The 144,179-nt window shown below is 39.6% G+C and overlaps 2 protein-coding genes across 9 annotated transcripts in view; both read left to right on the top strand.

The window, feature by feature from the left end:
• The window catches only part of PTBP3 (polypyrimidine tract binding protein 3), a 53,982-nt gene extending 15,268 nt beyond the window's left edge, over window positions 1-38,714 (top strand). For both annotated transcript variants that reach the window (XM_072859160.1, XM_072859159.1), the window contains 13 exons: window positions 11,588-11,654; window positions 15,615-15,784; window positions 16,673-16,819; window positions 21,482-21,646; window positions 24,514-24,624; window positions 27,595-27,769; window positions 30,964-31,041; window positions 31,707-31,846; window positions 34,495-34,528; window positions 35,165-35,257; window positions 35,830-36,046; window positions 37,105-37,182; window positions 37,858-38,714. In XM_072859160.1, coding sequence (XP_072715261.1) covers window positions 11,630-11,654; window positions 15,615-15,784; window positions 16,673-16,819; window positions 21,482-21,646; window positions 24,514-24,624; window positions 27,595-27,769; window positions 30,964-31,041; window positions 31,707-31,846; window positions 34,495-34,528; window positions 35,165-35,257; window positions 35,830-36,046; window positions 37,105-37,182; window positions 37,858-37,990 — 1,566 coding nt within the window. In that variant the 5' untranslated portion in view covers window positions 11,588-11,629 and the 3' untranslated portion in view covers window positions 37,991-38,714. The remainder of the gene's footprint in view (window positions 1-11,587; window positions 11,655-15,614; window positions 15,785-16,672; window positions 16,820-21,481; window positions 21,647-24,513; window positions 24,625-27,594; window positions 27,770-30,963; window positions 31,042-31,706; window positions 31,847-34,494; window positions 34,529-35,164; window positions 35,258-35,829; window positions 36,047-37,104; window positions 37,183-37,857) is intronic.
• Window positions 38,715-55,597: 16,883 nt separating this feature from the next.
• Window positions 55,598-101,951, top strand: SUSD1 (sushi domain containing 1). Of its 7 annotated transcripts, none has more exons than XR_012042091.1 (18): window positions 55,598-55,739; window positions 57,629-57,760; window positions 59,002-59,157; window positions 59,822-59,974; window positions 61,304-61,480; window positions 63,962-64,141; window positions 66,173-66,352; window positions 74,998-75,092; window positions 76,690-76,879; window positions 77,900-77,994; window positions 79,104-79,290; window positions 88,633-88,726; window positions 89,833-90,088; window positions 94,898-94,937; window positions 95,352-95,438; window positions 97,858-97,951; window positions 100,840-101,043; window positions 101,144-101,951. XR_012042091.1 is itself a non-coding variant. In XM_072859193.1 (18 exons), the coding sequence occupies exons 1-17, from the start codon at window positions 55,658-55,660 to the stop codon at window positions 99,812-99,814; spliced, it is 2,268 nt and encodes a 755-aa protein (XP_072715294.1). In that variant the 5' UTR covers window positions 55,598-55,657; the 3' UTR covers window positions 99,815-99,841; window positions 100,840-100,932. The 7 variants fall into 7 exon arrangements, 6 of the variants coding, with proteins under 6 accessions (XP_072715294.1, XP_072715293.1, XP_072715296.1 ...); XM_072859193.1 differs by lacking the exon at window positions 101,144-101,951 and adding an exon at window positions 99,745-99,841 and having other exon boundaries at window positions 100,840-100,932; XM_072859192.1 differs by having other exon boundaries at window positions 100,840-101,951.
• The last annotated feature ends 42,228 nt before the right edge of the window (window positions 101,952-144,179 follow it).

The following is a 144,179-nucleotide window of genomic DNA, read 5'->3' as shown; positions in this document are numbered from 1 at the left end:
CGCCTTTCCTGGAGAGGAGCACAATACACCTGGAACCACCTGCCATGGAGATGGAACTGTAGTTCCAGCATCTGTCACAGACTTAGGCAAATGGTTTGGAGGAAGACAGTGCCCCAGATCACTTACAGTATGCTGATGGCATCATAGTGTAAGGAAACACTGCCCAAAGGGTGGATAACAAGGATAGTTGGATTTGAACTGAATGTAGCCCTTGCAATCTAAGAGGATTAAGGTGAAGGGATTTGCAGGACTAGAAATATAGTTTCTGTGTGTCAAATAGCAACATGGCCACCACTGTCTTCATACTGACATGATTAATAAGACTGTGGCAATGGTTCCACTGATGAGCATAAAAGGAAACAAATTTTATTTGGAATGGTAGGATTTTGGTGAATATATATACCCAGATAAAGTCAGCTCATGAACCCACTGTTCCAAGTCACCAGGAAAAAAAACACACTTGAGTGGGGCCCAAGCAGCAACAGGCCTTTGACCAGATAAAGCAATAAATTGCACATGCCATTGTGCTGAGCCCTGTCAGAATGGGTCCAAATGTCTGAAATGTACTATACATAACCAGTAGAGGACCAGTCAAACCAGTGGCATTTATGTCAGAAAGCACACAGAGAGACAGGAGTATTCCTTGGATGCTGGAGCCAAGGCTGCTGTTGACCTGAGAAAACTATATCTTAACAGAAAAAGAAACATGAGCTGTCTGAGGTAACTGGGGCAGCATCTGCAGTGATGGGGGATGGAGTCACAATTGCTGCTGGCCCCTTGGCTTCTGGTACTGGATGCTGAAAGGAGAAATGCCCTCAACTCATCATGTGGCAAGTTCTACCTGCCCTGATGGACAGCCCTTCTTACCCAGTGGGATGAGATGGGGAAACAGGGACATCCAGGCCTCATGTAAGAGCTGATAAAATAATGATTTTGAGGCCTAATCCAAGGTATTATGGATACCCATGCTCAAGAAACTCTGGAATATGACAAGCTATGTGCCCTCTACACAAATAGTTCTTGTCACATAATTGGCAGTTAGAGAAGATGGAAAGGTGCTCTTTGGAGTCCCATTCAGCAGGTGTTAGAAATGCATGAAGGTGAAGGACAATCAAATCAGTTCTTGGAAGTCCAAGACAGAAGACTGGCTGATGATGTAATGTTACAGAGGAACTGGTCCAGGTTATGCCTGCATACTGATGCTTGGATGGTTGCCATTGCTCTTTCGGTCTGGCTCACACACTGGAAGGAAGAATTGACAGAGATGAGGAAAGCTAATTTGAATGGCTAACTTGTGCGGAAAAAGCACATGGGATTTGGAAAATCTCATTGCGCAGGTGCAACATGACTGCCTATATTTCAAAGGGAAAAGCCCACCAGAAAACAAATTGACAACCATCAAGAGGACAAAGCAGCACAGATCACCACAATTAACAAAGACCTGGGCTGGGAGTATAAATGGGAACTACTTATATCTTGAAGGGCTCACAGAACAGCATCCTCCAAAACTAAGTGGGATTAAAGACACAAATCACAAAGCCATTAGGGTACCTACACATTCACCAGGAGGTAGAAATCCAAGTGCTGCATCGTCATGGGAATATACCTGAGAGTGCTCACAGTGTAGCCCCTGAAGCTGAAGCACATTGTTAAGATATATTCTCTGATTGGAGTCCAAATGCTAATGCTTTATTCTACCTCCTTGCTCTCCTCTTTGTCATACTTTTGGGAGCACTTGTAATCTTAACCATGGCTGTTACTGTCTTGTATATAAAGATCTGGAAACTGTTGCAGAAGGCGTTAATTTAAGATGCGAGTAACTTCCTACTACTTATTGTCAGGATGAGTACTACTGAGGTGTCGAGCAGTGGTGGAATGTGCCTTGGGCTGCTGAGCTGACATAACCCACGTAATTAGGGTGACGTTGCAGGCCCATAAGTCTGACCTTCTGGTACACACTGCTCCTTTCAGCAAGGAAGGGGGAAGTAGGAAAAAGCACTTTTCTGTAGTGTTCTGTAGAACAACACACTTTGTAGTGTTCTTTGCATTAATAATCACTCTTTCACAGAGGGAATAAAAAACCAGTTACTGCATATTAATTAATACATTTAATCTGTCCTGACCTAAACTGTGACACCATAGAACTTTGAAATGTGTTTTATGCAGCTGAAACTGTTACCAGTTTGCTCTGAGGCCATGTGATACCATCTGCCTTTTTAAGGTTTCATTCTTGGTAAATATTTTGAACATTGTGTTAGTATTCTGGGGAGGGGAGAAGTGTGGTTTTCCCACATATCATACCATGAAAAACAACTTAGCATTTGTTAAAATGGTCACTTACTTATTGCAGGCTTGAAATTGCATTTTATGAAAATAATGAGATAAATATGCATGTATTGTGTAAATAGACAAAACCTTGTCTGTAAACATTTTCTGACCTTGTGTGTATCCATGTATCCTCTAGTCCTGCAATCTGTTATTTCTGAATTATAGTCTGAATTAATTGTTAGGTTTCTGTTCAATTATCTGTCTCTGTTACATCCATCAGATCAGATGTTTTATGAGTCTTATGTATATGGGATAGTAACATTGTTAGATATAGATTTTCTTGGTACCTTGAAATAGTATTTACAACATCTTTTAAAGACTAGATCCTGCAATTAAATGAGTCAAACTACTAGTATGCCTTCTCCCACTCTCCATCCTAAAAACTGAAAGCAGCAATTCACCTTCTTAGGAAAATATTTTAACAAGTCAAACATAGCCAAATTGTATGCCTTAATATTGGTGAGGACATACACAAACCGTCTCTAGAAAAGAGGAAAACCACACAGCATTAGAGTTATGTTATATAAAAAAAAAATCCTACTTAATTCAAATAATGATTGAGTAGATCTCAGTTTAAGAAGTGCTTTTTGTTACTGGGCCCTTGCATATTCCTAGACAAAGGTTTGTGCTGAGTCAAGCAGACAAAACAACTCTTGCCTTCTTCCTGACCTTGCTGCTTAATGAAAACTTATGGTATTTATATCTGGCATATATTTAGTTGCCTTTTTATTTTAGGCAGAAGGGAAGAATACAATTCTTAGAATGTGTGGAAAGTGGAGAAGGAATGCTTAGGTCATATTTATGGCATGGGGCTGAAGTCCTTTCAGAATTTACATTTTCCCTTTTTCTGTTATTGTAGTTAGTGAGTACCGTTAATAATAGAAAAAATGCTCAGTTAAATATAACCAGAATTCTTTAAATAACAAGTATCTGGGTTTCTGGTTTCTGCTACTATAGTGACGGGTAAAAATGAGTATTAAGTGGCGATCATGAAACTGACTACATGCAAAATATTGAAAGTGCTTAAAACATGACTTCAGGGCTTTAATTGTCAGAGCTACATTTTTTTCCCCACTCCCTATGTATAAAATTAGAGTAGTTGTTTTGAGTTTCATGCTTCTTAATTGATTTTTAGTTCAAGTGTGACAAAGTTTTATGCCTCACATGTGTTGCATCCCAAAGACAGGGAGTTGGTTTTGCACTAGAATTGTACTTCAAAACTTTTATATAGTGGGTGTGTTTTGTATTTTTAGAGCATTGGTTAAACTGTGGCAAGGCAAATATTTAAAATGGGGAGATCATGACCTGCTTTACCAGGTAGCTATGGATGCAGAAGTTGCTGTTGTGGATGCTTGCCGTTATGGATGACCTGAAAATGTGTAAGAACAGTTGGATTCTTCTTTGCCTCCTTGCACTTTTAAGATGTCTCCCTAGTTTCAAATTATTTTAAGTTAGCAGTTTGTCACTATAGCTTGTGGTTTCTCTGACTTTGTGAATGGATTGGGAGTGTTGATTAAAGCATGCGAGATACAATTGGTGATTCTTGTATTAATAAGATGTGACCGTGGACATACAGTAGAATTGGATGATTCATTTAAAATTCTCTTCCAAGAAAAGATAGATAACACCTAGACAACAGTAAAAGCAGACAACCGTTGAAGGTAAATGGTCTAGGTGTATACCATGCAGCATGTGCCTGTGCTAACTGGCATGATGAGAGGCAGGGGGAAAGGCACTACTCAACTCTGGTCTCATGAACTTTTCACTGCCTCCTTCCCCTTTGTCCTCTGCTGTCTCCCCAGTGGAGGATGAACGCCATATCTTGATAAAGCTCATCTTGTTTTCCATATTCCTGCTGCTGACCTGAAAAGCGAACATGTATAAACTAGAGATACTCTTTGCAATCCACATAGCTTCTGGATGTGATTTGAACGAATGCAGTTATCATTTACCTGGTTTTAAAAAATACATCTTTTTGACTGGGATTTCTTCATTTTAAACCGCTGCATCAATCTTAAAAAGCAGTCTATTGTGGTAAAAGGAGAAATAGCTGTTTAAAATAAGACAACAGGACAAATGTGTGTGTGTGGAGTCAGTTTTATTATCAACCATTTTTTTCCAGCTGTTTTATAGAAAAATGGTGAAATGATTCAATGTTTCTACTATTCCATTATCTACATTGCAAAAGTTAAGTGGGATGACCAGAGAGTTTCTAAAACTATTTTGTATGCAGATCTTGAAACTGCTGGGCTTGAAATTCTTGCTAAATACTTCATGTAGTATATTTTGGGCTATTTTGGAGGCTGTATTGTATTTCTAACTTCAGTACGGCATCTGCCATTAAGAACTGTTTATTCAAGTTATTTTTGTGTCATAGAAACTTCCTGTTTAAGAAATTCTATCACAATTAGGAAAGATTATTTAGTTTGTGTGACAGTATATACTGCTACAGCTTTACTAATTATTTGTTGTTCTAAAAGAACCCTATATATTTTCATTAATGAAATCAACACCCCAAAAACTTGATTAATTCTTTTGCTTTTCACTTTTTAATTACTGTTGCATGACTCTTTGAAAGTGTACAGTATCTTGTTACCAATGTAGCAGGGAGCTTCAGTTCTAACAGAGGCAGTAGAGCGGGCTGTATTGCTAAAGAGCCACTGAGCAGTCAAGCCTGCAAAAGAGCAGCTATCTGTGCTAAAACAACGTGCTTCTAGGATGACTGACGATCAGCCTGTTGAGCCAATGTGTTTGGGAGGGGTCTTTGCAGTGGAGGAAAAGAGGCTTTCTTGTTTGTGATCATTTGTTATAATTTCCTTCTGTTCCAGCTTAATGAAATGGCACCTTTTTCCTTGTAAGGTCAGTTTATTTATTTTTAATACAAATATATGACTTACTTTGAAATTTCCCTTAGTTTACCTCCACTTTCTTTGAAATATTTTTATTTTGGCATCAATGGCATTGTATTTCATATTAAATCCTCATTTTGGAAGCAGGAGTTGCATCTCTGTTGCAAACATGGTACATGGAAGAAAGAATAAAGGAATATAACAGGTATTTAGAAAGCTTACTGCAGAATTAGAAGATAATGGAAATTTTCACTCTTCTCATGACCCTTAGCTTTTTTTTCACAATTGGATTCTATAAAAATTAATAAGGTATGTATTAGAACAGTTCACTTACATTTAACAATAATTTTTCACTGGTATACCTTGAAATTGTCATGTTTCAAAGTGTGTCCTTTTTGGAACAGTAGTTTGTTTGTTGCCATGTAGAATCTTGTAGAAAAAGGTAGAAAACTTTAATTTATATGCAGGGAGAAAGGTGCTTTTGAAAGAATTATTTTCCCTTAAAATTGGACCCCCTTTTTTGTTGTTCTAGCTATCTCATAGTAAAAAGCTATGATCATGTTCTTCCTGGTTGTTGACTTAGAAATAATAGTCTAGAAAGGTGACTAGCTATATTTTAGGAAAACAAACAATATGTATTTCAGATTAAATATAAGTTTCTCTGAGACTATCCTATTTGTAATTAATTGAACTGTACTGAAAAATTTGTCACTAGCAAGAAAGAGAGGAGGAAAATACAGCAGTTGAAAGTTGGGGATAAAAGCCTTTTAAAATTAAAAGGCTGTTTATAGGATTCGTTGATTCCAGAAGTAATGCTGCATAGATACCTGCCATAGTTTTGACAAGTGGACATGTTCTACAGAAGTATTTTAGAGTACCAGACTTACCCTCCTGTTTCCAACTATATGTGGCTCACAAAGAGTTTAGAAACCTAGAGTTGTTGACTTTCAGATGTTTGCTATACCTCTTTGCTATGAGTGCAGCATTTTTTATACTAGAATTGCAGAATCATTAACATATATTACTATCAGAAATTTAAAAATCATAGAACAGCTTAAGTAATTTCAGGAAAGGCATCTGTTGCTGTAGTCTGAGTTTGTGTAATATGCTTTATTTAGTCAGGGAAATTGGTCGTGGTAGATACAGAAGAATAATTTGTTTCATTAACCTACCATTCAGTGCTACACTTTGTAGAGGCCCCTTACTGGACTGATTACTCGGCACCATAAATTTTACCTGTTTTTAAAGAAAGGTCCAAAATCAAATTTGCTTTCCAAGCAACTGGTTTCTAATTCCTACTCAATAATTAAAGGAAAGAATAAACGTGAACTAGCTGTAAGGTGCTCTACTGCTCTTAGCTTACCTATCACCACTTAATAATCCCAAACCAATGCACAGCGTTGTCGTGGAACAGGAGAGGTGGAAAGTCTTATGGTTTAAGAAAGAGCAGTCTTAATCTGTTAGGAGATCATTAATGTGTTTGGAATGATGGGATGAGTAAGGGAACAGAGGAGGGTGTTCCAGCCCTGGGCTGGTAGCCGTCCTTGTGTTGAACAATTCCACTTACCTACATTTCCCACAGGTCTAAAAGAAGGAATATTTACCGTGTAATTGGTACAGTCCTTCTGACACTCCAGCAGAACTACGGTGCTGCTTTCTGTGAGTGTAGCTTTGTGCTGGAAGAAGTGCTTGTCAGTGAAAGGTTAGGCAGCCGTGCTTGCTTGTCCTGCCTGCCTCTTCACCTTTGCCTGTGAGGCCTCACAGTGAACTGGCACAAGCAACTCACTTAGGTTAAGTAACTCTCTCATCTTGGACAGTTGTGCTGTGAAAACTGAAGCAGTAGTGATGGCATAAGAGCAGTGCAATCTGACATCCCTGCTGAAAGAAGTGCTTGTCAAGTGTGTATAAACTGCAGGCGAGGAAGGATGTCAAGGCAGCTTTGTAGGCAGGATTTGGCTGTTCTGACTGTTTCTGAGCTGGACTTGAACACTGAATAACTAAGAAGTAGCCAACTGAATACTTGTATACAGAGAGAGACTAGGGCATGGTAGGGCTGTCTAGCCTCTGTAGAAAGATTCAGTAAGAATGTTGTAACGCACTACCTAGGCCACACTAACTTGTTGTGTGGACTTTTTCAGCACTCAGGGCCTTGCCAACCCTTTTTTACCAGAGCAGTCTGTAGTAGATCGTTGTCACCACATTAAACGCTTCACGTTACAAACTATTTCAAAAATACCTCTTTCAGCTCTATCTGGGAAAGAAGGAGATTGAACAAACAGGCTTCCCGAACTTGAGTTCTGTCATTTCTTTGTGGATTCTGTATGAACAGGAGTGGGAAGACACTGATGAAGTAAATGTCATCTCCTTTACTAATCCAGAATATCCCCAACATATGCACATTGTACTTCAACTTGCAGGGGAACTGTCATGGTCTCAATTTATCTTTGCATTCTTCTAGAACATTTTTGCATTGGGTTTGTTTTTGCTTTCAATCAATGACTAAGAAGGCTTATCAGTTATACTGCTGCATAAATGATGAGATGCTGAAAAGCATCTTTATAGTGTTCTTGTACTTCAGAAATAGCTTGGTCATCCACCTGCAAAAACAGCGGAGTTCCTAGCAGCTCTGTTATATCACATCCTTTCAGGGGGCATGTTATAATAAATAAATATGCTGTAATTGTATGGGTAGGTACATAAATTAGTGTTGGTATCAAAAGTTATAAATTGGATTAGTGTTTCAGTGGAGCATTCAAATAACAACAAAAAGCATAATCAAAATCTTGTGGTTATAAGAAACTGTTTTGTAATAAGGGCTCTAGACTTAGCATGACTGTGGCAGGCCAATTATTCTATGATGTCTTGATTTAATGTTTTATTGGGTTTTTTCCAACATAAACACAGTTAAAAGTACATTAATTTAAAAATCCTCCTTGTATCAAATTTAAGACATGAAGACAGTTATACATTTGTGATGATGATGGTTCCCTGTATTGTAAGAGTCTCAAAGCCTTGCTAGTCTTTTATTAGACCAAGTAAAACAGTTGACTAGGTGATGAACTTGCAGTTTAAAAGAGCTTTTATTGTGTTTTGGGTGCTATATTACCAGGTTTATGGTTGTCAGCAGAAAGGCAAAATCTAGGGAGCTGTCTTAGGAGATGGTGATTGAATGATGTATCAGTGTCGGTACAGGCACGTGTCATGACTGAATGCTGTAATTTTGTGGTATCATTTTTCCCCTGTTGAAGCTGATTTAGTCCCCCATCCTGGAGCAGTTCATTTTGTGCTGCAGTGAGCTCCAGCTTCAGCTGTATGCATACAGGGCAGCTCTACAGAGAGTTGTAATACAGAGCGCTGCAGTCATCTGAATTGTGTTTCTCTGTGTGTGTGTCTTTTTAACCTGGAATTGCTTCACTGGTGTACAGCACAATCCCACAGGCTACATTATTACTAGATGAAACTGTAGTGATGAGGTGACCTAGAAAGGATGAATACTTCTTGAGAAGGTTACATAGATTTTATTTTGGAATACGCTAGACCTTGTTCTGAGGAAGCTGAAGTATCTTTCATATTATGGTTGATTTATAGACTTTCTGTATTATCTGTGACAGTAAGTTCTGGTCTTTGCAATTTGTTTTTAAGATCTATGTGCTCATCATGGTGGTCTGTTGTAAAACCTCACAGTTAGTTAATATTTTCTGTGGTATCCTCTAAGAATTTTGCCTGGAAATCAGTATCAAATTTATCAGTTGCATTTTCATGTGCCAAACCTACACGGTATCTAATGCTGTAAGTTATTAATGCAGGCAGTAAAATTTAAGTTGAAAACAAATAATTTTTGTTGTAAATTAAAAATTCCATGAAATATGTATGTCTAACAGTTCATAATTTACAGATTTTTCTCATTTGTAGACTAATACCTAGATAACTTACACTAATTTGTGAAAATCTTGCCATTACACATTTTCCTAACTTCTGCAATAACTGTAAGTACATAGCTTGTCAAAGTAGTAGATTCTGGTTTCTGCACTAAGATGCTTATTTGAATCCTGAGTTGGATCAAGTAAGACAACTTTTAAAAACAGAAGAGGTTGGATATTTTTTTTTTCTGAAAAAGTCTGTTGTGGGTTTTTTTATATCAGTGCATATAAAATTAAATATGAAATTGTGGGAATACATGTTAAGTCCTTGACATTAACTTATCTGTCAAAATAATAATAGATGTATTTGGGGCCAGAGTTCTTAATGAAACCACAAAATATCTACAAGTTGCTCAAGAAAGGCATCTGCTGCCAGAGTCGAACATGCTAAAACACAAAGTTTTTTCATGGCCTTCTTGAAAAATGCAGAGATTTCTTCTGTTGAATAAATGCTAAGTTAAAAATCAAGCGAAAAGCCTCCACAACTGGAGTTACAGGAGTAGTGGGGGGTTTTTTTGCCCTCCTGTAAATAAAAGGAAGGCTTGGCTTAATGAAACACCATTCTTAATACTTTCTACCACTTAGAAGCTGCACATATTGATGCTTTTGTTTAATTAGCAGGATATGCATTTTACAATCAAAATATGCTCTTTAGGCGTTCAATACCGGGCTGCTGGCATACTCAGGGTACTTCTAAAAATTAATACTCATTTTAGTTGTTAATTACATTCCAGTATCCATCCAAATAGAATGTGATATGTATCAGACATCTAGTAACCATTTCATTGACAAACTTTAATGAGATTTATTTAAAATGTGACCATCCAAAGACGCATAACTTGGGCTATATGAGGTATGGTGTACTCTATTGCTCAGCTGAATAGGCTGCTCTTTACATTAGCCTATATTTTTATTGCAAATGGATTTAATTGGTGGCAAGTGAAAACAAATTGAATTGGAATTTCTGTAAATTTTTTAAAGATTTTTTATTTCTTTTAATGTAAAAATGATTTTGCAGAGTGTTTGCCACAGTTAGATGTTGCATTTAAATATACTGTTAAGATGCAGTTTCATGGTTAACAATAAGTCTGTACTGCTGCCAGAGAGGAATGAACACAGTCATGTTTTCCTCCATCCCACACTAACACCTGTGCTCCTTCTTAAGCAGCTAAATTTGGCTGAAAAGGTTTTTCAGCATCCTAACCTGGTCACAACCTTCTGTTGTGAATGACCTTCCCAACGCTGTGGAAGCAGCAGGAACACATGGTTAATTGCAAGGATGAAAAGAACCAAACTGCTCATTTAAGCACAGACAGTTTATAAACCAGTCCTCTATGAGTGGTACTTCCGCAGCCAATACAAGCCAGCACGATGGCTTGCTGCTGCCAAAAAGATGCTTTCTTAGTCCCGTCTCCTCTTTAAGTATCCCTTACCCCTTTCTTCACACTGTATCCTGGCACCTTTCAACCCTTCTTTCAGCTGATAAACTAACTAACCTAACTCAGCACAGAGTGCTGGCAAGTTGAAGGATTGAGTCATCTCATGGAGAATCTCGTGGACACCAGAGCTGGTGCAAGATAAACAGCTCTTGATCCTGAGCAGGTGGGAATACTGGGGCAAGAGCAATGGGAACCTCTCCTTCCACCAAAGTGGTGAGGAGCTGTTTGGATCAGCTTATTCCATCTCATAGAACCACTCCCTTAGTCTCAACTTTTTCATGAAAATGCTTTTATGGAAGAGTGTGCTGAGAGTTTCAGGAACCTTAACTGCCTTTCAGAGGTGTTGTGGTACCTTGTTTCTTGTTGGCATTTTGAAGCTGATGCTTGGCTAGCATCCTAGAGCAGTCTTAAAGAGTAAACAGATTTAACTGGCAGCTAGGCGCTGATTTTTGAATGAAGAACCTGTAGTGCTCAAACTCTTCTGTTAGTAGTTAGAGCCTCAAATTGTCAGTACTCTTAAAGTATACACTTTGATTTTCAGTATTTTTTCTAAATGCGCATGATCCACCATCAAATTCTTAGGACAAGGCTTAGGTTTAAAAAAAAGTGCCATAGCTATATTTAACTATGTCTTGAGTTAGTTTTGCTCAAGGTCCACTGTGTCCAGTCACAAATGCTGATGGATCTGTGTGGCTGTGTGTTTACTCATATCTGGAAGCAATGTTGTATTGCAGACCCAGAGCCTGCAGCCAGCTCATTTCTTTTCATGAGCATTTGTTATTCTTGATCTTTTAAAATGTAAACTGTAGTAGGATAAATAATAAGAGAAGTAAGAAGTGTAACACAGCTGAACTTGCTAACATCTTGAAACGGAAGGAAAAGTTGTGTGGTTGGCATTTTTTTTCCTGAAAAATAAGTTCACAGCAATAGTGGATAATGTCTATAGAAAGGAGGTGTTCTTGGGAAGAATAAATTACAAGCGTTGTTGCACTTTTATATTAAGCTCTTTCTCTGTAACAGCTTTTACTAGTAATCTTGTCTTTTATTTTAGTGTGGACCTGCTTCTTTCTTCTGGTGTCAGTGGCCTTTTACCATGAACAATTCTACTCCAGGTAGAGGTATATATTAAAAAATATTTTTATCATAGTTCTTCTTCAACAGTGTGTGTTTTCTCTGTAAATTTTTTTTGGGTGTGTGTTCTTTATTGTCACCATGAGCAGCCTGACCAAGCCTGAACTGTAATCTGACTCCAACCGTAGACCACTGGAGTCTATCCAATTCAATGACAGTATTGAGGAGCTCCAAAACCAATCAGTTGAAGTAGGCAAAAAAATATCTATTTTCTATAATAATGATCAAGCAAGTAGCCTTCTGTACAGATTCTCAAGTGCCTACTCAATTTTCCTGTAGTTGTGCATTTGAAAGGAATTTGAAGTATTTCAAGGCTGTCGGGATTATAGAGACAGAAGATGAATATCCTGTATCAGTCTCAGTTTGGTGGAATATAGGGCACATTACACGGGTTTGTGATAAAGAGTTCAGCCAATTCCTTTGGGTGTTCTTGTTCCTGCTTTCTACCCTACTTCCAGAACTTCAGCAGCAGCACAGACAGTCCTGTGATTTGTTTTCAGATGTTTTCCTGACAGTTCTTGTCCCTAGACAATCTCTCCATGGGTTGAGATGAATGGCAGTGTTTTTGCAAGGGAAGGGAAACAGTAGGAAAAATGATTTTTTTTTTTTTAATCAAATGTTTTCTTAATAGGGTTCACTACCTATCTGCACAGATTGTTCGTCAGCAGAGATGGTGGGAAATTGGATAGACAGATGCAGGGTAAGGAAACTGGGTCTATTTAAGCAATGTGATGGCTCAGTGTGAAACCAGAGCCACATATTTCTTCAAACATGTTAAACTAGTACTACTATCCAAAGAAATGTATGCTCTGCCCCACTCTGTGTGTTGAGAAAGATGCAGTAGCTTACCTGTAGTTTTAGATGAGACGAAAAGTTGAAAGTGAGAGAAAGCTGGGACTGCTTCCTTTAGAGGTACTTTCAGCTTAGGTGGGCTTGAAGTATTAATGGCTCATGGCTGCATAAGTTAACTTTTAAGTAAAGTAAATTAACTAAATCATGACATAGACAATTGCCTGTCAGCAGTGGTTTCCAAATAGTTGATTTTATAATGGGGCAAGGGACAGAGCAGATGACCTCTTGATAAGCATCTAAGACTTGCTTTATTTCCAATAGGGAATAAGGGGAAGGAAGAGTCTGAGCTAACTTGAAGATTTTTCTTTTTGACTTCTTTGACCTGCACATGTCAGATTGTTCATACGTCTGCTAATCGATTCAGTGTGATGTCCAGAGGCTTCTGCTTGGCTTGAAACAGCATTAGACTATAACTCAGTAATTTAATAGCTGAAATATATTTCAGGCCTGTGTAGATGGTATTTTTGTGAGAAGAAACCAGCTGGCAAGGAATATAATTTTGTATTGAGTTCAGGTGGCTTTTATTAATTACCAGTGCAACCACTGGTCCTGCATAGTGACATCTAGGGTGTCTAAATTATATTAAACTTTAAAATAAGATAGACATTTTTGTCTCCTAATAAATCAAAAAAACCTCTAATTCTTGTTGATAACTCCGTACTTCATTTTGGATTTATATAATCCCTATTGAGATGCTTCTCTTTACCTAATACAGCTGCTTTACCTGCAGCATTTTTTTCATCTGGTGGGTCACATATCTAAAATATGCTTTGGGTTTCTTGATCTGAGGCTACTCACTTGGGAAATGTATTTGTACCAGTCATGAATCACAATCGTAATGAAATTCCCTTTGTAGCACCAGGCCCCAAATTTCACTTTGTTCATAAGGCTTCTCTTACCTTTGTCTGAAAGCATTTTTTGCTTTCACCCAACTGAGTGTAAAAGTCAGAAGAGGTGATTGCCTTGGGCATGCTTTAAAGAATTGTTTAATCAATTTCAAAATTTAGATGCCAGAAAAAACCACGATTATCACTCTGCATCAAAATTAGTATCAAACAATAGCTGCAGAAAGAAGCATGGTTTAAAAAATGCTGAGGTCTTTATACTTGGAATGGAATGACTGCTAGCTTTTATTGCTGAATTAGTGACTTGCCTAAAGTTCCACAAAACTTAATATAATTACAACAGAAAAAGAAGCACTTTAATAGCATTTTTAGGTCAGGTGTTGGTCACTGTTCAGAAGCCAGATCAACTAGAGCTAATGTGCTTGCTAATGGGTAGATCGTGAAATAGAGGATGCACACTGTATGTACACAGGCTGAAACTGTTCTGGTAATTACTGTCCTTTTTGGCTGAATGCCTGACCTGAAAACTCCTGTAACACTCAGTGAAGATGTAGAGAGAAAATGCTGTGCTTGCCACTTAGTTCCATCTTGTCACCTCTGATATTGAGTCGGAACCCAGAAGGTATTGCTTCTGTGAGAGCCTCTCAACTTAAACTGAAGGCAAAATTCCTTTTAGGTTTCATTTCCGGCTTTCTTTAGTCAAGCAGTCTTTGACTTAGTGAAGTCAAGGATATCTTGTCCATTTTGAACCTGAAAAGTAGATTTAACAAAATAGGATGAGTTGTTAGGCTTTAATAGTAATATATCCTATCGTAGCTTGTTACTGATATGTGTTTAATATGTTTCTGTTTGTCTTAAAGTCTCATCCCCAACAAATGTGCCATATGTTCACATTTTTCAGAACGCACACAGAGCACATGATGCCATTTAAAATTTCTTGATGGAAGAATCAATGCAAAACAGACTTTTCTGTTTTGCAAGTGGGGGAATTAGTTAACTTGGCTTACGAGTGTGCCATGGTTGGGGCTTAGATCATCTAACTTGGAGTTTTACAGATTCCACTAGTAAAAAAAGCCTCTGTAAAGATCCTTATACAGAATGACTTGTGTGAACTGCTTCTCAGACTTAGACTGTACTTAAAACCTATAGCAAAATCTGAAATTACTTACTAAGCTCAAACAGATATTTTTTCCTAATCTTTTGTGATTCTCCTTGGAAGGCTAAATGCAACACGTGAGGTGTTAAGGCTATCTCTCTTGCTGGAGTGAAGCCGTTTGTGACACATAAGTAAAAAAAGAATGCTGTTTCTTCCTTGAACTTAAGTGGTATGCAGTTAGACTTCAATACAACTTCCATCAAATATGCTGTCTTTCCTCTCAGTTTAGGATATTTTTTCACCAAGTATGATAAGCCTCTGTAGCTTGCTTTAGGAGAATTACTGGGATCTGTAGTTTGGGTAATTAATTTCATTTTTACTACTTTAAGTTATTACTCCATTGTGATAGCTTCTAGAACAATATGCCTGTTCCACATGTGGTGTTCTGCTTAAAAGCGCTCTCAAGGACTCCGAATCACCTCCTTGAAATGTAACCATTGGTCACTTACGTGCTACAGGATCCAAATAGGCATAGTTAAAAAAAAAGGCAGTTTGCCAAAGTGGAAGACTTTAGAATCTGTATGGATTTCATGCCTCACTGCTGTCTATCCTTTTCAAAGACTTTTAAAAACTTGCAATCATGTGGGGCAGCAGGCTTTCTTCAATAAAATAAAAAAATTATTTGAGGTAGCAGCTGAATCTAATTAAGAAATATACCATGCAGGCAGATAAGTTAGTAATAAAACAATGAATGTATTACCTCCCAATTACTACTTGCCCCTCTTCTGTTTAATTAACATTTTGTAAATATGTTACATGGGCATTTGGGAAGAAGTTATTGGCCTCTCTGTCTGTAAGACTTAAAAAGGAAAAAAAAAAGAAAAAAGAAATAAACAAACAAACAAACAAACCCAAACCAAAGCAAAATGAACACGCCATAAAATCCCCTTGCAGTGGAGATTTGGAACAGTTAAAGGGGTCTTCTTAAACTGTCCTTTGGTTATATACGAACTCCTTTCTTAGAATTCAAAGAGCTATAGGTAAGTCAATGTCAGTGCTGATACAGCAGTTTATGTCTTTTAGGTTTTGGTATCTATACTGTGCAATAAGTTTGTCTTGTTTGCTTGTCCATCCCCCTCCCTAAAATATTTTAGATAATGGGAATGACAAGAAGAAATTTAAAGGAGACAGATCGCCATGCTCCCCTTCACGTGTCCTTCATCTTCGTCAAATTCCAAGTGATGCTACTGAAGCAGAAGTCATTTCATTAGGCCTCCCTTTTGGCAAAGTAACCAACCTCTTGATGCTAAAAGGAAAAAGTCAGGTATGTAATTTTCAATGTTTCAATTATAAGAGCAAGGCTGAAGATGTGGTTCATGTTATGAACCTTTTGGTATTGGATTTGGCTGAAATGTTTGCAACGATGTCTAAATATTTCATTGATAGATCAAGATTTTCATATTTTCAAATGTGAAAGGATGTCTTGATATATATTTTAAGTTTTTAATACACTTTTGGCTTATACAGTGATCTAGTAACTTGTTAATAATACTGCTAAACATTATATCCACCTTATGTAAGAATATATAGATGGTAAAGAACTACATTGACACTATTGATGTCGACATATGTCTTGAAATAACCTGCCTGATTAAATAATTAATATGCATGTTAATTTTTTAATGTGAAATAAATTGCTTAGGGTTTTTTTAATCCTTTTAGATATGACGGGGTAGTTCACATAATGAATAAACACTGAAATCCTAAAAATAATAGGCAGTTATTCAAAAATTGTCTGGAGCACTGAGCTGTGTTAATATAATGCACAAACTGATAGATGTTTAGTGTCCTGTTCCTACTTTTTCAGTATGTGTATCTGCTACCTAGGTAATAGTACTTGGATTCAGGAATCTAATAAATTCATTAGCAGTGTGGTATTTTTAGCAGCATTGCTTCCCATATGTCATACTTATTCCACCTCTTCTTTAATGACTTACTGTACTTACAATGTAAAACCTTTTAAGAAAACCCACAAATCAAATATCACCATAAACACGCACACACAAATGGATTTTAATGCTGAGCAAATCAGTACTGTACTTTCACATGTTCTTTTTCTAGTGAGAGTGGAATTGGGAATAAATGGTGCTTTGATGCTTTGTTCTCTCCTGTAAACAAAACAAGACTGAAAACTGCTATGCATTGGTTGCAGGCGTTTTTGGAAATGGCTTCTGAAGAAGATGCTGTTACTATGGTGAACTACTATACTCCTGCTACACCTCACCTCCGCAGTCAGCCTGTTTATATTCAGTATTCCAATCACAGAGAACTTAAGACTGACAATCTACCTAACCAGGCTGTAAGTATAATAGTTCCATTTAACAGGATAGCATTGCATGAGTTGTGTATTGGTTTTGGCTAGGATAGAGTTATTTTCTTCATAGTAGCTTGTGACGCTTGCCTAGCGTCAAGACCTTTTCTGCTTCTCACACTGCCCTGCCAGTGTGAGTGCACAAGAAGTTGGGAGGGGACACAGCTGGGACAGCTGACCCCAACTGAGCAAAGGAATATCCCACACCGTATGACGCTGTGGTCAGCAATGAAAGCTGGGGGAAGAAGGAGGAAGGTGGGCTGTTTGGAGTTATGGTGTTTTTCTTCCCAAGTAACTGTTACACATGAGGAACCCCTACTTTCCTGGAGATGGCTGAACACCTGCCTGCCGATGGGAAGTAGTAAAGGAATTCCTTATTTTGCCTTGCTTGCATGTGCAGCTTTTGCCTTTACCTATTAAACTGTCTGTACCTCAACCCATGAGTTTTCTCACTTTTACCCTTCCAATGCTCTTCCCCATCCTGCTGGGGGGAAGTGACCGAGCAGCTGTGCGGCCCTTAGCTGCTTGCCAGGGTTAAACCACAACATCAGTAAATAAACAGACTACTTTCCACTACACCAATAGTCAAATTCTGATAGATATTATTTCTGTCTGTTGTTATCTAAGCAGTAACTTATTTCAGACAGGGACTTCTTAATATCTGTAAAATAACTGTGTAGGAGCTCAAGCTCAAGAATGGTTCATCGTGATGAGCAGAAAATCAAGTGAAGGTGGCAGGAGGGCTGCTTGGATGAACAAGTTGCTCCTGACAGAACTCAAACATAAAAAAGAGGCATAGAAAAGGTAGAATCACGGACAGATGACCCAGGAGGAATATAGAGCACTATCTGAACATGCAGGGATGTGGTTAGGAAAGTCAAAGACCACAGGAGCTGGCTTTGGCGAGGGCTGTGAACAGCAACAAGAATGGCTCCTCAAAGTGTATCAGCAGCAGAAGGAAGATTTAGGGAATAGGTGGGCCTGCTGCTGAATGGGGCAGGGGTCCTGGTGACAAAGGAGATGTAAAACGCTGAAGTACTGGATGGTGTCTTCTCAGTGTTTAGTGGTTAAGACTTGCCCTTGGGAATACCAAGCAACTGAGAACAGTGGGAAAGTCTTGATGAAGGAAGTAGAGAAGAATCTCATTAGGCAACATTTAAACAAACTGGATAAACAAAAGTCTGTGGTCCTAATGAGATGCACTTGTGAGTGCTGAGGGAGCTGGCCGATGTCATTGCAAGGCCACTCGTACAATATGGAAAGGTCATGGCAATTGGAGGAGGTTCCTGAGGACTAGAAGAAAGCAAATCTCTCTCCTATCTTAAAGAAGGACAAGAAGAAGGATCCAGGGAACCCCTGGCTGATCAGCCTTACCTCAGTCCCTGGGAAGGTAATGGAGCAACTAATCCTGGAAACCATTTCCAAACATTCTAAGGAGAAGAAGGTGGTTGGGAAAAGTCAGCATGGGTTTTTGAAAAGGAAGTGATGTCTGACCACTATGATAGCCATTTATGGTGAGATGACTGGTTTGGTAGATGAGAGGAGAGCAGTGGATGTTGTTTATCTTGACTTTGGTAAGAATTTCAACATTGTTTCCCATAACATCCCAATAGACAGACTGAATAAATACAGTCTAGATAAGTAGACTGTGAAATGATCTGAAAGGCTAAAATGGTTGTGACCAGTGGCATGAAGTCCAGCTGGGGGCCAGTCACTAGTGGGGGCCAGTTGCTAGTGGAGTACCCTAGGGGTTGATACTGTGGCCAATACTGTTTAACATCTTCATTAATGTCCTGGATGATGGGATGGGGAACATCCTCAGCAAGTTTGCTGACAACACAGAACTGGGAGGAGTAGTTGATACCCCAGATGGTTGTGCTGCCATTCAGAGGGACCTTGAAAAGCTGGAGAAATTGACTGACTGGAGGAACCTCATGAAGTTCAACAAAGGGAAATGCCAACTCCTGCACCTGAGGAGGAGTAACCCTGGGTACCATTGTACACTGGGGCCAACCAGCTGGAAAGCAGCTTGGCAGAGAAGGACTGGGGGGTCCTGGTGGACAGCACACACGCCCTTGCAGCAAAGGTGGCCAGCAGCCTCCTGGCAGTTGGTGCAGATTGAGGGAGGTGACCTTCCCCTCTACTCAACACTGATGAGACACATCTGGAATGCTCTGTCCAGTCCTGGGCTCCTCCATACAGGAGAGACATGGACATAATGGAGCAAATCCAGCAAAAGGCCATGAAGATGGTTAAAGAACCGGAGCATCTGTCATACAAGGAGAGCCAGAGAAAGCTGGGACTATTCAATCTGAAGAAGAGAAGGCTTGGGGGTATCTTACCAATATCTGCAAATGTCTGGTGAGGGGGAAGTAAAGAAGGTGGAGACAGAGTCTTTTCAGTGGTGCCCAGTGACAGGACAAGAGGCAATGTGCATAAGTTCAAATACAGAAAAATCCACTTAAACTTAAGAAAAAACTTTTTTACTGTGAGAGCAGTCAGGCATTGGAATGGGTTGCTCTGAGAGGTTGTGGAGTCTCCATCCTCAGGTATGTTAAAAACCTGACTGGAAACAGTCCTAAGCACCCTGCTATTATATTCTACACTACTTAGAAATACTTGCTTACAATATGTTTTGAAAGACCTTTTGCCATTCCTAAGTTTTAACGTTAGGTCACAGCTTTCAATAGCTTCAGAAGATGAAGAAAGTATCATGTCTTCTCTGGTAAAGCTTTTCTCTGAATAATGAGTCCTGATTTTTTTTCCCCTGTTACTGTGTCCATAATATAGTAGCAGGAATACCTCAAGAACATACCACTTCAGTTTTATATGTTTGTGTTTTCTTAAAGTTAATTGCTAATCGTGGGTCTGTAGATGCTATCTGAAGAACACATGGAAGAGCAAACCCAGCTGATACAGGATGAACCACTTTCTGCCCAAAAAGCAGCTCTTTTGAAGCTTTTTACTTTATCTGATATGGATGTTATTGTGAAGGGTCATGTAACCTGCTTTTGTAAGAGTTGTCTTATTGGCACTGTTCCAAGGCCTTACCAAACTCAGGCATAGCAAATCATCATCTTTAAATTGTTCAAGTTTATTCTTAATAACGTTATCTTTTTTAATGTTGACTGCTTATTCTAAGAACCCTAGATCCAATAAAATGGATATTTTCACTGATAAAACATCAGTTTTATGTGTAATTTCATGCCAAACACCAGCATTAATTTCTTCCTTGTATTTTGAAGTACTAGAAATTGATTTCTTAAGAATATGAATTGAACATTGCAGATGGCTGATTTAAATCCTAATCTCTAAACAAGGAAGTACTCTTTGCACAACAAGATCAAAGTATACAAATGTCATATTGTAGTTGAAATCCATTTGGATTTTTAGATTCCTGGATGAATTGCAATTGACCTGCCATTTAGATACATAAATTAGATAATGTGATGTGTGTACCACAATTTTGTTTTCTGTAAGAATGTTGCAAGTAGTGATTGGGGCAAAAATCAGTGCTCATTTTTAATTTGTGCTAACACAAAAGTCACTGAAATCTTGCAAGCTTGTCAATCTGATAAATATTATTTGTCTCTTTTTTTCATCCAAAATTGCTGAATTGGTTTGTTATGTGCAAAAACAAATAAATAAAATAACAAGATTTTTTTAAATTATGTGGTGTACGTAACAGCCTCAGGAAAACTAGACTTATATTTGCAAATAAGATTTCTTGTATCCATTTCTCAGAGTATTTTCAACTCAGTGCGTGACACTTGCTTTCTCCTTCTATAAAAACAATGTCATCTAGTTTAAAAAATTTTTTTTGCACTTATGACTCTTACATTTGAGTTTTATTTAAATTCTAGAGACCCTAGCAGAGCAGCTGAACACTATGTTACTGACCTAGTGTCTAGGCTCATGCCTGAAGTACAGATTATTTTGCAGGGTTACGTGTTTCTGAAACTGGGTAACATCTTTACTGTGTGCCATGTTTAGTCCATCTTCCAAGGAAATAGTGTTACTCAGGCATGACTTCAAGTCACAACACTACATTTGGAAAGGAACATCTCTGCATAGCGCTCTCAGAGGTAATCTGAAGACCTTTTTGAGGAAAGCCCATCAAACCAAGCATAGCAACCAAAGTCTCAGTGAGGCAGTTTGAGGATTGAGATTTAAAGGTGGTTTTTGTGGTTGATAGCTTGGCTCAGAAAAAAGAACAGGGTATGCACCTTTAAGCTTATCCCCAGCAAAACTTAGTTCCTGAAGAGAATTAAATCCTAATTAAGCAGAACAAATAGTTTTTGGTACTGTTGTGGTTTCACCCCAGCCAGCAACTAGGCACCACCCAGCCACTCGCTCACTCTCCCCCGGTGGGATGGAAGAGAGAATCAGAAGAGTAAAAGTGAGAATAATCTCAGGCTGTGTGAGAAGTATGATCTGATTTCTTTTAGGGGAGGGGGAAGGGAAGGAAGAGGTATAATTTACCTATTAATGTGGAATCTGAATCCATAATCAGATAAAGGGAATATGTTTTTTAAAAGTTGTATTTTAAATGCATTTTATGTGCTTTTCTTTGTAAGATAACTTTGTTTAGATATGAATAATTTGTATGTGTGTAAGTTAATTGTGGTCTCTGCTGTGTCATGATTTCAGAGAGCCCAAGCTGCACTGCAAGCTGTGAATGCTATGCAGTCTGGAAGCCTGGCTATTACAAGTGCTCTTGCTGCTGAAGGTGGGCTCTTTCCCGGTCAAGGTTCTGTTCTTCGAATCATTATTGAAAATCTTTTCTACCCTGTCACTTTAGATGTGCTGTATCAGGTAATGAGGACTGCTAAAAAAAAAAAGTTAAAATCTGTTCCAATGTTGCCATTGTAAAGCCATTAACTTTTTTTTTTTTTTAAAGTACCTGTGGATCCTTAATTGTTTGAATGAGGACTGTCACTTTAAAATCGTTTGTTGTGATTTAGGGATCTAGGCTTGAATTAGTTCTGCACAGAAAAATCAAAGTAAACAGAGCTTCTGTACTCAGCCCTTCATGTTGTCTTTCATTTCTTTTAGTTCCTTGGTTTCTGTGGAAGCAGTAACAAACTTGAGGTGTTATTTCTAATTTATGCCCACATGATGAGCTAGTGAAATACTGATTGCTATGAACTTGTGGACCAATATTTTAGCACTCTGCACTGAGTAACTTTTGGAGTTTGGATTGTATTTTAGGGTTTTATATTCACTTTCATAATTTTATGAAAGTGATGTCATATACAAGTATAGTTGCTTGGACAAATGTTTTTGATTGTTCATCAACTGTTAGAATGCCATTTACGTTAACTACCCCTGAAAGCTTGCAATAGTGGTGGGCTATAGCTATGAAAGACATTATCATAACTCCTGCTAGGGGTTGTGCTATGCTGTTGAGAACAATAAGTTTAAAAACAATACCTTTACGACACTTTCTTTGAGCCTGAAGGATTTGTTGATACTTTTTTCAGATATTGCAAAGGGTTTCATACTTGAAGCTTTTGTAATTACTAGTAAATTTGTGCAATAAAAAACATGCCCCAAATATGAGTTTCTTGAATTAATGCAATTTAAAATAATTGGGATGTTTTTACAAGAACCTGCAGTCCTGGAAGAAGATTTTTGCTGCTCTGCTAGCATCTCAAGCAATACTTGATTGCTACCAACACTTTATTTTTCCTCTTACTTCTTAATATTTCCTCTTTCTCTGTATCTCCCCGTCGTGATACTGATTAACTAGTATACTAGTTGTTACTTTGATGTAGCAGTTTGCCTGATCTAAACTTTTGTTTGTATCTATGAGTATCGTTCACTTATTATTGAGCTCATGCAAATACTATGTCAACTGTTTAGGATTATTAGTGCACTCAGAATAACCTGAGAACAAATTTCTGTGGTTATGGGAGCTGGACTAGTTTAATAGTGCAACAGCAATTCCTGGATCTAATCTTGTGTGGGTTTTTTGTTTGGTGGTTTGTTTTTTACTAAGCAGGCAGTGGAAGAGGAGATTCATGTTACTTTAGTTTGATTAATGTTTACTTCAGTGCAGCAGAACTATATTTTCAGTCTTTGAATTGCACGATGACCCTCACTCAACTACTTTTGCAATAGGTCTAGAAAATTAAGCAATGTTTGAAAAGGGAGCTTATTTGGAGTTCTTAACAGGGGACAATCTCCTCTAATTAAAGCAGGGGACAATGTCCTCTAATTAAAGCAGCACTTTGTGCCTGATAGCTACAATGTAACATTACTTTGTAAGTGTGGTAAGGTTAATGGTAATGAAAATTTTCACTGATAAGTATAGCATCATATGGAACACCAGTAGGCAAGCTGTCATCCAAAACTTTGATTACATTTTGTAAGTTATAACTGCTTGTCAAGAAACTAACCCTTTTTTACTACAATTCACCTAAAAATATTTATTATAAGAAACAGAATGTTCATTGTTATATTTGCAGAAACAAAATTGATACATATAGTGGTCTTTAAGTTTAAAACCAAACAGTAATACACTGAATTTCCTTATGCTAAAAAGGTCTATTTGGTCTTGTGGATAAACATGGAAAAGCATATTCAGTTCAGAAGCTGTAGTTAGGCCTGTCTTAAGGGGAAGTGCTTTGTGACCAGGAACTCAATGGCTAATTTTAAATTGTTGTGAAAAAGGTTTCTGTTCTGTCTTCTACCACAAAATGATGACTGCAACATAAAAACCTTGTTTCTGAGAGACTGAAAAACTGGGCACAAAGGGTTAGGACAGGCCATGATTCTAGGTCTAATAGGCTGGCAAGAGATGCTTGTCCCTATCTCTGGCCTTTCTTTCCACTCAAGGCTTAATACTTGTCTGGAGGGTTCTGCTTTCCTGACTTTGCGTCGATTCTAACAGTTTGCTCTAAAACTGTTAGTACTTCCCAAACTCACCTTTCCTCTTCCGCTGTTAATTTGGACATAGTTTTTCTGCACTTGCATGTTAGCTATACTTTTCTTCTCATTCTTTCTGGCTTTGCTTTTGTATAGACACCTTTATGAAGTGTACGCTCTCACTTTGAGTGTATATATATTTAATTTCAACCTTTTAAAATTTTTCTGCAGTGCTTGCATTTGCAATACATCAAATACCATTCAATTGTAAATTAGAGGGGTAGGTCCCAAACTACGTCTTTGTATTGCTTCTTTCCTTCTTTATCTTCTAGTTTGGACAGTAGGTCTGCATAATTTATTTGTAGGCACATCAACGATTTAAGATGTATTTTTGGTCACCAGATTTGCAGAATTTCTTTGAAGTACTGAATGTAAAGGTGGATACCTCAAAAGGTAGTTTGCAGTTCCCATCTCAACTGACCTGTGAAAGTCCATTTCTCAAACCTCAACTTTGATTATCCACAATTTCTCTGCAGATATTGGACAAATGCCTCTTTGAGCTGGCCTTCCCTGCTCTTAGTTGAACAGTCATTGCTAAATGTTTAAGGAAATTTTACCCTTCTTCCCTGTCTTTTGTAGCCTCTTCTTAATTTTTTTTTTTACCTGAAACAAAATTCTGAGTTCAATCAATTTCTGTTCAGCTCTCACAAAAGAAATAATTGTCAGAAATTTATATGACGTATTAAAATGCTAGGTTTTAGTGTGCAGGTATTATACATTGTTTCTGAAAGTCCATGTTTTTTCCTTCTCAGATATTCTCAAAATTTGGATCTGTCTTGAAGATTATCACCTTCACTAAGAACAATCAATTCCAAGCTTTGCTTCAGTATGCTGATCCCATCAATGCATATTATGCCAAAATGGTAAGTGTAGTGTATTCAGCTTGATTTTGGGTTGGTTTTGTTGTTGTTTTTCCCCAGATAAATGGGGACCATTAGGGATAGCTTGATCACTAACTTTATGACTTCTCATCATTCTGACACTCTTGTTGCACGTGAATAAATTTGACATCCCTCAGTAGTTAAGAGGATAACACTCTATCAACTGCAAACATAAATGTATAGCACCCCAAGACCTGCAGGAATCTACCAAAACAACAATCGGAGCTGTCAGTAGTGATGAGTGATGGTAATAGTAGTTGACCAAAAAGTCTTTTGCCTTTCAAACTAAATTGAATATTTTCGGTGAGGTTCAATACTGAGAGTAGTGTAGCTAAATGCTCAGAGATTAGATGAATGTTACATGTTTTACTTGTTTGAATTTCAGTGAGATATTTACAGTAGTCAATGTTTTCACCTTAAACTTCTTAATTTCAAACCAGCTGTACCCTGATTTTTAAAATGCACATTCTCAGTAATGAAGAAAAGCTCACCTACTTCAGGTACATTTTCTGTGGTGGGTTAACCTTGGCTGGCTGCCAGCCACCCACCAAGCTGCTCTCATTCCCCTTCCTCAGCAGGACAGGGGGAGAAAATGAGATGAAAAAGCTTGTGGGTCGAGGTAAGGACAGGGAGATTGCTCACCAATTACTGTCACAGGCATAAAAGACTTGATCTAGGGAAGATTGATTTAATTTATTGCCAATTAAAAAGAGAGTAGGATAGTGAGGAACAAAAACAAAAGTAAAAACACATTCCCCACACCCTTACTACTCCTTCTCAGGCTCAGCTTCACTCCCAGCCTTTTATCTCCTCCCCCCAATCAGCGCAGGGGGATGGGGAATGAAGCTTGTGCTCAGTCCACAACACTTTGTCTCTGCCGCTCCTTCCTCCTCACACTGTTCTCCTGCTCCAGCATGGATCCTCCCCACGGGATACAGTCCTTCATAAACTACTCCAAGGTGGGTCCTTCCCATGGCTGCAGGAGGATATGTGCTCCACTGTGGACCTCCATGGGCTTCAGGGGGCAAGCTGTCTCGCCATGATCTTCTGAAGGGGAATCTGCTCCGGTGCCTGGACCACCTCCTGCTCCCCCTCCTTATCTGACCTTGGTTTCTGCAGGGTTGTTTCTCACATTTTTCTCACTCCCCTCTCTCCCAGCTGTTGCACAGTGGTTTTTACCCTTTCTTAAACATGTTATCACAGAGGTGCCACCAGTGTTCTGACTGGCTGTGCTTTGGGCAGCAGTGGATCTGTCCTGGAGCTGGCTGGAACTCACTTCGTCCAGCATGGGGCAGCCCCCAGTCTCTTCCCACAGAGGGGTAAGCAGCCCCTCCGCTACCAAAACCTTCCCGTGTAAACCAAATACATTTTTTTTTTCAAAACAACTTTTAGAATTAGTTTCCTTATAGTAGCTACATATTTTAATTTCTAGAAAATATTGTTAATTTCCTTGATAGTTAAATATAAAGAGCTGAGACCTCAAAGATTTTTGCAGAAGGGACAGCAATGTTACAAATCATCACCTTAAAATACTTGAACTGTGAAGTAAAAAAATAGAGAATAAAATACTTCATTTACTTGAAAGTAATCCTGAGACACTTTGTATTTCTCTTTAACCTATGTGGTCACCTCCATATTAGTACATAAATAAAATCAGTTTGAAAGTTCCCACAAAAGGTATATAGAAGAATAGATTTTGCTGAATATTAAGTGGTATTTAGCATGCATTTTTTTCAAAACATTACCAGAAGACTAGAGTGAATGGAACTTTTACTCTACTTTTGTTATTGAAATTGACTTTTATTCTAAGCTTCAAAATTAAAGGCACAGAATATTTAACTATTGCTACTTGCACTTTAGTCCAGTAAGTAAATTCACTATGTGTTTTAGAGATTAAGTATATATTGGAAATCAGTAAAGGTAGTTAGGAATATAGCCTATTTGTTAGCAATAGCATCTTTTCTTAAAGAACAGTATTAATAATAAATTATACCTTATTAAAGATTTCACAGAAATCGTAATTTCAGTCTAGATTATATTAAATAATTATAATAAACCAGTACCTTTTGAGTGATGAATCCATCATGATTCTTTTATGACTGGTATAGGCAGAAAATACTACTTCAGTGATCTTTCTGAGCATAGCTGCTCTTAAAAAGACGGATTTTATAGAATCATTTAGGTTGGAAAAGACCCTTAAGATCATTGAGTCCAACCATTAACCTAACACTGCCAAGCCCACCACTACACCATGTCTCTAAGCACCACATCTACTTAAGTACCTCCAGGGATGGTGACTCCACCACCACTCTGGGCAGCCTGTTCTAATGCTTGACAACCCTTTCGGTGAAGAAATTTTTCCTAATATCCAGTCTAAACCTCCCTTGGTGCAACTTGAGGCCGCTTCCTCTTGTCCTATCGGTTGTTACCTGGGAGAAGAGACCAACCCTCACCTCGCTACAACCTCCTTTCAGGTAGCTGTAGAGAGCGATAAGGTCTCCCCTCAGCCTCCTTTTCTCCAGGCTAAACAACCCCAGTTCCCCCAGCCGCTCCTCATAAGACCACTCCTTCACCACCTTATGTAAGGGACAGTTCTGTACAATAAAAATCGCCAAATTAGTATCACTACTAGCATCTAATAGTGTTGACTGGGAGACAAGTAAGATTAGAAGCACAGCTAGAAAGACAAGGCATGCTTAAAGCTATGTTTTGTCCATTGGCACAAGGTGACATAATACTTACTAATTAGTGCATTACACTAGGTACTCTACACAGGATGTTTAGGTAAGGATAGTGGCCGTATAATTGTCTACTTGGTGTTTAAAAGCAGCACCTTAAAAACAGAAGATGGATTTCTGTTTGGATACAATTGCGGGGTGAAAATAATATAAACTTACAGTGGTGGCTGCCACTATGTTTTTTGTCTCTGAAAACATAATTATTTTTCTTCAGGCTCTGGATGGCCAAAGTATCTACACTGCATGCTGCACTCTGCATATTGATTTTTCCAAGTTAACTAGCCTTAAGGTAAAGTACAACAATGACAAAAGCAGAGATTTCACGCGCCTTGACCTTCCTTCTGGTGATGGCCAGCTACCCCTGGAGCCATCCATAGCTTCTGCCTTTGGTAAGAAACCTTCACTTTTAGTGATAAATACACAATAAGATCGTTATGCTTTTTATGTTGCACTTATGCTCTGGCTTCATAACAGGTTCATAGAAGGGTACATTTTGCGTACATTCCTGCTTGTTAGGTCCAGTAAAGTTTGTATGGAAAGCAGACAGTCCTACTCAAGATAAATTAATATCTGAAACTACAACATGAAGAATGCTCTTGGGCAAATTCAAAGTGTTGTCAAAAAGCTACATTTGTAAAATGCTATGAAATGATGTCATTGGTACAGGTAGTATAATAAATGTTGCCTGTCAGCATGGTCAATGGCAGGCATCCAAAATTGACACTGGTTGCCTAAAGCTGCTTGAAAATAAGTGTTTTAACAGTGTTAGCTCTCATTTGTTGATATTTTAGGGTAATTGCCTGCTGTAACAAACCAAACTGTAAGAAACTTAGAAATGCTACACTTATTTATGTATGTTTTGTAGTTACCTTCTAAAAGATAAAATTTTAGAAATTTTTCTGAATTTTAGAAGTCACTTCCATGGCATAGAGGAGACAGTATCTGCTTGACGTCACACTGGAGAATCCTTTTTGGCATAAATAACTCATGCATACTCATTTAATCAACTTTGGTAATAATGCAAATTGTCAAACATTAATCTGATGACATGGCAGAAGTGCTGACAATGTAATCTGAGTGATTTTAGCTGATTTTCTTTCTCTCTAACAACCACCATTAGCAATAATACACAGCTAAGAACTGTCTCAGCTGTTGAATAGGTATCTAAGTACTGTCCAGTTGGTTAGAACAGTAGCAAGGGCTGGGGAAGAATTCCCTTTTTTCCTTTAGTTTTCTGTGATAGCTACAGCAGATACTGGGTTTGGTTTGTTTTTTTGGATAGCTGGCTTTGGTAGCTTAGATTAGAGTATGAAAGTAAGTTGCACTCACTACTTTCTTGACTGTTTTTGCTGGTCCCCTTAAAGGCAGGCCTTGGATCTTTATGTAATGTACAAACATCTTTGTAATTTTTTTGAGGATTTGCCGTACAGCATCATGGGAACATGCTGTTATAGATCTGATATGTTCTGATTAGACTTATACAATTTGAAATGTCAATGAAAGGGGAAAGTACAATTAGAGTAGATTAAGGACAAACTTGCTTGTAGGGCAGAGATAACATTGTACACATGTTTTTGGAGGATAACATATGAACACTTCTCCATTTCCTTCCCCCTCACTCTTCCGAGCTTGTCATTGCTACCAATCTCATTTTTAGTCTGAACATTTACTGTAATAGTAAGAACAGCAGAGGTGCTGGTGTAAAGAAGAGTCTGACATCTGTATCAAAATCTGTTTGTAGTGCAGTCACAGTGAAGCAGCTGCATAGATATTTTTCTTTTAAAAAAATAGGTGCAGAGTGGGAGATGTATGCTTCTAGCTTTTCTGTCAGTGGTAACAACATGCATATGTTACCATAGGCATGTTCTGGTAGTCCTCAGTTGCATGACATGAGGAAAAGATGTTGGGAGTAATGTCAGTGCTTACACTTCCTACATTACTACTAGTGGATGTAGTTTTGGTGGAGAATTATAAGATAAAGCTGGTAACTATCAGAATAATACATCAGTTTTTTCTGTAGACTTGAAGTTACCTTAATAGCAAAAATGAACTGCTCTTGAAACTTGTTTTTTTCTCTTTTTATTTTTTCTTTTTTCTTTTGTTTTGTTTTTGGTGGAAAAGATACTGCACTATAAACAAGCAGATTTTGTGAATGTTTTGCATTTAAAGAGTTCCCTCACCCAGGGAGCATAAGCAGAGATACATGAATTAGCTTGCTTTGAAAGCTAGCTGCTAGCCATGAAGCAAATGATTTTACACATTAAAAAATGCAACAAGGAATTCCAGATCTTTCTGCATTAGCTCTGTTTGACAATTTTTACATGCCTGATTTTGGTATCAGTGTGCAACATGCAGGTCTCATTTGGCACAATAAAAGCGCTTTATCTATTTCTTCATTAATGTTTCCATTACCATTCTTGGATTCTGAATAAGTGATTAATACCTATATTGCCAGAACTTGTCAGTATAATGCACCAGTCTGTGTATTTCAAGAACACAATGACTTGCTTTGGTGTGATAAATGTATTCAGTTGTTTGTATGAAAGACACTTTGTTGCTACAGATAAGAGGAGGTGTAGTGTGATGCAGTATTCATGAATTTCATTTGTTGTTTTTGTAATTCGTAACAGATACTTCTTATGGTATTGTATCATCCCTGTCAATAACCATCTGTTAGTGAATGCAGCTATTTTGGTCAATGGTAGAGGTTTGAGCAGTAAAACAAACATACTGCCAGCCTTGCAGGATGTATTTGCTGATTATACGTCCCGTTTAAAAAAATCTAGTGTGCTAACATATGAGAGAATCCACAACTCAAGCTTGTATCTAACTCCCTCATAGAACACAAGTTTTTGTGCTGCCCTGGGTAGCCCTTAACTCCACATACTAATATGAAAATCACTGAGGTATCTTCAAGGCTGGGACCTCCATATGTTGATATTCCAAATCTGTTTAATACTTGTGATTGCCAGGAGAACCATAAAAAACACTGGTTATTTATGAAGTAATACAAGCTGGGAAAGTTTATCTCCTTAAAAAGCAAAATATGTATAGTTTATGCATCTCAATAGCTAGTAAAATACAGAGCCTCAGATTCATTGTAGTTGTTTGTATTATTTAGCCCATACTGGTTTTAGAAACATCCAGGAAATAGTTGTATTTCATCATCGCAAAATGTCTTTGAGTGTATTTACTTCCAGAAAAGTTCTAGAATGCATTTCTATTGTGTGAGTAAACACCGTTGAACATTGCACCACAGGTGTCTTAACTTTAAAGGATACTAATCTATGCTGTGCTTTCCTACTGAAACTTGTCTAAATTACATTTTGCTCTGACTTCATTTTAGAGAGGGACATTGAGGATGATGGGAATATTTACCTTCAAAAGTGGCTGAAAATTGTCTTTGTAAAACATAGAATCTTGGTTTTCAATGAGAGTTTTTAATCCAAACGTTTTACAAAAGATGTAATCACAGACTGAATTCAGAATAGCAACACTGGAAGCTGATTCTCATTGCTGAAGTCTCTTCTGTTTTCTAAAAATTTTAAAACCCGTTTTAATTAGATGTGTCCCCTCTCTCTAGGCACTCAAAATATCATCTTCCCACCATATCCTGGGGCTGCTGGGTTTGCCCCAGCCATGGGCTTTGCTCAAGGTGCTGGTAGGTTTCTATTTTCTAAAAATGTGGTGTTTGCGTTTGGGGCTAGTGGTCTATCTGAATACACCTGTGTTCAGAGCAAATTGTTCTCAAATGTAGCAGTCAGAACACAATGTTCATTTGAGTCATTCTGATTCTCTTTCTCATATTATTCAGTAAAATTACTTTCTGTAATAAAAAGCATATGCTGATGTAGTTTATCATTGAATTAGTGAAGAAATTAAGTGCAATGATAAAGATTACCTGCAAGAGAAGAAACTCTAAGCATCTCTTTTTCTAAGAATCGTAAGACTTCAGTGACATTCAAAGCTAAAGCAGGAAGTCTCCCCTTTTCTGGCTATAAAATGAGAAATAAATAGTCTTCTAGATTCAGCAATCTTTTCATTTCTAGCATAGGATAAACTTTTGTGCTAAATTATTTTTCTTCTTGGGCTGCAATTTATGTCTGCTTTTGTTTGGGTCTGTTGGTGTAGCTGAGTATTTCTTCATCCCTGGAGAGGAGGTGCTTCCTGCTTTATTGGTCAGATACTAGGAATAACTACATTCCTTAAAAGCATTTTTTCATTTAATATTGATGTTTTTGCAAAATGTGTTCAAAATGTGCTTTTGTCTTCTAAAATGCCTTTTCCATTTTGAGATGTCAAGTGATGCTATTAATACCCTTCTAGGTCTTTCAGTTCCAGCTCTTCCTGGAGGACTTGGTTCTCTCACAGTCACTGCATGTGCACCATCTGGACAGATGACTCTTCCTGGTGTTACTGGTGTTCCAGGAAATTCTGTTTTACTAGTCAGCAACCTCAACCCTGAAGTAAGTTTGATTGGTGGAACTGATGCAAATAGCAACTTGTACCAACTGCCAGAATCCTTCTTGCAAATTGACATTAGCTGAAGGAGTAAGAGAGGAAATCTCTATGCTGATAATATCAAAACCAGGACAGCTCTATTCTTGTTTGAGATAGTTTGCAATATTGATGAGGTTTAAAAACTCCAGTCAGCAGTGAAAAGCTTCCTAGCACAATTTACTTTAGGAAACCTATGTTAGCAGTGTAGCTAACACTGTGGTCAGATGTGAGAAATGTTTGAAGAGGTAAACAACATATATTACGACTAAACTTACTGGTATGTCTGTTCATATGACTGCTCTGTGTGCTACTTTATCATTAGAGAAGTTAAAGAATTTTTCATTTGTTAGAAAACACGAGGAGTTAGAGAAACAGGAGGCAAGAGAAAAGGAGATAAAAGCATACCAAATCAAGTACCTTTCAAAACATTGATAGGATCTTTCTAGTTTTGCAACTTTTCCCAGGTTGGAGAGGAAGAACACAAGTACACTTTGCTATTGACATCACTGTAAATCCATTTTTAAATGTTAGTAAATACACATGTTCAGTTTTCATAGTACCACAGAGATTTTTTTCATATGTTGGCAGTAAAATTGCCAAGAACAACTTGGATAGTTATTTTTATAGTGGAAATGACATAGACTGTTCTATAAGCTTACTCTTGTTACTCAAATATTACACAGTGATCTGTGCTTAATTAAAAGCAATGTATATCTCTTGGGGAGAAAAAAAAATCAAGCTTTATCAAGGCCATGACTTTAAACACAGTTCTACTTGATTGTTGATAAGCAGTTCTACTACAGCAATGTAAAATTCTTGTTTGTTTTACACACTCATTAGATTCACTTAACCATAAACTGATAAAATTAGGAGTTATTGGCAAAATGGAAGTTATCCTCATATTGCTGAGGTTTAAAGATCTGTTTACCAGTTCTTTTAATGTTTAAGTAATTGCTGTGTTTCTGTTTTTGTACTAATGGCTGAATTCCACAGTAAGCATCAAAAGAAACAGCTGCAGATTATGACTGTAAGACAAGTCAATTTTTCTTTGGTTTGTCAATAAATCTTATCAAGTAATTTATGATGATTGCTGTGCATTTCTGCATCTGATTATTCAAGATGGTTCTCTGAGTCTTAAAAGAGTGTGTTTTTTAAGAAGAAGCATATGTAAAGCATAGGTCAAAGCTATTTTTAGGACATTGCTTCTTTACTTAATAGTAATCATATCTAAGAAGTTGGCACGTAGAACTTTGTGCTGCAATGCATGATACAACATAATATACATTAAATAATGCACAACTTCTTAAAAGGTAAAAAATAAGAATGTACAACAACATTAGTTGTTGGAAATATAAATTGTTGTAAATAAATTTCTTGGCAACTGTATAACACTTGTTCTTCAGTAGTGGTTGTCTGAGCCCTGTCACTTCTTTTTCTGTGTATAGAAAATCTGGGTGACCTTATTTCAATTTATATTTGTCCTGTGTTGCAGTATGCATTTGAACATTCCCTCATGACTTTTAAATTAGGTGGTTTTGTCTTCCAAAAAACATCTTTAGTAGAAATATTGCAGTCTCATTTGGTTAAGAAATGTCTTTAAATAAACTTTGCACTGAATTAAAATATTTGGGCCAGCAGGATAAACTCCAGAAGCATTTACATTTTACATTGATAGTAATTGTTCCTTATCACTAAATGCTGATGCTAAAAGGGTACGGGCTTATACTTAGGCTGCAGTATCTTCTGATTTTAAATAATTTAGGTATGTTTGGTACACACTTCAAATGTTGTGAGTTGAGAAGGAATAGGGCTAGAGAGTGTGAGTAGTGCTTCTCATACCCAGGTGTTTTTAGTACTCATTACTGGCAAGACCTTTGCCTCAACTGAATAAAATCTGGCTGCATTAGGCTGTAAATATCTTCTTTGGTGCTTGGGGAGCTTGGTACACAAGGATTTAATTAAAAAATCATTTAGAATTAAAATTAAAAAATCATGAAGAAAAATTATTTATTTCAATATCTAGCTTTATGTTCACAGCTTCTAATTGAACACAATTTAAATACCACTTCCTATATGCTTCATATATAAACAGTTGAATGGTATGTGTATCACTTTAGCATGTCTTGGTGACTTACAGAGATGGGAACAAAACTGAAGACAAAGCAAACACGAAGCAACTGTTTTTAGTTTTGTAGGTGTTGTCTGCTGTTTAGAAAATACAAAGGAGCTCTTGAATGCTCTTTTCTATTTCTGGGTTAGCAAATGGCTTTCATTTTTCAGGGAATGAACTGCTAGCTTGGAAATAATAAGTTCAAATAATTAAGCCACTTAATATATTAATAACTTCTTCGGCATGACAGACTGAGTTTTGAGTGATGACAATGCATGAGCTGAAGTGTTAGCTTGTTTAAATATTTTATATTTGCACAGCAAATATATATTAACAAGAATGCTATACACTGTAGTTATTTCAGGGAATGGCTTTTGGAGAGACAGGTTTATGTATTAGTGTGCAGTATCTCTTCCATTCTTTTGGTTTACCATGCACTTATGGAACAGATTTCTTTATTTGCATGGCTTTAAAAATAATATACTCATTTTATCATTTAAACAGGCCATCACACCACGTGGACTTTTCATCCTATTTGGTAAGATACGTCAAATATACCTTGAGAAACTACAGGGCTAGCATTCTTTTTATTTATCTGACACATGCTGGTTAATGCAAGCTCCCTTGTCCTGTCCCTGTCCAGAAAACGCACAAGAGTGCACTGGTTTTAAAATTACAATAATTTGAGTCAGTAGTTGTAGGCCACAGGTACCAAAAAGGCCAAATGGTTACAGTGTCAGAAGAATTTAAGTGTGTGGTCCGATTTGTTTACTACAAAGAATGGGAAAGCAAAGCAAGATGAAAAAACAAAGATTGCATCAGAGGAAATGGAGTACAGAATTGGCATGTATGTTAGTTGCAGAGGACAATGTTTGTTGGCATAGTAATATTATAATATGCCTCTGTTAAGAGGACTTTAACTCTGTTGCACTATTTAAAAGCTGAACATAAACATGCAGTTTTATGACTAAGATCCTGGGGTTTTTTTCCCCATTTCTGAGCCTCAGAAAATAATACACAAACTTTAAAGCTCTTTTTCATACTAATATTCTAACCAACCTGTTTAATGAAGTGATAATTCTTTGTAACACTAATGTTAGTGAAAAGAAACAGAGTTGCCCTTGTGCCGTTTGTAGTAATGCGCTGGACAAATTTCCTTTCTGGATTTCCACAGGTGTGTATGGTGATGTGCATCGTGTGAAGATCATGTTTAAGAAAAAAGAAAATGCTCTGATTCAGATGGCAGATGCAACCCAGGCTCAATTAGGTAGTGATTTTTAAGGCACAGTTATGCTTCAAACTAGCATGAGTGTGATATAGATGAGGAATTTGCCATCTGTCAGTGACAAGCATAAACAAATTAAATCCATCATTGTGATGGTTTACTACATACAGACTTTTCCTTGTATATGTTGACAATGATATATTTGCTTTCATGTAAACAAATTATTTCCCTATAGTGGTTTAAAAAAAATCCTGTGAATCTCAATTTAGTAAATGTTAGAATTAAAACATACAATTTTCCGTAGCTTATCTTATTAATACCTTATGCAATTTTCCTGTAGTTTATCCTATATCTATCTATTTAAGAATAATCAACTGCTCTTTATTGAAATGCTGTGTTGCATTTCTGTTGCATTTAGACTGAAGGTTATACTACATCCTTATATTTGTTTTAAATATAATGTTATGACATAGCCCACCTGGTAGACGTGGAAGTTGCAGTTTAAATCTAGAATGTGAAATCTGACACTAAATAGAAGACAATGTTAGTATTCAAAGAACCCTTTTTTCTTCCCCTCCCTTCATTCCTGTTCAAATTATATTTCCACTGGTTAGCTATCAGCTACTTGAATGGACAGAGGCTTTATGGAAGGGTCCTCCGTGCAACTTTTTCAAAACATCAGATAGTTCAACTTCCTCGTGAGGGACAAGAGGACCAAGGTCTGACGAAGGACTATAGCAATAGCCCTTTACATCGCTTTAAGAAGCCTGGCTCTAAGAATTACCAAAATATCTTTCCTCCATCTGCCACTCTGCATCTCTCCAACATCCCGTGAGTATCTGCCCGGGTGATCTTCTTGTAAAGATTATGTTTTTCCGGTTATGTTCTTAAGTTACAAAGTCTGACATGAGCTTTAAATTTCCTTGGCCTTTCACAGCTTCCTGAGAATTTTGGTCATTCTGCTGTGTAATTAACAATAAGTGAATCCTTTAACTGTCACTTTTTTTATTGTTAGCAAAGAGGATAACTGATTGAGTGCTCTTCTTTATGAGTTTTAATACAGTTTACATTTTCTTGAGAATATGCTTTTGTTTTTTACATATTAAGTCCTGCGTTATAAATTTTTGTGAATATCAAAGACATGGTTTTTGAGATAAGGTACTGGAGTTATATTACCTCAAATTCATGATTGGCATCATTATTTAATGTAGATACAGTTTTTAATCATTCTAACACTTTTTAAAGAACAGTTTCTACAGAATTCAGACCTCTTATATAGACAGGAGGTCGTTTTTTGAAAAAAAAAGTATTAAGAAGCATGTTCTTTAAAACTGAAACAACCTTTTTTCCTATCTAGAATGTTGTCAACAATGTGTGGAGTGACAGCCAAACATAAGTTTTTACAGGCTTCTTTTGTTCAGCAACTGTGCAGGGAGGGAAAAGGGAAAACTATGGAATTTTGTCCAAATAAGAAAAAAGAAAACAAAAGACTTAGAAAATGGCTTTTTGAGTAAAATAGAAAACTTTCAAAATTGAAAATATTTGAAGCACACTAGCAGTAATTACAAGACGAACAGTATTTCTGAAGATCTTAAGTGATTTTTATGCAACCTGAATTTAACTGGGGGAGGAATGGGGGAGGATGAAAGGCAGTAGACTGTATCTGAAATATTTTTGTAGCACACTGTGGTGGTAAATCGTAGTGTCAAAGACAAGATGTTTGGGCTAGAGCGTTGATGTGGCTTGAGTTGGTGGAGATAGTTTTTGCTGTTCAAATTTAATTTAGAAGCCAGAATTGAGATTTTGATACTATCACAGAACTCTGTGCTCTTTTACAAGTTGAGGGGGTTTTGTTTTGGTTTTGTTTGTTTGGTTTTTTTTTTAAATAGGCCTTCTGTTACTGTTGATGATCTGAAGAACCTTTTTACAAGTACTGGATCTACTGTGAAAGCCTTCAGATTCTTCCAGTAAGTTCTCTTGTAAAAATGCTGAGCAAGCTTTCATCCCAGAAGATGGCTAATTGCTTTTTTGGGAAATTCCATATGTGTATAACTATAGGCAAAATTCCATATGCCTATATCTATGGGCAAAAGCTCATAATTTTTATGATAATTCTAATCTTAAAATTTTAAATGGGATACTATGTTAGCATAATTAAATGAAAATTTTTCAGCCTTTTGACAAATTCCACGTGTTCAAAGTAAGATAAGTTTAAGCTTCTTTAAAAAGAAATACAAGCTGTGTATATGTAAAATGTCATTTAAAAGATGACAATGAATCTGCTCTAACATTCATTAAGGTGCTTGGCAGCATTATTGTGGCATGATCATACCTGCTAGAATAATCCCATATATATGGGCAATACAAGTGTTTCTTAGAGGTCTTCAAGCCTTATTTCAACTCTGTTTTTTGAAGTGCAGTGTAATGGAAGAATGGCATGGCTGTAGGCCATTCATCTGCAAAATTTGTATGGTTTTGTTACCTCCTCATTTTAGCAGGTGCATAACTAGTTCTGATTCTTGTGCTGCAGAAGTGCTCAGTGTGTGTGATGTGGCTGAAAAAATACTTGTGTCACTTTTTCTGTGTTGGCTGGTGCAATGAAAATTTGGTTAGGATTAATAATGGGTTTTATTGTATTTCAGGAAAGATTGCAAAATGGCTCTTATCCAGCTGGGCTCTGTGGAGGAAGCAGTTCACGCTCTCATTGAGCTTCATAATCATGACCTTGGAGAAAACCATCACCTCCGAGTTTCCTTCTCAAAATCTACAATATGACTTTTCTGTGAACTTTCCTTTTAAGACTGCATCACAGTTTTAGTAAAATCTTCAAATAGAGACTCTTAAAAGAAAAAGCTCATTTATACCCAAAGAATTAAGTGATGATCTTTTCTGATTTTAGCTGCCAGTATGCGATCAAAGTTTAATATTCATCCATAGAAAGATTCTTCTGTGAAATTGCTTTAGCAACAATATTTATCATCAATTTTCCTACTTAAAATTTTATTTTGAGAACATCCTTTTAGCTTTTGTTCGAAATCGGCCTTACAAAACATTTTAGAGTGCTTCTACAATGTACCAAACAAAGAGTATTTCTAACAAAATGGTAAATCTACTCTACACAGATTAAACACTAATTTGAATGTGAAATAGTGCTTGGCTTTCTTGAAGAAAAGCAAGCATTGACTGTGAGTGTCCTCTAAATAATATTTATGTTACCAGGGTGTGTGTTCTTACTTTGGCAAATCTTTACAAATAACTGTTTTTAAAAACAAAAAGTCTGTGCTGTTCATATGGGTTAAATTATTAGAGAAAAGGCAGTGCCTTCTCTCTGTGCAGTAAAAGATATTTGACAAGTGTCTTCAAGATGTGGTATCAGAGACTTAGCTTGACTTAACCATGGAATGAAAGTTCCATGTCTTATTTTTACTATTAAGTGATGTTATGTAATAGTACTTTCGAGAAAATAAGACAAGAAAATAGTCCGGATTTCAAATAATTTTTTACATTTCTTTAAAGAATAAAATGTTTACAATCTTATGGAAAATATTCAGGTCTATGATGGTTTGAGAAATTTTTAAGAAGTTATTTTTGTTAAGGTCATCTTTGGGGGAAGAAAAATTAAACCTCAAGAGGTTTTTGTACCACTATAATGTCTAATACTTAAATTACTGTGTATTTACTTAGTTTCTTATTATGTGCCTTACTATGTGCTTATGATACAATAGCTTAGAGTTTTATCTGAAGTATATTGAAAAATATATTGTGGGCTTTGTGAAAATTATCTTCTTGGTCTTTTTGGAAAAGTTTTGCTTGATACTTCAAAATATTTTTTTTTCATTAAGTAATACTCTGAATTCTCGTCTCTTGTGCTTTGGTATAGAGATTGGATAGAGGTGGGAATGAGGTTTAACTCATTGCATAATCACGTAGGGATTCTTCAAATTTACCTGGTGGCAGTTGTCTAATACCAGTACTTGGCTGAAAAAAATTTCACACCCAGAAAATTGCATTTAAAAAAAACTGTATAGAAAGACCAAACAGCAAATTCCCTCTGGTTTCTGGACTTCATCTAACTTTTTGAGAGACATTGGCTGTATCAGAATATCCTCTTTTGGGTTCCTGCATTTTTCTCTCAGTATTAAACTTCAAGTAATAAAGAGCTAGCATTCTTTCCTTTGTAAGTATGAAAAAAGTTTGATACTGAATGTCCATTTCTCTTTGGAGAATGAGTTGAGATGCAGTTAGTTTTTGCTTGAAAGTACATATGAAATTTAGTGACTTCTGATTGTATTTTAAAAAGTTAGATTTAATTTTAAGGGATTTTTCTTTCTAGTATTTACTTAACCACCTTTTAAAGAGGTATTCCTCTCAAACATAGCATTTATTTACTTCTAACTACCGCAGAATTTGCTTCTGCTGTAATGTTTTCCCACACATCCATTTTGTTTTTTCATTAATTTGTATGAATTGTATTACTTTTTTCTATCTTTTTAGAAGAAAGGGCACGTTTCTACCATGATCTGCGTATTCTGGGTAAGCTTTTTCAAATTTTCTCTCTGAACTATTTTGCAAAATCAGCAAGATACTAGCTTGCTTTCTTTTAATGTTTGTAAATTAATTAGAGGTGCAGCAGCCAATCTTAGTAAAGATGGTGCCAGACCTCTATACTGCAACAAGTGTGCTATTTGGCAGCAGACAAAATGCTGACTAAATATGTATGTAGCTATAATAAGTCCTGTATGACACAAATAAATAAATATTCAGAATGTACTATTGACTGGAAAGTTAAGTTGGCTTAGGAATAATAGACAATATTATCTTTGGGATTTGAGATAGTCTTTCCATTTTCCCCTCTCTGAAATAGCTAACTCAGTTTGGAACCAAGTTTTTTTTTTTTTAATTCATTAAAATAAGTAATGGTATGGTGCCAGAGCACCATATTGAAAAGTTACACGTTTATGATTTTAGCAAAGTGCAGTTATAAGCAGGCTTGTTCATTTACATAGGCCCTTTTTCACCAAGATACCTAACTCTAATTTATGTCTATGTTTTACTTTGTTAGCAGTCACATTAATATCAGGTAAAGAGAATCTTGGTGGACTGGGAATCTTCCTTGTTTACTGCAGATAAATTGGTTTGATAATAGTAGGCCATTATCCATAAAATATGCTTTGTCACTTTTCTTAAGAATTACAGGCACAGAGGAGAGGAATCATATTAGATTCTAAAGCAGGAAAAAAGGAACCCTAAATTTGAGAGCTAATATTGGCACATATAGTATCAGGAGCAGTATATGTATACTGTCTGTGTAATATGTCATATGTGTATACAAATATGTGAATCACATGCATTTCAATTTATTGACTCTGATAGCAGAAAGATGGGAAAGCTTAATAAAACATAAAGGGATGAGGGCCTCTGCCACTCTCTCAAAAAGAGAAAGGAATAATTTATTGGTTTTAACTTCATGTTAGAGTATAGCTAATGCCAGCTCTGGACTGTTTGCAGTTTGAAATGTAGAAGCCTACAGTTCAAGTTAGCAGAGATTTACAATTTTTAAATTTAAGAAAAATCTAGGTGGTGGATATTTATGATGTTTGCTTTTTGATACATTTGTGATACATTTTGATACAATCATGTATCTTTTTAAAATTCTCCTTTGTTGTTGTTCTATTTCTGCAGTTGAACTATTCTTGTCCACTCCCTGTTAGATTTGTGTATATCTTAAAGATGGTGCCTCTTAGGGAGATCTGCTTTTACAAGAAGTGCAGACAAGCTTCAAAACTAACAGTACATGTCAATGTTTGCTTAGCAGAGTGAAGGCACTAGTTAAGGCTAGTTTATCTCATTCAGTATTCTGCCTTGAATAATTAAAAGCAAAAACATAACCCCCTGTTTATCATAATGCATTATTAGTGAAGGATCAGGACAAAAGGAATAATTCCTATACTTTGTGCTTGACTCATTAGTGCCTGGCTGCAAAAGCACAGTTGCATCTCAGTTCTTGGTTCTGTAAAGCGTATATGAGCAGACCCCTTGATATCTGTGAAAAGCACAGGATTTGGGAAAGAATGGGATTATTGTACAGATTCTTACAAAGATGTAGATTGGAAGGGAACCTCTGGAGGCCTTAATCCTACCTCTCATTCAGATTAGGGCCAACTTCGAGCAGTTGCTCAGAGAATTGTCCAGTTAAGTTTTCAGTATTTCCAAGAATGGAGATTTCACAGATTCTCTGTTCTTCTCACTGTTCCAATGTTTGACTGCCCTTACTGTGATTTTTTTTTTTCCTAATATGTAATTAGGCTTTAAACATACTGCATCCTATGTCTGTTGCCTTTTGTCCTGTTAACTGTGCAACTCCCAGGAAGATTCTGGCTCCATCTTCTCGGTACTGTGGCCTTAAATTGTTAAAGATAGGTTCATAATTTCTTTAATACAGGTTCTTCATTTCTGTTTAAATCATTTGTGAAGTACCTGGTAATGTGCCTAGTGTAACCCAGAACTTGTACTCTAAAACACTAGTGGTTATATCCTGACTACAGTACTGGAAATGGTTGAGGGTAGAGTCCTCTGCCTATGTATATGTCAAGTCCACAAATCAGCTCTGGGTTACCTCCAGCTCCATTTTTTTTGGTGGATGAATACTTGGTTCAAAGTGTACTAAGGCCTTTTTAACAACCCAGGAGCAGCTTAGTGCCTTTTCAAATGACCTGTGATTTGTTGCATTATGGTAAAACTCTTGTTTCTTTGAATTTCTTCAAATGTCTTCGAACATCAGAACAAATTTCTGAAAATTTGATTCATAATTTGACTTGGTTGCCTTGTCTGCTGGTCCTGTCAGTTGCACTTTTCTTGTGTACTGCTAGATTGAGGTCCTTTTTATGCCCAAGATATTCCATGTATCTGAGGGGATTTGCCTTTATATGACATTTTGTGATTACAGGTGGCAAACCTGTGTTTGTATGCCGAGAAAACTATTTGCCTTTGTTGATAAAATTGCCACTGTGGTATGTGTGATCAAATATCTTGCCCTCCTCCAATTCAGGTCAGTAGGAAAGTGATGAGTTCTTTTTTTATAAGGGATGTGGACCTATTACTTGTCATTGTATACTGTTAGCATGTACTGCTGTTTTTCAAATGAGAGGTCAACTGCTTACAAAAAGCATTGTTTTGCCTTTACCTTTTGCCTTGGTATGTTGTTAACTAGAGCAGAACTACCAGGCTTAGTGTTGTTACCGTTGTGCTGAAAGGCCACTGGTCGGATTGCACAGAATATTTTCTTTAAATTAACTTTATGTTCTAACTGTCCTCTGAAGATTTGTTTGCTACGTACAAGACTGTTTGCCTGCTCTTTTCAAAGCAAATCCTAACAGTTTGGAATTGTGAATTATTTCAAAAAAGAATGGAAAATTTCTGAGGTATTTAACTTCAGGGTTTTATTGTGGGGGGGATGGGGACAAAATTGGACCAAAGTTTATGTGCCTTCAGTAGTTTTACATGTATGTTTTTTTCATATCTGTTGCTGTCTTAAGTAGAATAAATACTTTTTCCCCCTTGACATTGTATATTTATATTGTTAAAAATGAATGTTGTCCACTGACTATACAAGAAGTGAATTACAGCTTTTTCAATACAGATGTCATTATCCCTCTGCCTTTACCCTTGCGGTTTTTTTCTTTTGTACTGCAATGTACAGGAATTCAAACATAATCCACGTATTTCCAACTTCAGATAGTAATAACATACTGTGCCTGGAGCAGTCCAAAGAAATGAAATGCTTACATAATTGAAGGTCCTTGATAGATGAAGAAAGCTTTTACCTTAGCAGACTAATGTCATCCCTGTAAGCAGTTTTTCAGTTCTTGGAAACTGTGCATTATTTATGAGTGGGAAGCTACCACCTATGTACTTAGTTCATTTTAAGCACTTTCCAATTCTTTTTGAATATGTTATCCACTGCAAAAGTTCACCCTAGAACTGCAGCAGCACAAGACAAAGGTTGCTAACCAAGCAGATTCTTGCATCAGAACGTCACCTCACTCTTACCAAAGACTGACTGTTCTGGTTTTGCTGAGACATCTTGTGGAAAACCTGTATTTTCTCTCACGTTCCGTTCTGATAGGAAGACCCGATGCAAAGTGGCCTTTACCTGAGACTACTATTGGTGGATGAAACACAGTGCAAAATGAGATCGTAATGTGAACCAAATGGTGTGAGATAAGGCAAAAAGTTAATGGACTGCTTTTAGTATTGTATTCAAGACACACAAAGCATGGCTAAGAATTGCTGACATACGCTCATTTTACATGATCTATTCATAAAAGTTCCCTTTCAGTTTATAAAAAATGATCATCTAACACAAGAAAATGCTGTAAATATTTCTAACATCATGTTTTGTTTTTTTTTTTAAACTTGGCAAAAAGTGTTTTGGGGAACAAATGAAAGTGTAAAATGTTTTTATATTAAAAAAATTTGTCTTGTATATTTTAATAAGCAACACCTTTCACTTGTAAAGCATCTTGTGGCACTGCATAAAAAGGATTCCACGTCTGTTGAGATTACTTAAAACTGAAAAGAAGATGTAATATTAAAGAAACCTATTTTCTGACTGTGTAGTGCATGGTTAATTTGATTTTGTCTATGCTGCAATATATTCCATTTCTTTTAGGTTAGTGTATTTGCCAATTACTTGGTATCTATACCTAACTCTTTCCCTAACTCTAGTTGTTGTAGCATGCTTTTTAATAAATGTCATTACAGCTGTACTCTCTTAAATTTTACTGTGTTCTTGTCTACTCCTTTGGGTTTTTTCTTGTCTTATAGTTGTGCAGCTAATAATGTCTTATTTTCTGGGGTTTTTTTGCTTTAGCATACATGGCCATCTAAGCAAAAGCTTTTTATATCAAAAGTATTTTAAGAGGACTAATGCACATCAACAACAGTTGAAGTTCAGCAGCACCTAAACTTTCCCCTGAGCAGGGTAGAAATTCTCGTTTTCAGAAGGATGGAAATCTATTCTACAACCCTGAGCCAATACAGCAGTTGAAGACTGCTTCATTCTTTGAGACAGGGATGAGAGACTTAAAGCCTTGGGGCCTCATCAATGAGAATTCTTTTGTTTTCTCTTTTACCATACTGTACTTTTTTCTAGCCTTAGGATTCAAATTTGTATCATTTGCACAAAGATTTAAAAAAATGTAAATAGTAGCTGAAAAAGATGGTCTGCTTTCAGCTTCTTGTTTCTCAACTTTCTTGTTGATTGCTTTTTTTTCATACTCTTCTGCTTGTCATTCTGTGTGCTACACAATACTAATTTAGACCCTTTTATTCTTGCATCACAAATTCAGGATTGATGGGCAACAGGCAGCAGTCTAAAGCAATAGATACAAGTATGTGCGTGATGTGGGGAGTGCAGTGCCTCTTTCTGAGCTAAAATTCTCAGCCAATCTGGCAAGGATCTAATTGTCTGCAACTGAGTCCAAGCCTAGCAGACCTTCAAGAATCTGAAGTCTCATACATGTACTTAATGACTGCCTGTGTCTCAAGGGTAGGACTAGAGCACTGAGCAAATCTAGTGTAAACTATGCTATTACCAATTTCTGAATGTACATGCTTTTGTAGGGGGAAAAAATCTAATTCAGTTTAGACTGGATAGCAGCTTTCAGCAAAATGCTTATTCTCCAAAGGCTAGATATGTAGTCTCCAGCTGTAACTCTTGATTTTGTCCTTGATACTCAAATATTTGATGAGTGTTCTGGAGAAAATGCTAGCTCTTGGCAGCCAAAATCTGGCTTCATTTTTTGGCCAAGTCTGCCTGAGGAAGTGTGGTAGGAGAGTGGAATTCCTACCTGTCATCTGCCCTTCCTCCTTAACCAAAAAATAAATCCCATCTCAAATTCTTGTCTGCTGTCGTGGTACCCCTGTAATATAAACACAAGTAATTAGTTTTTCCTAAGTAGTTAATATGAGTGTCCACCTTGGAAAATGAAAAATCACTTTTAAATAGCACAGATATAAAGTTTTGGTACCAGAATTTGTTGTGTTGCTTGCAAGCTGAAACAGAAACGTCAGTAACTGGTGGATTTGCCAACAGATAAGATCTCATATAGTTTTGATCAGTCCCAAAAGATTACTCTACAGCCCCAGGACTCACCCATTTACAGAGCTGGGAACAAGATAATGTATGTTTTAAAAATAAAATTAAAATCTCCTCTTGCATTTTCTTAAGTGTGCTCAGATATTCGGCCTTGAGTTCTTCAGAGTGTAGCAGGTGAGTACAAGGATGTCTAAACAAAAGATATGAAAGTGGAAGTGGTGGTAGAACACATAGGTGAGAGGAAGCATGGGAAGTAGAGGCAGAGGGGAAAAGAGACCTCAGAGAAGTGAATCCTCCCAGAGACCATTTCCAGACCAATGCCTTTGCTGTCAACCATAAACTTGGCTCAGATGTTGCTAAAAAAGAGAGAAATTGTCCATTGACAATGAGGACAAACTTCTTTAGGGTAGTGTAGGGAAGCAACATGAGTTGCCTGACTCCAAAAGAGCTCTTATAAGGAGAGTAATACTTGAGACTAAAGTTAGTGATCATTCCCGCTTCTTAGTATTTGTGGCTTACTCTAAGTCAGTTTATCAGGGTAAAGCTTTTAGGTCCTGTCCTTTATTTCCAATCTGCTTCCAGTACAGCTAATCAGCATCCATCTGAGAGAATCTTAGCTTTTAATGCAAACATTAAAAATTATTTGGTTGAAAAGCAAAGGCATACCTTCATTAAATGTACTGTGTAAAATGTTTTTCCAGCTATGGTTTAACAGGTTCTCTTGTGTGTGCATATTGCTTGTATGATGAAGGGTCTATAACAGTTTTTATTGAGGGTTTTGTGTGTGTGTGGGGTCCCTCCAGAGCTCACCTCAGTCTGAAAAGCCACATTATTCCATGCTTGGAAACTTTTTAAAAGAGGACTGACTGAAGGATATTGCATAATGCTGCAGGCTTGCAGCTCTGTGGTTGGATACCGTTTCTGTTTCTACCCTGCTATGGTGGTACCTAGCACACACGTAGAGAATATATTTGCAAACACTGTTCAGTGAGTAAGTATCACTGCCTGTAAAAATAAAAATGAAGCTTTTTTAAAAAATATGATCTTAACACAAAAAATTACACTTAAGGCTACCTCAAAAGCTAAAGAAATTAGGATAACTCTTCTGTTCAGTACTATGAGTTCTGCTGATGATCTGGGAAGAACTGCCTGTAGCTCCATAAACCATCTTAGTCACTGTAATGTGGGTGGATGCTTGGAGGGAGGGTTGTGGGTTCTTTTCTAATTAAAAACTTTCAGTTAAGAATTGACAAAAATTTGAAATTGTCAGGTTTAGTTGTTACCAAAGAACATGGCAATGTCACTGGCTGATTTTCAGCATTTCTAACCTGCTCTTTCTTTCCCTCCCCTTATTGCCAATTCTCTCCCATGGCCAAATTGCCCAAAAGCAGTATGAGATTTCATAGCAGCAATACAGTGCGTTCAGAAAAATGTCATTCCTGTATATGCAGAATTTGACTCATGTCCTCAACAGATTTGGAAATATCTTGTGAATTGTGTAACTAAGGTTCCTCATTTTACAAAGCTGTGGAAGTAGTTTTTCTATTTAAGAGCACAGTAATTTTCTGAAAAGGGTTTGCTACCTAAGTACTCTCTTCTATCACATCTATTAACTGGAATTTGTTTCTACACCTTCCTTCATACATGAAGTTTGGTTGTGTTACATACTCTTTTCCTTTTTGTGTGTGTGTTCTCGTGTGACTGGATAGCTTCAAATTCTCTCTTGCTGAGGCTTTAATTACCTTGTCAATAGCGTAAAGGGTTCTCACTGTTCCTGTACGTGTTTCAACAAGCTTACCCGCTTTCTCAGAGCCTTCATTGGTCTATCGGACACTGAACTGGTTGAAGATTTTGATAGGAGACCTATCCCAACTGTTGAGGGCCTTCCATTTCAACAGTAAACAACAATGCATTATGCTATTTGATTTCTTGAGTTTAAGCATCTCCCAAGATAAGATCTTTTAATGTTAATTCAACCACAGGGATATAAAAGTTAATACACAACGCCATGCTTCTTACGTGCATCTTAGCACATAAGACTTAGCATCTTCTATGATGCTAAGACTTCTTATGGCATAAATGTCTTTTTCTCTCTTTCTGCTCTGGGTTGGCACTGTTGGTTACAGCCTGCCTGTCACAAGGTGGCCTGGGCTAATTTCACCTTCAGGGCATGCTACATATGCTTGTAAGATTCCCAAATAACTTCCTGGAACTCTTTATGGAGCCCTTTATTCAGCACGTAGTGCAGGACTATGACTGCTGCTTGTGTAAACTGTTTTTCTTTGAGGAAGGTGTTCAATTACTGTCTATCTTTAGCTGTTACACAAGCTGCTTATTCTGTGAGGCTTAGATTCTCCCAACTTTATATTGTGGGAAGATTACACTTGTCACTTAGTTTTTGTTGCAATGCATCAGATTTTAATCAAGGCCCCTGAAAAATATTTTCACAGTCATTATTGCCACTCATCAGCAGGAAAACAGATAAGGAAGAAATTACTTCTGAAGGGCCTGATACAACCATAAGATGTTAGCAACAACATCCTGTCTTGCCTGGGATATCTCAGTCACTTATTGTCTCATGTAATCTAATAGGAAAATTGCTGATAATTTTGCAGATCAATTGCATAGAAACAATGGGCTTGATTAAGATGCTGAATGCAAGCTGAGAAATCCTGCTGACTAATCTTGATCTTTTCCCTTTCAAAGTCTAGGATCCAATCTAAACAACTACACTGCTGAACTTAAATACATGTAATTTCTCACTTACTCTCCCAATGATGGGACTGTACCTTCAGCCTAACTTTAAAACACCCCATGGTGTTTTAAAGACTGGAAGGAAGTGTAAAATCACTTACATGGATCTTAATGCTATGTTAATGCACAGTGTTATATTATTAAGATGGTTATAAATTGGGATATTTGATTTATGTAGCTATATAATGTCACAGATGAAATAGTTGTACTTCAAATGGGTATGAAATAAAAAATTCTGTAGTTGTAATTAGACAGTGAGTTGATGTAGTACATAGCAAGAAAAAAATACTCAGCCTAGTGCAGGACTAAATAGGCAGTCATCATTTAGTTCCCACAAACTTACATTATCTCAAGTTCTTCTGGTGGATAGAAAGTTCTCCAAGAAGGCAGAAAGAGGATTAAGTGTGGGAGTAGCTCATTAACTACTCATTAGAGATGCATAGTAACCATATGTTACCCACATCAAGGTTTGTTGTGGTGAGAGAGAGAGAGGGTTTTTATCTGTTTGTTGGTTTTCTATACATTTTTCTAGGTAAAGATTATATTTTTGTATGGACATTTTTTTGCCTACAGATTTAAAGGTTACGACTGACTGCATTGTAAGACAAACCTGGATTTCTTTCGTAGATTAATCTATGGGTATTTTGTGGATTTAGACAAGTTTCATTTGTCTCAGTTTTCCTCTTTGTAATACTATCACAGGAGTTTTGAGAGGAATATTTCACGTGATCAAAAACAATTGCAATGCCTCTTCTGCAACTCTAAAGTTTATTTTAATTACAAGGTCAGAAAAGTAGTCTAGGAAAAGTAGTTACTGATGCATCAGATACTTCTTGACTGCCTTGTCCGGGTTAATTTTGGGGCAATATTCTAGAATGCAAGTTGGCCATGCATTCCTCAGGAAATAAGCTACAACAAATTTAAAACATGCCCAAAATTTTGATTCTAGGTCTTAAATATTTATATAGGTCCAAGTGTTCACTTTATGCGTAGTGCATAAGTGCACTTTAGAATCATAAGTGTAGAAGGATCACTAAGTAGAAGTGAAAGTTGAGCTGTTTTGAGTAAAAATTTTTCTGTTGTTGGTTTGAGTAAAAAATATGCTCAGAAATCTGGATTGCCAAGGTTTGGAAAAGTTGCTGTTTAAGAAAGGCTATGCTGGACAAATCTGTAATTCAGAGACCGTTAGAAAAGCACAGTTAATATGCACTATATTTTAATTTCATTATAACTGACAATGAAAAGCTCAGGTTGTTGTTAAGGGGTGCTTTTTCTATACAAAGAGGAAAAAAAAGAACTATAAAGGCAGAGCAGGTTATTTCTGAATTTCATGATTTACAAGATGTAGCTATTTTTCCTTAGGCACCAGATAAGTTAAAACCTATAGATGTTTCTACACTTCTAATACACAGATGTCTCTGAGTGTTTTTCTGTCAGCAATGCTTTGTTTTTTCAAACATTTCACCATAACACTGATCACAACTAAGGAATAGCTAAGGTTCAAATACATTTTCCCTGTTTCCTAGCTATTGTGCCATCTACAGTGACACTTCTCTGCCTAAATTTTCAGATTAAAGCAGGGATGATTAAATTTAAAGAACAGGTTCATTTTGGAAATATCTTAATTCGGAAATGTTTTAATATTTGGAAATATTTTAATCCTAGACAGTGCTTTAAAAAAATCTCTCTAAAAGTCAACAAGTATTTGTATCAAATACTTGTGTTTTTATGGTTTGACAGGTAGTGTCCCAAAGCCAGTACATACAAAAATGCATTTTCATGCACAAACCCTTTATCAGAGACGTACAGTAATCTCCCTAACTTTGGGTCCACATAAAATGGAACAATTGACAACTCTAGTTGTGTGAGACTTTTCCTCCAAATTTTTAGGACACTTTAGAATGTGAACACCTATCCCCAAAATACTTTCTTTTGCTTTTCTAGAGAAGTTTCCATCATCTTTAAGCATATCTCTGATCCCTAATTTTTATTTAGGTCTTATTGACTAACACATACCCTGTTCCTGGTGGGAAGAAGCAGGTAGTAGGCAAAATCCCAGTAAAGGTCAATGATTTTGTCATTTAGCTACTGCATTTTTGTGGTGCAAGAACAGATGTTCAGTACTAGACAGAATTCAACCTTAAATTACTGTGGCAAGTAGTGTCTTATTACCAATCAATTTCTGGGTAGCAGTATTACTGATAGTCTTGAAGAGTCTTGTGGGAATGTTGTAAACTATTTGAAGATAAACAGGGCTGTCAGCTTTGCAATTAATATAAGAAAAAAAAGACTAGGTGACCTTTTATTTCTCTAAAAATGTCAATCTTATGTCTTTACTACGATTTATGACAACATACGAATGTCATCACCCAAGGTTTCTTTCTCTTCTGATTGCCAGTAAATGTAGAAATAATACAGTTATACCTAATTGAATTTTGAAAGACCAAAGAGCAGAGCTTGTGCTGTTTTTGCAACCAAACAAAAGCACTCTGTCTTTGCATGCCAAAAATGAATGCATAATGTTATGAATCTGAAATCCAGCTCACCCTGCTGGCTTTGTGTTCCCAGACTCTAAAAATACAGTAACATGAGGTGCTTTCTAATTGAGGTAACAGTTTCTTTAAACGGGATAAACAGCATGTGACAGCTGAGTTGCTTACAAAACAACTCAGGGAGTGAAGGTCAAGGTATTTACTATGAAAGTTTTGGTTATTAGATTCTTCCCCTCTTCTTTCCCACTACAAAGTGTTGATGCAAATATGAGATTTCCAGGTGACAAAATACAGTTGGTCCATAGGGAAAAAGCCATGGGAAAAGAATCCCCAGCTGCCTGAACAGCTTGAGGAGAACTGTTTGGTTTATAGTCTCTAGTCAATATTTGGTTTTCTCTTCTCATAAGACGTGTTTTTGGAATTTTTTATTTTCATAGATAATAAAGTTTAACAAGTTGCCATATTTCCCATCTAATGATTATAGCACTTCTAGACTGATCTTGCCTCAAAATATAGCAAAGGTAGTGGTGAGAGAAGGGTAATACAGTCAGTGGGATTTGGTTTTCTTCCTGTACCTATCGAAGAAATTATCATTAATTGTTGCCTTAGCTATTAGTTGTTATAAAGTTTTGTGGAGCTGTGATAGTAAGGCCAGCACTCCTGTGGATGAGCTCAGGGAGCCTGGCAGAGAAGGAAGCATTAAGCTCGTTGCCCAGTTCTTTCTCTTCTGATTTTAGCAGGTATTCTAGGATCAGAAAGGAAATGATGTCTGCTCATCTATCTGGAGTTAAGAAAATCACAACACGGCTTTTTTTTTTTTTTTTTTTATAATGTACGGAGGGGGTGCTGTTACTCCTTTTTTCCTCCTTTACTTCTCCTTTGTGACTCTCTGCCTCTCTCCTCTTAACTATTGCCTTCAGTCAGCATAGCCCTCAAAATAATGGCACAGCTTGTGTATAACAGCAGGGAAAAATCAGAAGCAATGACTAGTCAGCAGCCTTCTCACATGATATTCCAAGGTCTAGCAGCATTAGGACGCTGCCCCATAAACTGATTGACGCTAAGTCCTTGTGGTTTAAAAAAAAGTTGGGGCAGACTGTAGTGACATCAAAGCTTCTATCAGAGACGTTTTACACTGCATCATCTCAGACCCGCTTTTATGGTATTAAGCCTCAACACACCTATGTGGGAGTATTATCCCAGTTTTGCAACTAAGTGGGAGGGAGAAGCCAAGAGAGGCAGAAAGGAGTTATCTTATCAAAGGTCACAGTGACTTTGTGGCAAAGCTCAGTTTGGGCTCCTACTCCTATGCTAAAACCCACAGATAGCAGCCCTTTTGCTCTGTAGAGCTGCTTTTCTGATTAGCAGCAACTGTCAGCAGGCTTTATCACCTACCATGCTCTTGCTCTGAGACGTATATGGCATGCTCTGATGTCTGTTTCATCCAAGACCTATCCTCCAGGGAAATTGTACAGAAACATTCAATATTTAAGTTTCAAATTCAGGTATCTCTCCCTCTAATTCTTTTGCAGAAATCCCATTTCTTTTTTTCATCTTGACTTCATTTGTCAGGAGTTGGGACAGTGGCATAGGGGCACCTGAGGGTCCAGACAGAAATGCTGCAAATATCTTGAGTGGTAATATGCCCTTCACAGCAAAATTCATTACAAGAGAATGCTTTTCTTCTGCGCAATATTTACTGAAGCATTTTCATTAGAAGCTGAAGAGGGTCAGCCAATTTTTCAGTTATTTCTGCTTCAACAATTGCTGTTGCTTATTCTGGAAATTAAGTGGATAACCAGAAACCAGTTATTAATCTGATTCATTTTAAACAGGCAAGAGAGGCAGAATTCAGATGGAAGGAACCTTCCATCAAGTTACAGTTACTCTTTCCATTGCCAGCTGGAAAGAAGTGCTTTATAGCAAGCTGTTCGAGAATGCAACTGCATTATGAATAGCTGAGTGATCTGTTAACAAGGATGAATTACATTTATTCAGTCTGGCCAACGATGTTTGCTATGTTTTTAAAAATCTGTTTGCTGAAAGAGCCATTAGTATCAAATATTTTTTCTTTATGTATCAGAATAAGTAGTGTAATCCATGCCAAACATCCCTACAAAAAGAATGTGATTTAGATGACATAGTGACATTCACTGTCTGCAAAGGAGACAGAACAAATACAGACGGCTGTGGAGATGTTGAATCCTGCTTGCCTTTCTGATTTTCAATTATCTCCATTTAGACAGCTGCAAGGAAAAACTGCACAGGAAGCTTCCAAGTGCCTCTGGATGAATTCAATTACTTTCACCATCACAACTGTTTTCTTATCACAAAGAAGAGCAATGGAAGCAAATACTGGTACAGATGCCTTCTGGGTAGTGAGATTTAATGCTATTAGGGACAAAGGAAACATAGTAATTACAAACTAGGTCCTTTAAGTTTGACAGTGAGAAGATTAAAAACCTTATCCTATCCAGAACAGAAAATCTATGTGGATATTATCCTATATTTTCATTAGACAGATTTTTGTATGAAATAAGCTAAATTTGCCTAAGCTGTAAGGATCAGCACTTTGGGACATTGATCTGTCTTATCCTCCCAAATCTTCAATTGTCTTTCTAAATAAATTAGCTCAAGACTTGGGCAGGTGACCTCAGAGCAGAAGTGATCTATGACTCGTTCTAGTGGCTGATTCAAACCTGGGTCCAGACCATGAAGGCTGTTGGGAGTCTGTTGTGAGCCGAACAAAGAATTAATTTAACTAAAAGTTAAGTTGAACCTTAGATTACCATTTTCAGATTACAAAGAGAGTGAAGTACTGGAACAGATTGCTTGGGAATGCTGTGAATTCTACATCACTGTCACTATAAAGAGCAGGTTAGACAAGTACGTCAGGAATCATTTATGTAGAGTTGATCTGGTCGTAGAGCAGAAAAACAGAATAGATGACCTCTCAACATCCTTTTGACACTTATTTCCTATGACTGTGCTTTGAATTTAGATATGCAAACAACGCACATATAATTCAAAGTAGCCTTTGTGTGTAGTTTAATTATTCGGTACTGAAGTATGTCTTAAACAGCAATCAATTGGCTGTTTAAGACATTCTAGACTGGACAAACAAAGAGGTTTGTTCCAGTCTAGGTCCTGTATTTTCTTCAACAGATACACTTACTTGTTACTTTGTTTAAAGAATGTTTATATTACATTTTTTAACTTGTTCTCCTTGTAAGTATAATGATATACTCCTATTTCTTCAGGCTTGCTGCCAAAAATATTTTCCTGTTTGCTGTGTGAGGTGTTTGTAATTATAAAGAGTTGCTCCCACTACTTTTTATGAAAACAACAGTAGAAATGGCAGTGATTAGTGGGTCTGCAACTTGGTGGGCTGCTAAGGGAGAGAAAAAATATCATTTCCAAACAATTTTTAGTATGTTGTGCAGAACAATTCCTCTCTAAATCATTTTTTATAGTGATAAACTACTTACCACCATTGAGAATGCACACCTCCAATTTCAGGACTTTAAGATAGAAATATGCAGTACTGGCATCTGTAGCACGTTATTCCAAAAGCAGGGTTGCTTGTGATGTAACTGGCCACTGCTGGAGAATCAAGTCACTTTGTGACTTGGTCAAGATGAGTAAGGGTAGCCAAAGCTGATTAAAATGTATACATGCTGAAGTAGGCAGAATGGTAATTAACAAACACTGGAACAGACCAACTTACATAAACAAAAGTAAATCGATAAAGCTGATTGATGGTTTTATGAAACTGAGTTCTGTTTCCATTGAAATCAGACACAGATTGTTTGGTCTTTGTCGTTATGACACAGCAGACACAGCCGTGAAACATCAGGTTATGTTACTTAAATGCAGTCATAATGGAGGACTAGACTGTGTCAGCAGTAAAGGGCATTGATGTAAAGCCAACATAGCACATAAGCAAAACCTCTCCAGGAAGCTCATTCGAGCACATCAAAGATACCTAAATCTACCTTTGTGTTAGGCTTCCGTAACACATCTCCTTGGCACTCCTCTATTGTAGTTGTGGTAAGTGGGCAACTACATTTGTAGATAAATTTGTAGAGTGTATGCAGCTGTCTAAAATTCAGGCTCGCAGACCTGAATGAGGACCACGAGCTGCAGGAAGATTACCATTCTTCTACAGCAGAAAACTCTTCAAGCAGCGCTGCTGGTACTGATTAAAAACGATGTTTTGGGATTCACCTGTACTGCGGCGAAGGCCTACAATGAGAAAGCGTTACTTAATTTCAAGTACCAAGGGCTGGTGGTGTACAGTTACACAATTTTCATACGTTTGTAGAACTGATGTGCCAACTTCAGGCACGCTTGCAGACGGGTCCAGCACAGCCATCGAGCAGCTCCCTCTTGCGCATAGGGCACACGGGCCCCTTCCAGACGCGGGGCTGTGGCATGGCCCCAGTGAGCCGAGGACCTGCCGGTGGCCGCCGTTCCTCAACAACATCAACCAGGTGGTGACGCTCAGTGCCACCAACGTCAACCAGAACGTGCTGCTCGGCCCCGTTTGCTGCAGGGGCAGGAGGACCCCACCGCAGGCACGCAGGGAGCAGCACCGCGGCCATGTACAAACAGGTGGAACTTTCCAGTCGCCTTTCCCAGGAATTGCAAATAACCCTTCCCTCCACTTCTCTCCCCACCCCCGGGGTGAGGGCCGGCCGCTACAGGCAGCGAGAGCCCTTATCAGCTCTGCCACTCGCCTGGCCGGGGCAGAGGCAGTGTCCTGGGGAAGGAAAGGGGTTGTGCCAGGGAAGAGAACAAAAAAAAAGGAAGAAAAGAGAGCGTTTGCGGGCAAAGGCTCTTCGGCCGAGGGAGGAAAGGGGCCTCGCTGAGGGGAAAGCCGGGGGGGCCCCGAGGCCGCGGCGGCGATAAGGGCCGCCCGCGGTTGCCCCCGCCCCGCCGGGAGGCAGGCGCTAGGGGCAGCGCGACGCCCTCACCCCGGGGGCCGCGGCCTTTCGCCCTGCCCTCGGGCTGCCCTCCCGCCCTCCACCCCGCGGGGAGGATGCGGAGGCACCGGGGCCGCGCAGCACCCAGGGGCGCGCAGGCGGCGGCGGGGACATGAGCTCGGGGGGCGGCCGGGCCCTGGGGCCGCTCCTGCTGCTGCTGCTGGCGCTGCTGCAGTGCGCGGGGCGGCGGCGGGGTAAGTGCGGCCCCTCCCCGAGCCCCCCGGCCCGGCCTCGCTCCGCTCGCTCTGGGCCGCGGCGGGGCCTCGGGCCGTGAGGGCGGCGCCCTTCGGCCGAGGCGGGGAAGGCGCGAAGGGGCCGGAGGCCGCGGGAGGAGGGGAGCGCGGCGGGAGCATTGTGGCCTGGCGGCGGGTGCCCGCCCCAGCGGGACGTCGGGGGCCCGGCGGTGGCGGCGGAGGCAGGGCTCGGTGGGCGCGGGGTGGCGGCAGCCCACGGGGCGCCCTGTTTCACACCGGCTGGGGCGTCTCCTCGGGCCCGGTGAGGGCTGTGGTGGCAGCGGCCTCGTGCGCCGGCCGGGCGAGAGGGCCTGGCCCGGGCGGGAGCCGCGCCTGAGGGAGCGTCTGGGTAGGACTGAAACCATGAGGTGACTTTAGTGCCGGCGTGAAAAACTGTGTGTTACTAAGGAGAAATACGGCGTGAAGTTTCAACTGTAGTCGTAAGGGCTGGGGGGAGACCGTTTTTTATCTCCCGGAGTGGCAGTCTGAGGAGGAGGCTCCCATATCTTATCAGAAGGTTGAGGCATCATGAGAAAGTTCTTACGGTGGCAGTTTTTAAATTTAATTTTCTGATTTACATGGGCTGCCATTGCGTGCTGACAGTTTTTGTTTTCTGTTCTTATTAGGAACGCGCACACAAAAGTTTATAAAAGCATTGAGAATTAGGAGTAGGAATCTGTGATGCTTTCCACGAGTCTTAAGGCACTCGGAAATGCACTGTGAGTAAAAGTGAAACACTGTGCCTGTGCGAGGGCAGTTTTATCACACTGATAAATTTGGTGTGTAAAAAAAGCCGGCTGGAGTGTGCAGCTGCCTTCTCCTTACCGTTACAGCTACGTGTTTAGACACCATGTAAAGGCATGCAGAATTTTGTCAGAGCTGCTATATACACAGTGAGATTTGTATTCTGTAAGAACCACACCATCCTTATCAATCTTAGCTGTCTTAGAAGAGTAAAAAATTCCATACTGCTATGTCCAGCATCATGAGGCAACATCAGCTTGTGTGGTATTAGTTATTTCTTTAAAAATGTAAAAGGGTTTAAGCATATACGTGCTTTGTCTGCATTCAAGCCGTCCATTCTGAGGTTTATCATTTGGAAAGCCAGTGCATGTGTGAAGATAACGAAAAGAGCTTACAAAAAATGGAGAGAAATGCACATAATGCACTAAAAGTATGAATATCAATAACGGAGTAAGTTCATCTTTTATTCTAGTTTCATGCGTATTAATAGGCCTATCAAATTATAGTAAATTAGGTTGTGTGTCATACACTGCTAAACTACTTCTGATACAAATGCATTTCTAAAATGACTTTACTAAAAGTAATTTTCCTGCTGGCAGCAGTCTCAACATCGTTTTTATGAATAGCATTTATACCATATACATGTTGATGATACAAGATACAAATAGATTGATAAATAGCCCAAATACCTATGTGTAAATAATAGAAAAAAAGTAATAGAATAAATGAGGAAAGACAAAAGGGAAAGAAAATGCATATGGGGGGAAGATTAATAATATTGGATAGAGCTATTTATTATATGTCTTGTAAGCCTTGCTAACTGCTGAAAAGCTGTTTTGTTAAAGAACAGATGGATGGAGAAAACTGTTCAGTGTAGTTATTTTGTTTATTCCTTTCTGCTTATTTTTTTATCTTTGGTCTCTGAATACTATGGCTGTGCTTTTCCTGCAAGTTTTAAGATGAGGTGGGAGGAGATGGGCTTTTATTCTATGTGTTTTAATCTGGATTTTATCTCCACTTTAAATTCTGTGCCAGTTACCCATACCAGACCACCTTTATGGTCCTTTAAAAAAAAAAAAAAAAATTGCGTCTTTTTGTTCTTAAAGCAATTGTGAACAGATCAGTTCCAGATGTCTGTGCAACTTGCCACATTCATGCTACATGTCATCAAATTGAAGGAAAAAGTGTCTGCATCTGTAACTATGGATTTGTAGGCAATGGAAGAACCCATTGTCAAGGTAGGCTGCCTGTTTGTAAAATGGCAAGAAACTGTGTGCATTCCTAAAATGTTCTTTCTTGAGTAGTATTACTGAATTCAAAACACGGTAAGAGCTTTGTCATTTTCTGGCAGAATTTCCAAAACCTGGAATATGTGTGGATTGTTTTTCCTTTTTTTTTTTTTCTTTTTTAATGGCTAGCCATGAGCTATACTTCACTTGTACTTGATGTAAGTATTGTTTTGTGCTTAGTTGCTCAGCTATTTTATTCAGTTTCTGCTATATAATGAAGGATTTAAATTAATTGTGTCTTAGAAAATGTGGGGTTTTATCAAACATTTAGTTTTTAAATATAATGTATTGGAATGGTTGATTTAATTTTTTTTTATACTAGCTTCAGCAAAAAAAATTAAATATGGTGGGCTTCACTTTATTATTCTTATCAACATGTGTGCCGTTGAACTGAAAACTCTACAATAAAACTGACAATTAAAATCAGTGCTTTTTTGCTGATTTTTCCAGTTATCTCAGATTACTGGGTAACTAAAAGTTAATTTCATAACTTGAAGGTCTGTTCTTAATAACAGTGTGCATATATACACAGATTTCTTAAGTGTAAATGTTTGTTACATGAAAAGTGTTGTTCAGCATTGTTTTATTACTGTAGTTGAGAATATCCTTTTAATACTATCTCATATGTGACAAATCAATATATGAATCAAAGGATGATGTCAAATGCTGTGTCTGAGTGTATGTAACAGTTTACTGTTGCTTAAAGGGGAAGGTCCTCCACCTCCCATCTGTTCCTCTCCTATCTCTTTCCCTTGCTTCGCAAGCACTGGCACCCCCTGGGCCCTGCACAGAGTTCACTTATCTCGTTATTGTGGGAGAGGATGAGCTGCATATTTTGCTATGTTAATTCTCTGCCAGTTGGGTGAGTTGGGTCAGAGCAGCACAAGCTCCATCAAGTGCTGCAGCCAGTGCGTGCTGTAAGGACGAGCAGAAGCGGAGAGCAGGGCCCTCTGGTTTCAACAGCTCTTAGTCAACTCAGGCTGCGTCATGAAACTTTGTTCGCAGTTTCATCTGGGGACAACAGCCTCCGTTGGTCTAAATACTCCACAGTTTACTAGCAGTGTTTACATCCCAAATAAATTAGAAGGAAAAACAGTAAGGGGAAGTCTGGTTACACAAGAATGAGTGAGGAGGGAAGGATATTCTACTTTTCTTAATCTCTCTCTGATGTGTTTTAAATGTGCTGACAGATAAAGATGAATGTCAGATTGGAGCCAGCAAGATCTGTGGAAATCATACACTGTGTCATAATACACATGGAAGTTTTTACTGTGTTTGCCTTGATGGGTTCCGAGCCTCCAACAACAACAAGACATTTATTCCCAATGATGGCACGAACTGTACAGGTAGACATCACAAAGAATCTTGACCAGCAGGAGTCCAGAACTTAATTTTCTACTGCACAAGTCTTTTTTTCCTGTCACTTTAGAACTTGCTTTCTAAAACTATATCGGAACACTTTCTGTTGTGGATGCAAACACTTACTTGACATCTAGGTTCTAACAGCTATGGATTAGTTCCATTTTTGTATTCTTTGCTGTGTTACAAGTCATTGCTTCAAAGTCAGATTCAAGCAATAATCCTTCCAGAAAAAGAAACTAAATTTAAGAAAATAAGATGATACTTACCTTTCCCCCAGAATGTCGTATTTGTGTTTAGTGTAGAAAATTAGCCAGTTCCTTGTTACAGTAATGAACTGTTGTAACTGATTAAGATATTTGCACATACGGGATTTTTCTGGGATTGTTGTAGCAGGAGATAACATTGGAAACTATTTCTCAAGTAAAACAGAAACACTTTAAAGATAGCTAGCTACAAAATTGAGAGTCTCCTCCTTCCGGATGCTTGAACACCAGGCAATGATAAGCTCCTTTGTTTCCCAGAAAAGCCATCAGAAGCTACATAGAGCCCTTTATGGAATGCTGTATTTGTTTAAAGCTTGGGTCCTACATTAATTAATTAAAAAAACACCCTATTACCAAGTGCATGTATTTTTCTCTGAATTTTTAGATATAGATGAATGTGAGGAATCTGGGCTGTGTGGTCGCAATGCAAGATGCGTGAATACTGAAGGGAGCTACAAGTGTTACTGCAATGATGGTTATAAATTAGAAAATGGAGAACATTCTTTTCATCCAGATGAGAACGTAGTTTCATGCAAAGGTGAGAGATGCTGTTGGGTGCTTTGGATGGTGTTCTTGCTAGCAGATAAAATCAGATCTTACGTGATACAGTAGTACCTACTCTGACCTGTGATTTTAAGTCTACAGGACTTTGTGGACTTTGCCTGCTGTATGATTTTTTTCTTCGTGGGTTCACTTTGTTCCAATGATGTCGGGATGGTAGAGTTGACACCGGATATGTTTTCTACAGGCTCTCAGCAGTGGTTCAGGTGTGCAGGGTCAGAGAAGCTTAATAATGCCATGAAGGTGATGTAGTTAGTTTCTGAGTAGGAAGGAAGTGTGGTATAATCCACTTGCTTATATATCACACTACATGAAGGGGAAGGGAAGAGAGGATAAATAGCTGGTAGGAGAGGTCAGATGAATGAAACGAGCCTAGGGGAGATGAATAATAAAATAATAGTTTAGCTCTTTATTACATACTGTGCCACCTGCATAAATAAGCTGTTCTGTTTATCTTGCCATTAAAAAAACCCAACATTCAATTTGAAACCATTCCTCCTTTCCTCTCTAGTGTAGATTTTCACAGATGCAAAGTGATAGCAGTGTAAGCTGTAGCTGTCAGAGTATGTAATGAACCCAGGCATCCCAGGAGGAAGGAACTGTCTCGATTATATCCAGCTCTCATTTCTGAATTATTGCAAGAACCGTCAGTAAAGCTCACTGCCTGTAGTTCATCCAGTGTTTCCAACTGGAGTGCTCCACTTCATTTTACCAGAATTGCTGATAACCCTGCTTATTTAACCAGCTTCCTCCTCCACATGCTGTGGTAAAGTAGGATGTCTGTACTGACTGTGTTGCTTGCAGAGTTGGACAAGGGAGCCCTGTCAAGCAGCTGTGCTGAAGGAATATAGCTTTTGTAGGGAGGCTGGTTCAGTAAGATGGAGGAATTGAGGGGCAGACCATTTAATTTCAGCCTGTCCTCAGTGCTTCACCTTTCTCATGCACAGGGAAATAAAGCTGTGCATTGGGGCCTGATACTTTCCTCTGGTGTTGAAGCATCATTCAGCCATTGCTGTGAGGAGACTGGCACATGCAAAGCACCATTGCATTGCAGTGTCTCCTCTTTGGTGTTGTGAATGGCTGCAGCTATATGTTAATAAAGATGCAGCTCAATACCTGGATCACTGTGTTCCTCCAACCATGGCCAGTACAACTCTTAACTCTAATCTTCTACGGGTTTGGTGACCCCTCAGATTCATCAGATTGGGTGTAATTTGTGATGTGACCATCCAGTTCAGCTCATCTTAAAGTGGTCATGTGTTGTGATTTTTGTACTGTGAGATCTTTTAAACCAATCTCTTTGCAGAAATTGGATGTGGTTCCCCTCCTGAAATGAAGCATGGCTACATTGTGGGGAACTACAGCTTGCTACCAGGAAGTACGGTTCATTATGAATGTAGAGAAGGGTTTTACAGCAACGAGAGAAAGTTCTCATATTGCACTGCAAATGAAACTTGGGAACCTGCCACCTTAAGCTGTAAAGGTGAAAAGAGTCTTAAATCTTTCTTAAATTCTTCATTAAGGGGGTTTATGCATGGGGAAGTGTGTTTGTGAAAGACAGATTGAGACTGTTTTCTCAATCCAAAGGATAATTTTTCAAGATCTGGCTATTTGCAAAAAAAGAAGAAAAGAAAAAGACAGGATATAAAATTGTGCCACCTCTTCTTGTTAGTGCTATGTCTTTTTCGATGCTGGTCCTTGCATTTTTACAGACACTGCGATGTGTCCTTGTGCCTGTGAACCAAGGCCTAGACAACAACTAGATTTCTGTAGCATTTCTTGGGAGAGGCCACTGAGTTGGAAGACATCAGTGACCTCTCATGAAAAGAATAATTTTTCTGACAGCTTGTGAAGTTTTTTCCAAAGGTTGACTGTAGATGCAGAAGAGAGGCATCATACCACCCGTCATCTCTGGATAGTCTTCACGATTTTAAGACCATTTGTACATGAGCAAATGCTTTCACATCTCTGAATTGTAAAGTTCTCCATGAGCATCTTTAAACCTTCCACTTGTTTGGGTGTTCTAATTGCCCATTCTGTTGAAATATTACTGCTTACAAGTGCAGGATTTTGTGTTCCTGTGAGTAGTTAGAAAGTCTGTATATTAGTTAAATGACACTTGAAGTGCTAGCTAACAGAAGCTACACTGTGTATAACAATTCTGCAGGGGAGAATTTTCATCCTGAAAATTACCACTTAGAGAGGAGAGTTTCTTCTCTCAAAATACAAAAGCCCTCTTGTTTTCTAATTCTTTCCTGTTTTCTTTTTTCATTCTTTTTTTTTTCCTTTGAGAGTGGATAGAGATGTAATGTTTCTATGTGTGTCTATGGGAAGTGAATAAATTACAATAAGGATGCTAAATCAGTGTGGTTGGGAAAAGTGAAATATTAAATATCACTAGAAAATTTGTAAGAAAGAAAAGATAAAACAATTTAATTCTAAATTATTGGCATAAAAAATAAAACAATTGAAATAACATTTTTCACAAAAAATAAATAGAGGGCAATGAATTTGAAAACAAAAATGAAGTGCCCAAAGTCTCAAGGGGTCCCTAAAGAAAGCTTGTGGAATGCAATCTTTGTGAGTTGTTGTTACATTTGGTTTTTATTAATATTTTTCAGTAATTGCTTTTTCATGTGACTTTTTAATTTCTACAATCAAAACAGTAGGTCAGGTTGGAGTTTCTGAGCACATTTCATGTTTAATTGAAATAAAATATATCAAACACCAAGAAACAGCCCATGAGTCTGAAATGACAAACTTATTTCCCCTTTGTTTTGCAAGCTCTTTTCCTGGATTTCAGTTAGGACTTCTCTTTTTGTAAAACCGGCAAGTCTGTTTTGTTTTTTTTTTTAATATTAGTAAAGGCACCTTTAAGTAATTCTTTAAACTCTGAGAGTTTTCCTGATAAGTCTTCATGACTTATTTAAGAATTTCTCCTGGCCAGATGTAATGTCTTCTTTTTCAGGAAAATCAGTAAGTTTGTCTTTTATCTTCCTTCCTGTGGTAATTTAGGTTATTTATATAGTCATGATGAAACTGGCCATTGAAGGTAGATCAAACTTGGTAAGATGTATGACCTAACATCAGGGTACTGTAAGTGGAACAGATCCTCTTTTTTTTATTTAATTGTAAGTGTGTGGATGTAATGGTGTCTTTGAAGAGTATAGCTTCCCTTGAATATTAATTAAAAAATTGTCTTGAGATGAAAAGTCAGATAGTCTAATGTGAAGATGTGATGTACATGAAGAGGTGTAGTTAAACTGTTGAATATGAGTGTTGTGTCATGCTAATATGAAAGCCTTTTAGATGGTTGCTTACCTTTGAAAATGGACATTGTATCAAACAAATTGGGTTTTGTGCTACTTGACTTCTTTGTTTTACGCATTTGTAAATGACAACTCAGCATTTTTGTGAATAGAGCAACTATTGCAATGCATTTTGAACCATGTGGTCTCTTGCTTTAACAGGGTGCTTTTGTATTGTATGTTGTAACCTTTTCTATGGTTTTGCATTTCTCTGGTCCTGTGCACTTTCAAAAATTTTCCTTCCTAAAGGCAGTTTCTGCTCATCTGCCTCCCTCTGACTGTTGCTGACTACAAACAGCATAGAACCAGCTTGCCACCTGTAACCAGGTTTGTAAAAGCAGAAGAATCTTAAAGATTAAAAGAAACCAGGACACTTTCTGTATGCTAGCAGCTAGGCTGAGGAAGGAGTCACAGATTTAGCATGCCATACTGAGAGAAAGGCAGAGAGAAGTAATTTTATTTGGAAGCAGCTCTGGAGTAGCTACAGCACTCTCAGTCGTGGTGGGGATGTCACAGAGAACATGAAGGAGTGTTGGATCACCACAGGAGAAGAGGGTTCCTTGATAATGATGAAAGAAATACTCATGGCAGTGCAGCTGTCATTACTTCTGCTGCTTGACTAACAAGTTTATCTTCCTCTTTCTTCCTCTCCGTAGGTGTGGATTGTGGGGTTCCACCTTCTGTTTTAAATGCACATCCAGCATCTGTAAATGGGACCACATATGGAAGTGAAGTTACTTACAGTTGTCTTCATGGTTACTTTATTGCAAGCGGCAATCAGACTGCAGTCTGCAATGCCAAAGGACAATGGGATGGTACTGATTTGGTGTGCAAAGGTAAATTAAATCTGCCTTCAGATTTATTTAGCATAGGATACCGTTTCAACCACCATAATAGATAGCAGTCATCGAATAGAGACATCCTCTTCGGGCATTCAGTTTATATAGTCTTCTGGCATATGAAGTTCAATCACAAAACAAAAGCTGTATATTAAACAGCGTTTTTTAATCTGTGTTGCTAATGAAGTTGCAGTTAATTGTTAGAAGTTAACATTCTAAGGACAAAATCCCAATGCATGTCAGGCATTGGAATTTCCATGAGATGAAAATTCAGCCCAAATTGGTGCCGTTTTTCTACAGCACCAGCTCAATATCTGCTCTGTGGTTGAAGCCACTACTCGGAAGTTGAACCACTATTAGCAGTTAGAGTCCCCTTAAAATTCACACATTCGGACGGTTTCCAGTTGCAAGCTATGATTGCTCAAGCATGCTATTGTTATTTGACATGAGTCATAAATCTGCTTTGTTACTATGATTTGGAAGAATATAGCCTAACAAGTTCCTTGATAAGAAACACAAAGGTACATTTAAAAAAAAGTATTTTGCCCAACCAAATTTCTAGTGTATTGTTACTCTGAGCTCATATTATTAATTGATGTGACCTCAGGATAACTACAGTCTTTAGTCATTTTTTACATTGGCACAACTTCACTTTTCCATTCACTGGATGATAAATATCTTTTCAGCTTGATCCAGCAGAGTCAAGTCTTCTCTTCACTGCAATCAAATGTAATTTTTTTGAACGTGCCATGTCTATGTTATAACTACTCTCTACTTTTAGAATCTTCTTTAATATTCTTATTCTGGGTCACCAGTCTAAATAGAAGGTTCACTATGTTACACAGAAACATACTTCTGCATTTCTGTTTTTTGATCTGATTACAGGATGGCTGTGCGCAGATAGCTGGAGTTAAGCAGCAGTAGTTTTTGTATCTCATCACATACTGTCCTTCTATAAGTTAAGCATATTCTTTGCATGCGTATTAGTTATGCCAAAGCTTGTTCTCATGATTTTTAATACATACATACATTCATACACATTGGGATATGAAAAGGAAGGTAGTCATGATGGTGGATGTATTGCCCATTGCAATACATATGTTTAACTTTTCCTTTAAAGGTTGTACAGATCATGATTCTATACACTTTGTTTTTTACTTCTTTGTTTTCCTTTCCCGAGTAGAATTTCAGAATCGCTTAAGATTGTTTATTAAGCAGTTTTAAAAGCACTTGTTTTCTGCATTTAAGCTTTAGTGAAAGTAAGATTTTAACTCTTACATTGTTTACTTCTTATAAATGAAGTGATGCAGAATCTTTTATTGGCGTGTAACATTCATTGTGGATTTGAAAGGGAATTTTAACCCTTAATAATATTCTTTCATTGATTTGATGTTCACTCTTTGTTCTTTTTTGTTCCCTAGTTTTATTATGAAGCCCCTGAAAACAACTGAGCAAAAGAATTAATTTATAAGTGCATTACCCCAGCTTTCTAATTATCTCTAAAGCGGTCTGAATAATGCATCAAATTTTCCCCCAGAAGTCCTCTTTCTGCTTGTCTGTAGCAGCTTCTCCTTTTTACAAAGCTTGAATTAAATCCACTGGCAGAGGAAGATAACCTCCTTGATGCTGTTCTTCCGTGTCACTCCTTGGACCATGTGTCGTTTTTCAGATCTATTGTTACTAATGATAGGTAAAATAAGGGAATAAATAGCGTGTGGGGTATAAGAGAGTTGTGGAAAGATAGATTCACTTGTAAAAATTTGCTTAGAGATCCTTGTTCTCCATTTCTAAACAAGACACTTTTATTTTATGGTTCATCTTGAAGGCTAAATGCCCCACCCTGCTAGAAAGTCTCCAGTCACAAAATTCTGGGTTCTGAACGGCTGGCCTGACTTCTAGAAATCACTAGGAAGTGGAAAAAAGTGAAGTGCTACTTGCTAGGAAAATTAATCTCTCTTCCTTAAACACTTTGATATGCCTTGCCTGTTTTCATTTTCAGGTTTTGTTACCCTGTTTTTTCTGTTTCAGAAATAGACTGTGGCAAACCTTTGCTGATTCCACACACGGAAATGATCTGGCACAACTCTACCACTCTACGGAGCAGAGTGTACTATCAGTGTAAAGAAGGATATTATTTTGATGGAGACAGGAATTTTTCAGAATGCACAATAGATCAGTCATGGGAGAATATTACATACATATGCAAAGGTAAATACTACTCTAGGAAGTTGCTGTGGGGTGTGCTATTTAAATATTTTCTCATTCCTGTTCTGAAGGTAGGAACAGGAGGAAGGATGAAGGCAAGAAATCCCTTTCTAATTTACGATTTAAGGAACATGGTGGTACTTTTGGATGGAAGGGTCACGGAAGAGAATGTTAACCATGCAACAATTTCTAGTGGATGCCACAGATCTTTCTGTAGCTGTCTTGCTTTTTATTTCAAACAGAAAGGGGCTAATGGAACTGGAGTTTCAATGCTGCACTGAGACCTTCAGCTTTAAAAGAAAGGGGAACATCACCAGATGAGCAGAAGGCATTTATCGACATTTTGTTGTGGGCCTAATACTGTAAAGTGCACTGCAATTAAAGTAGGGGCAATGGAATTAAAAAATCCTTTTTTTTAATTATTCTCTCATAATGCCCAAAGTAAAAATTGTTCATGGTTGCCTTTCCAGCATAGATCTAGTTGTCTGAATTTCAGTCCAGAAGGATTTTCTTATAAAAGAATGAGTCCTGAAAAGGGAGATGTGTCATGAAGGTGTTGTCATACTGTGGGCTTGGAGACAGGATGTACTGACATTTTAATAATAGCAAAAAAAATAGCCAATGTTTTGAACTATAGCTGTTGTACTCCTTAGTGTTCTCTGTGTCCTTAGAAAGAGGTGTCACAAGATAGCTCTACCATCAAGTCTATCTCTTGTTCTTAAGTAGCAGTGCTGTCTTTTGCAGATGGTAATGTTCCTGTAGCTTTGTAACATCCACGTGTTTTTCAAAAGGACTGGAAGCGTGTCTTTGATTGTTACCACTTCACAGACCAAGCCTATACACAAAAGTTGCCACTTGATGCCTCGCTTGCCTCACTTGATGTCTTGCGCATTCACTGCAACTATAAACACGTGACATCAAATAAAATGAGCGTGCAGAAAAGCAGTTCTCTCATTTTTTATAGTGCCCTGATAAAAAGAAGTCATAATTTATATTTCATTTAGGCAATTTGCATAGCTGTACTTTCTGAATTGGTTTTGAAGCCAGCATTGTGTAGAGTGGCTAAGTTAATCAGATGTGTCAGTCTTTGCGGTGCTGAGAGTTCTGTCTAGAGCTTTGAAGGGCCTGAACCAGCAGACTGCACTCACAGGATTACCATGGATTTCAGCAAGAGCTTTGCCAGAAGCCAAAATGCAGACTCCAACTCTAGCTGTTGGATCAGAGGGCCAAAAAAATCAGAGTTACGGTCAAGTAGAAGGGAAAAAAACTTCTAAAAAATAGGCTAACTAGTCCAGGCTCCTTTGAAAAAGTTGGTTTTGTCTTTCATTGAGCTTGGATACAAATGTTTGACAGTAAAAGGTCAGGAAGGGCTAACATAGATGCTGAAGTAAAATCTTTTCCCCTTGTAGTATGTGTAGATTGTGTACGTGCATGCATGTACACACATACACACACAAAGCTTAACTTTTTAGAACTTATTTCTTGGGCATCCAGGGAAAGTTAAGATGAATTCTGGTGAATAGGGTGCTTATGGGGTTCCCTTGCTCTTAATACCATATGCAGCTCTAAAACCTTTTTTGGTACTTTTTCCAGTCTTCACAGTTAGGAAGGGGTCAGTTCATGCACAAAAGGGGCAGTGTCTGATACAGTTTTCTATGTTAGTTGGACAATTGTTAGGGATATTCTGGAGGTAAATAGTCCTTTTACCTACTGCAGCTCTCTTAATCCTGTTTGCAGAGTCCTCCCTTCTGCTGTTCATCAAGCTTTTTCCGATTTCCCAGTCCCAAGTCCTAGACATATCTTTGTCATGGAGAGCTTTTTCACAGTATCTGATCTACCCTTTCGGTAACAATTGGCTCTAGTCCCAGCTGTAAGGATGTAGGCTGGGTTGGCTGCTGCTCATTATTCTGATCCTAGAAAACTCCTTCACTAGAAAACTTATCTATGTCTGTTTTCTTTGGAGATCATTAGTATTCAGTGTGTTTAGCATCTATTGGTGTGGGTAGCAACAATATGGTCTCTTAAGAAAGACAGTTTGTCCAATTTCCTTGGTTTTATCCAAGGAAAAAAAATATAAGCCTGCATTAAAGAATAACATCTCAGTATTTAAATAAGTCTCCAGTACCACTATTCACTATATTATTAGAAATGCATTTATTAAAGTGGTTTTTGATGTGTTAAGTGAAATATTGTCCTTGCAAAAGAAGCAACTGCTGCACATGGGTGGGAAAAGTCCATGGATATGTAAAAAGGCTGGAGAAGGGAGTGAATCTGACCTGCATGGGATGGTAATGCGCATTATTGGTAAAACATTCCAAAACTCAGGCAGTGGGAAATAGCTGTCGTACTCAAAAGGGAAAATGGACCTCTGTGTTCTTTTAATGCTGAGTCTGACAGTGCAGCATTCTTCCCGGTCAGTTGTGAGAGCCTTCCAAAGTAGTGTTAGGTGGTAAGGGCAGTCAGCAGATTACAGGCTTCGCATCCATGGTGTATTGAGGAAAAGATGATCCAGTCCTAATGTATTGTGAACCTGAAACTCAAATAGGGAAAAAGTCATTCTTCACACCAGTGCACGTTCAATCTGAGCCTGAGCTTGGAGCTTCTGTGTCATAACCTTTTGTGTGCATGCTCTTTTTTATGTTACCTCTCACTAAATGCAATGTGAACTGTCCATCTTTCACTAAAGATTAATTTTCTGTTTCAGAATGCTTCATTTTTCTGTATTGTGACTCCCCATCCATAAATAGAGTTTAGCTGCATGTCTTGACCTCTAGAGATTTTGTTGAGATAATAACGTGGAGTACCTTCAAAGCATCAAGAGAATAAGGTGTAAGCTGGTTTTGAGTCATTTCCCAGAAAATGGGTGTTGTATGCCAGCACTGAAAATTCTAACAGCTGAAGAGGATGGAGGATACTTGCTAAGCACATGCTGCAGAGATTTGAGGGTTTAGAAGGAAGGGCGGTTTGATGAATCAGTCCAGGGAAGGCATAGCAGATTGTCCACGCTGTGCACTTTAAAACATTGCAGAAGAGGGAAAGAATACTTTCATAATGCAAAAAAAAAAACCCTTGGAAAAAATCAAAAGCAAAATCTGAATCCAGTCTGGGATAAACAGAGCAGGATCATCCTTCAGATGTCATTTAACTGTAGACCTATAGCAAAGATAATTTCCATGCAACTGAGAGAGTCTCGTTACTTTCTTTTTAATCCAGTGTTGTTTTCCCTTTGCTTTCACTTTCCCTTCTTCTCCTATGCTTTATCCCTATTCCCAATGACTGATTTACCTTCTAGCTAGAACTTCTGGGATGTCAGTTTTTACATCCTCACTGGTACAATAAGAGATGATACAGAAAGGCAGTTGGAATGTTTCTGTGGTGGCAGCATCAGTAATTTCCACACAACAATGAATGGTTTAACTGTCACTTTCCTAATTTTTATTCCCAGACATGTGTAAATAATTCATCTTAACAGTTATGAGTTTAATAGAAAAGGTGTCACTCACATCTGTGAGCATTGATTCAAAACCCATGGTTCTGTAGGAATAAGAACCCCATCAAACAATTAGGATAATTATAGTAATCAATGAAAAGGATCTGATTGGCCTGAGTTCTTGTAAAGGCCTAATTTGATATGTTAAATCCAGACATGTGGTAATCTGGTAATTTCTTTAATTCCCTAGAAAAACACAGGTGGAGTCTGTGTTATGGGAGGTGCTACTTCTTACAGCAAAGTGATGCAACCCAGTGACAATTAAACAAAAGTGTAGCTTTTTGCAGGGCTATTTAGGCTTTTGTTTGTTTGTTTGTTTGAAACAAAATTAATACTTACCCAGTTTGTGATGGCAAATACCAGTCTCCAGTCTTGGGAACCTCTTTCAGGCGGGGAGTAGGTCATGTGCATTTCTAATCCCAGCCCATCTAACCCTGTCTAGTGTGACACCCTGGATTGAAACATCTTTCCTTTGTAAGTGTGCTCACAATTGCATTTCTTATGTTTTTGTCAGTCTGGTTCAATACATGAATTACTCTGCTCCTGATTGTCTCTTGGTAACATTTTTAGACCAAAGGAAGTAGTAAATCATTAGCTATCTGTCTGCTCCTTCCTGGATGACTGTCTGCCTACAGCTTTGCTGTTTCTTTGTGGATTTCCTCTGTGTAAAGTTTGGGGCTGAAGGTGAAAACCTGCTGAGATTTTGCAATCCTACTTAAACTGGAAGCAAGTATGTTACTCAAAATGTGAAAAACTCATAAAAACCTACCATGCTACCCTAAAAGGTATAAATACTGAAGATACATCTTTTGTAAAAAAAATTCCATGTACACTTGCGAAAGCTGCTGTGCAAGAGGAGTTTGCCTCTATGCTATGGAACAGGTGCCTTGAAACAATCTGAGCAGTTCTGTTTGAAATGTTGTTTGCAGTCATTTCATTTCTGTGTCTGAACGTATGTGTGGTGCATGTTAGTAGCAGATGGCATTTGCAGCATCATTCACAGTTTTCACAGAATTGAACAGGCAAAACATACCAAAAAAGCTAATACTTCGATTTTTTTTCTTTCCTCTAAATTGCATGTATGTGTGGGGGTTGGTGGGAAGAGCTCTGTAAGTGAATTTGCACATGTGGATGCTCTCTTAGCTACTTGCAGAAGGTGAAATGTCAGATTGGAGCTGGTTCTATCTGCTTTCTGGTAAATGCTGTTTTTTCATGCAAGTTCAAAAATACTTCACTGAGGTATCTTGAGCTGAGGTCAGTGGTAGTCGAGTGCTCTTTCAACTGAGGACTAATGGATTGTATATGTAGAAGAAGTCACGTGGTTTTAATGACTGTTTAGACAGAGTTGTTTCTGTGTTACGGTGTTTTTCTGAATCAGCAAACAACAACACTGAGTACTGGGACCTCAACTGGCAGAGGCAGATAAGCAAAGGATTAAGGCTGGTCCTCACAGTACAGGGTTAAGGCAGAAAAGCGTGATAGTACAGGCGTTTATGCACTGGCTGTAATTACTACAAAGTTTTTCCCATGTACTCAAGCACAGAGAGGGACCCTCCTTCCTAGCAGAGTTTTTAAAACTGGGGTAGAGAAGACTGAGACCTTCACTCCTTGTTTTCCTTCTTAGAATTAATTTATTTGGCTTTCTTAACATGATTTCTTCCCCTCCAACGCTTACTGGCTCTGTTGAATCACTTTGTTGCTTGCTTTTTGCATTCTCCCATTTGTGCTCTGTTTACCAGCACCTGTCTTGCCTGGCTGCTAACAGCCAGGTGCTATTTGCATCTCTCTACCCTCTGTCAGATTTGCCTTTCAGTATTTGACTTCTCCGGGATCTTTTTCCACGCTTCTGCTCTGGTCTCCAGGCATTTTCATGTCGTTTCTAGGACCCTTTCCCTTGGGATGGGAAGGAGATTGTGAGGGTAACCGGGAGGTCAGTGGAGCAGCAGTGGCATCCAGTGGCCTTCTCGGTTAATCACAACTTGAAATTTCTAGTGCTGAAGGATGGGGAAATTGAGGGTCTTCACTTCTCCCATCTCATTTGTGAGTCTGAGTGAAAGCTGTTGATCAAAATCAGATACGTTGAAGACCTGGATGCCACTGTCTGCTAAGACGTCACACTGAGGCCAGGCACGTATAGTGCGTTTCACATTGGGAGTTCCCAAGCTCTGGAAGTCACTGGCGCCATTAGATTTCACAGGAGAACTAATCTGTCAGGGAACCTGTTTCCCTCTAGGTGCAAGAACAGTTTTTTCAGAGATACCTTTGTGTTGTTACTGGATACTGTGTTTATGTTACTGGGATTAAGCACTTACTGTACATTTGGGTATCCAAACAGAGCGTATGATCAGTAAGAATAAGGGAGGAAAAGCAGTCTCCTCAGAAAGCCCAGGACTTTGTTGTGGTGTTCACTCTGTGCGTATTGCAGCTTTTCATCCTCTTTCACTCCTACCCATTTAGAGTGGAAACTTTTGAGAAAAAGTCTGCCAGCTGTTCTGTGGACGTATGGGAATTGCATGGTGGCCTTGTCCTTCTGAAAGTTCAGAAAGCATGACACAAAAATTGATGTAGTTACAGAAAAAAAAGCTACTACTACTGCCTTCTTCTTTCCAAGGAGGCCACTGTATAAGATTTCTTTCCCTGCCTGAATACCTGGCAGGGAAAAAATCACTTTTTTTTGTTGTTTGCCACTTTATATTGCTTTATTTTTTCACTAAGTATTTTATAAACTCATGAATCAAGTGCCTGATTTTCTTGCTGAGCAGTCTTGGAGAGTACTTTTTTTTTTTTTTTCTTTCTTGTTATGCATTTTAATTCAGATCTCATGGATATGCAAACATTTTCACTCTGGCTGTGCTCTAATTTTTTGCCATCTGGTCTTTTAATAAAAATGTATCTGTTTGAAAGAATACAACAGCTGAACATAGTCTTTTGCTCTGTGTTGGTACGGAAGTGTTAATACTGTGGAGTTTCTAGACGTTACTGTGAAACAGATAACAATAATAACAAGCACATAAACACAATCACACAGCCATTTGTAAGGAAATTTATTTTAGAGGACATGCAGATTAATCTCTTTTTCTTCTGTTCTGTAGAAGAGGAAGCTTTCAACAGCGTTTCCATATTTAACAACAGTTTGTAATGGGGGGAATTAAAATTAGTTGCGAGATAAATTGGTCTAGTGAGTGAAACATCTATTTGTTGAACATGTGGAGAGGGAGGTATAGTTAGAACACAGTTTTATGACAGGTCTAATAATTAAAAAAAAAAGGAAAAAGAAAATAAAATCCTGCAAAATACATAAACAGTTACACTTTAGTTCTAAATAAATGCCTACACACAGAAATTTTAGAGGCTATTGATGTATTCATATATTTCAGTGACAGCTTCATGTCCATGTGCTACCCTGTGAAATGGTAATGAAGTTTACATATGGAGGAAGAGTGCCTTGAGCTGTGCTTGCTTTTACAGCAGGGCAGTACAGCAACTATTGTGTGAATATTTCTGAAGTATCTACCAAGGCTGTCCTATAAATCCCCTTCATTTTTTAGCAGCTAGTAAGGGCTTTTCAGCTTAGAATCTATATGAGCTTGCATTGTATGATGTTCATCATGTAGTTAATGTAATAAGAAAATACGGTAGGAGGACAAAGGAGTGACTATTTGAAGGCTGGGGAAGGAAAGAAGAGGAGCAAATACGTTCACTGTCAATCTGAGTTGTGACCAGAAGGAGCTTTGTTCTTAGCTCTGGGAGGATACTTGATTATCTTGTCATGTGAAGGCAACTGCTCTGTGTCTGATGACAGCAGTGAGAGAACTGCCTAAAAAAAGAACAGATGAGTTGATCTTCCTGGCTGTGCTTTTTCTCCGAGGCATAAGCTAACTCTTGAAAGTGTGGAAATTAACACAGGTATGTTGAGTGATGTATCTCTGGTTGCTACAGCTGTACTCCCTACATGCTTAGTTCTTTGGGCTTCATTCTTTTAATCTGGTGTTTGTTCTGAAAAGTGTTTTACTGTGGCTGTGTTACTTAATTTTTTCATTATAAAACAAGGAAAAATGTCGACACATTTTAAAAAGCAACCTAAGCAAATAGTGAACCAAAACACTAATTCAGATACAAAAAAGGTCTTTCCCAATCTAACACAGAAGCTTTCTTAAAACTCTTTAATGCAGATTGTTGTATTCAGAAGAGCATTTTTTTCTAAGTTTCTTGGCTTACTGGTAGCCACTTTTTCTTACAGACAGCTCTTTTAAATCTGCTTGACGTTTTAATTTGCAGTTTCATGAGACTTCTAATCCATGAGGTCCAGTGGTCTACAAAGTCTTCAAGTTGATATGTGAGTGGCCCATTGTTTAGAAGGCAGACCATTGCATGTCACGAGATCCAGATGCTGGCACCTAAGTTCAAAGAGAGTATAGAACAGGTGGCAGTAGTAGTGGAATTGGGACACTGTTTATTGCTCTTCATTTTTGGTGGTGTAATACTGTCATAAGCACACTTTAATTAAAGACTTTGACCAGGAATACAGGAATGCCTGGTACAAGTTTAATGTATTATGACTAGGAGGAACGTCCGAAGCAGAGCAAAATGTCTTTTTGCATTGGCTCTTTTGTCTGGATTGGTCACCTGGTATGAAAGATTCTAGTCTTGAGTACAATATATACTGAAGATCCTTGTGTAAGAAACAATGCTGTTGTATATGTATGCTTTTATATATAGGAACATGTCAGTGTTCTGATGGAGTTAATGAGCTTCCTTTGCTGTCAGGAAACTGTAATGTAGTTTTAATGTCCTCTTCAAGATCTGTAAAGTCATTAGAATTAAAATTGTTCTACATTAAAATGCAAGCCTAGCAAAGTGTTTTGATTTCAATAGTCATGATAGTTTACCTAATGCTGGCTGTGTGTTTAAGGACTTCACGGTCATTAGCTCAGAACATGCTTCTTCAGTTAGCCTTGTATTTTAATTTTAGGAGACAACACAGTTAAGGGAAAACTTACTACCTGAATTCTGCCTACCTTGTTTTATTTTTCCTGTTTGGGGGGGGGGGGGGGGGGGGAAGAGAAAAAGGGAGAAATAAACAATTGCTCCAAACACATTAAGATTTGCATGAGAAATAATAACTGTTTTCATTCTGTGTTCATGTTTTTGCTCACAGAGGAGGAATTATTCAGTAATTTGTCCATATTCAATGAAACATGTGTGAAGTGGCAAAGGAAAACTGGAAGATTGGGAGTGCAGAAAATGTACACAGTAAGTGGGGCAGCATTTGAGATTGGGAGTAGCTTTGTCCTGGTTAATTCTGGTGAGTCAGCAGTGGAGATTTGTTTTGTGGGTTTTGTTTGTATGGTAATTTGTCTCGCTCTTCCCAATGAACTGCCTAGAAACCTAAAGGTGGCTGGGTTAGGAAAGAAACAAATCTTTATCCTAAAGTTAGGTGAAAAACTCAAAAGCTGTTGGGGTCCCATTCCAGTAAATCACTTAAAGGTCTGCTTGAAACTATAAGAAGCGTTTCAGCAGAAGTTTATGTTTTAGTGCAATTCCGTTGTAGAGCTCAAGGTCACATTGACATAGAAAACATTGCAAAACTTGGGCTCTGTCGCTCTCTGTGATGCAAACATTTCAAGTAAACAATGTATTGCTTGCAGATACTGGATGTAACTTGTTTTAGAAATGCAAGGTATATTGAAATAGTGTGCCTTGCTCAAGAGATTCAACCGCCTTATATCTGAACATTTTAGAACTGTTTTTCATGGAAATTGAAAGCAACCTTGGTAACTACTTTTTTTTTTTTCCCCATCTATAAACATAAGATTAAAAGTTAAGATATACATTCTCTGAAACAAATAGTTCAGTCAGTGTTATTGAAAGCCAAAACGACTTGATAAGAATTCCCACGTTTTGAGAATGACAACATCCCAAGAAAGGTTGTTTTTATGAGCATGTACAAATAGAGAAAAAAGAGGATTATTTAGGATTTCCAGGGTGGGTAGGTTAATATGGAAAATACGCTTCAAGGTTGGGTGATAATTTTCGAAAACAGCCTGTCTTTCTCCGCCTGTGTTATAAACCAATGTATTTTTTAGTTTGAGTGCTTTTATTGACCACTGCTGAGGGGAAAAAACAAGTCCCCAGTTACCCTAACAGTTCAAAACCAGTGCTTTTCATGTACCCAGTGGTAACTGGCAAGCTGTGGATCTCTGGTATACTGTGCTCTGTGCACGTGCTTTTGCCTGAATTCAGCTATCTGCAAGACACTTCAGAATAGTCAAAACTGAGGATGATGTAGGCATAGGGTGCATGCAGTAAAGTTCAGAACACAGTCTGGACTGATTTGAGCTCAACTAGGTAAGTTTTGTCTGTCCCTTCAGCTCATACAAACAACAGGTTTCTTTTTCACTGCACTGGGATGATCTTAGGGAAGCTTGTCTTTTACTGTTGTTTGGCATTCAGTCTTAACTACTGCTTCTGTAGGGCAAGGGGGAAAAACTAGAAAAAAGAAAGTAGCAAGCAGATGTAGTTTCCATCTGTGTGCTGTAAACAAGAAAGAATATTTATTTACATCTTACTATTTGTGTTGGAGGTGTTTGTAGGGTTATAGATTCCTTCTATTTGTTGTAGAAATATATGAAAAAATATTCATAATTTTAACAGCCAGAAGAAATTAAAGATCTAATTTATTAAGCCGTCGTGTTGCACCAAAACAGCTAGTCACAAGCCTGTTTTTTTGATTGAGCTGATATTCTAAAACAGATGTAATCCTAGGTTCTCAAAGCTTAATTGAACTAGTATTCTGAATTTTGGAGAGCCACAACCAATTGCACCATCGTTTTTGTTAATCCTTCAATAGTTTCACATACTGGGCCAAAGATGGGATGAGAAGACGTTCTCAGAAGATGCGATATTTAACATTACTACAAGTGAAGATAGTCCAAAGGTGTGTTTAGATCTCAACTCTGGCAGTAACTACTTGGTGAACATTACTACCATCTCTTCCACAAACATCACTGTCTCAGTTACAGTAGCATTTCAAACAAAGGGTAGGTTGTGTTTTGTATTCAATTTTGTATTGTGTTTGTATAGAAGAACTTAATGTGCTGCAGAGTTCACTATTTTGAGTCTAGCAGGCAGGATAACAGGCTGTCTCCTAGACTATATCATTCTTCATGCTGACCACACACATGTAGCCACCATCAGCATCCTCTTTTTCTGCAATACATTTTTATTTCCGCTCACTGTGGCCATTGAATCTATGAGCAAACAGAGCAGCAGCAGTAAGTGCCCTTCAGAAAGATTTGGCAAACTTGCTTCTTCAGGATTTGTCTTCTGGCTGAGGCAGGATTGGTGTAGTGGCATTACTGGCTACATGTTGGAATTTCAGTCCATGGTACAAGTGCTTACTAGTTTCCAATCCTTGCCTTGAAAACTGATTCTCTGCCTGTGGGATAATTCCCTGTTGCTGAGCTGTGTGATACTAATCTAAGTGATGTGAGCATTATAGATAATGTTCCTATGTTTAGCAGGGATGAGCAGTGTTCTGGCAGTTTTTCAGTAATTGTAGAGAAGGCATGCTCTAACAGCAGGTTTCTGTAGTATTTTGGTCATGGAAACTTTAAGCTTGCCTTCTGATATACTAATTCTGATGAGACAGACCTTGATAAATAATTGCCTTTGGGACCCACAAAAATGCTTTTTCTCACGTGCTTTTTCCTAAAGGACATCAACTGTGACAGATTGTTCTATGATAACTTTATTTCCATCAGAAGGTTTGAACCCCTGGATCTTCCTGTCACTACAACCTCCCTGGGTCTGGACAAATAAATCCTATCTTGATTTCCTGGATAGCATGCTTGGGTTTTTCTGAAAGCCATTTTCTCTGGAAAATATTCACGCTTTATTTGCTGTGTTTGTTCATTCAAAAAGAAATGAGATTCTACCTCCTTCTCAGCAGAGAATTAAAATAAAAACCTTTTTTTAATTTACAGCTACTCATATTCAATTAAGTTGAAGAAGGTGAATTTTTTGTAATAAGTTGTTCCCTTTTTTAATTGTCTCTACAGTAAAGGAAGCTTTCAATAATGTATTAATTTTTAATGATACCTGCTTGAAATGGCGGAGAAATGTCAGGGGAACTGATGTGGAAGACAGATACTCAGTAAGTGACAATCTGTATTTTGAATATAGAAAACAATTTACATCAATAACCTATGTGAAAAAAACTAATTTTTCAAACACTCACTGCTAGCAGTGTTCCTCATTCTAATATGTCTCTCACAAAAACCCAGGGAATAAGCTTGCATAGCAACTTTCAAAAAAGAAAGAAACCACCATACTCTTTTGTAGTCTTCTGTTTCTTGCTTATTTTTTCCTCTGTTCTACTGTATTTTGCCTTCACTCTCTGTACTTTCAACTTTGTCATGTTTGGGCCTCAGATGGCTCTGTTCCAATTCCACGGAGTCAGTCCACTCTGTCTTGTGATATGCCTTCAATCTTCCCTCTTCCCAGCAGGGCATTTCTACATGAAGTACTTCTGCCAGGATTTATGACCACCTGCTGTTGTCTCAAATCTCTGTATGCTAAGAGGTGCTTAGAGATTATCTAAAGGCATAGGATCTATTTAAAGGAAAATTAACATGATTAAAATACAACAAGCATTTTAGTTTTCATTAACAGAGGAGTGATCAGGAGAGGCCTTAAGTTAATAACTTCATGATCATTTGGGACATCAACAACAAAACAAACACACACAAAATCCATCTGAAACAACAGAAAAACCCATGAGTCTGTAAATTTGCCTGGAAACATACCTGGAGAGTACTTCACCTTTTGACATAGGCCAAAGTGACTTGATTTTGACTTGATCCTCAGGGTCAAACCAGAGAGGTGTTCATGTGAGCTTACTTTTATAACTCATCACTTTGCACTGTGAGGGTATAGTACAATGAAAGTGCACTATTACTGGAAACTTGTATGTTAGGAGGAGATCAAGACTTGGGGGAAATTACGGTATTAATAAGAGAATAGACTAGGAGGAGGAGAAGTAAAAGAACTAGGACAATGTCAGAGCTGATCAAGAGGGACTGCAATTCCTGTTGAATTTTGGAAGCATATGAATTTGAATAACTCTCAGTGCCAGCATTTTTGGCACTCTGTATGCAGTGATGTGTTTCTCTGCTATTTCTTCTAATTTAGAGCATGACATGACTGAATGCAAGTGATATATTGAAACATTGCAATTTCTATGCTGTGATTCTTTGGTTACAGTTTCATGTGCAAGGCCAGCGTTGGTATCAGAAGGAGTTCTTTCATGAAATGACCTTCAACCTTACCACACACAAGCAGGCTCCAGAAGTTTGTTTTGATTTGCAGCCAGGCACCAACTACTCTGTTAATATTTCCATGGTAGCTTTGAATTTTTCACTGCTCGTTTCCATGACAACACAAATCACAGGTAGGTCCTGCCATTTACTTTATGTATTTACAAAAGCACCTATTGGGTGTAAGAGGCTCAAGCGAAACGGCATTGTTGATCTCAGTGTTGTATGGTGGGTTGTCAAAGTGCTCTTTCCATGCTCAGAATTGTTTATTGTTGTCTGTTTTCACAGATTTCATAGGGTTGACAGTCCAGCAGCAGAAGAGGGAGAGAAGCGGGGGTGCAGTGTTTTGGCACAGCAGGAAAAAGATAGTTTGGTTGGTTAGACACAAGATTGGTATCTAGGGGAGCTGGGTTAAATTCCCTGCCCTATTAGAGGCTAAGTCGCTTTTTCAGTACCTGTTCTCTCCACTGTGGAGATAATAGCACAACTGCACTTCGTATGGGTATTTGTGACAACAGATATCACTGATGTCTGCAAGGATCCAAAGTAGAGAGAGTCCTGCAAGTACCTCAGACAGATGCCTTAATCTCTAGTTGGTAGAGTACAAAACGTAAAAGGCATTTGAGCAAATAAGATTCTGTAGGGAGAATCTTGGCTTTGCTATTTAGCAAGATATTTGTATGGCACCAAAATGCTGTGATAAAAAACATCTGTCATTTCGTAGCTCATTTTTTGTTTAGAACAGCTTTGCACCATCCCTCTACTGTCAGACTTCATGTATTAGGTTATTACTGTTACACTGTGCAGTGTTTGGTGCTGGTATTCTTCCCACTGGGGCCACAAATGGGAATAGGCAAGAAACACGAAAGCTTTCCGAGTGTCTGTAACTCCGTTCAGTCACTAGATGGAACCAGTTCTCTTCTGACTGCTTACGAAGAACCGGGCATTTGTGGTGGTTTTGAAATTGACAGTAGTACAATATTTTTAATAGTAAATCTAAGGTTTTTAAGTTTCATGAAAGGCAAAACATCTCTCGTTTCCTAAAGGTACTGTTGAGGCTATACAATGACCTGAATTTTTTTTTTTAATGAAATTACAGTAATGATTTGATAATTCATCTTCTGAAGTTTCCTAGCTGTCACTCAAAAGTAGCGTCCATGAGTTCATGAGTACATGTAGCTTTGTAAAAACTAAGCTGTCTCAGAATTTGGTTGACTGAGGTAATTTTTGAATACATACTCTGAGTAAACGTGTAGCTCTTTACTCTGTCGTCCTGTGATCTTTCCTAAACTCTGCAGGATTGCATCAGGTCACTTACTCAGCAGAGCTTTAGAGAACACTTTGCAGCAGGTGCTGTGTGAAGTGGTATTTGTGCCTTGGCAGCTGGCATGTTTCCCTCTCCACTGAGTTAGTGCTTAACAAATGCGCATGCATAGGCCCAGAAAAGGTCTTCGCGTAATAGTTAGGTCATTTCCATTTTGAAAGAAGATCCTGCTGCACAAGCCATTTTATATCTGGTAGTTAGTTTTTTCAGTGAGCAATGAAAGGTAGGTGTTTCTCTGTCATTAGGAATCTTCATCCAAAACTTGCCATGCGAATGCTGCATATTGTGCTTTTTTTAATGGAAGCCAAAAAATAAAAGTAGGTCTTTTTGTGGTTGAAATTGAGTGAAAATTAAAAAGCTGGCAGCGATCATGCTGCACAGGTCACCACATAATGAGAGTTTAAATAAGACAGTAACAAATATAACATTTCAGCTTATCTAAGATGAAAAGGATACAGTTAAAATAATTCTTCTGGCAGTGTTCCTTTGACTTCTGTGCCTTATGTTTCGGGTATTGCATTATCTGTACAAGCAACTTAATTTATATAAAAACTATTTATAATTTTAGAGTAGGTGTATAATTTGCTTCTTCATTTGTCCAGTTATTTGGTAATCATATATGTTGTTAAACCAGACGGTTATGTTTCCATGGTGGGTGGAATGATCTCGATTTATCTGCCAGCTTAAGTCTGAAAAGTGTTTGTTGGCTCTGGTGATTTTCTGGCTAAATGGTACTGTATAAATGCAAGACATGCCTTTTGCACAGAGGCTCTAAGGAAGCTGAGACTTACAAAAGTGTTTTACGGTTAATGTGCTGGAGGTGGCCTCATTTGTTGTCTGAGGTTTCATATGGCATCCTTTAACAAATGCACAGTCAGTTGGTCTGTTTCTCCAGCTGATGGCTAGTCCAGATGTTGTATCTTCTTGACTTCTGCACACCTCCTGCATTTTGAGAGTTCAGGAAATCTTAACTGTGGAGTTCCAACAACTGTGAAGAGACTTGTGCCAGACGATTGGATGACCACTGCCTAACGGACTTAATTTCCTGATAAGGATAGTCATCTGTGTAAATTCTTAAAGACAGTTGCAGAATGCAATAAGCATGTAAATGCTAGCAATAAGTTTGGGTCTTTTTTAAAAAAGGAAGATTTGTAAATGCATATTAAGAAAGCTACTTCTATATCCTGAATATCTATATCTATATTTATATCTATATCTCCTGAATGAGGATATATTATATGCATAGTATTTCTAAAGAAAAAAAGCAAGAGCTTGGGACTTAAAAGCCTGCTTTTCTCCCTGGCAAGTAGCATCCTTTAAAAATAGTTCTGTGCTGAGCTCAAAGTTGGTTTTGCCCATCATCTTGTGGATGGTAAATATAGTCTAGCAAATGCTTCATGGATCATTGAAATTCTGCTCCTTTCATACTTCCAGTAACAGACATCTTGCACAGTCTTTTATGTCTTCTTAGCTTATTTTAGACAAGTTCTCAGCACCTGTCTACTTGAGAAAGGAAATTTAGTCAATTATGAAAAATGATTATGCAGTGATTATATTGTAGTTTTAAGAAGATGGTAGCAAGATTTTCTTTTTAAGCAAGAAGGGAATTTGTGTCTATTTCCAAGGAAGGAGAGGAGTGTGGTGGATGTACTTCCTCATTCATTATTTCTGTTGGGATTATGCTATTTATACGTGGCTCTGTTCCTTTTCCTCTTTGAAGATCATTTATTAGGGCATGCTCAGACAAGGCATTGTTCTTAATTTCCTTATCTGTTTTCACATATGAATTTAAGAAGACTGAGTTTTGTAACCACTTTCAAGTGTTTGAAAAACAGAATAATGGAGAAAGAGCTAATGCTTTCACTTTCGCTTCTAATATCCTAAATAAATAAGAGTAACTTGTTCAGTTGAGCCACATTAAAATACTATTGACATTTGAATCTGTTTGCAAGCTTTGCTTTGGGATTAATTCCTTATGATGGATGTGACAAAATTATAGTCTTTGAGAAGTTCATGAATGCCTATTATTTACAGTGTCTGGCTAGCTTTTTTAGTTTAGAGCAGACCACTGTGACGAAGACATCATACTTATAAGACAGAAAATTTTCTGGACACTAGTAATAGATCTTCTGTGCCTGAGTTACTGGATTACATTTCCTTCTTGTAAAATAATTCATATTAGGTTCAATGATGATTTCTCATTACTCTTCCTCTTCTCGTTTTTTTGCTTAGAATAAGGGTGTATTTTGAGTTTGTTCTTTGCTTACTGTTCACACATGCTGCCATTTCTTACATATTTGTACATGTACTTTCCAGTGGGTTTGGGTAGGTATGTTTCTCAGCTGCTGTTCTTTTTGTTTTAGTCCAGGATATACCTGCAGGCTACATACTTGTGAGTGTGTGTATCCTCTCTCTCTTTGTATGAACATGTAAGTCAGAAAGTAGACTCAGAAGCAGGGAGTCTAGAAAGTGACTTGAATTAGAAGAATGAATTCCATCACATACTAAGTATAATCTTCTAGAGCCCTGCACTTTCATCTTGGTAAGTGAAAAACGTACTACATTAAAGATAGGTTGTGATGTCTAATTTTTTTGCCCACCCATGGATGTACACACACACATAAAAGATACATTATTGTTCTGCTCTGTTGTATGATGGAAAAGGTTTACACTCATTCTTTCATAAAGGGACTGCTTTAAGGTCTGGAAAAGGAGGGAAAAACCAAATCTACTTTCCAGTGAGGAAGTGAAAGACTGTAGGAGATGTGGTATCCAACAGCTCTTACTTTGACCGCACATCATGTTCCTCCAGAGAGACAGTCCATTACAGTGTGCAGCTTCAGAGCACAAGTATTGCAAAGAAGGGAGTTTCTGATTTATGTAATTGGGAAAGGGGAGTGAGTAAAACCTGACCATGATTTTTTTTTTTTTTTTTAATGTAGGGAGGAAGTTAGCTGCCAATCCTGTAAACACTTTCATACATATGTTCATGCATGCACTTTGTATTTTTATGCAGAGACTACTCAAATGCGTGATATTTAAGTTCATATGAACTCCACTTCTCCGTTATTTTTCTGACCTCCTTCACAGCAACAATTTTTTCATAAATATTTGTGAAGTCATGATCATTCTGATCACCTCTATCATTCTGTTAATGAAGCACTTGATATAGGTGGCACAGTCTATGCTTTATAGCCAGTGCTTTACATGCTGAACAAAATTCTTTGCTTTTTTAGTCTTTTCCATCTGTGTGAACTGGGGGTTCTTTAGTATTGCTTCAGGCAGTCCTTTACAAATTTACAGTGATATATTTGCATCAGCCTTTATGTTGTCCTCAACTAGTTAGCATAATTAGCATTAAGTAAAATGACTGAAATGCAAAATGGAAAAAAAAATACAAGGATAGGCTACAATGGGGAGGAAGATAGATTGTAAGCTCTTTTCAGCTATGAGTTTATACATGAAAGTCACACATACACCCTGCTAGTAATTCCTTTTTTAAGATATGATATTTAAAGAAGATTTAAATGATCATTTTCTGTAGATGTAGTCTTGATTTAGTCAACCTCCTTCCTTCCCTTCCTTCTCTAAGTAATGTCTTTCTCCAAGTTGAAAACCTCTTCTCACTCTTTGTTAAAGCAATTATAGTGTAATATGTAGAGTAAACTTAATTACTCTTCAGACAGTAACACAAATGGTAAAAAACCTTTTCTATTGTATCAATATCACTAGCTTTTATTTTTTTTTTTTATTTTACAGCAGTGTTTTTGACTTCCTTGTTTTGAAATTCAGTAAAAAACTTTTTGGACATAAAGCCCTCAGTTAACCATTAAAAAAATCCCTTGTTTGCAGGAAATGAAGATCACGCAGATGGTGTTATTTCAGCAAAGGGTTCTTTTGGTTAGAACTTGGCCTTAAGAGGAATCTTTGATTTGACTTCCCTGAACTTGGGAAGAGTTGCCATCTGGTTTTGGACTTCATGGTTCAATTCCATTACTATTTTTAAAGCTTTATCGTTAGCACAAAATGATGAAGGGAAGCTGTGAAGAGAGCTATGCTGGCACCAAGCAAAGGTTTTTAATATGGTACAAATCGTTCAGTTTAACAGGTTTTGTGCATATCGATATATGGGGTGGGATAGAAATAGATTTGTGCATTCATTTTTGACGTGTCTGTATAGGAAGCTTACAACCTTTCTTGCCTGCATTATACATCCAAAGGTAAGAAGCACAGTGTTGTCCCAGAGTTATAGCTTCAGAGCTGTACAAAAGGTCAGATGACAGGAAAGGCATTAAATATTCCTGTTACCACTACTGGAGAATGGTCCATGTTCCATGTAGTGCGGCAGTTTGCCTGTGAAGGCCTTGGACTGCAGCAGTAAACAGTATTGGCAAAACCCAGGGCTTTAAAACAAGAAGTAAACAGCTCATTTCCAGGATTAAAGAAAGAAATGTAGCTGTTCCATTGTGAAATGCTTTCATGATAACTAATAGTGAATTGCTTCCAGCATGCTAGCTTTTTCTGAAAAGCATGATTACAGTAAAACACCAAGCAGGCTTTTGCTCCAGCATTGAGGCACATGCTGTTTGCCTGTGCTGTTGCAATGGTAGGCGCTTCCTGGCATGCACTTCTTTCCTGTAGCCTGCCTTCATGTTCAGAGGGAGACTCAGCAGATGGATTCTCACTGTAGAAAATGAGCCTGTATATGAAATGTCCATGAGTTAGTAACATAGCACTGCTATGACAAGGAAGTGCTTAGAGTGGGACTGTCTCTGGAAATACTTGCATTTCTTGCTCTGTTCTTCTGCATTTTCCTGGTGCTGCTACAGACATGTTAGTCTGTTCTGCTGGTGAAGAGTTAAAAAAAAAAACACAAAAACCTTTAACAAACACAAGGTGCTAACAGCACCTGAACAGACGGGAGGATTTTGCTTTCTTCTCACAGCCCACCTAGTGCAAGTCCTCATCTCTCCGTAGCATTCCCCTTTTCCCTCCACCTGTTCTAGATGGTGTTAAGTTAGTATTCTTTCCATGTGGATTTTTAAATCTGGAAATTATTATGACCTCACAGCAGACTTTTTTTTTCTTTTTTTTTTTTAATATTAAGTTTCTGGAAAGGTGCTTCTTTTAATAAAAGTTTGTAGTGGCCAAATACTGCATATGAAATAACTCTTTCAGAGTTTCCTTTCTGGTCACTGAAGCAAAAATGAAATCCATTCCTTTAAATTATTATTATTATTATTATTATTATTATTATTATTATTTTGCATTGTTGCAAGTTGTTCACTTTTCTTATTAAAACAGGCAGATTGTGTTCGGTGTGCTTGATGTTTGTAGTAATTTGTATTTCTTACCAGCAACTAAAAATGGCAAAAGAGTCCACGCTTTAAAAACACTGTGTGTTTTTTCAAATTTTGCTCTTTTTTGCCCACTTACTAGGGCTGTCAGTGCTGGATGGCTATTTATTTTCATGTTTTGCATTTTTCCTGTGAAATTATAGAAGATAAAAAAATGTAATTGTTATGAACTTAGGCAGCAGTCTTTTTGTCCCCTGTTCTCCCTTGCACTGCTTATCTGGAAAAAAAAGATGCAAAACAGTTGCATGCAATGTACATTCTGGCTGGCATTAAAGAAGAAATTCCCAAGTTATTCCTGGAAATTGGAAAGTTCTCAAGAGAAATTAATAGTGTCTCCTGGTGGTATTGGATGCCAAAGGAAAGGAAGATAGGAGAAATGTACCAGATGAATCTACCCTGACAGATATATTTTCCTGTCACTCTGTCCGCTGGCAATGTCTGCACTGAGGATCCATTGAAGTTAAGGGAGGGTTTGCAGTTCTTAAGTTCTGTTTGCTTACATCTGCAGGGTGCAAAGGACATAAAGGTTGGCTGTCAAATATTATTTATTCATTTATTTTGTTCAGATAGAAATACTGTCTATGTTTTACAGTATCTGCAGTTGCAGAAGTATTGAAAAGACTCTCTGAAGTAAAGACTATTTCCTGTTCTTGCAGGCAGCCATGCAATACGCTTCATTAACTCAGACAACTATCTGAAAGGGTTTTCTGCCCTGTCTCTGCTAGAGGGAAGCCACTGTAGAACATTAAGGCTTTGCTAGATATAAATCTTATGTGAATCCTAAACATTCACAGCTGGTTTCTTCACTGGTACTTCACCCATAGCCTGGTTTTGAAGAGGACCTGGTAAAGGGAACTACTGGTGTAATTCATTTGGCTAGGTGAGCTTTCAGGAGGTTCTCTTGATGATTTTTGCCAAGGGCAAGGAAGGGTTTTTCTTGCTAGGGATGCTTGTATGGCCTGTTGTCTTTATTTTGGGCATACTGTGCTTAAGTTGTTCCTTTCCCATGTTTCATCTGCTTAAAGCAGAGATCTTGTAGGCTTTCAGATTTCTTTTTCATAGGCTACAAAGACACGTTTTCGTTCCCTCATTTCGTTCTCCTTTATTTGGATCTTTCTTGTAGTCACCCTCTGCACTGATTTCTCTTAGCTCTGTTGGACTGATGCTTGGAACTTCAAACACTGTGAAATGATCATGCCTGGGCCTTCTGTACCTCTGGTGGTACTATTCTAGTGTTACAGAAAGCTGTTTCTTATGCTTTTTAGAGCAACCTTTCCTTTTTTTTTTTTTTTTCTGTTACCATTTGGGTGACTAACATTCATTCTGAGATGTACTGCTATGCTGTTCCTACTACTCGAAGGAACTTAAAATATACAGCAAAAAATTCTTATTAGTAGCCCCAAGTGTATCACCTTGTACTTCATACTGGTGAATTTCATCCCATTTCTGCAAAGTAACAGCTGTAAAGGTGATTCAGTTCTTCTTGCATAATGTCTCCATAATGCTTTTGTTTTACACTAACATTGTTTGAGCAGCAAAATTCATCTGTATGCACCTGGATTTTACACCATGATTGTGAACAAAATGCTAGACTTAGTACTGACTTTGTTTAGTCTTGGAGGAACTCCTCTAATAACCTTCCTGCACCCCAGTACTTCTGCTTCCAACATGCTGTATTTTGCTAGCTCCCTATTTACCAGTTATTTACCCACTTTACAGTTTTTCTACCAAGCCTCATTTTCTCCTGCTGAACTAACAATTTTCTATGTTTCGACATATATGTACAGCTATCTGTATTCCAGCTGTTCAAAAAATCCACGCACATCAGCAAGATTTTGCCTGATGTGACTTAACTTTGGCAAATCTGCATTGGTTTTCTTTTGTTTGTCTTCATTACATTGATTATTCTTTCTAATGGTGCTCTGAAGCCTTGGTTTTCTGTATATAAGCACTGCATTTGTTAGTGTTTAGTCAGATACCACATCAGCAGCTTGATAGACCAGTTTTCAAACAGCCTAGCCATACCTGTAAATATCTGTGCTAGTTCTTTCAGACTTCTGGGGTAGATCGTATCCATGCTTCACGCTCTGCTCCCTCAGTTGTGCACGCTGAAGATCTTTTCATTTTTTGCTTCCAGGCTGATAGCGGTAATTTCCATTATCATAGCACCAGTCTCTGTCAGTGTGCAGCTGTTGTCATTGCCATTGAAATTAGAGGCAGAGGTGTTTGTTCAGTTTCAGCCTTGATGCAAATTCCCACTAAAACAAATTAAGAGCTCTGCACCCATATTGAAATCCAATTTAAGGGGCTGGATATTGCTAGCTGACTGTGAGCAGTAACTAAGGAAGTTGCCTTCTTGAAAGTGCTTCTGACGGTAATAGATTCTCCTTTATTCATACCATTTTCTTTCTTGTAGTGGGCTGTGTGCCCGGAGTTTCATCTTGTTCTTCTCCTTGCCTATTTCAGTTAGTCTAATAAATAATACTGCTTCTTCCAACAAATCTTTCCTGTGTCATTTCTCTGTAGTCTCCCATCATTTTGGGGCATATCTGTTTTTCGCAGCTAGCAGATATACGTCAATACAGGGGTTTGAGTTGGGGCTGCCATGCCATCACACTCATATTTGCTCTGTGGTTTTCTTGACCAGACTGTTTATGTTGCCTGCAAACTTGAGCCATCAGGGATTTGAGGCTTAGTTAACAGAGGAAGTTTTGGGGCAAAAAATAGCTAGGGACCCTCATGCCTGAAATATTTCTAAAACCTCTCTGAAGCACTGGTATTTGTTTACTTTTTAGATCCCCCTTTCCCAGATGTAGAATTTGTTGCAGTAAAAGGTTCTGCACCCTTGCTCAGACTCCGGAAAGCAGAAGATCGAAATGGACCGATCAGGTTTGTCTTTGTGCACTCCTCACCCCTTCAGAAAACATTCTGCAGATTTATATTACTTGCATATGGGAACTTTTTGTGCGGGTTAGATTATTTTTGTTAGCAATGGGAGAAAACTTAAGCTGTAACTCCCAGTTCCTTCTCCCTTAGCAGAGTAATATCTGGCTTCAGACCCTTCCCTGCTTTCTGGAACAAAATTCTGGTTTTGATAATTCTGAATTTTCACTGTTGGTTTTGGTTTTTTTTTTTTTCCCTTTATCCACAGTGAAGTTACAGTAGACTTTTATTGATAGATCCAAGCACAGCTCGACCTGTGTGATTTTTCTTTTCCAACAAACTTATGCAGCCAGTACTTTTTTTTTTTCCTAGGAGCCAGAGGAAATGGTGAACAATGGCTGTATTTATGCATATTCTGAAGTAGTGTTTTCATATTAGTGTATTACTACCAAAATATATTTCTAGAGAAAAAGGATTTATGCCTTACTAAGTGCTCTTTGTGACAGAAGGAAAAGGTAATTGTAACTCAACATAACACTAAAGCAGAAAATATTTGAAAGCTAATAATGTTTCAGGAAATAACTAGTGTAACAGCCCTCATAATTAGTCTTCCTATGGTTGGATACCATAGACTAAATATTGTTTTGAGAGATATGAAGACAGATTTGATTAATTTTTTACAAATGGTATCTTCCTTGCTTTCTTTAAATGGAAAAAGTCTTGTTTCTGGGAAATTATGAATCATTTTTAGAGGCCAATGATGTATTGTTTCATAGGTGAACTTATGTGAACTTATGTGTTAGATGAGAGAAGCAAGAGGTAGCCTGCAATAACTCAGTTTGGTGCTCTTCCGAACATGAATAAACATGTAAAGTTGATGTGCATGTGATGAGGAAAACCAGCTCTGAGCTGTGCATGCAGTGCTTTTGGTTCAAAACACAATGGAACACACACACAGAGAAATATTTTAGCATAAGAAGCGTTCATATTGGGCATTGATAATAAAAAGCAGTTAAGAGGCTACAAACAGAAAAGACAATGTGAATTAATGAATGTCTGATGCTTAGTACATTGAAGTGAGGGCTAATGTTTACTTTTTTGTTTCACTCTAGTCTTTATCAAGTGATTGTGCTTCCTCTGGGTTTGCAGAGCACTTTTATTTGTGACTCTTTTGCTGCTGCAACTTTCTTCAGTAACACCACTGATGTTAAAGGATATGTGGCAGCCGAATTTCTGGCGAAGGATGTTGCTGATAACATGTCAATTGCTCTTGGAGACAGACATTACTATGGGAAGTTTTATAATGCTCCTTTAAAGCTGGGAGAAGAGTATTGTGTTTTTTTGAGAATAATAAGTGAGTGGAATAAGGTAATGGACATTTTAAAAGCTTTTCTTTACATCTGTTGAATGAAATGTTGCTGGGGAAAAAAGAGGAAAATAATAGCTTGGTGTTAAATTTTTTATGGTGTCGCAAGGTTCTGTTAGTTGACAGAATTAGATTAAATCTGAAGCTCTTTAAATAACTCTTGTAATTCCTTACAGATATTTATGTCATTGTAATGCTGGAGCAACTCTGGATGCCAACTCTGGACATTTTAAAACCTTTTCTTTACACCTGTTGAATGAAATGTTGCTGGGGAAAAAAAGAGGAAAATATTAGCTTGGTGTTAAATTTTTTATGGTGTTGCAAGGATCTGTTAGTTGACAGAATTAGATTAAATCTGAAGCTCTTTAAATAACTCTTGTAATTCCTTACAGATATTTATGTCATTGTAATGCTGGAGCAACTCTGGATGCCATTTTTTCCAAACAATGCAAAAAAAAAAAAAATGAAGAGCCATCGCTGCCCTCAGTAATTGAGAGTGTCTTTATTGGGCCAGAATTTAGTGAAAGAGATTAGTATGAGAATCTGAAAATTACTCCTTAGCAATGAAAAATTCACCCCTTTTAATTTTTAATTGAATGTTTTATAGCAAAATATTCCAGTTCTCCAAATGACAAGGAAAAATATATTTTATCGTGTGTGTTACCTTCCACATAGCAATGAATGTCAGCTCCAGCTCCCTTGGGAAAGCCTCGTGGAAAAAAGTATATTACTAGCATTAATTTTTTGTCATTTTAAAGTAAATATGTATTTTCATTAGAAACAAAAAGTTTCTGAAATGTACATCTCGGCTGTTTGTGCTCTAGTGTCTTGCCTCCTCTGATGTCATTATGCCACTGGTTTTCCAGTCATTATCTATCTCAGGGGTCAACAGCTTGTAATTTTTTCATCAGTCTTAGCAGTAGGAACTTTTTCTTATATGGGCCAGGTGATAGGCTTTCATGTGTGTACAGTTCCTGAATGTCAAATGTAAAAACAGAACAAAGCAACCCCTACTAAAGAAAAAAATACCTGAACAGTGCCTCACCCTGCCACCCCCAAAAATTAAAATAGAGTTTTAGGGCTTTGTGCATACAGCACGAAGCAAGGAGGCATGCAAAAACTGATCTGTGAGTCACTCGTAGATAATTCTTTACAATTTTGGAAGTCTACACCCAAATCTCAGTAAGTTAAAACAGCTTCTATTAAGAAATGTAACTCTGCCTCAGTCCAAAGCAAGTGAAATAAAACAAGTGTATATAATAGCTATTACTGGTATCTGCTGATCTATGCAGCATGTGTTTTGTGTGGCACCTACTTTAACAATAGTCTAAGAAGTTTTTATAGCACAGATAAAGTGGTTTCTGATCCTGATACAAGTCCGTTGTTTGTCATAAATTTTTAATTAGTTGTCTGAGGGAAGAAGTAGGGAAATGACATTTGAAGGCATTCAGTTCGTAAGTAGTGGTAAGTTACCCCAAAATATCCTGGAATTTGGACAACGCACTGTATTTTTTAGAAACATTTACTCTGTGGAGCAGGATTGTTAATGAGTCAGATGTATACAAGTTTAGCCTCTTTAAGCACTCCTGAATAAACTGTTGTTCTCTCATAAAACCCATGTGTCCTTGGGTTTTATGCATTCGTTTTCCTAGCTCTTTCCCTTTAACATTTTCTGATATTGGGGAACGTTTCCTACTGTTACTTGCGTTGAGGCTTTTCTTGCACAGAACAGTGCAGATTGCTTATGCATCTCTGCCAGCTGTCTGTTAAACTGCTTCTAAGTTACATTATTCTTTCTCTTTCATATAGACTATTTCCTGATGTTTCATCTCTAGCATTGCCAGATGTATTTTCTAGGCCACTGATTTAATGGAATATTATTACTGTTATTTGTAGAAGTCACTCTATGCTTCCATCCATTTAGAATGCATCAGCTCCTTAATATACACTTTCCTGTATGGCTTTTTTTACTTGATGAAGTACACAAAGTTACATGCAACATTTATAAATCATCATTAGGATTGCAAATACCAAACGGCTTTGGTTCCCAGTTCTGCTTCGTTGAAGTGGAACTGAGACCTGTGGCTCAAAAGTACTGGTTTATCTTCAATTCTCATGCCCTTGTATTTTGTGCAATTGTTGGTATTAAGTTTAAAGAAATTCAGAATTATAAATTGAGGGTTGTTGGGATTTGAGAACTTCTGAAAATCTGATTACTTAAGTAACAGAATTTGGATTCAAGAGTTAATATTTAAAAGTCTGCTTTTTAAAAAATTTGCTCTTTAATTGGCCCTCAGTTATTAATACATGTGAAGTCAGCATTTCTGTAGTGTATTTTACTTGTGAACACACTTCCATTTGAATACAGACACATTAGAAATATATGTCATAGACTCCTAGCTAATGTTGTTATTATTGTATTTCTATGTTCTGGCATCCTCCAGAGTCCCTTCTGGCTCCAGACGCCTTCATGCTGAGAATGGTACAATTTGTGTCATACACGCTGTGAAATCATGGCTTGGTTGTGACTTTTTATTGCCATTATTCCTCAATATACCTGACATATTTTCTTTGTGGTAAGGGTGGGAAAATCAGTTCAGATAGAATTGCGTGGACACAATTGAGACTAATAAGCTGTTCCATTTTATTGAGTCCACGCTCATTTATCACTTGCTCAGATTTGGAGGTCATGAGAAAGGTGTCTGCTGTGTGGTTTTTACTTTCTGTTTATTTTTCAAGGTGGACGATTTAAAATGTGTATTTCATTTGTGCAGGATATTCAGACGTGTTAAAGGGCTGGTCACATGATCTGAGGAGACTGTTGGGGATGTACAAGGAAAGCAGTTAGGCATTCGGAGATAATGGAAATTACCATTTTTCATATTGATTAATTTGGCAATTGGAATATAGGGATGATGGAGACCAAGGGAGGATTTGGGAACAAACGAGAATTTACTGTCATTATCATGAAAACCTCACTTAAGTGGAACAAATTGTCCACCCTTGGAAGTGTCCTTCTCCATAAGGGATACTACTAATTAAATAACTCAAACCCATCTGGTACCTATTTTAATCTCCAGTGATTACTTTATGGATTCCATGCTGCGCAGAGAGCTAAGGCTCATAGTGAAGGGCAAGAACTAAAAAAGGTGTTTGGAGTTTAAACTTATTTGAGATTAATTTCTTTAGCATAGCTTTTGTTCAGTGTCAGCATCATCTTTTTTGGATCAAATAGTTTGTGTGTTTACCATAAGTAGGAGCAGGACTGTGAAAGGTGAAGATGACATGCAGTCTTCAGGGGAAATGCTATGAGCTTTTTGGAAAACTGGAATAAAAATGGTGCCTACTGTGAGAAAAGTCTGTTAAAATCATGTGAGAAAAGTGTATATGCATGGCAAAATGTTGTCTCTTTTCTCCAGAACTCTTTTAAGTGTGCAGCTGTGGAAGGGGCTTCTATCTCCAGTTTAGCTACCTGTGAATATCCGTGTTGAAATACGGACTTTGAGATCCATGGATACTTAAGTATTTGGAGGAGTAACTTCACTGATAACTTTCTGGAAAGGTGCTAATTCATCAGAGGAAGGGATTTATAATTTGATTTAGTATAAAGTGCAGATCAATGAACTTTGCTGCTGAGATTCCTGGGAGCTCTGTAACTTCTGTGATAGGCAGGAGACGACTGATTTCCTGCAAACTAGAATATGTCACAGAGATAGCTATTTCAAGGTGATGGCACACAACACCCGTGCCTCCAGAATCTGGCATTTGGTTAAGTTTTTAAATCCACCCTTGCTTCTTTATTCTCCCTCTCCTAAGAGGATTTTCTATGTCAGTGTTTTGTCTTTTTAAATAACCAGAAAATTACTTATAAAAAATGAGTTTAAGAAACACTGAGATTCCACAATTCAGCATGCAGACACACGGAAGTAAGATAAAGCATACAAATGTGCCTTTGTCCTTTTGTGCAAATGCTTCAAAATGTAGCCTTCAATTTCACAGAAACATGCTGTTATCCAGAGAAGCATAATACATATTTTGCCAAAACATGACAAATACATGTGTATGTATTCTGTGAAAGTCTGTGGAAGTCATTTAGCAGGAAAGTACGTATAGAAGCACTACAAAAATAGACTTCACAGTAGTTATACAGTAGACAATAGAACTTAGAATAGAACTTTGTGTGTATGTATGAATGTGAAGTGCTAGGGGAAAAAAGCTCTACAGGGACCAAAGCTTACTGTAAAAAAACCCCAACTTGTTAAACAAGTCTGCAAAAGCAGACCCTGATAAACATTTATTCAACTACTGTGGACATTAACTACTGTAAGTATTCTATAAAAATCATTAAAAATTACCAAGCAAGTTGTCATAACTGAAAAAAAGCCTACAAAAAACACTAGTGTTTGAGAAACATGCCATTAAGTACCATATTTTAACATATGTATTCTACGTGGGGATAGAGTTAATGCAACATATTCAGCCTTATCTTGGCATTTCATAAATTCTGATTTCTTATCCAAGCAGCTTCAAAGATCCTTCCATGTTACTTGCATGCCTAGGCTGTAGAAAGAAAGGAAGAGTGATGATCTAAAAGACTAGAGCCAGCCTTTCATCAAAACTCTATCTCTAATCTTATCTTTATAGTTTATAATCTTTTCAGACAAGCTAGAGGCTGCTACCAGGGGAATAACAAACTCCATTCCCAATAGTAATAAAATACAGTATGTTGTGGATGGCTGCTCTTGCAGAGGGTGTTAGTGATAATAAATTTCTCTCATGAGAAACAGTGATTTTTATGTTTTCATTTTCAGGTGAGAACACAGTCCTGTGCTGTTTGGGCACAAATTGAAAGTAAGTAAATTTTTCTTCAATGAGAAAACAGAAGTTCTCATGGCTTTGCTTGGCAGCATAAACTAATAATTGCTGTGGCTGTTTCTTCATTTGCCATTAATGGTTGGTTGACATTGAGGGTTGGAAAGGTTAGAGGCAGAAAATTTGCCTTGGACTTTGGTATTCCATTCTAATGGATTCAGTAATCCATTCTAAAATGGATTCTCTGTTTTCTCCCTCGTTTTCAATATTACTCTTTCTATGCATCACATCCAAATCTTTACAGGAATTTTTGTGCACAAAGGATTTCATGCACAGAAGATACAAAATTTTAGGAGCCTGTTTTAAGATAGTTCTATATTAGCTTAAGGATTTTTTTTAAAAAAAACATTTTCTAGTGGTTAGAAGCCACATTATTTATTTTCTTATGTTCAGGTGGTCCTTGGAGAATTAAGTCCTTTTATGAACTTAGGAAAATAAGACACCATGCAAAAATGAAAAATACGGCTAATTTTTGTACTTGTAAGTACAATTTCTTAAAAGTACTATGGCATAAAATGGCATAACTTTAAAAGCCAGTGAATTTCTCAGAATGGTTTTATCTTTGTTTTTCCTTTTGACTATAAAATGTTTCCAGTGAATGAGTTTACCTCAGAGGAGTTTGGAATCCACTGGAGATCATGTTTCCCTCCTTTCCACCATGGTAGAAAGTACTCTCTTCACCACTCTCAACATTTCATCATGTTTCAGCAAAGAGCAGACATTAACCTCTCCTGACAAAGAAAGTGGCACCACTGGAGTCCCCTACAAACTCTAAATTATGCTTTTGTATTGAAAGACTCACAAATTGGAGTTAGGAGATGCAGTGAAACTGGGGAGTGAGACACTGTTTTGGAATGATAATAAATCATGTGGTGCATGGAGTGCTTGAGGTGCGTCTCCTCCACTGTTCACAAAGCCCACGTCTGACTATTGCTATAACTGATCTTCTCGTGACAGCTGTGTGTTTATTTCTAGGTTGCCTTTTGTTGTTTACTCTTGTGACCTAGTTCATTTACCGCCACACTTTAGAATGTAATTTAGGCAGTTTGTGGTTGTGAAGACTTGGCTAAGATCAAGGATTCCGTAGGTTTGAGGGCATTATTGCTAGAGCAGTATAGGCAAGAGCTGTAAAATAGCTCTGGAAAGACAGAAAACTGTTCCTCTCCTGAATTTGTCATTTATCAGCTTATAGAGCATCATCAGAGGCATCTTACATATAGGTAGATTTTGGTTTTGGGATTAAAAGAATGGGCATTAGAAGATGGGAGTAGGACAGGTCAGGACTTTGGCTTTCTGTTGTAAATCCATTTGCCTTTATGTTGAATGGACATTGTGGATATTGTAGCGAAACAGTGTCCTTGGCCTAATGTACTTCTGCAGCTGGAGAGGCTGAGAGTACCTTTGGCTCACTGAATCCTTTGAGGAGTATTCCTTAATTCAATTTGTGTGGAAGGCAAATCTGTAAATTAAATCTAAACCAAATGGGCCTGTTGCGGATGCCGTCTAGACAAAGCTACACATTGTATGATAAATCATTGTCATAAAAAAGTGGTAGAAAGCTGTTAAAAGCACACTTCTTTCTGTCACAAATAAATAATATGAATTTTGAGGGGTTTTTCACCAAATATACTCTGCAATGTGTGGGGAAGACAGTTCTGTCATTTTTATGGAGGGCTGACATCTGCTCTAGAGATGCATAACTTCCTTATGGAAACTGGTGTTACAGTGATATAAGGACAGGTATAACTTTTACCAAAACTGAACATGCTTGTACGTTGAACAGATTTTCCTTGTAGGGTCCCTGTTTGAAATTCTTTATTTTGCCAGGCTCACAGTAAGTATACAGGTGAGAGCTGCTGCACAGGTACAAGCCTTGCTTCACTGAGCAGTGTCAGGCAAAGATGGTAAACTGATTAGGCAAAGATGGTAAACAAGATCAATTGTTGAAGGTGTTTTGGGTGAATGCCCAGCCAGTTTTGTGCCTGTACATTCAGATGAGCCAAAAAAGAGTTCAATTTAAGTAACAGAAGTTGCTTTTCTGATGTTCAGGCACTTGGATTCTCATCGTGGATATATACAGTAATTTCACTGAATAAGTGCCATTTTTGCAAGAATTTAAATTTTTGTTAAAACATTAAATAGTCATGCTTGCAAGATTTAACAGCAAGTGGAGTTGTGGAATCTTGCAGGAGTAAGACCCAGCATCCTAGATCTCTGTGGGAAATCCAGTAAGAAATAGGTAACCTTTGACTAATGCTGAAAATGGGATAGAGGTGGCTGGAAGGGATTGAGTTTCTATTTTCTCAGGTTACTTTCACCAGTAGTTCTTAGTAATTCTGGTTTTGACAGCACATCACTGTAAGCCTTCGTTCTGTCCCTGGGTGAGTTCTGGTATTATGGGCTTGGGTAAGACTGTCATTGCCAGGTTTATTTCTATTGTGTCACTTGGGAAAAAAACCCAAAAGAATGGGGAAGAGAAATCGTGCCCAGATCGTAAAAAATTTTGAAGGAGATGCTTTGAGCCATTTAATAAAGCACTAGGATTTTCTGGCACCAGAGACCACCTTGGCATATGATTTAGACTGAAATTGCCAGTGATGAAAAGGGATAATGTTGACATTGAGTATCTAAATTAAAAAAAAAAAGAAAGAAAAAGGCAAGAAACGGAGGGATGAAGAAGTATAATCACTTTTGAGAAATACACCATTTAATCTTACTCCATCAACCGGATGGTAACTACTAGTCAATCAGCTCCAGTACTACTTGACTGAGCAGTAAGTCCAGCATCTAAGTTTTGTTACAGTATTTTAGCTTTGGGCAGACTCAGTTGGTCAGTCACCAGACTGAAGGTACACTATTTGGTATTTGTTCATTTGAATTGTTTGATATTTTCTTCCAGATTTATCACCCACTCTGCAATACATGACTGCTGTTGGATTAGGGTCAGTTGCTGCTGTCTGCGTTATACTGTTCCTGTCGTTCTCAATGGCACGGTATGTATTGTTATTAACTCCAGTTTTCTAGTCCTCCTGCACAAGGCTTACGTGCTTTTCTTTTCAGATAGTTTTTCTTGCCAACCTGCTTGGTTTAGGCCTCTTGGGTGTTAGAAACTATTATCAAGAGTTCCTTCAGTGGCCACTAATGCTGTCCATTGCTTGAACTGATGCCCTCTATATCTTTGCAATTGCTGGCAAAACATCTGAAAAGTATGGGGCTCATCTTAAAAAAGGAAGGATTCAGACAGTAAGTAGCACCAGGAATTTAGGTCAGAGCTGTTTTGATTTAATGGTAGCTAAATAAATGAAGTTGATATGCTGTGCTACTCTAAAAGTGAAGTCATACCAAGAGAAATGTTGATGTACTTTGCTTATGTAAGGAGCCAATTTCTAGTCTTCCTAACTTTATCCAAAAGGCCTAAAAGGATTGTTTTTCAGTAGCGGTTGATCTTTAGCTAAAGGCCACAATAAAAACATGTTAGAAATTTTTAAGAAATTGATTTCTTTCTGTTTCATGATCCTTCATGCAGGGGCAGTAACTTTATAACTGTCTTCCTTTCAAAGGTAAAACAAATATCTGCCTTTAAGTAATTGTGAATGTCTATGTATGTGTAAAATGTCTTGACTAAAAAATACATCTTTGTTGTTGTTTTAATATGTTTATCTCTGAGAATAGTCTTCTGACTTACGTCCCTTGAAAGGTCAGGAGCCTCCAGCTTGGGGGCTGTGAAGTATAGAGCATTGATCGGTTAAGCTGCTTATTTGGCATTCAGAAATAGAAGGACCTAGTCTTATACAGGGCTGGAGAAAGTAGGATTATTTGGATTATTTGTAGTTGTCTAAATTTCAAATCAGTTCTTATAATCTGAATTCCAAAATAAAGGTTCCAAAGTATCCTTCTTTTCTTTAAGTAACAAAAGAAAGGGATCTCAGGCTTCCCTTGGTAATAGGATGCAGTGGTAAACTTCGGCTTGCAGTCTTGATTGGTTTTGGTTTTTTGAAAGACATTGTCAGAGTCAGCTTTGACATTTGAGGCAGAAGGGGCTATAACTGTCTTGGTGTCTAAACTAGCAATCCTGGCAGAGGGCTTATTGCAGGAGGAAGGGCGTCCCTGGGCTGTCATGGTGTGAAAGGCTCCTCAGTTATTTCAGTTTCTCTGGTGAAAATGTGACAGCAGGATACAAATACTTTCTAAAACTATGTCAAATCAATTAGCATCACAGTGATAGGAGAGCTATTTAAGATAATAGTACTGGAAGAATCATGTATGAGTATGAACCAGTTGTGAATGAGTGTAGAGAAGATTAGGTCCTGAACTTCCATTTCAGTCTTCTTTTAAAAAGAGTGAGAGCAAAAAAAAACCCAGGTGACATCCTTAGGGAGCTGAGTACATTGAGTACATTTGACAGGGGTCATGCTGTAATGTGGTGTAATTTTGGGGGCTAGGACTTGATAATTCAAGAAGTATCTTTTAGGCCCTTGATCCCATGTACAGAGAAATTCTTGGATCCATTCTCCTGTTTTAGAGAACATGAGAAAGAATCCTTGGCAGAAATTAAAGCTGCCCCATCCCAGTAGGAGGCAGAGAGGGGAAAACCCGGATGTCATTTGTGACAAGACCCTTCACAGTGCTCACAAGAAGTAACTGTAATGTTCATAAATAACAAATACTCTTTTAGTTTTAAATAAGCATCAATTTAATGCATTTCTGAGTAAGAATGTAATTTGAAAAAACACGTGAAGTCAGCCTTCTGCCCTTCTCCAGTTGTAAAGCCATGGTCCTGTTTTAGGCACTGTACTCCAGGAAAGATGTGGCCCATCAGGAGAAAGAGACGGAGGAACTCGACAAGAGAGACATGAGATCTATCTGATCCAACTGCGAGTAGGGTAATCACTAGTAGGTTGCTTAGTCTGGCAGAGAAGAGACTGCCAAGAAGCATGATATACAAATATAGAAAAAAACATTATAGAAAGACCAACTTCCTCCTGTCCATAGTGCCCATGGTTACATGTACCATCCATGGACAGTATAGCCATGTGCTTCTGAACAGTAGGAGAGGGAGGCATGGGAACAGATTGCTGTGAATACTGTGAAACCGTGGCTTCTGGGTGGTCTGGAAGAGCACATTAAACAAACATTCATCAGGAATGACACAGCTACAGATGATCTTGCCATGGTGTCAGATGAATGGTCTTGCATTATTTCTTGGGGTCCCTGTAAGCTTTCCTGTTCTGCAGCTTCTGTCACAAAGAACCACTGTATTCAAGTGCTCACCAGCTTGCCACATGTCTGCTGCCTCAGGGATTATATTACTGCAGTGGGACAGATTGTGAATTCCCACTAGCATGGTTGCTGACAGCAGTTTTAACTGTTCCTCAGTGAATAAAAGTCTGACACTGGATTCACAAAGTGCACAGCCTGACTGCTGATGTCCTTAGATATTATTAAATTTTTTCATTTAAAAAATGCATTAGCCCATAGTTGTTACTATTAAGGTGCCTTGTCACACATTCACCTTGCCTTGTTCCTCCTAATCCTTTGCTTCCTTTTATATGTGAGGCCCATTCAGATGCATAAGGACAGTGCCAAAACTTCAGCTTTCTGAAGATCTGCACTGGGCATGAGTGTTGTTGATGCCAAGGTTAACGTAGGTGAGGTAGTCATCAGACCCTATCAGAATGCTTCCTACCCATCCTACCCATCCTACCCTGGCTAGCTGTAATGTTCAGAATTTATACCAGCACCTTAGGTCTTAAAAACTTTAGAAACTCTGTCATTTATCCCATCAATATGGGTGTTGCAAGTTCTCGTGTCAGGTCTATGCTTGGGTCTTGAATGGTTTTTAAGTATTTTTTTTAAACTGGAATTTTTTCTCTTTCTGCAGCTCTTATCTCCACAATACAGTGCGCTCCCCACCTGCTGCTTTAGCCTGCGAGGCTGTACATTTATCTGCTACAATGGACATGGCACAAACAGGGATTACATCATCATTCCTAGAGACTGAAAATGTCTCTCTTCTCTAATGTGTTATCCCCTGAAGTCAGCATAGAGAAAATGCATTCTTCTTACCAAAGCCAGCATCTGTCGGGTATGGACTTATCTGCACGGCACATATGTACTATAGCATGGGCAGATGAAATGTGTTTGTTACTGGAAGTGAGATGTTTATTGTCTCCCCTTGTTTCCAGATGGTGTGGTATGTAAAGGAGAACCTTGCCTCACAAACAGGTTTGTGTCAGAGACATTAGCATGCGTCCCGTGTGTTGGCCACAGGCTTTCAGCTATTCCAGCCACCAGAATGCCTAATAATGAGTGTCTGTATTGTACTTTATTACATGAATAATCCCCTGATCCAGTTGAGACTGTCTGAGAATCAACTGCTACTTTAGATATCTTAGGACACATAAACTGGCCCATAATGAGAGAAAATAGAGATCAACCCTTATATCAGATAAAAGGCCTATTGTATTTCCAAGCATAAAGGTAGAAGACTTTCATCAGTCACTTATGGGTAATGGTACTTCAATAACAAGTACAGAGTTGTTAGCCATGAAATTGTCACACTTAAATACTGTCAGCAACAGATGTGTTCCAGAGATACTGCAATCATTGCTCATAGCAATTAGCAATAATTGCAAATAATATACCAATCTATAGAACTGCAGTTTGCCAAAAAGCTGAGTAGCTTTAATGGCATGTGAAACTAATTTAAATAAGGAGCTACCTGTGTTGAGTGCAGTTTTGCTAATCTCTGTTCTGTAATTACAGTTGAGTAAAGCCATTAAATCATTGTCTGGTTAATGAGCTGGTGTGTAACATCTGGTTAGAGTCACTTAATAAAGTACAATAAACTGATTTCCTATGGCATACTCCCAGTTAATATTTTCTTCCTTCTGTAAGAAAGAATTGAGTGCCTTTGATTACTTCCACTCCTGTTCAGAAGTTGCTTTGAGATATATTAGCAAAATCATTCTGTTAACTGGTGAAATAAAGAAGCAAGTGTTTTGGGTTTTACTCAGTTTTATCATTTTTTCCAAGTTACCTTTTGTGTTTTACTGCTTTGAATATATGATACCCATTTTTGGAATTCTAAATGTTTCTTATTTGTGCTGGCTTTATAATTTTAGATGTTCTGTCTCTCTAGGTTGTGTAATTCCTTTTTTGGTATTTAAAAAGGGTATTTTAAAGTGTAACAGCAGACTTCATAGTTGTTAGCAGAGAGGAATTACAATCAAAGTTACATGAGAGAGCTTTTAACTGCTGCATCTAACTGGGGGTGCTTTTTTCAGATCTGGGCAGATAATCGTTTCTGTTATCCAGCATTTCCACTGCTTACCAAATCTGCCCTTTGAGTGAGTAAGTTTTCAGTAGTTAGTAGATGAATAAGAACCCCTTTGTCTACATTAGTGATTAAGAGTTGGTAACGTTTTCCTTCACTGATTGAGTAAGATCAACCTAACTGTCCATACTGAGCTACTGTTACTTAATTTTTCAGTTTCTCCTGCATAATTCATTCTCACACATTCTGCTCGTAATTCTCTTTCTCGATGGAATAGGTTGCCAAGGTTTGGTGTAGCAGTACAAACTGCACCACTTCATTCTGGTTCGTTCTCTGGCTGCTGTGGTCCTGTGAGAGAGTTGATGAGCAGCTAGCTGTTCCTGAATAAGGGAGAGCTGGAGAGGCAGGAAATTATTATAGAGACAGGCATGCCATCCTCTGCGAAAGAAAGTTTCCTTCACCTTTTACTAGGACCAGCAGTGTTCCAGTACGTTATGCAGGGCCAGGAACATAAGTCTATCTTGTCAGTGGGTTTAGTTGGAAAGTTGGAGGTCTTCATGTAACCGTCAACAAGTAATTTCTTTTCTGTGTGCCTCTTCTTTACCTAGCTTGTCTTTTCATAACATAAAGTTTTAAGAGCAAGGTTTCTTCTTACCAAACATCCACACTTCTGCTGGGACTTATACAATGTATTTAAAAACTCATTTGGACAGCTCTGCACAGTGGAGCGGTGCAGCATATTAATCCCAGGAATGGACTGATAAGGGAGAAGTGATGAGGCAGGACTCCCTGCCATCTTAAGTTCTCCAAAACAGCTACAGTCCTGCAAGTTTCCCTCTTTCCCTCTGCCTCCTTTGTCGCTCTTGGCAAACCTACCTCTGGCTGTGAGCCTGTCTTCATCTGTCATGTACGTATCTTTCTTACACATCTGTTTCAGTTTAATGTGGGAAGCATAGAGAAATAATTTAGCCTTGCCCTCCTCAGATAATTGTGCAAATGTTAACGGTTCGTTTGTTAGAGCCTCTCTCTTTCAGAAACATTGCTCTATTGCTCCCAAGCTTTTCAATTATATTTTTTAAACTATTTTTTAGGGAAAGTAAAAAGGTTTAAAAAGTAGGAAATTAAGAAGTAGCTAGAATAGAAGAAGGTTCTTAAAAGTTCTACTAAGAACAACTGTTATAGGACTGGACAAAAAGAACAACATGAAATTATAGTGGCTGTACTTACTTTTGTCTGTTACAGAAACAAGCTTGTACAGTGAAATTAATCTGGTTTAAGAGTACTGCTAATGAAGGCCAGCTCTCTGACATTTCATTAGAAGGAAATATGCCATTATGCTAGAAAGGGTTTCACTGCAAATACAAACTTTTAGACTTCTGATCAGATAGCTGATTTACAAAAATAGTTGTTAGGAGAAGATAGTCCTAGCAGGTGCCACTTTGAATGGGGCTTTGAAGTTGGAAGTGTGTGTCTGTAGAGGTACTTTTGTTACTCAGATTTATAATCCTTATATTCAAGTTTATGGAATGATCTAGCAGCTCTGTATTTCATATGTAGCATCCTGCCGAACTAATTGCAACATTGACGTAATCACACCCTCGTGGTTTGAGAAATTCTAGAGACTTTTCTAATGATCCTTCACTGCTATTCCTTCAGTTAACAATGAAATTCTCCTTTTTCTTCCAATGTTTTTTGCTCTGCTTCCTCAGATATGTGTTCCACACCCAGGCCAAGTAAGGTAAAGCTGCTCTGTTTTTACTGCTGATCTATACCCATTCATGGTGCTATATTGAGATGTGCTATATTGAGAAACTGTTTGGTTTAGATACATGCCAGTGTCTGCATTATCTCCAAAGTGTGTTCGTCTCTAAAGGAAACAAGAAGTTGTTAGCCCTGGATAAACAATTCTGTGTAAGCTTAAGTTAAACTATTTTTTATCTTTTATTCTGTAATAGTGAGATAACATGCAGGTTACTGTAAAAATCCAGCAGTTACACATGTAATTGTGATGGTGCGTCAAATGAAAAGCCTTTTATTGTAAAATATACTTTATACTACATGTCATTGATGGGTCCTTTAAATCTTTTGGTGAGATTTCTTTGTTCTGGGCATGATAGAGACAGCCAGAAGCCATCCAGGCTTCTTTGTTTGTTTCAGTATTTATAGTCTCAATCAATTGTATGTACAGGGCCAGATATGCAGGCCAGTATGCTCCTTGTTTCTACGTGTGGTCTCAGATTTAACTGTTTTTAGTCACCATTCCTGTTTCCCAGGTCTTGCGCTATTTTGCAGGGCCGTTTCATAATCAGCAGAATTCAGCCAGAGTCCAGCGTGAGCTGGCAGATCCATGATCTCTAGCCCAGATGGAAGTATTTCTGGTCCTAGTGACAGCATTGCTAGGAAGTTACGACAGTCTCTGAAAAATCTTAACTGTTGCATTGCTTTCGAGGACAGAGCTGGTGCCTTCAGGTGACGTTCTGAGACTGTGAAATTAGTTGGTGATCTCAGTGCTGAGCTCTAGTGGAACAAGTGTCAGCAGCACCTCCACAACTGCAGTTCCTGGCAGCAGGAGAAATGACTGTGGACAGCACAGACACTTGTTCCTTTTGACTCTGACAGAGGTGAGGTCTGAGGAGGCAGAGTGCAATGGCAGTATTTGTGGTATGACTATTATGGAGCTATTTCCATTTTGAGGTTAACAAAAATGGCACCTTTACAGTCACAAAAAAGGGGGACTTGCTCTGAAGTTCTGTTTTTCCTCCTCTCTCCTTTCCCAAAATATTCGTGTTTATTTTTTCCAGAAATACTGCTTTTGTTCCTGCACTCACAGCTGAATAAGGAAGAGTGACCTTTTATTGGTGTTTTCCCACCTTGAGGCAGCACAATTGATGTATTTCAGTTGCAGTTCATGTTTTATGTTCCCTAGTGTCCTTGTTGGATCACCACATTGTGAAAAACTGTATATATTATGTATGTATAATATATGTGTGTATATATATGTAGTTTGTTCTGTTTCTTCCATTTCACTTAAGAATGGACTGAAGATATAGTCAGAATTTCACAGCAAGGGTGGGGAAGTTCGGTTTCTGCCCCCAGGAGTATAAAAAATATTAATAGACTTGAGAGCAATAGAGAAAGGATTATAGAAATAAAGTCAATTCTTAATAGAAGGTAATTTCCAAAGGCCCAGATTTTCCTGAGCAACTTTTAGCCTGGAATGTTTTAGCTTGATTTTGATGACAGTTCATACAAAAGTCTCTCCTGCAGCCATCCTGGGAGAAGTGAAGAGAGGAAAATGGATTGGATTAGTCTGGTGAAGGTGTTTCAAGCTAATGGGCACAAATCAGCTATGCTAATACATTGAATAAAGCCTTAACACAACAAGAACGTAGGGGTGGTATAAGCCAGTTCTCAGCTTTCCCTTTTAGCTGTGCAAAATTACCTCCTTGGTTTGGCTCTTGGCTAATGAAGGTGTTAGGACGTTCCATTTTGTTTTGCATTCCTGTGAATTCTGACCGATTCTACATATTTTATTTCCATGTGTACAATTGGCCAGTCCTTACCTGTAACCTGGCATATTCATACAGGCACACAAAACCAAAGCCAGGTGAATGTGGAATGCCAAGTGAGTAACAATTGTAAATACCAGCTGAGAGGCAGGGAACTGGTGCTTCAACAGCAGTTCTGCATTTTTGCAGTATACCAGTCTCTTACTGGCAAATGAATAAAATTATTTTTACGTGATTATGCAGCGTGTTTCACAATGGTGATTTGAGTGTTTTGTGGCTAAATTAAATCTGGCCCCTTCTGTTAAATACTGCCTTACTCCCTTTATTCTTCATGGCTTTAATCTGCCAGGTGTTCATTTTTATTACGATAAAACTGGCTCAAAATTGGGCATACGTCCTGATATTCTGAGGAATTCTACTTTCTGCCCCAGATTTTAATGAAATTCCCTTGAAATTATGGAATTATCCAGGTTCTCACCCTGTGCCACTTAACATTGTTCTTTCTAAACTTAGTGCAATGATATATATTTACATTAGTTTAGAATGTGCTCTTATGTTTTAACTCAAAACAGAAAGAGGAGACCAGAGAGATGAATACATTGTGCAGTTTTGTGTTTGAATGTTTCCTAGTATGGCCACAGCAGTATCCAAAGACTCTTCAGCAGTCCTATTATTTATCCACTGTTTGTCTACACAGGAGGTCAGTGGGAAGCAGGGTAGATGGGAATTTCCAGCTGCACATTGCCTTTGTGGTGATTCCCTTTCTTGTTCAAAGATGCAATTTCATCCTTTTTTTTTTTTTCTTCTTAAAAGATTTTTCTGTTGGTCAGTCCAACAGCTTTTGAGATAAAATAGGATTGTTTGAGTTAGTTTAGGATCCTGTTGATCTATTCTGCTTTCTGCTAGGACTCCTGGGAGTTTGTTTTTTTCATCCCACATCCTGATAATTACCACAGCAGGACTGATTCATATTTTTCAAACAGACCAGACTGAACACATTTGCATGTATTGGCTTTGGGTGTTTTGCAATGAAAAGCCATGCCATCTTTGACAAGGTATAACAAGTATTTCTTATCCGATAATGTGACTTAATGCAAGCACTAGTTCTGGCTTTGCCCAGGTTCACCCTCCAAAACAAAAGGCAGAGTTTGTGCGTTGAAAAGGGATTTCATTTACAGTGACAAAGTAAGGCTTAAATGACAGTGATTTTATAATCCCAGGAGTGATGAACCCAGAATACTTGGTAGAGTATCAGCAAGCAAGAATACTACCTTAACATGATAAGTGATCCAATTTAATCCCATTTAGATGTCATCCTCTTTTGCATTTATCCATAAACATGTCCCAGTAGATGATAGTAAATCAGTATAGTAATGAAATAGTTTTGCCTCCAGGCATTTTATCTGGTACCTGGAATGTCCCTTCCCAGATATTTTCCTTGTAAGTCTGCCTTGGGTATTAAGTAATTGCTTCCTGTGATTAGTGATATCCTAAAATGCTCTTTCTGTGTGGGTAAAGTCTCCGCAATCAGGATATGTTTCTCCATAGGTGTAATGGCTTGGTGAAAATTGTTTGAAGTGCTTTGGTACAGTGTGTGGAAACTGCAATACCTAAAAGAGACATTATTTCACAACACTGGCCCCCTGCTCTCTGGATATCAGGTGCTTTTTTTTTTCTTCTCTCTCTCTCTCTCTCTCTCTCTTTTTTTTTTTTTTTTTTTAAGATTTCCAGTCCCTTTTGAAAATCTTAGCTCTGCAGTCTCTAAGAACCTAGAGCACTTACCCTGAACTTCAGGGTAAGTCTCTGTCCCTTTCTCTGTCCCTTTCTATTGTTAAGGTATGCTTTACTGTGAGTGGCATGTGGGTCAAGATTTAGAATCACAGAATATCTCAAGTTGGAAGGGACCTATAAGGATCATTGAGTCCAACTCCCTGCTCTCTGCAGGACTACCTAAAACTAAACCATATGACTAAGAGCATCATCCAGATGCTCCTTGAACTGTGCCAGGCTTGGTGCCATGACCACTTCCCTGGGGAGCCTGTTCCAGTGACTGACCACCCTCTCAGTGAAGAACTTTTTCCTAATGTCCAGCCTGAACTTCCCCTGATGCAGCTTCATTCCCTTTCCTCGTGTCCTGTCACTGGTCGCCAGAGAGAGGAGATCAGCACCTCTCCCTCTACTGTGCCCCACTGCCCTCATTTGCATGCTTGGGATCAGTTTGCCCAAGTTCATTTGTGTTAGTTGAATGTTCCTTCTGCATTACTTACTGTAAGTAACTGTTTCACAATTTTACTGTTTTCTAAAGAAACAAGCCTGTTACAAACTCTCTCCATTTCCCCATAATAATGTCTTTGCCCATAGGCACATTCAAGAGCAACAGGAATCACGAAGTTGTCATGTTGTGAGTTTGGTGAAAGCAGGCAGTTGAGAAGGACTAGAATCCTGCCTCTGTTGTTGTCAGACACCGGAGAATCCACTGCACGAGTAAACGATGTTACAAATGCTCTGTCCATGCTGTAGGAAACATGCAATACGGAAGAATCCATTGCACAGTCAATTCTCTCTGTCTCTTGCATGCAAACAGCAGTGAAAATCTTTTACTGCTTAGTATGTGATTAGTCTCCTGTGCCTGCTAAGAGCTGAGCTCATTTAACAGCAATGCTGAAGTTCTGTTAGAAATTCAGGTCAATCACAAGATACAAATCCAAGGAAAACTAGGCTTGGTTGAGCCCAGTGTTCACAGATCTGCTTGTTATCTAAACTCCTTCAGCATGCCTGCAGGCTGTTCTGTGCAGACAGATTTAAACAATTACAGAGCAATGGTTTTTTTCAATATTCATTTGCAGTCTGTTAATTCTTAAAACCTGTTATGAGCATTGGAAAATCAGTGGAGCTGAAGGCGGCTGTCATAGAGAATCATGGAAGCATTTTTCACTAGAAAAGAGCAGTGACCTTCTCTGAAGTCATCTCTCTGAATTGAAAAGGAAAAAAAATCAATGCAAGTGCAAGCTGTCCTTAAGTGGTCTTATCCAATAGGTGCTGCTCCAGAATGATGACATGTAAGCAGGAAGAGATCACAGGCAGACTTGGGCTTCCTCAAGGAGCATGTTTTCCCAGTGCTCTGGTGTTCTGGGAAAGATGGATGCAGCACAAACAATATCCAGGGAACATGCAGTGCATAGAAGAAGGTTTACAAGCCAAATGTTGGTATTCATATGAATAGAGGAAGCAGATAGGTTTATGCAGGTATGCTGTAATGAGCTGAGCAGTGCAGAAGACTTTAAATGTGAAGCAAGATAATGATTAGATTCACACAGTTAACAAAAGCCTTTGAGTTTCAGACTTTTACAGTGGGCTTTTAAAGGTGGCCTCTAAATCCATTCTCTTCATGCCAGATTCATGCTCTTATACATTTCTTTCCAGGAACTGTGGTGAGTCTGCAGGTACCTATGTCTCTAAAGCTCTGTATTAGAGGCTGCTGATTACAGGTCCTTGTGCATGTTAGCTTCAATTTATTATTGTTTTTGCAGCTTATAGGTTATATCCTAATTCTGCTGTTGCCTGGCTCTAGCAAAAATTTGCTGCTTTTTAATGAGAAATGAGTAATCTGGGAGAAGTCTCCACTTCAGTCTTAGCCTTTCTCACAGCTGTAGAAATGTGTCTACTGGCTGCTGGGAAATCACATGCTATAGATACAAGTCTTGAAACTGCAGAAGCAGCAGGTTTCTTTCCAGCCATCCCCCAGTGCAAATCACTATAATCAGTCCTTGTTTTTCCAAGTAAACAAGCAGCTTTCAAAATCGATATAAATCTTTCTCTTTCTGCCTTTGACATCCTTAAGCAAACATACAGTTCTTTGACTTTCATTTTGTTACCTTTTTGTCTTGCATTAATTTTCTTCTACATTATAAGTTACATTTATTTCCCTTTGTCTTTTTCCCAATGCAGTCAACATCCTGTGGGAGTATATGATTGCATTTTTTTCCTCTTTGTAGGGAGGGGGGAGTGATGGCTATTTTCTGTTGGAAAAAAGAAAATTCATCAGTTAAACCCCTAGGAAAGACATTGTATTTAAAAGGTCTTCTAGCCTGAGGTAGAGATGAGGATTTCAAATTGTGCTTGCTGTGACATTTGCTTTTTTGTACTGTTCCTCTCAGATTTCATATCAAGGCAGAAAAGGTGCATGGATACACTTTAAATTTGGAACTTTCTGTCCAGCAGCAGAAAAACCAGAGGGAGAGAAAAAAGTGCCTGTTAATATAATTTCAATCCTTATCTTGCAGTCTGACACCAACAAAACTTTGCTGATTCTTCATGATAAATGATTGATGGAAGAAAAAATCCTAGGGAGAGTTCATATTTAAAAAGTACAGTGAAGAGGCAAACTGTCCCAAACTGCTTGGGAACACCACCCCAAAAGAAATTGCCTCTTTTGCTGTTGGAATTTTGCAAAGGAATTGCTTCCTCTTCCGCCAGTCGTTGGATCTGCCTTTATCATGGTTCCCTGCAGACTCTTAGGATGCTTACCATTGCATTTAAGAATGTATTTTTTTGGAATCACAGGATCCGCTGCTTATGTAGCCTTTGCATTTGTCCATGGCACTCTTAACAGACTATGACTATGACTGTTTTTTAAGAGAAACAGTGTGCATGTCACGACTGAGCATTTCTGTCCAAATAGGTCTCCTTCTTAGAGAAGATTGAAGGTCTGCTGTTATTTTGAAGCTGCAGTTTCTAAAAGTGCCGTGACTGGATCAGGGAGAGTCTTTGATCCTAACTTCTGTAGATTTCTTTTCAGAAGTTTGTACGCTTTCCTCCTCACTTCCCTTGAAAAAAATCAGAAAACTTGATTAAGAAGGAAAAGAATAAGGTAGACAAGATATTAAGATGTTGCTGAAGTAAATTAGGGTTTGCACCAAGGCAATGCTGGTAAGTTTTGCTTGGAAGGTAAGTCTGGGGCATGTACCCAGGAAAGCCCTAGTGTTTTTGATGTGGGACTTGGATCCGTGTTTGTGGTCAGGGTTTGCCCATTTGCTTACGCTACTCTGCGCAGTTGAGGCACTGACACCCCTTTGAATCATTTATGGATTCATCCATTTGAAAAATACTGATTAAAAACATATCTTGTCAGAGGTTTTTAAAAACAAATATGGAGGTTTGTTTAAAAAACATTATTAAATCACCTAATTTTGCTTTTAAAAAAAAGAAACATAGATGGTATGGACAAACTGCATTTTTAGGTATTGCTGTATTCACTTCTTTTTTTGTTTTTAAACTGTTGCTTCTCCTTTGTACTTCGGAAAAATCTTGTCAGTACCCAATGCTCTTTCTTCCCTTTGTACAACAAAACTTTTATAAAGTTTCCTCCGCTGGCTAGCTGGGGTTAATTATCTTAGAGTGCATCTCACTGGGATGAAGAACCTTGTCTCTGGTTCTGAATATAGATAATCATCTTACTCCCACGCCTGTCAGTGTTTTCCTGCCTTCATTACATTTTCTTTATACAACATCTTTTTCCTGAAGAACTCAAAACAATTTACCATAAGAAAGCATGAGGAACAGAGAAGTTAGGGGTTGTACTGGCTGAGTGAATTGGTAAAAACATAAAACTAGAACTGTTGTAGTTTGACTGTCAGTTTTGTATCAGGAACGATGATTTAGATAGTGCTGTCCCTTTCTCTTCTGATAACTGTCTTTTATGGCTTAGAAGGCGGTTCTGCTGCATCTGCCTGTCTGTGATCAAGACCTGGCTTTCAGCAACATGATACAAACTGGTTTTACATTACTTTGGTGAATGAGAAGGCGCTTGCTAACATAGGGGTATTTCACATGGATTTTTAGCCACCTCTGTGCTCGTGATTAGAGCAATACATTTTGAGGGTACGTGGAAAATAACATTCCATGCTGTAGGAATTAATGCGTTATTTATTTTTTAACTGTTTGGTGAAAATCATCTGTGTGAATGTTACACTGCAGGGTATTATATCTATGAAAAAAATATTAAAACATTGTGTACTCTTTAGCTGTGTGCCTGCTACTGGTTCTGGGCAAGAGGAGGAGGTCATAGGCCTCTGCGAGATCTGTTAGCTTACTCACATAAAGAAACTACGAGTAGAGCAGCCTGTCTGCATTCTGTAAATGCGGTGTCAACAGCAGGCAGTGTTACTTGTGCAGTTCCCCTCAGCCATGATGTGGTCTGTGCAGTTTCTGTTGCTTTAAATTGGATACCAGCTAAACTCACAGTACCCTGGTTTCCACAACTTCCACAAGGGTAGTGGGAGGCAGAACAGGGCAGTTCTTGCTGTGGGACTTCAGTGGAGTTACCTGCTCTCTGTGGTACTCGTTGCTAGCGTGTGTACAAGCTAACAGATGCAGAGACTAGAAATATCAGAAGCATCTACTAGCAGGGCCTTAGGCTTCGAGCATATGGTTGTGATCTGAATACTGTGGCTACTGCATGAGAAATGTCTGAAACTCCTTTGGGTGCGAAGAGGAGTAAGGACAATAAAAGCAGCCAAATTTAGTGCAACTTTAATTTTTCCTTTCTCCTGCTGTATGAGAAACACCTCATTGACAACTGTAAAACAGTGCTAAGCTGTGCCTGACAATCATCTTTTTGATCCACAGCGAAGTCACTGGTGGAAAATACATTTTCTAGGGGAAAGGACAGTTGCCACTGAAGGAAACTTTGGAGAGAGGCCAGGGATAAGAAACTCTATCACAAGAACATGAGTAAGGAGGGGAATGACTTGCACAAGAGATAAAGGAAAAGAAAGCAGACAGAATCTGGGAAGAGATGAATGCACCACTTCTGCTTTTTGTGCTGTTTTTTGCAATATCCATCTTTGTTGCGGTCCATCATAGCCAGCTGTGTTTAGTTGTCAATTTGAGGGGGTAGCCAGATAGGTCAGTTGCAAGTCAGCACCATGTGCATAGCGATTGCAGCATCGTGGTCACTCGGTGTGCTGCTGAGGGGAGCAGGAAAATTGTATTTCCCCAGCAGAACATTTACCTACAGAGAAAAAATGGTGCAGTGGGAGGAGTGGGGACAGCTGAAGCAGCCTTTGGGTTAGAGGTCAGATCATGGTTTCCCCTGAAAACACTGGGATTTTTTTTCCCTTCCAGAAATACGGAAAGTTTGCTCCTGACTTAAATTTTGCAAAGCTCAGGGGGAAGCAGGCACCAGTAGACACCTTTCTAGCCTGGTTGTTTGGGCATCCATCAAAAGTCGACCTTCTCTTGGTCCCATTGAGAGCAGGAGCTTCAACTTCAATCCCTCCCCATGCAGAAGGCCCTGAGTACTGTAATCCTAGACACTTTCATAGTAAATGTAGAAAGTGCATCCCCATCCACCCAGCAAATCATGTTCTGATGCTTTCCATGCTAAGTTCCCTGCAATCCTTTTAAGGAAACAAGGCTTTCTGGTGCCTTTTTTTTTTTTAACAGATGGTGCGTTTGTGCCATTTTTATACCCAAGCACATAGCCAGTGCTTGTGCTCTGGCAATCTGCAGCTATGAACACAGCCATGATCTGAACTTGGGCAGGAACTGCACACCAGCTGCGTGGTTGAGTCCACGCTACGTAGCACGGGAAGACCAGCTGCAGCCTCTGATGCTCGTGGGACCAATGTCTTGTGTTCCTGTATGGAAACTCCACCGTCCCTCATCCATTTGGTGTCTGGCACTGTAGCCCCCCTGCCCTTTCACAACTCACATTTTTTTAATAAAAAAAGAGTTTTAAAACATTGTAAGTTGAAATAAAGTATCTTCTCTTTTTTCTTTTTTTGTTTGTTCTGTTTGAGAGATGCCAGTGAACCGAAAAAACAGCTCCCATATTGGCACTACTGACCTTTAGCGTCCTTGGTCCCACCACATAGGGTCTCCTTGAGACTGTGACTTTGATTTATCCAAGTGCTGACATCAGGGAGAGATGTAGATGGTTAAAATCTGATACAGCTGGGTTTCACAGCCTCATGTTATTTTTCCCAGCTTTTAAATGGTTGTTGGTACTTACGTACCCAAGGGCATCTACTGGCTTTGGAATTTTTTGTCAAGCACAGTGATAATTTAGTAACAAAAATACTCCTTTTCCTGTAGAGGAGCACAGTTTTACAGAAAGGTTGCTGAAATAATTAAATAAACAGACATGTTGTCAGGTACAAACTGTATGAAAGTCCAGAGATTTAAAACCACCTTTTTTTGCAGTGTACTCCATGTAAAGGAACAGCTGGAGGGAGGAAGGTATCCCTTCAGAACCTCCTCGTACCCCTTCCACCTCTGTGCTCACCTGAGCTTTAGTCTTCACATCCAAAGGCAAGTCCTCACCCTGAGCTGCTCTGTTGAGATATTTTCCGTGAGATATTTTCTAAGGCGTTTAGGTGCTAGCAGTTGTTCTGGGGGGTAGGCAAATGCCCATAAACATCTAACTGGGTTACCTGCACCCTTACAAATTAGGTTTCCTGAGGATGGAGGTGTCTGGACCTGTTCTGGATGAACAGGAGAGGCAAGGGCAATAGCTGCTCTTGCTTACTGTGAGCTATGGATGAGATAAAGCTGGTTCTGATGAGAAACAGCACAGCGTCATCAGTGGGCTTCTGCAGGAGCCCCACAGGGCTGTGGAGAAGTCCACAGCCCACCACCTGCCACCAGTAAAGGTGAACATGACAGTAACTGGAGAGGCACTTCTGGACTGGAGTGATGCTCCAGTAATGCTCTCCCTAGGAAGGGGAGCTGGTGAAAAGCTGGACCAAGCCAACCAAGAGTGCAGGTTTCACCAGCATCGAGCTCTGAGATGCAGGGAAGTGGTGAGGAATATTTGTTGAGGGGTGTCTGTGCTGGCAGGTGGGTAATCCTTTATAGCCAGAGGCAATGGGTGTTTGCCAGTGTCTGTGAGTTGCATGTGTAATATACTTTTGTATATATATTGATGCTGCATTTCCTTGCCACTGATAACAGATTTTCCCGTTACATAAACAGGCTTTTGACTGCGTACAATTATTTTCAACCCCTGAAGTCATCTAAATTGTAGCAAAAGAAGGGGCAGTTTGCCTTTCTGGCTCCTCCATCGGTGTTTTTACCAGCACATCACATCACCACACCCCTAAGAGCATAGCTGTGCTGCAGAAAGCCTGTTGAGAGGGCTGGATGCATACCTGCGCTGCCGCCGAGGTGCAGTGGTAGCTGGGAGAGCTCCAGGTTCCAGTATGCCTCCAGGTCATTGCCAAATGGACTGATCTGACGTCCTTTGATACAGATTTCTCAGGGAGGTGGGAGATACTTCATGTTTTATTCTGCCCCTCAGGGTTGTCCAGGGGAAACTTTGTGTCTTGCCAGAAAATCCCTGAAGGTGCTCCTTGCAAATTCAAAGCCTGCATCTTGTTTGGTATAGCACTTGCCGAGAAACACGAGATCCTTCCACTCCAGTTTGCCATGGTACAGCTTTTCTTTGATTACCTCTGGACCGCTTTGCCGTCTTTGCTTTTCTCAGTGAAGTGCTGAAAGTTGCAATGGTATCTACAAACAAGAGAAAGTTTTACAGGAACTGAAAACAACAGTAACTGGTACTGCACCCAAGCCAGAAAATTAAAGGCCTAGAAAGTTCTGGTGTTACAAGTGAAGGCTGACTTATTACTCACTCTCCAGCAGGAAAGGGTCAAGCAAACAAAGAACAGCCCAAAGTGTGTGAGTCAAAGCACATCCATAAAAAAGAGCAATTCCCTTTAGCTCCAGTGGGGTGATGCCCAAACCACAGAAATGCTTGCTTAGGGGCGATGTTTTTTTAATTCAGTTCTTGATTATTAACCTTCCAGTGTCCCTTTAATATACATACATCTACATGGAGAAGGGATGAATGGTGGATACAATCACAGACCTGTGTCCTGCACTAGCTTTGCATGTAATGTATTTATATGGCTTCCTTTGCCACGTGTTTGATTGCACAGCACCTGTAGTTTATTTTTCATTGCAACACCTCTATATGATGTGGAACTGCACTTAATAATGCTCTCTTACTAGAGGAAGGATGGTAGAGTGAATACAGGGAGCTTAGTTGCTGAGATACTTTTAGCCATTGTCTTACAAGTAACCTCTAAAAAAGATGAACTAAAGAGGACAGGTATTGTTAAAGTACATAGTAGAAAGAGGTACCTGTGAGTCCTATGCCAGCAGAGCAGTCGCTATAGAACTGTTCCGTAAGTCTTCAGCTTTCACGTCCTTGGGGTAAGTGTGACACCCTCACTGTCTCCATTCCCCCTCTGTGCAATATGGGTGATTATGACTGTTCTTCCACAGAGACCCTGGCAGGGTTCAGGCATTCCTGAATATGTATTTTTTTCACAGAGTAAATACTAGCTCGGGAACATTAACATCATCTTTATTGTTTCAGTGCTGCAGGTCTGGCAACAATACAAGCAGGCTGATGGGCCCACTGGCTGCAATGGATGAACTCTAAAATAGGAAGCAGGCTTGAGGTAGGGTACGTGGCGCAAAACTCTGTCACAAGCAGCACTGCAGACCCTCTGGATTAGGATACGCAGGCTCATCACGTAGGCACATGTTTTGCCATTTAGAAACACAGAGAGATCAACACAGAGAGAAACACAGAGAGAATTTTCTGCATCCAGCAAAGAGCACGTTTTTTAGGAAAACCCTATTAGGAGTCACAAGCTATGTTGTGCAGATACTAAGACTCCTCAAGCATTCTTCTATGACAGAGCCTTGCCCAGGCCCCATGGCCAGAAATTGTATCTTTCCCTTGAGAGGCACAGCCCTAGTGAAAGCTCAGGTCCAAAAAATGCATCACAGCAGACTCATAGGAGAGTCTTACATTTTCTTCACATGGTAGGAATGCCTGGAAATACTTGTGTAGGGCCTCGTCACCCTCATCAGCCTTGCTGCAAAGTAGCTCTGCTGGAAGGGGGTTGGTTCTTCCACACGACCCTCATGTCTTGTACCTGGTCTCCCTGCCCCCTGCAGCTGCTCCCCTGGACTGTCAGGGACCAGGCACATCTTTATGGTTTGGTCTGGCAGAAACAGTTTTCCAGCAAACTGCACACTTATTCCAAACTGGTTTGAAGCCATGTGAAGCTGAGTTCCCCTTCTCCCTTAGAGTGCCCTTAGTTTTATCCCAGCAGCACCAAATTTTCCATAAACTTAAAAATCCTTGAGATTTCTATTCTGCCTTCCTTTTTTTTGAAATTGTTATGATAAATCTGATTTACTTTGTTCAGGAAATACCACTGGGTGAGTATATCCGACAGATCCACAGACAGCCAGACTGCTTAATCCTGAGTACAGGTGAGAAAGGATTTTAGCTAAAGCTGTCAGGAGAGGAGGAGACTTGGTCCTCTTCAAACTGCAGCCAGTCTTTCTACAGCATCGAGGCTAAAGAGCACACTTCTATTTTCATCAGTTCATCCAGCATCACATAGAAGTTGCTAATTCTTTTCCAGTAGTCTGAAAAAAAAACCCAGTAAGGGTTTGGTTTGTTTGGGCCTCTTTGTTTAATTTTTTTAGAGCTCAGCCCACATTCAGTTGTATCTGGCAACAGAATTGGTCATCTCTGGAAATCCCACTCATGTGATTCCCTCTGCTGACTGCAGCCTTTGTTCTCCTGATCTGCGGCTGAATGTCACACCATCCCGTTCATCACAGGAAAGGTATGAATTCAATGAGGCAGACAGAAAAAATGGAAAGGGAACTAGTGCCCAGCGCTGTGCCACCAGCCAGGCGCAGCTCGGCTTGAAGTGGTGTGCTTTGCCTCCTGCGCTGTGTGAGACTGAACTCTGCTTTACAAAAAGTCCTTCTCTTAGGGAAAATACTCCCCAGGCCAGGATGTCTTTGAAGTAAAATGGTCCTAAGGAAGAGGAAGAAAGGAAAGATGAAAGCAGAGAGGCATGGTTTAGGGGATCTTGACTGGGACCTCTCAGTCTTTGACATACTGTCAAGTGACCTGCCACCATGCCCACAAGTTAGTGTAACTCACAGCCACGCAACAGACGTGAAGCCAGCTTGTGCACCATCACATGTTTTCTGTGTCAGAGCAAGGATCTGAAATGGTATTGATTCAAGCTGCAGGCCACATCAGGGCATCAAGGAGAAATAAGAAAGGATGCTGGATAGGGAAGAGCTCTGAGAACAGCTTTGTGGGTTCCTTCCTCTGCAAAGCCCCAGGGGCTGCAGTGAGGCTGATGAGGGGTGGAGATTACTGTGTAATGTCATTGGTAAGACAAACAGGAGGTTCATTTTAGGGCTGCAATGTCTCCCTTGCTCAGATTGTGAGGACTGAGAAACCTTTTGAAGCAGAAAAACAAGCCACAGCAAAAGCATCCTGCAGGAGCCTCAGTTTCATGCAGCTGCTTTCCATCTGAGCACCCTTCAGTGATTCTGTTTTCACACTGCCCTTTAGCAACACAAATCAGCTCTGCAAGGACTTTCCTCAGAAATCCTGTCACAGTAATATTGTGCGGTATTTGCCAAAGGTGCTGTTTTCCTGAGCTGTGCAAAGACAAGCTATTCACACATGGGTCAGGTAAGGTGAAGCAGAACGGAACCTCTTTGGGTCTATGGCTAGAAGTAAACTCTGTGTCTCAGGGATATCCTGGGGCAGCGTCAGTGCCCTATCAAATTGTGTTCTTCTTCAGCCTAGTTTAACTCCTAAGTCACCAGGCTGAATTAATGGGAGCACCTGCAGCCAGTGATGCAATTGAAAAGAGCATTTATTTAACCATCCCAGGGAAACCGATCTCAATTATGGTGAAAGCAGCTATACCTGGTCCCATTTCCAATTCAAGGCTAACCCCTGTGCCTGTAACACAAGAACTTTTGATTTACACCTGCAAAACTGAAGCTGGGCTCACAGCTTCACGTGGACGTTCATGCATCTAGGATACTGAAATACCTGCTGTCCACCCGAGGCCAGGGTTTGCCACGGGCAGGCAGAGCCAGGGGAGCATTACGGCTTGGCAGAGGAGTGACCAGGGGAGCATCAGCGGTAGCCACCCTGTGGGGTTGGCTTGTTTCAGGGAAAGGCATTGCACAGAGTACGTGGTGCTTTGCACGCAGAAGGTGACCCTGCCTGCCTTGGCGTACGTTGATCGGTGTATATCATTTGGGTTTATTAACACAGAAGGCCATGGGCTAATGGATACGGTGTCCCAGGAGGTTAGGAATAGCCTAAAATTGCTCAGAGATGGAGCCACTCAACATCTGTCAGGAGCAAGGCTTTAAATGTGTATTTTCTGGGAGCCTTTTAAAACCAAATCTCTGTGTACTTAGCTATGCACTTGGTGTCTGCTAGCAGGCAGCAAGCTAATGAGTTTTCCTGCAAAAGGAAGAGTTGACAGTATTGAACAGGGAGAATATATGAGCTTATGAGAAAAAAAATTAAAAGAGAAGATAAACGAACTGCTGAATTGTTCATGTCACAATAATTAAATAAAAGCGTTCGAACTTTCTTAGCAGTTTCTCTAAAAATGGTGTGACTTGCTGAGCCTTCCCAGGCTTTCCCCAGGGGAGCTGACACCATGCAGTCACTGCTGCGGCTTTGCAGCAGCAAGGTCCCGGACTGCGGCCGGTCCCATGGAGGTCACCCAGGACTGCCGAAGAGGGAAACTGAAAACAAGAGCCTTCCTTGAGGGGAAGAGCCCCCTTGGCCACACATGGATTTTCTTCCAGCAACTCTCTGATCAGGGAGCTGCGGTGAAGTTTCAAACGGTGGGTATGTTTAGCGGGCAGCTAGGTGGGATGTGGGGTCAGGGACAGGATCACAGCTGAGTGCGTGGGTGCCTCATCGGACCAAGTCCTGTACCGAGGCTGAGGGCCTGTCTTGCAGCAAGCCTTGAAAGCTTGTGCCTAGCACATGAAGGAGGATGAGTCAGAGAGTGTTTAGCTGCCACAGTACTACTGCTGACGTGTCACGAATTTAAACAGCTCTCTGGAGCCTGCTAGCATTGCTTAGGCTGCCAGAGACTCCTCCCTTAAAAGTAAATCCGCCTACATCTTTCTTTTTCTTGTTGTAGTTTAACCCCAGCTGGCAACTGAGCCCCACATAGCCGCTTGCTCACCCTCCCCCCCAGTGGGATGGGGGAAGAGAATCTGAAAAGCACAAGTAAGAAAACTCATGGGTTGAGATAAGAACAGTTTAATAATTGAAATAAAATCTGATAATAATAATAAACCTTATAACAACAACAATAATAAAAAATTGTAATGAAAACAACAAGAAAGCGAGAGGGGAACAAAACCCAGGAAAAAAAAACAAGTGCTGCAGCCGCTAACCACCCGCTGACCAATGCCCAGCCCGTTCCCGAGCAGCAATCGCTGCCCCTCGGCCAGCTCCCCCAGTTTCTATACTGAGCATGACGCCGTATGGTATGGAATAGCCCTTTGGGCAGTTGGGGTCAGCTGTCCTGGCTGTGCCCCCTCCCAGCTTCTTGTGCACCTGGCAGGGCAAGGGGAGCTGAAAAGTCCTTGACTTAGTATAAGCACTACTTAGCAACAACTAAAACATCAGTGTGCTATCACATTATTCACATGCTAAATACAAAACACAGCACTGTAGCAGCTACTAGGCAGAAAATGAACCCTATCCCAGCTGAAACCAGGACAATATCCACCCCTCATTCTATAACATCTACGTCATGCCCAGGCCCCATACTTTCCAATACATTTCAGTTAATCACCACCTCTTTTCTTATCTTTTAATATATACACACAGATATCATTCCCTTGGCCTATGGGCCATCCCTCTAAAATGTCTGCTGAGTTCATTTAGTCCATGACTTTGGGCTCCATCTGTCATAACAGTCCTTCAGGGCAGGAGAGATGGCGTGTGGTGTTGGATTGTTGCATGCTGAAGCCAGTTCTGGTTCCATCACAGCCGCACTTTGCTTGGTTTCATCAAAGTTCATTCTTCATTAATCTGGGTGATTCTTACTGTAGTACCTTTGATATGGTGTATAGCAACCATAACAGTGATGACATACAGTATGATACAGCAATTAACATCATACCATCTAGTTCATTGGCTATTCTCACCCAAAATCAAATCCCCTTGAGGTACATCCTTCCCCATCCTTTCGCGTTACCCACCAAGGGCACCCAGGCACCCCACCAAGGGTACCCACCAAGGGCACCAGGTCCTTAAGCAAAAGCAATCCCATGAATGGGTTTGCCTTTGCTGGAGGCAGGAGTAACCCAGACTGTCTTCCCCAGCATGTTTTTTATGTCTCTTCCTTGATGGCCTGAGGTGTCTTGGGCCCACGGAGCTATAAATAATTCACCCTTATGTTGCCGGTCCAGGTCCACCTGAGCCACTGCAGTCTTAGCAGCCTGATCCACCTGCTGGTTGTTTTGATGTTCCTCAGTGGCCCGACTCTTGGGTACGTGAGCATCTACGTGACGTACTTTTACAACCAGGTTCTCTACCTGGGCAGCAATCTCTGCCAGGTTCTCTACCTTGCCACAGTGCTGCAGCCCAGATGGGTTTGCCTCTGTGCTGCCAGCTGCTCTGCTTCCATTGCTGTAACCACCCCCACAGGGCATTTGCCACCATCCATGAGTCAGTGTAGAGATAGAGCGCTGGCCACTTTTCTCGTTCAGCAATGTCTAAAGCCAGCTGGATGGCTTTCACCTCTGCAAACTCACTCGATTCCCCTTCTCCTTCAGCAGTTTCTGTGACTTGTTGTATAGGACTCCATACAGCAACCTTCCACCTCTGATGCTTTCCCACAATACGACAGGACCCATCAGTGAACAGGGCATATTGCTTCTCATTTTCTGGTAGTTTATTGAACAGTGGGGCCTCCTCGGCACGCCTCACCTCCTCCTCTGGTGATACTCTGAAATCTTTGCCTTCTGGCCAGTCCATGATCACTTCTAAGGTTCCTGGGCGACTGGGGCTTCCTATCTGAGCCCACTGTGTGATTAGCGTGACCCGCTCACTCCACGTAGCATCAGTTGCATGATGTGTAGAGGGGACCCTCCCTTTGAACATCCAGCCCAGCACCGGCAGTCGGGGTGCCAGGAGGAGCTGTGCTTCAGTGCCAACCACTTCCGAAGCAGCTGGAACCCCTTCACACGCTGCCAATGTCTCTTTCTCAGTTGGAGTGCAGCGGGCCTCGGATCCTCTGTGTCCCCGACTCCAAAACCCGAGGGGTCGACCTCGAGTCTCCCCTGGTGCTTTCTGCCAGAGGCTCCACGTAGGGCCGTTCTCCCCAGCTGCGGTGTAGAGCACATTTTTGACATCTTGCCCTGCCCAGACTGGCCCAAGGGCTACTGCAGGAACTATCTCCCGTTTAATTTGTTCAAAGGCTTGTCGTAGCTCAGAGCCGCATTCGAAATATTGTTCTTCTTCTGGGTCACTTGATAGAGAGGGCTTATGATCAGACTGTAATTTGGAATATGCATCCTCCAAAAACACACAACGCCTAAGAAAGCTGTGTTTCTTTTTTGCTAGTTGGTGGGGACATGGCCGTTATTTTGTCAATCACATCAACTGGGATCTGACAATGTCCATTTTGACATTTTATTCCTAAAAACTGGATCTCCTGTGCAGGCCCCTTGACCTTACTTTGTTTTATGGCAAAACCAGCCTTCCAGATTTGGACTATTTTCTTCCTCTTCTCAGAAACTTCTTCTGCTGTGTTGCCCCACACGATGATGTCATCAATGTATGGCAGGTGTTCCAGAGCCTCACCCTGTTCCAGTGCAGTCTGGATCAGTCCATGGCAAATGGTGGGGCTGTGTTTCCACCCCTGGGGCAATCGATTCCAGGTGTACTGAACGCCTCTCCAGGTGAAAGCAACCTGTGGCCTGCACTCTGCTGCCAAAGGGATTGAAGGCCATTTCTAGATTGCATTATGGTTGTGTGTTGCCCTAGAGGCAGAGGAGCAGGTAGAGCAATGCTCTCAGGTTGCCAAGGGCAGAGCCCACCGGCTGACTCAGGGAGGAGGGGGCTTGCAGCAAGCCTAGGAAAAACAGAGCAAGATCAGAGGCAGACTGCACCAGCCGCTGACTGCCCCAAGATGATAAGAAACAGTAACAGATGGCCAGGCAGGGATAAGTCTTGCTCATGTTTTTGATATTCAGCTGCAAAATAGGAAAAAAAGGAAAATGCAGAGTGCCCTGCCCAGCAGGCAGAAACCCCAGGTCCGCGGCAGAGAGGCATGGGGCAGAGCAGTCCCAGGACAGGACTGGAAAGCAGGCTCATGGCTAGTTTGTCATCCCGTTTTTGTTCACTCTACACCTGATTTTTTAATCTAATTCTGCTGGCTTGTGTTTATGTGAGCCAGTTTGATCCACATCTCCTGGCTCACTTCTACTTGAACATTTCTATGGCTTGTCATCTGCTGTCATCTCCTCTGGTTCTTCCTGTGGCGCCTTTCATAGAATCATAGAATCATAGTCATAGAGTCATAGACTCATTTAGTTTGGAAAAGACCTTTAAGATCATCAAGTCCAGCCATTAACCTAGCACTGCCAAGTCCACCACTAAACCATGTCCCTAAGCACCACATCTACATGTGTTTTAAATACCTCCAGGGATGGGGACTCCACCACTTCCCTGGGCAGCCTGGTCCAATGCTTCACAACCCTTTCAGTGAAGTGATTTTTCCTAATATCCCACCTAAACCTTCCCTAGTGCAACTTGAGGCCATTTCCTCTTGTCCTATCACTTGTTACCTGGGAGAAGAGACCGACCCCCACCTCTCTACAACCTCCTTTCAGGTAGCTGTAGAGAGCGATAAGGTCTCCCCTCAGCCTCCTTTTCTCCAGGCTAAACAACCCCAGTTCCCTCAGCCGCTCCTCATCAGACTTGTGCTCCAGACCCTTCACCAGCTTCGTTGCCCTTCCCTGGACGCGGTCCAGGACCCCAATGTCCTTCTTGTAGTGAGGGACCCAAAACTGAACACAGCATTCGAGGTGTGGCCTCATCAGTGGCGAGCACAGGGGCACGATCACTGCCCTAGTCCTGCTGGCCACGCTATTCCTGATACAAGCCAGGATGCTATTGGCCTTCTTGGCCACCTGGGCACACTGCCGGCTCATATTTCCCTTGTGATCTCTAGGAACAAAAGTCTAACATTTAAAATACAGCCTACAAAACACTTGAGTTTTCATTCCTGCTGTTCTGCAGGCCCAGTGAGAGGTGTTCAGGGTCTGCTAGCAGAATGGGAGCTGGGTGCTGTTTGCTCAAGGTGTTTGGGTTAGGGGCATGCTTGGTGTTTCCACAAGTGTGGACCTGGTGGGACAGCATCCTAACCTCAGCTAAAGAGGTCTGTGCTGGGATCCTGCAAACAGCCACCACTGCTCCCGCCCCACTGTGACCGTGTGCTTCCCCCACCCCCAACCTTTATCTCCTGCAACCCTGCTCAGGTGATAACCACCAGCGGTGATTGTAATGGATGCCTCTGGTCACGATGGCTGCATCGGCTCAAAGTGGATTCAGGAGACAGATAACAACACAATAGCCTAGGGCTATTGTGCAATGCGCCCACCGAAGAAACTAAAGTCTGTGGTTGGCATGCAGATATGACTATGGGTCAATCATATCCCCCATAAACAGTGAGTAGCCCAGGGCCCTTTGAGCTCTCCTGCACAGCAGCGGGCTGCACGCCAGGATCTCCCCTTGAGCAGGGACGCCTCTCAAGGTTACTCCTCGAGGTTGAGAGATTCCTTGCCGCAACAGATCCTCGGTAAGTGGCTAATAGCATGCTAAACTTTGAAATCTTAGCTAAGTGATATAAAGGATAGATTGTGCACATATAATCCTTTAGACATAAACCGTTGACCAAGTCTGAGACTAAGACTGGATCTAGCCGCACCTAGACTCCTCTCTGAGATGGAGTTTAGAAAGCAAGGGGATCCTTTTCCGAACCTCATGACTCAACGGGAGGGTCTCCCTGACAGTTTTGTCTGCCTCTGTCGTCTGTGCAGTAAATAATCAAGTGTACCTCGCCATCGAATCTTGTTAAAACACTGTCGCATTGAACTTTGTTCACTCCCTATTCTATACCAATGAACTATATTTTTGCTTCTCTCTTACAAGTCAAGTGCACTCTCACTCCGTCCACGACACCCACTTCCTAAGCCGATGTTAGGACCTCGCCTGGGTAGGCAGAGGGGTGCAGCACTGTGCTGGAGTTGCAGGGTGAGCACCCAGCCTTGCAATGGCAGCCGCTCCCTACGTCCCCCGCCTGCGCTCACTGCCCTGCAGCCCTGCCTTCCACCCTGACTCGGCAGAGTGCAGGCACCCTTTGCACGACCTGGAGCTGGCTAGATGGGACACGCGGCACAGGGGACTAGCAGCTCTTCATATGCACCAAGATAAAGGCACTGGCACAGTACCTGGCCATGGGAGAGGAGGAAAATTTAGTCATGGAAAACTCAGCAAGGTGCTTTTTCAACTAAGAGGCATGAGGAAATACACAACTTTTTTAATCTTTTTCTTTTTTATCTTCTGTGAAACATCCGCCCAAAGTAAACAGTGTAGAAATCAGTTTAATTCCTTGTAGTGGCAGGTTGTGAAAGAGTTTGCTGGTTGCAGCTTTCACACTGACAGAGAGGCACTCACCAGCACTGGCATTTTCATACAGCAAGAGCAAGGGGCATACCTGGGAGTCAGCTGCAGGAGGGAAAAACCATGGTGTGCTGCTGCACAATGGGGTGGGCAGGAGATGAAGGCCAGCAGGCTGGTGAGGTCCAGCGACATGGGAACTGCAACAACTGCCCAGCTGGTTTGCTCCTTCCCTGCTGAGGATTGAAATCCTGTCTCTGCTCCTCTGTGCTGAGAAACAACACATTTCAAATCTTCCTGAGTGAATATCAGTTTCCAGAGCAAGGCAGAGTGTAAACACAAAGTGTTTCCTTGCTTCCTCACAAAGAGGGGGGGGAACATGTTTTTTAGATGTATTATTATTCTTAACTGCTTTAATAAGGCTTGCTATATTACACAGGTAACATTAAAACAATGCAAGACAGCACCATCAGCAGCTTAGTAAATCAGAAAGCCTAACTGTAAGCAACTTAGCTTTAGTAAACTATTGGGATATAAGTCATCAGCTTGTTGACACTGAGCTGAGTGGTGCAGTTGACACACCTGGGGGATGGGATGCCATCTAGAGGGACCTGGGCAAGCTGGAGAAGTGGGCCTGTGTGAACCTCATGAGGTTCAACAAGGCCAAGTGCAGGGTCCTACACCTGGGTCGGGGCAATCCTTGGTTTCAATACAGTCTGGGGAATGATGTGATGCAGAGCAGCCCTGTGGAAAAGGACTTTGGGGTACTGATGGATGAAAAGCTGGACATGAGCCGACAATGTGCGCTTGCAGCCCAGAAGGCAAACCGTATCCTGGGCTGTATCAACAGAAGCATGGCCAGCAGGTCGAGGGAGGTGATTCTGCCCCTCTTCTCTGCTCTGGTGAGACCCCACCTGGAGTACTGCGTCCAGCTCTGGAGCCCTCAGCACAAGAAGGACATGGACCTGTTGGAGCGGGTCCAGAGGAGGGCCACGAAAATGATGCGAGGGCTGGAGCACCTCTCCTACGAGGACAGGCTGAGAGAGTGGGGCTTGTTCAGCCTGGAGAAGAGAAGGCTGCGGGGAGACCTTATAGCAGCCTTCCAGTACTTAAAGGGGGCCTATAGGAAAGGTGGGTACAGACTTTTTAGCAGGGCCTGCTGTGATAGGACAAGGGCTAATGGTTTTAAACTAAAAGAGGGTAGATTTAGACTAGATATAAGGAGGATATTTTTTACAATGGGGGCGGTGAGACACTGAACAGGTTGCCCAGAGAGGTGGTAGATGCCCCATCCCTGGAAACATTCAAGGTCAGGTTGGACGGGGCTCTGAGCAACCTGATCTAGTTAAAGATGTCCCTGCTCATTGCAGGGGGGTTGGACTAGATGACCTTTAAAGGTCCCTTCCAACCCAAACTGTTCTATGATTCTATGATTCTATGACAACTGAGAAAATGTCAGAAATCAGAATTAAGAGATGAGGCGGACTTTCCTACAGGCAGGGCTCAAAAAGCCCTGATGACCCAGAGCTGATCATGGTATCTTACAGCAGGTAGGACAAGAATCAGTGCTCTGTGTGAGGAACTCTGCTGTCAAGGCACATGGCTGAATTTAAAATTAAATTTAAATCAAGAAGTCTGTCCTTGTTGCTGTGTGGCCTGTGTGGTGTTTAGGTGTTATTATTTCCTGAGTTAAATACATGAAATCAGTTTGCAATGTATTCATTAACAGTTGATACCTGTTTTGTAAAGAGTATGCAAGGCATAATTCAGGAAGAGGCTGGAGCAGGACAAGTGAGGGTGCTCCCTTCCAGAAGATCCCCAACATAGGAAAAGTTCAGGAGATGACAGAAAAGAGACAAAACACCCCAGAGTTTTAAAGTGTTTTGTAAGAAATTATGATGTTGGGCAGGAAGCCAAGGTAATATCTGCAGGAAAATTATCACAGTCCAAAGGTTTTGTCAATATTAGTGTTTCTAAATTTGATGAAGGAGTAAAAATACGATCAACTTGGAGAGTCTTAGGGATTTGTTAGTTCTGTCTTGCACTGGTTTGGGAAAACAGGCTGAAAAGAAAGAAAACTGTAAACTTTTGAAACATGGTGTAGACAAACAGGCCCATTTTAAAGTGTCTTAACATTTCTGAGTAGAAACTAAATGAGTGCTTTAGAAGGGTTAGTACTATAACTGTGAAATGCCACGGAGAGATTGAGCAAATTCCAGCCCAAAACACTGCATTATGCTTAGCTCATGACCATAATCAGTCCTCATTGATGCCAGAGCATAGTGACACAAGATCAGGAGTGTGCTGCACTCACTGGTAGACTTTCTTTGTCCTGAAGCCGTTCAGGTAAATAGGGCGAGCAGACCAGGCTCCAGCTGCATCAAGGCTCTTGACTCTGGAAGCAATTAAAACATTAAACGAAAGAGAACAGCAGAACAATTATGTGTTTTCCAAAGACAAAAAAAAGTTTAGATTTCTTAAGTCCTATTTCAAATCAGCAGAAAAAAAACTTCCTCCTTTTGGCCTCTGGTACATGAAGAGTTAGGTCAGGTCCCTGTGAGTGGCTGTTCCCAATTAATTGCTTTTCTTTAGCAGGTCTCAAACAGTGCAGAAAGGAGTTAATGCAAGTAGCTCCGACCCACTGTATTGCCCCGGATGCTGGGTGCCGTGGAGGGTGGGAAGGATCGTGGGTCAGAGACCACCATGCGGGAGGTACCAGACAGCCCGTTTCTGCAAGGATTTGTCTCATTCCTGCTGCTGCAGGGGCAGGTGGCCGGACCACAGGAGATTCAATGAGACGGAGGTTCATTAGAAGTGCAGGTCACGTTTTCAGCTCAGGAGAAGTACCATAGGAAAAAACGACCATTTCTGCTTCTTTAATCTCTTAACCAGTCCCAATTAAATCAAGCAAATTAAATTCCTGGCTGTCTCCCCTCCCCATTCCCATTTCTGAAAGAAAGCAGTCTGTCTATAGAGAGGAGGTTAGTAATACTTTACAGTGAATTGCTACCATAGACATTGTGCCTTCCAGCTGCAGAGAGGAAACTTTCCCAGCACCCAAATGCTCAAGATTTCAAACAAAAAAACCCCAAAAGGGCAAAGATAGCCAATCTGGTATGTGTACCAATCCCACCATCCCCAGACTTGCAAGATTTCATAGATTTAACCCGAACAGCAATCGCCAGCATGTAGCTCAGCACATAGCTCAGCACAGCTGGAAAAAAAATTTCTTATCAGGTCCTTGTGGCTAATACTAAAAGATTTTGATTTTGTAAACACTACAATTTTATGCCAGCATCTTTATGCATTAGAAAAATAAATCATGCCTTAAATTTGATAGCTGTGACATCATGTCCTTGCAAAAAAAACAATACCCAAGAGCTGCCATTTTAGCTGTGAGTTAAGCTGTGTACAAGAACCATGGGAAAAGTTTAGAAGCAATTATAGACAAATTAACTTCCCATTCAAACGGCTAAAAGAGCCTTAACCTGAAATAAAAAGACCTAGTAGGCACTGGAGTCAGATTTTTAATATTTAGAGATACTAGAATATTTCTGAAAGCAAGAAGATCCAACTAAAATTCAAAGTCTTAAGACTCTTTTAGCAATTTTCTTCAAAATACCCAGCCTTTTTCTGCTAATAAGATTTGCCTTAATGTTAGGAAATGTGTACCATGGATGTTGCTAGCAGAGTGAAGAGTGCTTTTTTTTCCCCCCATTCAGAATAATCTAGGCTTCCTTCAAGGACAGCAAAAAGATATAAACAGAAATTATGCACTTTTCACCTCAGAATTACTCTGTCTAAAGGATTATCAAAAAACAGGGGCACGCAGCCATCCTCATAGAAGTTGGGAGGTTGATCCTAAATATATGGTGCAATCAGAAGGCCTAAAATGTCTCTGTAGGGGATGGAGCAATGTGGCCCTAGGTGAGGACAGCTACCATTGCATCTCACAAACAAATCATATATCTTTTGACTTTCAGATCCTGTTCTTCATTTCTATTATTATGCTAGCTCTAGTGGCATCTCACATGGCTTAACCAAGCTATGAAGTTCAAGCCCTAGCTCAGGAGCAGGAGCACTTTTTGTTTAATTCTCTCTCTGTTACTGCTTCTGCATTTTTTTTCCCCCTCACTTCCTCCAGCTTACAACCTTCTGTCTGCTCCGGTTTGCTCTGTCACGGGAGAGGCTGAAAGGCAGATGATACTAACTACATGAGCATATGGAGATGAAACCACTGGAAGAAAGACCAGTATGTGGCTGCTGTGTCCTGTGAGTGCAGTGCCTGACTGGGACAGGAATGTGCTTCCTCCCTGCATCAGGAATTAGGCAAGTGCTATGGTGTCACCAGCTGCCTCTCATCACATAATGTTCTAGCTTATGTTAAATTGGGCAAAGATGGTAAACTAATAATGCACATATTTAGGAGACTGATTTTAGTTTTTTAGAGCCAGTGGGGCTACATCTTCTCCTTGTGTGATCTGTATTGTGAGATGAAAAATTGCTTCATGACTGCAGATCTAAGATAAGAACCTTTACCTGAAGAAGTGGTAATTCAGCTATATGAAGTTGTATGTATTTGAGAAGACACAGTTTATAAACAAGCCTGACTCTTTCACCAGGACATCAAAGTGCATGAGACAGTGGTATTTCTCTGTAAGTTCAGAGTGATCCTAGAGTTTGCCAGAAAATAGGTTGAAAAATGTCTCTGAGGGATTTTGTGATGCTTTTCACCATTCCAGAGAGGGGTAGAGGGGAGCAGCAGAGATACCAACTTCCTCCAGATATGTTTAATACATCATTGAATCATTACACAACTGGGAAATGAATATGATTTCACTACTCATACATAGATGTGGTAAAATACACATACAGCCAGTATAGGTGAGATAGCCAGTATATCCAAAACCACACACTGGTTCTCAAAGGACTTAGAGCTAAACAACTGGATTATTGTTTCAGCAAGGAAATATACAGGTTGCCCCTTACAAGTACTATTTTACTGGACCAAAAGGATTTCGTGGGAGATAATAGGAGACTAAGGGTTGGTGTCACTTGTCAGTCCCTGTGATGTTGTCCTTGATCTGACTGAGGCTGCCATTCCAGATTTCTATAAATCATTAGACTCCAAAGCTAAGACTTGCAGTGCCTTAGCTCTAGAATATGCTTTCAGAAGTAGCAATCTAGTTATGAATTCAGTCAGTGTCCCTGGTCTCCAGGGTTTAGTCTCCTGTCTGCTGGGCTATGGAAATAGGAAAGAACATTCAGAGTTTTGCTAATCCTCCAGCTCTGGTTTGTCACACAGCTAACACACGGCGGTGTTACAGTTGGTTTTTTTCATGGGTCTTTCATGCTGGTTTTGTCTAATGTCTTTAAATACTTAATTTAATACTTACAGTCAATGTTGTCCAACCAAATACGTACATTTTGACCAATGTTAAAGATGGCTTGGTGTCCAGCACCAGATTGTGTTCCTGGATGGCATCTTTAACTTACGGACAAATGAAGCTAGTCTAAAACAAACCATCTTTGTTACCAAGGGCACTTTTATACAGTGGCGTCCCTCTCCAGCATGGCTCTGGTAGTACTAATCTACCAAAATTAAAAAATTACTTTTGTCCTACCCACCACTCACAGACCTTCTTCCACGCCAAAAGATTTTCTGTTGTTAATATGAGTTAATACAATGCTGGAATAAAATATTTGAGGCATGGTACGCACATTAAATACAGTTAGAAAGTTGAGCACCCACTGCTGTTTTAAATCATTTAAGGTGCAATCACCTCTGTATGTTGAGTTGATCAATAGGTATTGTAACAATGCACTCAAATGTCAAAACCCAGCAATACCATTTTCACATTTTAATTGAGTTTGCAAAGCACTCACTCCAATTCTCTCTAATCAGTAATATATTAGCTGCACCACCTTTGGTTGTATAGCGATAAAATGTGCAAATACCATTCTATCAAACTGGGTAAAAATTGTCTTAGGCTGTTTTTAAAAAATGGGCAAAGATAACAGTAAATGAGAATAATTTTTAATTCAAAGGGGGGAAGAAAAACCCACCAAAACGCAGACAAACTGGCAAGTCACAGGGCAAAATATGGTCTTTCATGGAGTTTGGAGAAACCAGACAGTTTTTATACAGATTGCAAGCAAACCGTATCAAAAGCTAACCCAGTTTCTGTCACTCTCATTAAACTACAGAACAGACAGCTTGTTATACCAAACGTGTTGAAAAAGCCTGGGGAAAAGGTGATACTGAAGCACAGCTTCCAAGAAAAAGAGAAGCACCAATATCATAGAAAAGCCTCTAATAAGCAACAGCGTGAATCCCAAATTTAACTGCTACTGAAAATAGCAGGATAGCTGCCTATTACAAAATTAAATGTAAAACAGTGTCACCAGTGATTTGTGTATGAAATAATGCTGCCATAACCAAGTGTAACGCACCCTTGAAACCCAAAGCATTTCCAGTTTCATGCTGAAGTTCAGATCAAGTCTCTGGACCCACTTCCAAAAGCAGCTGAGGGAACCAGTACTTGATAGTCTTGAAAAACAGACTGAAACTTTTACTCTTAAAAAATATTACTGCAGAAGTCATTGCTAGAGTTCACCTATAGTGAAGGGGCACTTTGACCTTAAAATTAGCTCTGATGAAAGATCATCCTTTGCCAGAGAGGTCTGTACAGCTCACACACAATTACTGGACACCGAAGAAAAGCTATACTTTACTGACTTCAAAGGCCTGGTACAGTAAAAAGAACAAACTGGATCCTTAAAAAAGGTTTGAAAAAACAGTGGGGAGAACCAGGACCTCCTGTCTGCAGGCTGCATCCTAGGGTAAATTACTTTTGAGGTCCTTACTGGACCTCAGCTGCTGCTTCTGGATTGTGGTGTTCATTTGAGGCTGGAGCATTTTGACCACCAGTGAGCTGGAAATGATCAATATCTTTCTACGGTAATTATCCATCTCTAAGAAGTCTGGTAGCTGAAAGACCAAAGAGAGGCATTCAGACAGCTATCATTATTTGAAAAGCATTGAAAAGGACAGGAACTGGAAAACTGTTTATCTGATAAAGCCACTGTACAGCCTGGTTTAGCTTATTCTGTAAAACTGTGGACAAACTGTGTAATGTTGTCAATAAAATGTATATGCCCACTTGAAAAAAAGTAACTAAGTTTATTACACAAATCATCTATAGTGATACCCAAAAAAAGCTTCTATTTAACAGGATGCTGTAACTGCTGCCTGTACTAGTGAGAGGAACATTTAAAGGAGCTTTGATCCTCTGGAAATCATCTTTTAGATTTTCTCATCTGACATGAGACAGTTTATAAAGTCCAAACCTGTGCTAAACATGATTTTGCTAGTCAGGTGTTCTACACTCCTTTGAAGACTTCAAAAATATTGAAGTTAAAAAAACCCTGAGAATATTTGTCATGAGCAGGAATAAATATTCCAGCTGTAGATCAGTCTCATGATGGACTAATTCAAGCAAAGGAGTAGAAAGTCTACAGGTGGGATATAAATTATTAGCTGGTCTAATGCTATGGCTACTACTCTTTCTGGAGAGATTTATAAGGGACATTTACTACAGATTTTAAAAAAGAAAGAATTTTACTTTATTCTCCAGGCAAAGGGTAACAGTGAATTAGTGTTTCCTGGAAGATAAGTACTGTAATTTTCCTACATCTTTTTCTTCCTATATTCCTATGTTCCCATCACCATATTCTTCCTTATAGTGAAAAGGCTTAATCATAAAGAAATACATGCAGCCCAAACACAAACTTGATTAGTTCCTGGAATGGTAATAGAAAACATTATTTTGCATTGCTTCTTACTGAAACTAAATATTAGTTATTAAAATGTTATATTAGAAAGGATCAAACCTTGCCTCTGTTACTCTGTTAACAGGAAGATACAGAACTCATAGAAAAAAAAGTGCATATGTAAATAAAATAATTTCTTAGAACAATTGTGTCAGAAAAAAACATCCCTCATACATTAAATAGTGTTTATTTACAATTTGATTATTTTTGATTACTAAATACAGAGAGATACGAAACCTGCACCAAATCCCATTTCCGTTTCTAAAACCCTGTATCTGGGCCTCGAGTTAAATACAAGATTTGCCAAATGAAGACATATGTCACCCAAGCCTAGAAATAAACAAACATTTACAAACAAACAAACCAACCAACCAACCAGACTTCATTTTCACTCCTTTTTCTGGAGATTTAATAAACAATGTTAAAATGTGATTCTAAATTCACATTCGCTAGTCCATGGATATTTTTTCTTATTGTAAGGATGTCAAGGTGGATTTGTTTCATTCAGTCCCAAGGTTATCCAGATATTTTCTTTTGACAGAAAAGGCAGAAATGAAATGCAAGTGAAGAGGACACTGGGAAAAACCCCATGCAGAACTGGAACGCTTGCTGGTGGTGCAGCTCAAGAACGTCTGTATCATGTAAAATTGAAAAGCATAAAGCTCCGGATCAACAAGGAGCTATTAACAAAACAGCAAATCTCATAACTTCAGGAACAGAAATAATAGCTCAAGAAAAACATTTCTGTATTTAATATCCAACTATTCGCTAAATAATTTAATGGTAACCAGCATAAAATAAATCAATGACTTGATTTCCACTCTCTGTGGAGGTGAATTCTAGAAAACACTGGGCAAAATTTGCTCAATGTCAGTTTAGAGAGCAGCCCCAATCAAAACCCAGCGGATTTCCAGGCAGCTCTGGTTCACACAGTATAGCTTGAGCTCAGGCTCAAGCTAGGCACTGCAGCGCTTATAAATTTATGAGCTATTCAATCCACCGGTCATGTAAGATGCAGCAGCCCCTGCTCCAAAACTGGCCTGCCTTTGCTAGCAGGTTCCCAAACAACATCCAGCATAGAATGATCTAAGGATCAGCAGTTTGCTCCCAGGAGGGACATCCTTGCAATGCATCATACTGTATTTTGGACAGCCTTTCCTGTCTGCAGACAGTCAAGAGATTCAACCACGTGTCTTGTGAGGATAAGGAGAGAAATACGCTGAGAAAAAGAGAAAGTAGCTTATGTTCAGGACAGCTTGAAGTCTGTGGCTGCTAACTAGAAAGTAACTTCTTATGCTAGAACAAACTGTTAAGAGTCCCATAACAAACTTTTGCCTTAAAGCAGAGTGTTAGTGGCTGAACTCATGTGTTGCCTCATTAGAGCATCAAAACTCCCAGCAAAAATCAAAGAAGCTGTTCCAACCCTCAGAGCTGCTGTCCCTACATTAGATTTAGAATAACAAAAATCTAAATCCTCTCTTATAAGAATTGGGATTAATATGGAGATCAGGCAAACCTTAAGGCACCCGCTGAGTAATCAAGGTGAAACAAAAAACCTTCCTCTCTGCAGAAATAATGGAGATTTAAAGCATAAATAATTGCTGAGGCAGTTGTAATATTCCTTGTGATGGCTTTTCAGTGCTGTTTATATGAAAAGGCTAACAAATTATCACCTGAGAGCATTAGCATAAAATATGTGACGTATCTAATTTACCTTGTGGAGCACCTATGAAGGCTATGAGCTTTCAGCTCTGTAAATAGCTGAAAAACGTCTGTGGTTTCCTATTTCGTTGAACTGGCTGAAGGGGAGAGTCAGCAGATCTGCTGTTTAACCTTCATTTCTTAGTATTTCTGTAAGAATAAAATACGTAAGAATTGTAAGTATGGCCAGGCAGCAATGTCAGCAGTGGCTTAGCAGCCCTTGAACAACAGCTGTGTGCCGTCAACACCCAGCTCGCTGGCTGAAGACACTCTCGTGTTCCTGGTGGGATGATGTTCCAAAGCGTATATTTAATATAATAGCTATTCAGTGCCAGTTCAGCGGCAGTGTGCAGCCACCGCATGACAGCTGTTAAGCTAGGAAGAGCCTAGGCTTGGTTTTGCCTATGGTTTTCCCATGACTTGCTGTGCTCCTATGTCCCACCAGCATCTCAGCCCTGCTGCTATTGCTTCCCCCAGCAGGGGAGCCAGCTGTCTCAGCATTTTTTATGCTTCCACATTAAATGGCCTTTTCTTTTTCATTTCCTGACATGAAGACAAGATTGTGATGGCTGCACTTTTGAAAACTGTTGTCTCAATAGCTTGCTTACCAGTGGGGCATCCTGTTACTGCAGTCGTTGTCTGCTTCCATCTCACACCAGCTGATCCACTGGACTGGGTCTATTTCAATAGTGTTATTTCCAGTGCTCAGCAGCACAGCAGATATTTTCTAACTCAGCAACTTCCCAGCTGATTTTTCCAGATTTCTAGCTTTGGTCCGTCGCTTCAGTTTTTCCCTCCTCCTGACACAAACTGCATATCCACTTCTAGCTTGATCACGCTTTGCTGTTTGGGGATCGGCATGCACTCATACTTATCTTGGGAGTAAATGCTGTGACTTGTAGAAAGTACTAAGGGGGACTGAACCAGGGCAGCTCACTGGTGAATGCACTCATGGTAACTTTGCTAAATATTTCACAACAGGGCATGGGCAGCTCTGAGCACCCACATCAAGAGGCAAAGTCACTGTGTGTTGGTGGCTGCAGAGTATCTGCATTCCTGGAAGATAACCATGGTTTTGGCCCTGCCATCCCAGCTGTGCAGGATATGGGTTTGGTGGTGCTGAGAGCAGAGAGGCAGTGCATGGGACAGAGTGAGAGGTACCCTTGGGAAACTGATGTAGCAGTGGAGATGCTACCTGTGGCCAGGCAGAAACAATCCCTGGTCTTCTACTCTTCTCTGATTCAGCCTCTGAGCTATACAAAACAAACTCCTTCAAAAAACCAAACCAAACCAAACCAAACCAAATCAAACCACAACACCATGCAACACAACAAAACAGAAAAAAAAGCTACTTATCACTTTTCAGATGGGAAGAGCAGCTGCCAGGGTAACAGGGGGTTGGGATATTCTCCCTCCCTCTTTGAATAAAGGTCTGAAAACTCCACAAAGACCCCTCTGACAGATGCCATGATAATAATGTGATCACCTCCTGAAAATAGTCTTAAAATACTTGCAGAGCTCCAGCAACTTGCTGTTGCGTCTTTAGTGGTTGTGCAAAAAAGTGTATGTTTAAGGGTGGATTTACAGCAAGATGGATTTTCTGCCTAAAATCCTATGGGAGACAAAGCAAGGGAAATTTTAATTTTAAATAGAAAGGTGAAGGTAAATATATTCTCTTGGAGAAAAGAACTATTCATAAAAGCTACAGAAGCCCATATGCAGCTTTTAAAGTTCTCCTGTAGGAAGAAGCAAATGGATTTTATTTTTTTTTCTTATATGTGGATATTTCTTATATTGCTTATTTCTGGAAAAAATGGTAGAATTAAATCTGTGTAACCTATTGCTTCTAGCAGCTTCCAGATGTCCAGTGAAGTAGGAGTACTGGAATACAATGATATTCAAAAGCAAACCAGACTTGCACAGGGAAGGACACCACAGTTTGGAGGCTTTTTTTCTCAATTTAGTGTTCTTTGTGAGCATCTGACAAAGTCTTGGAAGAACAAGGTCTTTGAAAAAAAACTTCCACCCCAGCCTGCAGATAAGGCTTACATATCTTCTGTATCTATGTAATGATCCTCTCCAGAGACTTGCAATGAAGAGAAGAAGCAAAATAAAAGTAGCACAGAGGAGAAGGGACTTTGGGAGGTCTCTAGACCAACCTTCTGCCCCAAACGGGGTCAGATGTGAGATCAGATGAGGTTGCTCAGGGCTTTATCCAGCAGAGGTTTGGAAATCTCCACGGACGGAGGTAGCATCACCTCCCTGTGCTGTCTGTGTGGGGAAAAAAGCTTTCACTTACCTCCAGCCTCTCCGGCCCTGCTCAGCTCACTGCATGCCAGGGCACAGAGCTGCCTCCGGCCCCACTGGCATTGCTGCCAGGGCTCTGCCTGCCCGGGGCAGGGCTGCCCGTTGCGCTTGCACAAGTGCATGAGCACTACGGCCCCCTCTCCCCCTGTCCCAGCCCCTCCATACAGCAGCCCTGCCCTTGTGCCTATTGACGGGTCCGCTCCCATTTGGTGTCATCTGCAATTATCCAATATTTGCAAGGAGTGGTTTTTATTTTTTTTTTTTTAAGTGTTTATTGAAATACAATCAAGCCTAAGAAACTTCTTCAGAAATCTGAAAGAAAAAAAAGAAAAAAGAAATAAGAAAAAAAGGAAAAAAAGAAGGCAAAGCAAATCACTCACTTAAATACTTCATAAAGACTTCATTCTGGACCAGTTGCCGGTTGACAACTGTGGTAATGGACTTCTGAAAACTTGTGTGTTTCGGACAGAATCTAGGCAAGCAATCTTGCAAAAAAACCTGAGGGACCAGACCTCTACCCACAGTAAACTAAAGGCAGCTGGGTTATGTTGAATTAGTATATGCTATGGTAATGGCTCCAAGAACCTTGTGAAATTTTGGAAATTTTCTTCCTTCTCCTAAACAAGCCTTTCCAGTTTAAAATCATCATTCCTAACAAGCCTCTCTCCCAGTCCGAGACATCTTGTGAGAGGAATTTTTGCAGCTACTTAGAATTTCAGGAGGGAAAAAATGCAGACTGATAGACTAATCTGGGCAGAAAGGGATCACTAGAAACCTCTCATGCAGCCTCCTGTACAAGGCTGGGTTACCCTCACTGCCAGGTCAGGTTGGTCAGGCCTTTATTCAGCCCGGTTTTGAAAGCTCCCAAGGAGGGACATTGCACTGTCTCTCTCTGCATTGTGCTCCACTGCTTCACTGTCCTCATGGCAAATTATTTTGCCTTTGTGTCTAGCCAGAATTTCCTTCACTGCGACTTTTTACAGTTGCCTTTGCTGTGCCCTGCTGAAGAGTCTGGCTCCATCCTCTTGATAATCCTCCTTTAGGTTTAGCAGAGACGGCAGTAATCACTGCCCTCGCCCCTCTGGCTGTATTCCTGCCTGTACAGCCCTCATGCAGTCATAAAACTGTTGAAGATACTCAAGAGAAAACTCAGCTGAAAGTCTGGATAGCAACATTATGCAACCTTGGGTAGAAGTACCTGTCTACACCCTTGCTTAGTACCATCCCTTCAGAGGGGTAGAGAAAGTGCCCATACGCCAAAGCAACGCTGTTCCTTGCTGCAAGCAAGGGCAGATCACACCTCCTTGATCTCCTGTGTCAGCATCACACTGTGCATGAGAGCAAACAGCCCTCCAAGCAGGGAGAGCTGCGGGTGCTGGGGCATGGCAGGGGACAACGCTGCTGGCCCTGTACCTATGCTGCAAGACCAAGCAGTCACCTGCATACAGTAATCATTCCTGCCCAGGAAACAAGAGAGGCTTCTCAGAGAACAGGAGGAAAAAAAAACCTCAAATCCTTGGCAGCCTCAGCTCAGGTGCTGGCAGATCCTTTGCAAGAGCGAGAGAGGAAGGATGAATGTTGCTTGTAAGGCATTTCCTTGGCCAGGAGCTGCAGAGGATCCGATGCTCCCCTGCCCCTCCTGCCCAGGATCCAACACCTGCATGTGGCAGAGCTGTGTCTGCCTCCTTAAATCACTGTGCTCCTGTAGAGCAGGTTTGGGAACTGGCCACAGGACTTTGCAATTACTGGAAATTGGGGTTCAGTCGTACTGTCAGCCCTTGGACAAAACTCCTTTAGACTTCAGGAAGGGTTTATTCCTGGGGAAGGAATGCAGCATTGGGCATTCGTTAGTGCTGTGTGTCTGTGCCAGCCAAGCAAGGCTCAGTACCTCCAATTTTTGAGTAGCAAGAAGCACAGAAATCCATGCATTCCCTTGCACTTCATACAGCGTTTGAGTTTTCCTCAAAGCCACAAACAGAGGCAACATCAAGGGATCTCTGTCTCTATGGTCCTTCATAGTTGCAGCAGGCTTGGGAGTCCATAGCTATGTGCTATGATTTAGCAGCAACTGAGTATCCAAGATCTAGTACGTCTTGCTTCTGCAATGTGCTGTCCCTCACATTCCATGAGCCCCCTGGGAAGATGTCCCATCTGTCATTGTTAGCCCAGGGCACAGAATCAAATAGGTTTTTTTATAGCTTTATCCTTGCAGGTGTGAACGTCCACTTGGCCTCTGTGATGCCTGTGTAAGGCGAGTACCCCTCTGCTATTCAGAAACCACCACTCACGCACGTCTGTGATCAGCTGACCTGGGTGGTGATCCACTTGCAGATGGCACGTCTCCACGGCTTTTCTGTGGTGGTTGCTGGGGTGTCACAAGATGGCTTGATGTCTGGATCGTTGAGCAACGGGCGCAGGAGAAGGTAGCTCTCATGCAGAAACATCACACGGTGGGCTTGCAATTGCATGTAAAGTTGTGCATTTGTGTTGGCACTGGAGGACACCCACAGAGACCCCAAGCGATATTGTCACAGAGGAAACTGCAGAGGTTTCCAAATCACAGGTAACTTCAGCCACAAGCTTGCCTTCCTTCTTCCTGCTCCCTCAACAGGAGAAAAGGAGGGCACTGGAGGGAATGCAAGACTTTTACAAGCGTAGACAGCAATCCGCTAACGAGCTGAGCCTGTGTGTGTACTGCCAGCCTGGCATTTTAACATTGTCCCTGGTATAAATATCGCTCTTCAAATCCTGCAGACTCCTTCAGCTCTTTTACTAGAGGATCTTCATTAATGAATTCTCTATGGGCTTGTAAACATTTCTGCACCTCATTATTTGCTGCTTCTGGATAGAAGCCTGCTTGGAGCTTCATTAACAAAGATTATCATTGTGAACCATGACTAATTTCTCCCAAAGCACTTCCATCTCTCATGATCATTTTTAAGTTTAAAAATAAATGCCAGCTGCCCCTCTTTGCTGGAGCTTGTGCAAAGTACAATGGCAGCCTGATAAGATTATTGCTGGCCTGATCACATGTTGGTTTGCGTCAGAGGTTCCAAAAGGTGCTTTATTTTGCTTTACAGATCAGAGAATAATTTCTTTAAGTTTTACGGGGAATAGAAAAAACAAGCTTGCCGTTATGCTGCCATACGGACTTGCTTGCAGGAATTAACTTTGTAAACTTGTAAAAATGGAGGGACAAAAAAAAATAAATTAACTCACTTGAAACAAGACAGGAAAATCTGTGACTTGCACTGGTTGGAGCTTGCAGTGGTCATTCTTAAGTTTCAGTTTGCAGTCACCATTATCCAAACCAATCTAGATATAGAAGGAAAACAAAGCCGTTTTTTGTCCCCACCTGCAAAGCCACACCCTTGGGCTTTATTTTTTGCTGTTGTTATTTAAAACTGCAACCTACATAGCTAAGTACAGAGGGTTAAGCCAAGCAGATTGTACAGTCCCCGTTTAGCTCAAGTTCTCCACTGCCTGTAATTCAAGGAGCATTAAGTTTGGGTAAAAGGGGACCCCAACACTGTCTGCAATAGCCTGGCTAACAGTAATTGAGTTATCTGTATTTAAAGTTACTATGACCAGGCTGGCTGATACCAACAGGGAAGGCAGTCTCTGTTTTAAGATGCCCTTCAGCACACCTTCCTAGTAAGTCTTGAGGAAAGCCTCTATGGCTTAAGGAGATCTTCATATTCAACTGACGACTCTGAAAAGAAGCATGAGGCTTGAGTGCATTCCCTACTGGCGCCCATGGGAAGGGACACCTCCGCTTTTGATGTAGCTGATACTATGCCAGTATGGAATCAAGCCTGGCATCCCGTGCAGGAACTTGGTGGCAACAACTTTGGAGAGTAAGGAGCTTGAACTCTAAAGGAAGAAACAATGAAAACAGCAAGCTTGTGTTTTTCTTTTCAGAGCACAGATAACATCTGAATATGTTTGGTTGTGCTGAAAGAACATGAAGCCACTGGGCATGGTTATAATTCATTGTCCTCCTATGTTTGTGATAAAAAAAATAGATATAATGGAAGCCTCACCCTGATCCAAGACTGATTGAGTATTTACATCTTCCCACTACAACCAGGCTAAAAGTAGAGGTCGGGGAACAACACTCCTAAAGATATTTTTCTTATGCAAGTGGTTGTTTCAATGTTTTTCAAACATTTCAGTGATTTCAGAGCACCAAACAAAAACTGTCTATTTACTTGGCTTTGCTATTGCTTTTTTAGACTGTGTTGATATTTTGCACAGGAGCATCAGCCATCTGATTGCCTGGCTTGACTGCAGCAGGATGGCAATACGAATCCACATGACTGAAACCGATTCGGAAAGGCTTTTGTAAAGAATGGTAAAACTGGAAAAAAGATTTGCTGTTTCTTTGGGGAACTGATTCATGGTTCCTCTCCCTCTGTCCTCAGCTGCTGTCTCCTTCTGTTTCCCACTGATGTGGAGATGACTATGTGGGTTCGGTGACTGCCTTGGTGTACATAGAGCTCACTGCAAAAAGCCTGAGCTTGAACACCTCTCCCAAAATCTGTGATGTTTCATCGAAACTTTCTGGTGTTTACAGAGGTAGTTTTCCCGACTTGCAAACATGAATAAAACAAGAAAAAATTGTTTTCTCCAACTAATTAACAGACAAAATAAAACTATTTCAATGTAAACTTTAAAAAGGAATCTAAAACCTTCTCCTAAAGTCACAATCTTCCTCCGGGGTGGCAGCTGCGAGGCTTTCACCCTCCCAACATAACCTTCACACATTTTCAGACTGTAAAACTCCTGCTGAGTACCAAGGTCTGCTTGTGCTGGATGGTTGTAGCAAAGCAACCTGTTTCTCCTACTTGCTCTTTTCTTACCAACCCCTCCTGCCACATGCCACCCCCGCCCAGCTCCTATCCAACCTTTGCACTACCCCAATATCTGCACTAGCAAACCTTTCCAACCACCGAACGGATTCTGTTATCTGAGCGCTCAGCAGAAGATATGTAGTGCTATAACTTAAACTCAACCTCTCAAGTTTTAAGAGGCTCTCAGACCACTTCTGCTCTCTCTCAAATAGCTCTTCACCAAGTTTTCCTACCCTTTTTTTCCCATTTTCTTTCAGCTGGTTCATTTGTTCACTTTCTCTGGGGTGAGCCTTTCTACTGCAGTGCTGGAGGCTGTTGCTGGAAGTGAAGGTGATGCTCAGGCTTGTTCAGAAGATTAGCTGTCTTGGACTTCTGCACCTGCTACAACTGTAAACTTTTATCCACTCTATGACATTACTCCCTTCTCATAAAAATAATTAAAAGAAAATTCTTTACAGACCAGTTCTTTCTGTTTATCTCCCTTTCTCTCTGCCAGATCCACCTCTTCTTCTCTGCAATTCTTTTCCCTCTGAAATATTTTATTTTCTGGGAGAGCAGCTGGAAAGAGTTGCTTTCCTTTTAGACCTTAGCATTTAGATCTTGGTGTTCTCAGAGATTGGCAGGCATCTCAGGGGAGGCTGTTTGCACCAAGGGAAAGACCAGTCCCTGCAGTCTAAGTGTGCTCAAAGGCTTTGCTTCTCTGGCAGGCACTTGAGGCTTGGCCCTCAGTACGTCCCAGCTTGGCGCAATGGATCAGGCTGTTTTCATGCACATATGCCACACTGCAGGCTTGTGAAGGGTTTCTGAGATCACACTGGTTTGAGGGACTGGAAAAAGAGAAAAAGGCTGATGTGATTCTGAAGTGACGTCTCTGACAAGCTGGTGGAAAATTGAGAGTCAGGTCTCAGGTTATCACCTGGTTGAGCTCTTCCACATGGCCAAGAGGGGTGGCAGTGACTCCTCTGAGTCTCTGTTACAGGCAGCACAGCTCTGTTTTGCATGCAGTTTTGGAAAGCATTTGGGTAGGATGCTGGGCTCTGTGCTGCTTCTTTGCAGTACATAGTGGGAAGAGAGACCAATGCTTCTTCCAAGAGACCTCTGAGGTCTGAGAGGATGGTGACGTGGTGGAACAATCTCTTCTTTCCACTCAGCAGACGTTTAGCAGGTAAGCAAAAGGCCGGGTTGGCGAGGCTGCTGGATGTGAGCATCAGGCCACACCAGCAAGCTTAGGTGAAGATGTAGTCTCGTGTCAGTTCCTCTCTCCCACACGGCAGAGCCATGTGTGCTAGCCCTGCTCCCACCTATGTCCTGTTTTGGCTCTTCTTCGTGTGCAGCACAGCTCTGGTACCACCTGGGGACCCCAGATCCCCACAAGAGCAAATCTCTTGGTGCTCTGGAGATCCTGTGCACAGTGACCGCTGCAGTACTGTCAAGGTACCCCAACCTTTGATACTATGCTGTTCCAATGATGCCTGATCCCGGGTTCATGGAAAGCCCTCAGACTCATGTTAAAATAAGACATCGCCAATGGTGTGCTGCTCATTGGAGACCTCTACCCCCAGAGCAGAGAGAGGAGAGGCGAGGGTTGCAGCAAAAGCTGGAAGTCAGGTGCTGAAGTACTCCTTTCTCTCCTACTGAAGGGTGTGATTTCACCACATGCAGAGCCAGAGCTGGAGGCAGCAGGGTTTGGTCCTGCTCAGTGCCTCAGCCATTCTGGTCCTGCCAGCAGCAGCAGCGTGCAGATGTCTGAACATCTCTTGAAACAGCAAGTTGGAGACAAAACAACTGGAGACTGTTAGCTTGCACTGTGAAAACATGGGTAATGATGCAGGCAGAGAGGCTCTATGCCCTTGCACATGCCCTAGGAACCATATTACATACATGAATTATAATCGTTTGGTATAAGCACAGCCACGAGTGCTCACCCCTCCAGAGAAAGCCAGTTCCCACCCAGCTGAGGAAGCAAGATGCCCTGCAGTGGGGTAGTGTTCCTGTTTCACAAAGTTGGCGGTTGACAATCTGCCACAGAAATTATGCATTCCTCAGGCACCATGATGCATACTTCAGTAGGTTGTTGAGGATTTCTATTTTTATGCAGCAATACACCATTGCATATTGTTCCCTGGCAAAGCTACTGACAAGGGTAGCTTGTACTTGGTACAGGCATAAAGGTCTCCTGTGCTCACGGCAGCTTTTGCAGTTGGGGTTTTTGCTGTTTAGCTATTG

The sequence above is a fragment of the Ciconia boyciana genome, chromosome 4, assembly GCF_034638445.1.
Source record: "Ciconia boyciana chromosome 4, ASM3463844v1, whole genome shotgun sequence".
In the NCBI taxonomy this organism is placed as follows: Eukaryota; Metazoa; Chordata; class Aves; order Ciconiiformes; family Ciconiidae; genus Ciconia; species Ciconia boyciana.
The sequence above is the reverse complement of the archived record's forward strand: the minus strand, read 5'-3'. Positions and strand labels throughout refer to the sequence as shown.

Coding starts and splice junctions, on each gene's coding strand:
- SUSD1 (XM_072859192.1), top strand. CDS start 55,658: ATGAGCTCGGGGGGCGGCCGGGCCCTGGGGCCGCTCCTGCTGCTGCTG. Junction 77,995..79,103: donor ATGTGGAAGACAGATACTCA/GTAAGTGACAAT, acceptor CTTTGGTTACAG/TTTCATGTGCAAGGCCAGCG. Junction 79,291..88,632: donor CATGACAACACAAATCACAG/GTAGGTCCTGCC, acceptor TTTACTTTTTAG/ATCCCCCTTTCCCAGATGTA.